The following is a 144,179-nucleotide window of genomic DNA, read 5'->3' as shown; positions in this document are numbered from 1 at the left end:
TCAAGATTAAAAAATAAGGTTGATGTGGTAAATCATGTAGTCAATGATAGCTTTAAATCAAAAATTAACCATGGAAACTGGATGCAATGGCTACTAACTGCTTCAAAGACATGCTAAGAATTGTAGCAGTTAAGGAAGGGCTAAAAGATGAGACAAGAGGTATAAAATATTATTTATCAAAATCATAGGAGAAATTTTTCCCAGTGTAGGGAAAGTATTCATCTTCCATATAGATAAAGAGTAGAATCCCAAGTAGCCATGATCAAAAGCAAACTTCTCTATGTGACATCATATTTAAAAATATCTCAGAAATCCAGCACAAAATATACACCAGTAGCCACTAGAGAAAAACATCAAGTAACTCGAAAAGGCAAATCTATGATTATAAGAGCAGATTTCATACTAGAAGATGACAATGATCTCACCAGTTGAATTTGATAGCAACATCAATTGCAATTCGTCTTTCAAGTAGTGGCCCATTTACTGAAGATAGTTGGGAAAATTGTCAGTAGTAAATATCAAGCTATTGATTTAGTGACTGTACTTTTATTGCTTGAAAAGTAATACTTGAAGCATCTGTGATTTTTCTATGACTCAAGATAAGAATTAAAAGCCACACATTTATAATTTTCTTTCTTTCAGATCCTCTGTCTAATTAGAAACAGCCTGCCCATGTTAGGGCACATGCACTACTTGTATTTCTCACCTGTATAATATTGCTTTCTATGTGGTACAACTTATTTGAGGTTAGATTTCATGTAAGTTTCTTTCCAAATGATAATAGTTGAAGTAATGAACTGTTAATATTCTATCTTTTCATGGTCATAGACTTAAGACACCTCAAGGTGAAACAACTAAGTCCATATTACCCACTGCAAAGGTCTGTTTCATGCAACCACTGTGGTACCAACTATATCAGCCATGACTGTTAGGCTGCAATTTTCCACAGTATTTCTATACATCTTTTATCATCTCTTGTTTTGTATAAATTTGACAAAGTTCATTTTATCCAATTCAGGTTGGAAGATAATGATAATATTTCTTTTCAGAGAAAAAGACAATTGTTTTTTCCCGAACAAGTTTATAAAGGTAATAACTCCCAGAATGTCAAAACCTGGCAGGTTTCCTGACAGCCTCTTTAAATATTGGGAATGTCCTAAGCTTGAGGTTCCCCAGGTGTAATACATGTTGGCCAAGTAGCAGCATCCACCTGGGCTCCCTCCTCAAACCCATACTAGATGTTGGGAAGCAAATGAAAATAATGCAAACACAAAGTTCTGTCAACTGCTATGCCTTGAGTAGTAACTTCTATTTTCTGAGACTCAGAAGTCTTAAATTTCTACCAGAAGCTGTGAAACTGGCTGGCTAAACTGTGCCTTTCAGTTCTTGACAGTTTTGTCAGAGGATGAAATGATGACAGAGAGATGGCTTTCTGAAACAAGTCCCACAAGGGTCTTCCATGGGTAAGGTTAGTGATTTGGTGGACTCACCTAACTCCTGTCATGACTCCCTTGTCCAAGGTTTGAGTAAGGGGGATAAGAGACTGTTCTTCTTATCTTACCTGTTAATAAGGCTGAAACCAGCAAGTAAGACTGAAACTAGACAAAAGAACAGTATTGAGTTGTTATTAACTCCTTTAGGTGGTAGGAAGAATGATGACGGACCTCTCAAGTCTAGCATAGGGCTTTGGGTGTAAGAAAATCATAGAAATTTTGTTAGATTAGCCGACAAGGAGCTATCTGGCTTGCAATGGAAAATAAATGTGCCAGAGTCTTTCAGTTGCAACTCCAACCAGCAAAAGTTGAAACTTCTTACTTCCAACTTTATAATGAGAAAAATTCAGAAAACTGAAACTAATGATTTGTTTTTTCTCTATAAGGAAACAGACATTGTAGGACAAAAATACCTACCTGAAATATGTAGGGATGACATCCACAGAGTCACAGTTAAGATCTGCTTACCTGGAACAGAAGCTGTTGCAGCAATAAAGTAATAGGAGCATTTAAATTCTGATTTTGATAAATTCCTGGCATAGAGGGGGAGAAACTCTCCCAAGCAAAGGTGTTGCCAACATTGTTATGAAATGTACCTCAAAGAATTACCAGGTTTTCATATGAATATTTGAGAAATACCCCTCATGACTTCGACAAGTACTATAATGGGAAGTGTAATCATTATGTAGAATGCATTTCTTATGAAGGAAAATTCTTGAAGACTTTTGTCTCATTTTGAAGATACATATCCATCAACTCTATCACCTGGCACATACTTATCTTACCTAAGAGGCTAAGGTTAAAAAACACATATTAAAAATATATATAACAAGGAAATAGACTGGGACATTGCATCCTGAAAAATAGCATGGGTTAAGGAAGAAAGAAATATCATTGAAGAAAGAACATTAAAGGCCACAACCTGTTGGGAGCAATTCTACATAATTTTGGGGAAAATCATTTCACAATGAAAATTATGATTAGGTCTAGTTTTCCTGTCTACAGGACAGCTACAGCATATCTAGACACAACTCAATTTTTGCCTTGGGTTCACAGCTGAAACTCCAATGGCTCAGTGATGCTATGATGCTCCAGGTCAGGATTATGCCAGCTGAAAACATTTTGGAGAGGATCAAAAACATCATCTGCATAGTTCCTCATTGTTCTTGGATTATGACCACCACTGCCCTCTGAGTCACCATGAGTCACCTGTTACATTTGTTACTCCCATTGTACCAAAGAAAGGTGTGACAACTCAGAGCTTTTGTCTTTCCTGCCCAGAGGAGCATTGATCAGGCCCAAAGCTCAGCTCCTTCTTTAAATCTCATTTTCTGTCTTAATTCATTAGTTGGCTTTGTGCTGTCCTGGCTTACAGGAGGCTAAGACTCATTGCAGGAGTTCTAGTAACATCCCCTTTCCCTGTTCCCTACAATAGCCTAGGGACACAGGCCTAGTAAAAGGCCAAGACTTAATTGGAAGACTAGAAAACACTCTGCTTCCTCACATCATACCCCACACCATCAGGAATCCAGTATAATAGCAACAGAATTGAAGTTGAAAAAAGCCATTCATAATAGACTCTTTTCAAGGGTTCACATCTTACAAAACACAAACTCAAAAACTATGAAAGGAGACTACAGGATATGGAAACTTCTGTCTCTTTATAGTTATAGTAATCATTATACACATCTAAACCTTTAGGAAACCTAACAAAAACCATACAACAAAGAGTTCTTTATCTCATTTCTTTTATGTTAGGTGGCTTTCCAAAAACTTTAAGTGTGACAAAAATACAATGAAAAGCAGTCCAAAAGCAGATAGCAAATATCAAAATCAGACACAGGATATAGATGTTGAAATTATTAGGTAAGCAATTTTAAATTACAGGTATGGTAAGAGGTATAATTGTAAAAGTTGACAATATTGGAGATATTGTAATGTAATCACAGAAATAAAAATTCTAAAAGTAAAAATTATACCTAAAATTAAAATCACTCTATTAGTAATAAGCAATGCTAATGATAAACCCATCATCAATCAACTGGACATGAATCATGAAAGAATCTGTGCACTTAAAAATAGGTTAATATAAACTTTATAGACTGAAATGCAAAGATGAAAAATAATTGTATCCAATAAAGAAATATTTGAACTTCTACTGGCTGAGAATCTTCCAAAATTAATGACAGACATCAAATCACAAATCCAGGATACGGAGAACATATCATAGAATAAAGAGTAAATCAATTTACAAAAAAAAGAAAAAAAAAAAGAAATCCAAAAAAATAAAATCACACAATTAAGCATATAATGTTTGAATTGTATGAAGTCAAAGAGAAAAAGAAAATATTGATGAAAGTCAGAAAGAGAAACCATTTAACATACAGAGCAACTTTCTGACATCTCACAGGAAATCATGAAAACAAGAAGAAATTATAATAAGATATTTAAAAAGTTGAAAGAGAAAAACACCAACCAAGAATTTTATATTCAGTGAAATTATCTTCTAGAAATAAAGGCAAAATACATATTGTATTGATCAGCTTTCTATTGTTGGGACAAAATACCTGACCCCTATAAATCAAAGCAGGAAAATCTTATTTTAGCTCATGGTTTCAAGGTTTCAGTCCATGTTTAATTGACTCCAAGGCAGAAATGCTGTGGTGGAAGGATGTGGCCAAGGAAAGCTTTTCAACTCATGGCAGTCAGGAAACAGACAGGGGCAGAGCTCAAGAAGGAGCCAGGGACCAGGTCCAGGCTCTAAATTCATACCTCATGACCTATTTCTTCTATCTAGGCCCTTCCTTCTAATAACCCATTCTTTTTTTTTTTTTTTTGTATTAAATTCCTTTATTGGTACATTGTAGGTATACAACACAATTACATTTCTCATTAGGAATTGTACTTTTATATAATGCATCTTGGTTCTTATTTTTTCCCCATTTCTAGCCCTCCCTTCATGCCCTCCACCATTCCCTATTTACAAAGACTTTATTTCCATTTTTTCCATTTCTCAGCATCTTTCCTTTCCCTTCTTTCCTTTCCCCTGTGGCTCCCACTACCCCTACCCCTTTGGACCTTTTCTTCCTATTTTACATTTTCGATTATTCATTCTAATCATTGGTACATTTGAGGTATACAATATAATGACATTCATCATTGGAAATTTGCACCTTTACATAGTCTCTCTTGGTTCTTGGTTTTCACCCTTGCCCAACCCTCTCTTCCATCCCTCCAGCCCTCCCTATTTACAAAAATTTTGTTCCTATTTTTCCACTTTCTCATATTAATCCCATTCCCTTCTGTCCTTTCCCCTAGCCCTCCCACTTCCTTTCCCTTTGCCCCTTTTCTTCCTATTTCACATGACCTATTACACATTTAGTCCTTATTTACACTTTCAGTTTCTCACACCAGAGAAACTATTCAGTATTTACACATGTGTGTCCTATTTATTTCACTTAAGAGTATTGCCTCAACGTGCATCCACTTAGCTATAAATGTCTCTAGTTTCCATTTTTTATGGCTGAGTAGTACTCCGTTTTATAAAAAAAACATATTTTCTTTATCCAGTCTCCAGTTGATGGGCATTTGGGCTGTTTCCAAGTTTTAGCTATTACAAACTGCGCTGCTATGAACATGGGTGCACATATACCACTGTGGGATGATTCTTTTAATTCTTTGGGGAAGATCCCCAGCAGTGGAATAGCAGGGTCAAATGGGATTTCCAGTCCTAGTTCTTTGAGGTATCTCCATACTGATTTCCACAGTGGTTGCAGCAGTCTACACTCCCACCAGCAGTGGAGCAGGGTTCCTCTTTCCCCACAGCCCCGCCAGCATTAGTTATTGGTTGATTTCATGATAGCAGCCATTCTTTCTGGAGTGAAGTGGAATCTCAGTGTTGTTTTCATTTGCATCTCTCGAATGACCAGTGACATTGAATATTTTTTCATGTATTTATTTGCTATTTCTACTTCTTTGTCTGAGAAATGTCTGTTCATTTCAGATGCCCATTTTTTGGATTGGGTCTTTAAATTTGGGAGGTCTGATCTTTTTAAGTTCTTTATAGATTCGAGATAATAGACCTTTGTCTGAGGAAGAGTAGGTGAAGATTTTTTCCCACATTGTGGATTGTCTCTTCACACTGCTGGTGGCTTCTCTTGCTGTGCAGAAACTTTTTAATAAGAAGAGATCCCATTTGTTGATTGTTTGTGCTAGTTCCCGGGCAACTGAGGTTTTGTTCATAAAATCTTTTCCTACACCGATGTCTTCAAGAGTTCTACCTAACCTCTGTTCCAACTGGTTCAGAGTTTCTATTTTAATATTTAGATCTTTAATCCATTTTGATTTTAGTTTAGTGCATGGTGAGAGATACAGCTCTAGTTTTAATCTTTGGCAAGTTGAAGCCCAATTTTTCCAGCACCATTTATTAAAGAGGCTATCTTTCCTCCAGTGAGGGTGTTTGGCTCCTTTGTCGAAGATGAGATGGCAGAGTGTGTCTGGCATTGTTTCTGCATCTTCTAATCTGTTCCACTGGTCCTCAAGCCTGTTTCTTTGCCAGTACCATGCTGTTTTGATCACAGTAGCTTTGTAGTAGAGTTGCAGGTTGGGGATTGTGATACCCCCTGCCATGTCTCTGTTACCTAAAATTGCTTTTGCTATTCTGGGTCTCTTCTTGCTCCAAATGAATTTTTGGATTGTTTTCTTGAGGTCTATGAAGTATGCTCCTGGTATCTCAATTGGAATTCAATTAAATCTATATAGCAGTTTTGGAAGTATGGCCATTTTCACTATATTAATCCTTCCTACCCAGGAGCAGGGGATGTCTGTCCATTTTCTGATATCATCTTCAATCTCTCTTTTCAGAGTGCCATAATTTTCAGAGAAGAGGTCTTTGATTTCTTTCATTAGGATGATTCCTAGGTATTTCAGTTTTTTGGATGCTATTGTGAAAGGAATTATTTGCCCTATTTCTCTCTCAGTGAGTCTGTTATTGTTGTAGAGGAAAGCTGTTGATTTTTGGGTGTTGCCCTTGTAACCAGCTACTTGACTGAATTTGGTTATTAAGTCTAGAAGACTTTTGGTAGAGTTCTTGGGGCCTTCTATATAGAGTATCATGTCATCTGCAAATAATGACAATTTGACTTCTTCATTTCCTATCTTTATTCCTTTTATTTCTTTTTCTTGTCTAATTGCCGTGGCTAATGTTTTCAGAACTATATTGAACAAGAGTGGTGATAGTGGACATCCTTGTCTTGTTCCTGATGATAGTGTGAAGGATTTCAGTTTTTGACCATTTAGTATGATATTGGCTGTTGGTTTTTCATAGATGGCTTCTATGAGTTTGAGGTAGAGACCATCTATTCCAATATTTTGTATGGTTTTTATCATAAATGCATGTTGGATTTTGTCAAATGCTTTTTCTGCATCTATGGAGATAATCATATGGTTTTTGTCCTTGGCTCTATTGATATAGTGTATTACATTAATCAATTTTCATATATTGAGCCATCCCTGCATCCCCGGGATGAATCCCACTTGATCAGGATGTATGATCTTCTTGATGATCTTCTGCATTCTGTTTGCCAGTATCTTATTAAGGATTTTTGCATCTATGTTCATTAGTGAGATTGGCCTATAGTTCTCTTTTTTAGTTGGGTCTTTCTCTGCTTTGGGGATCAAGGTGATGCTTGCTTCCAGGAAGGAATTTGGGAGTATTGCTTCCCTTTCAATTTCATTGAAGAGTTTAAACAGTAGTGGCAGCAGTTCCTCTCTAAATGTCTTGTAGAATTCAGCAGTGAAGCCATCAGGGCCCGGGATTTTCTTAGTTGACAAGTTTTTTTATTATGTTTTCAATTTCTTTGGTTGATATTGGGTTGTTCAGAATTTTTAGGTCTTCTTTGTTCAACTTTGGTAATTCATGTGTATCTAGGAATCTGTCCATTTCTTCTGTGTTTTCAATCTTATTGGAGTATAGGTTCTGGAAGTAGGCATTGATGATCCTCTGGATTTCTGCTTGTCTGTTGTAATTTCACCCTTTTCATTCCTAATTGCATGGATTTGGGCCTTTTCTTTCCTTTTTCTCACAAGGTTGGCTAAAGGTTTATCAATTTTGTTGATTCTTTCAAAGAACCAATTCTTGGCTTCATTGATTTTTTGTATTGTTCTCTTAGTCTCCATTGCATTGATTTCTCCTCTGATCTTTATAATTTCCTCCCTTGTATGAGCTTTGGGGTTGTCCTGTTCTTCTTTTTCTAGAAGCTTGACGTTCAGCATCAGGTTGCTTAATTAGGCTTGTTCTGTTTTCCTAATATGTGTATTCACTGCTACGAATTTCCCTCGTAAGACTGCTTTCATTGTGTCCCATAGAATCTGATATGTTGTATTGTCATTGTCATTTAGTTGAAGGAACTGTCTGATTTCTTCTTTAATTTCCTCTGGGACCCATTGGTTATTCACAAGTGTGTTGTTCAATTTCCACGTGTGTATGAAATTTTTTGAGTTTCTTTTGCTATGGATCTCCAATTTCATCCCACTATGGTCTGATAATATACGGGGGATAACTTCAATTCCTTTGTACTTACTTAAACATGTTCTATGTGTGAGTATGTGGTCTATTTTGGAGAATGACTCATGTGCAGCTGAGAAGAATGTGTATTCTGATTTTGTGGGGTGGAAGACTCTGTAAACATCTGTTAAGTTCATTTGTTCAAGAGTTCCATTGAGTTCTAGTATTTCATTACTTATTTTTTGTCTAGTTGATCTATCTATTTGTGACAGTGGGGTGTGGAGGTCCCCCACTACAATTGTATTAGTGCAGATATGGCTTTTCATGTCCTTTAGTATTTGTTTTATATAGTTGGGTGCACTAGAGTTTGGTGCATAGATATTTATGATTGTCATCTCTTCCTCTTGGATTCTTCCCTTTACAAGGATGTAGTGTCCTTCTTCATCTCTCTTGATCAGCGTTGGTTTGAAATCTACTGGATCTGCAAAGAGGATAGCTACTCCTGCTTTTTTTCGAGTTTCTGTCTCATGCAGTATTGTTTTCCACCCTTTAACTTTCAGTCTATGAGTTTCCTTTTGAATTAAGTATGTTTCTTGTATGCAGCATATTGTTGGATTTTGCTTCTTGACCCATTCTGCCAGTCTATTTCTTTTGATTGGTGAATTGAGACTATTAACATTGATGGTTATAACTGAAACGTGTTGACTTGTCATTGCCATGACTTTTTCTTTTTGTTGGGTTCTCCCCCTTTACATTTAATTTCTTGTCATGCCAGATGGGTTCATTCTGTTTTGCTTCCTGGGGTTGTGATCCTCAATGTCTGTTCCTAGGATATTGTGTAAAATTCTTTGGAGTGCTGGTTTGGTATTCACAAAGTTCCTAAGGTGCTCTTGGTCATGAAAGTATGTTATTTCTCCATCCATTTTGAAAGATAGTTTTGCAGGGTACATCAATCTGGGTTGGAGACTGTTTTCTTTTAGGGCTTGGAATATGTCACTCCAAGCTCTTCTTGCCTTGATGGTTTGTGCTGAGAAGTCTGCTGTGATTCTGATGGGCTTTCCTTTGTATGTGATTTGTTTCTTTTCTCTAACTGCTTGTAGAACTTTGTTCTTCTGTTGTGTTTCTGGAAACTTAACAATTATATGTCTACGTGTAGATTTTTTTTTGATCATTGGCTATTTGGAGTCCTATATGCCTCACTTATCTGTATGTGAAGCTCTTTTCCCCTGCTTGGGAAGTTTTCTGCCATTATTGCTGTGAAGAGATTATTTATATCATCTCCACTCTCTCCTGTTTCTTCACTGACTTTGATCAGTCTTATGTTATTCTTCTTTGCATCATCTAGCAGCTGCTGGATTGATTTCTCATGTTCCCTTATAATTTTGAAGCCATTTTTATTTTCCTGGTCACTAATTGCAATCTTATCTTCTATATCTGAAATTTTGTCCTCACACTGGCTCATTCTGCTGTGTAGACTTTCAATGGAGTTTTTCATGTCCTTGAAATCTATTTGCATCTGTTTTATGGATTCCATTTGTTTTTTATGTTGGGATTTCATCATGTTCCTCAGCTCCTCTCTAGATTTATTAATCATGCCTTGCACTAGGGGCACAATTTCTCCTGTTATCTGAGAAATTATTTCTGATTTCATTTTTTCCAGATCCCCTTTTGTTGCCAGTTCAGTGGGTCCAGGTGGTTGAGTATCAGAGTGTTTCATCTCATTTCCCTTTGGGGTTGCTGTAGGTGATCTGGAAGTCTGGTTTTGAGACTTATGTGTTTTCTCATTTTGACTGGGGGAGGGGGCTGTTAGCGCCTGCATGGATTACCTCCTCTGAGCTGGGTGAGGTGGGACAGGGGCCTTGAACAGCAGTAGGGATGGTGACCCAAAAGCCCTTTCCTGTGGGCTGGGAGCAGCCAGAGGGATGGTGGCCAGGAAACCCCTTCCTCTGGACCAGGAGCAGTGGGATGGTGGCTAAGAAGCCCCTTCCCCTGGGCCAGGAGCAGTGGGACGGAAGGTGACCCAAAAGCCCTTTCTTCTGGGCTAGGAGTAGTGGGAGGGATGGTGACTGTGAAGCCCCTTCCTCTGGACCAGGAGCAGTGGGATGATGGCTCAGAACCCCCTACCTCTGGGCCAGGAACAGTGGGACTCAGTGCTTTGGTCTGGTGGTCTGGTGTCCTCTGCACCTTGGTAATGTGGAATCAGGTGGCTGACTGTCTGCAGTGGGGTCATTCGGTGTCTTCTGCATGACTCAGGACCTCGGTAGGGCATGCACAGACTTGCCTGTCTGCAGTGGGCTGATTCGGCATCTTCAGTGGGACTGGGGACCTCGGTAGTGTGGGGGCAGACCTTCCTCTAACAACCCATTCTGATATAAACTCATCAATGGGTTGACTCATGGATGAGATTAGCCCCTCACAATCCAATCATTTCTCTATGGGTCTCTTGATCCAGGGAAGAATATCAAGACTATCCAAGCAAGACTAATTTTCACAAGAAGTTACACAAAGAAATAAAATGAAGGGTTATATCCCTTATATCAATAAAAGTAAAACAATGAAGAAGACACAAGTAGAGATAAAAATACTATTTGCTATTTTATTTTAAAGTATCCAGAAGAGTACCATGTATTTAAAGAAATCATACCAACAGTGATGGGCAATATTGTATACAGACATGTGAAACAAATGACACAATTGTGGTTTGATTATCTGTTCCAAAACTTATGTTCAAATTTAATTGCCATTTCACAGATGTTTAGATGTGAAACTGTAAGAAGTTATTAGACACAGAAGATACCTCTTTCTGAATAAACTGATGCCATCATTAGAGTAATAGGTTAGGAGGGGCTTCGCTGTCAAGTGAGCTGTCTTTTGCACATGGAGCTCTCATGGATGACCGTCCTCACTTTCCCTCTTGCAACATCTCTCAACTTAGGATGCTAATTGCCATATGAAGATGCAACCAGAATATCCTCACCAGATATTATCATCAGGACTTGTAAACCTCTACAGTTGTAAGAACTAAATCACTACTGCATAAATTGAGCACTCTGTGGTACTGTGTTATCGCAGCAGAAATTCGATCAAGTGACAATGTTACAAATGATAGGAGACAAGAATTGGGAATATTGTGTTATGAATTTCCATGCACCGCAGATGATGTGGCACGGTGTTATTTGAATATGGACTTTGATTAGCTTAAACTGTTTATTGTGATGTCAAAGACAAACACTACCACATTTTGATAAGGAAAAATAATTAGAAAAGAGGGAAAGTGGGACCAAATAAAATGATGAATTTGAAAATGTAGGTAGAAAAGGAGGAGTCCAAAAAAACATGTTGGCAGGACAATCCTCTAGGTAACCTTGAGCTCATCTATTACCTTCTCCATCTTTTCCTTGCTTGCAGATCTCAATGAAAACTTTCAACTTTCTGGAAACACAATATCCTGAGAGGACAAGGATCTTCCTTTGTCAACCCTGGACTTATACTTGCCCTTCCTAGAGAAAGCAATGTCTTGTGATAGGGAGGAAATTCCTAGGACATACAGGGTCATGTTCCTCTCTCCCCTGAAGCAGCATATCTTTCAAAGCTTTGCCCGGTTTGTTGTGTGAGGACTGAAGTACATGACCCAGTACAGACTGAATTTTGGAATCTCTCCGATATTGTACAAAATGGGCAACATGCAGACAAGAGTATCCATCCTGAGTACCTTTTTAAGTCTTGCCAGATTGGCTGACAATGGACTCAAGGCCTCTCCTGTCCCGTTTGTCTATCATCTATAAGTAATAAGCCCATTGCACATAACTTGTTCTATGTGAGTATGTTCTTTCTTACCACACTCATATATGTAGGTAACTGGCACACGGTGGACCTCAGGATCTAGCATCACAGGAGGCAGTGGGCATAAATATATGGATTCCTGTTACTTGTGTTTGGCATGGTGATGATTTTTCTACTCTCCTGAAAGTAGGAGTCTTATCTTTGGAAAGGTAGCTAGTGATTCTACCTTACAAAATCTAATGAGTAGAATACATTTACAAACATGGTAGATATTAATCCAAGGGCATAATACTGTAAGTCTTGGCAGATGTGAAAGGTATGAATACATTAATTAAAAGACAGAGGTTGTCACAAAGGGATTTTTTTTAAAACAATCTAGAAACTACTATAAATTATTGCCACTAAATCCATTTTATTTTTATTTTTAGAAGTATTTAAAAAGTGTATATTTTAACTGAGATAATTATATATATTTTTAGCATAGTGTGATGTTTCAATACATGTATACAGTGTTTAATCATCAGACCAGTGTGATTAGCATATCCATTACTCAAACAGGTGTCACTTATTTGTGTCAGAGTAACTCTTCTTTACATATGTAGACATATAGGTCAAAAGTACAAATGGTGAAATTAATAAAATCAAAACTATAATTATTTTACACTATAATTGAGAAAAAGGACAATTATCAGGGATTAAAAATGGGAATTTATTATGATATAGGACCCATTCTCCAAGAAGTCCTTATAATCCTAAATGTTCACTGAACAACTGAGCTCAAAATATATTGGCCCAAACTGCATGAAATGAAAATAAATTTTAAAATTTACTATTTGAAATTATCATTCTTACCTGGTAAAATTTCAATATGATAGAGTCCCTCTACGGTAATTTGGCAATCTTGTACAGAGCTAAATCAAGTTTCTCTATATAATCCCCAAATCACACTTCTATTTATTTACCAATTGCTTGAAAACTCTTGTTTGCACAAGTAAGCCCTTATATGCAAATGACAAGTGGCTTTATTCACAATTGCAAAATAGGAACACAATGCAGATGTTCTTCAGTAAGTGAAGAGATCAATATATGTTGTATACTAATTAACAATAAATGAAACTATTAATTGCGTAGAGAAATAAATGATGATTGTCACATGTATATGGCAAAATAAAAATAGAGGTACAAGATCATATACTACATGATTCCATTTAGATTAAACTTTGGAAGAGACAAATTTATAGAGAAAAGAAACATAACTGTGGTTTCCAAGTCTTTGGTAGAGGGAATTATGCAATTATGGTCCTTGTAACTAGTTACAGTCTTGTGTTCAGCTCTGCAAAGCACCTGCATTTGAAAGCTTTTGTTCTGCAAGCTGTTCAGCAGAGGACTAACAACCTCCAGTTTACTCCTTTCTTCCTGTCCATGTCTCCAGGGGAAGCTGTGTGATTAAAGAACACAGCTCTCTACAGAAAGGAATTTCCCCAATCTTCTTCCTGGGTAATGATCAACACCACTACCACCAACAACACATAGATAGGGCATTATATTTGAACCTATATTGAAAGTTCAACATTCCCTCTTGTTGAATCCTGGGAATAGATAGGGCATTTTATATGAACCTGTTTTGAAAGTTCAAGATTCCTTCCTGTTGATTCCTGGAAATAATGTATCTTTTTTGCCTCTATCAGCAAATTCAGACCAATCTACTTGAGATGCCTTCTACCCTATAACGTCCTCACTGGGAGCTGCTATTGTTTAAGTGTGTAACCCAAAGCTCCTGTGTTGGAACTTTAACTCCTCAGTGCATTATCTGGGCCTACTGGGAGGTCTGTGGATCACAGGGGCAGGGCTGTCCTGAAAGAAAAAATGTCTTTGTGTAAGATCAATGCATGGTTAATACTTCCTTCCCCTTTGTTGTTTTCCACAAGAGCCTACTTACCCTTCCACTTTCTGTTATGAGTTGAAGTTGCATGAGTCCCTAACTGCTGCAGCCATCTGGTCTTGCAATTCCCTGCCTCCAGAAACATTAGCTAAAATAAACCTTTCTCCTTTATAGGTCAATCACCCAGCTTCAGTTATTCTGTTATCGTAGCCAAAAAATGGACTAAGAGTTCTAAGTGATTCAACTTAATTTTACTTAACATTTCCAAAAATATCACTGTCCCTCACTGAACTGACCTGAGGGTATGATGAGAAACACAAACAAACAAAACATATGAAATTATGGCTACTGGAATGGACACTCTGTACATGGTAATTGTGGGGGTAGAGGAAAACCTATGACCTAAGGCGAGAATACCTTAGGCCTCAGAAGGTATGAGAAGGATTATTTATGACATTTCTATTTAATAACTGTTCCAGAAGTCTTCCTCTTGAAGAAAACTTCCCATGCTGATCTCTCAAACTGCTTCACAAGCCTTACGCCTAACTGACTGTTGGGTATGCAATTCCTTGCCAAGGCATCTGTCGGTCTACCAGAGATGACAGGGAGCTACACCAACATATGCCTGGTCCCCCATTCAGCCATCCATACCCAGGCAAAAACACTTCCAGACACCCTCCTTGTTCTATTCAGAGTCACTGAATGCACAGACAATTGTACACAGTTGATGGCTTGAAGAACTAGACAGATTGCATTAAATACATTCAGCTAACGATCCAAAACATGTTACTGAACTGGGGTCCTAACTAAAATGCTCAGCTGGAAAGTGATGTTGGAGGCAATGCTCACCTATAATCTGAATGATTATGTATATTTGCTTCCCTTTCAAACTGTAAACTTTTTCTTTTCACCAGTGGAAATACAAACATGCAGTAGGGCAATTTATGGTGATTTCTCTGGTGACATAGTTTAAGGTAGTTTCTTTCTAATATACATTTTGTTTTTGAAAATATAGAGTACCTGGAGAGAACATTTATATAAAATAAAAATTGGTGAGCCTTTGGGAAATACTGTTCTTGAATCTCATATTCTCAAGAGAATTCTTCATTAACTTTAGATATTTTCATGAGGGTACAGAAAGCATAAACACTTTAAAAAGTCAGGATTGATTGATTTTATATGTTAGTGTGTGTAATCCATAGAAAAGGATTCAGCACACGAATAAGTAAATGACACTAAATGGAGGACTTGCAGTCTAACTGCAATCAATGAGGTAATGAAACCATTTCCAAGAGTGCCACTTACAGGTGAGATAAAAAGAGCCAAAGACTATGGCAGTAGAATGTGACTCATTGAGAGAGAGATGGATTTTATGTGTGCTCAGACCAATGTGATAGTAAAAGAGAAACACTGAGAGCAAGTGATTTTCTCCAGAGAAACATGTGTCTGTATCTCTTTGGGGAAGATACATGATACATATGTTTGTCCCAGATACATGTTTGCACTTTAAACTTTTTTGGGCACGGTGCTTTAAGATGAAAATAAGTAACATTTGTAAAAGTTAAAGATAGTATTTTCTTCTAGATGTTTTATAACTTACATTTGTTCTATTTTTGCCATTAAAGCATTAATCTTTTCTTTCTTCAGCTTCTAGATTTTCATTTAGGGACAAAAGTTGAAAGAAGACCATGGAATCCTAGGATAATTTGGATTTGAAAAGCTTTTCTTTTGTAAATGTATCTGATATTCCATTAGCTAACAAAACTAAACTAATTGGATTCATAGTCCTAACTTCTAACATAAATCTTATTTTTTTACAGTGTAAGTTGGGGGATAGTTGATCTGCAATTGTTATAGTTGAACAAATGAATGTTTGCACATAATAAATTTCTAGTTTATATCCTTTAGATACAGACACTCCGACAATTGTTGTCATTATGGTAGTTTGTGTAAATGAGGCAAATTTTATAACAGATTGCTTCAAAATTATCTGAATTTGAAAGAAATGTCCAATAAAACTTACAGTGATATTTTCACTCATACGTGTCTCATTATTAACATTATTAGTGCACGTGGCCTTAACAACAGAACTTTACCCTTGTCTTTAAAGCAGTCATACATTTGCCCTTGATTTAATTTCTCTTTGAGCTGCCCTCTCTCCTAGGAATATCTCTTCGGATTTCTTTCTCCAAGAACTATTTTATAATCTAAATTTTCTTTTGTAAATTTCTCCAGATATTATTTGAAATAAATCCCCATTCCTTTCCTTCCTTCCTTCCTTCTTTCCTTTCTTCCTTTCTTTCCTCCTTCCTTCTTTCCTTCCTTCTTCTTCTATTTTTTTTAGTACTAGACATCAAGCCCAGGGCCTTCACTCTGAGCTACATCTGTAGAGCCTTTTATTATTTTTTATTTTGACACAGGGTCTCTCCAAGTAACTAAATTGCCAGGCTGGGCTCCGACCTCAGCCTTCCAGAGTGCTGAGATTACAAATGTGTGCCCCATGTCCATACAGTTTATGTGTATGCTTTCTTAATAATAATATATGTTTTGAAGGTTACAAACAATTATGTCGATATCTCCAAGGTAGAAATCATTGTCCTATAATGCCAAGCCCATCATGAAACCATAATTATTTTGTGTTTGATGACGAAGATAACAAGATAGGAAATTGTCTACAGAGATATCATTAATCTTAATATGACATCTGCGGTGTACTTGCAGTGCAAACTTAAATAATTTTTACTAATTTTGCTGCCTCACTGTGTACGGAATATGAAGAAGAATTACCTATTTGTTAGTATCTTAATATCTTTTTAAACATGTTAGCTGGACATTTGAATGTCCTTAGGGTAGGAAAAAGATGCCCATTTAAATTTGTGTGAATACTATTCTATGATTCATCATGCTTTTCAAATCTGCCAAATACTCATTTTTAGCCAGTGAATTAGAAATAGTTCATGCTTCAATATCTATAGATAACAAACCAAAAGATAACTAAAAGAACTAGAAGCATACTGAAAGAAAATTTAATATTGAACATTTTCCCCCTTATAATATTTACTTACTGATTTATGTATGTTTAAGCTTACTTAAACTTTTTCATTAAGCTCATCCTACCTCTGAAAGTCCTATATATATATATATGTATACCTATATATTTATTATATATATACATATATATTTCTATATATTTATAACATATACATTTAATATGTATGTATTTCTCTTTGTTTCTGCACCCTTTATCACACTATTCCCTTTACTTAGTCCATTCTCACAACTACCACCTTGGAAGAAAACTCCAGTAGCTCACTGCACCCATTGACATTATCAGACTCTTCTTTTACATTTGGTGCTGTGGCACAGCGGGGAAGAAGGGATATGACAACAGAGATTGAACAAGTGGAAATACTGTAAGAAGAATAAATGAAATGATAGCCAATGCTTGATTTTCACTTATCTGAAATTCAATCTCAGCCATGAAAGTAAATGAGTCAGAAATCAGGCATTTGAGTTTAAAGAGTTGACTAAAATGACAAAGGTGTTCTACCTGGTGTATCAAGCAGGGACATGTGTGTGTGCCTGCGCATTTGCTGTTTTCTCAGTGTACAATATGGACTGATGGGAATCCAATAAGAGCTGTACCTGTTTTAATACAAATTTCTTTGGTTTTATTCAATTAAAGAAGTTAGTTAAAGAAAATGATATAGCAAGTCTGTGCTTAAATGCATTCTCTTGTTTTTAATTTACTTTAATTTCTCTCTAGTGTGGTCATTAAAGGGGAACAATTACTGACATCATAGAGATTATTCTCCAGTAGAATTGCAAAGTAATGTTTTAAGCCTTTGTCTCGAGTCTTTGAAAACACAAGCAGAAGTCCTGAAGCATCTCTGTCACTGTTAAGATTAGATTCGACACTAGTTATCACTGTTCTTTTTCTGTAGAGTTTTCCATTATTTATTTATTTATTTTTCTATTCAGACCTGGTAAATTCAGAGTACCCTAATGGGAAACCATACGACAGTGACAGTGTTCATCTTAGCAGGCTTGACTGATGACCCGGAATTAAAAGTGGTGTTATTTGTCTTCTTGCTTCTCACCTATTTGCTAAGCATCACAGGTAATCTGATAATCATCACACTCACACTGGTAGATACTCACCTTAAGACTCCCATGTACTTTTTCCTTCGGAATTTTTCTTTTTTAGAAATTTCTTATACCACTACGTGCATCCCTAAATTGCTAATTATTATGGCAACGGGGGACAAAACTATTTCCTACACCTGTTGTGTTACTCAAGTGTTTTTTGCCTTCCTGCTTGGAGCATCAGAGTTTTACTTGCTGGCAGCCATGTCCTATGACCGCTACGTTGCCATCTGTAAGCCCCTGCATTACACAACCATCATGAGCACCAAGATCTGCCTACAGCTTGTCCTCAGTTGTTGGCTTGCTGGCTTTTTCGTCATCTTTCCACCACTGCTCTTAGGCTTAAATCTTGAATTCTGTGCCTCCAACATTGTGGATCATTTCTACTGTGACACCACTCCCCTCCTGCAGATCTCCTGCACAGACACTCACCTGCTGGAGATGATGGGGTTTGTCTCAGCTTTGGTGACTCTCTTGGTCACACTGGTAATGGTGGTAATATCCTACGCGTGTATTGCCCTAACAATTCTAAAAATCCCTTCAGCGGGTCAGCGGAAAAAGGCTTTTTCCACGTGTTCTTCTCACATGATCGTGATATCCCTCTCCTATGGCAGCTGCATCTTCATATATGTGAAACCATCAGTCAAACAAAGAATATCTTTTTCCAAAGGAATTTCAGTCCTCAATACCTCAGTTGCTCCACTTTTGAACCCTTTCATCTATACCTTGCGAAATCAACAAGTGAAAAAAGCCTTTCTTAATATGATACACAGGATGGTCAGTTTCTCAAGTAAATGAATATTCTATTCCATTATATAAAGGAAATGAACAATGAAGTCTCAGTAATAGTAATAGTAACAGTTTCCATGACATACTTTCCTCCTTTTCCTTTTTTCTTTCACTGCTCTGACAGTTTGATATTCATCTTTGAATCATGTCAAACTATCCTTTTTACAAGAATATTCAGTCTAATGAAGATAATTTTCTTTTTATTTTTCATTACATGTTTCTCCCCCATCATGTTCTTTATCCTGTTGACATCTTAATATCTTTAGGCTAAGTTTTCAGTATGTGTCTTTTGTCATTTAAAAGTTCTAGTTAGCCATGATTATAAAATAATTTTATTTGAAATATATTTTATATATCATTCAAAGTTATACTACCCTATGTTTGTGGTGCATTGCAAATGTAAAGGTAATGTTTAGATATTTTATTTTATTTTATTTGTTTTTCATGGAGGTATCATGGATCAAGCTCAGGACCTTGTGCTTGTGAGGCAGGCACAGCACCACTAAGCTAAATCCCTGGCCCATCTATATTTTAATTATATCGTCTATGTCAGTGGTAGTGAACCTATGGCATGTGTGTGACAATGGGCTCTTTGTATCATTTAAAGCTCTAAAATGTTCACCATCACTGGCTTATTTATTTGTGTATATTACATTTAAAGAAATGAAAATAATGTGTAATAAAATGTAACCATCATTTTTGCTGCTCATATTTGAAAATATGTATTAAACATATATTATTGGTGGTTTTCAAGTGTTATTCATGGGAAATAGTCATTTATTTTATATGTGATAGAAGTACATTGCAAATAATCATGTTTGAAAGAAAATGTGTTGATCTTATTGGTTTATTTTGAAAATTAAAAGTGAAATGAAATAATTAATGTTCTTATATCCCAGAAATTCCCTTTGATAACCTCAGAACACTCCTGAAACTAACTGGAAACAATTTGTGAATGGTTATTAGAAAAAAAATACTAAGTCATTATATTTATTCTTTTCAAAAATCATTTATCTGGTACCCAAATGAGATCTCTGTTTGTATTACATATATTTCTATGTATATATAAGTATGTGTAGGGATATAAATTTATAGATATACCTAATAGTGAAACCAGGAAAATAGAAGAATCATTTAGAAGATTCTCTAGCAGTATGTCAGCATTAATTTTTGTGCAATGATAAGAATATAAAATTTAAATATAATAAAAATATTTTGGCCATTATACATGCTATTTCATGAATGTTTATCAATAAATATATATATTAGACCATGTTACTATTTTTTCCATTTCTTGGATCATGAAATATTGATTGAAAGAACGTATGCTAAAAAATTAGTGCTTAAAGGGATAGAATAAAATATAACCAAAGGAAAAAATACCTGTTGTATATAACTTGAAAATTACATGTTTCAGGACAATTGAGTTTAAAATATTTTAAGTAAAAGGGTTTTTAAAGAATTGATAATATCTTTTCTTGTCATTCAGGTATACATATCTTTTGGCTATTTCTTTTTTTTAGGCAAGGTCTCACTATGTAGTTCAGTGGCTGGCTTTGAACTCACAGCAATCCTCCTGGCTCAGTCTCCTGAGTGCTGGGATTACAGGCCTGGGACAGCACGCCTGGCATCGTTTTGCATTTTGATAGAGTACACCTATGATGCTACTGCATTATCTAAATTTTAGAAATGTTACCAGAACAGAAAGTGAAAAAAAAAAATAAAGATATAGCATTGTGAGCCAATGTAATAAAAGTAAAACGTAAGGTTCTCTATAGGCTGATTAGTTATGATTCTGTGAGGTGTATACAATCTCAATGTGTTTAAAAAATACCACTCATGTTAAATCTCTTAGTTTGACTATCAATGAGTTATTCTGAAATAGTTTTTATGTTAGTAAGCTTGTCTTGGGCTCTTCAAGTACCCAGTTCAAGTACTATGTTTCTTAAGAACATTGCATTTCATTTTAAGGCAGTTAATTCTGTGTGGTACTTCATGCAAACACTGTACACTTTTTTAGTAACACAGTGGCACCTATCCTACAAAAATGATTTTGACTTGCCTGTTGATTTGCCATGAAAAGTTTGAAAATAATATCTAATAGATACACCACTCCCATTCGGATGACATGTACTGACATGGTTTGTTCACTCATTAACTCAATTTTCCAGAACTGAAATAAAATATCTAGGATTGAAAAACCTTTATTTGTTAGTAAAAAGAACATTATCAGATGTACATATTTTGTCTCAAGATACATATTTCAGATTTTTTTCAACAAGCCATTAATACTGTGGAGAGCGAAAGGTTGAAATAACCTTGAGAGACCTCTGAGTCTCTTGAGAACATAATGAATCCTGGATATGCAGCTGGCACAAAAACAAGGATGGTTACTTGTAACGAGAGTGGTTAAATAGAAAGAGTTCGAATGTCTGCAGTGCAAGAGAACCTTATTCCCGGAGTTGTAAGGATACATTTGACCTTTTCCCTGGAAAATAATTAGTCACCGAATTATGTACAGAGGAGGGGTTGGGGGTTGTGGAAAAGATATATAAAGGGCAATAAAGTGGGAAGAGGGGTCTCTCCTCCGCCTCTTTCTCCTTTTTCTTTTCCTCAGAGGTTGTGTTTTTCTTTCATCCTCTCCCCTCCTCTCAGGTACTGTTCGACTAGTGATGGCTGGCACCGTCATAATACAAAATTATTTCTCCTGTAAATAAAAATGTATATTTTAAATTAAATGGACATATAGCTCCAATATTTGTATTAAGTCAAGAATAAAGTTGAATCATGTTAGCACTAGCCTATCATTAGACTATTTATTTATTTATTTTTGTTAATTTTTTTTTTGTATGAAATTCTTTTATTGGGACATTGTAGGTATACAACACAATCACATTTCTAATTGGGAATTGTACCTTTATATAATGTATCTTGGTTCTTACTTTTTCCCCATTCCTAGCCCTACCTTCATGCCCTCCACCCTTCCCTATTTACAAAGACTTTATTTCCATTTTTTCCATTTCTCAGCATTTTTTCCTTTCCCTTCTTTCCTTTCCCCTGTGCCTCCCACTACTCCTACCCCTTTGGATCTTTTATTACTATTTTAAATTATTGACTATTCATTCTAATAATTGGTACATTTGAGGTATACAATATAATGACATTCATCAGTGGAAATTTGCACCTTTACATAGTCTCTCTTGGTTCTTGTTTTTCACCCTTGCCCAGCCCTCCCTTCAACCCCTCCAGTCCTCCCTATTTACAAAGATTTTGTTCCTATTTTTCCATTTTCTAATATTAATCCCATTCCCTTCTATCCTTTCCCCTAGCCCTCCCACTTCCTTCCCCTTTGCCCCTTTTCTTCCTATTTAACATGACCTATTATACATTTAGTCCTTATTTACACATTCAGTTTCTCACACCAGAGAAACTATTCAGTATTTACATGTGTGCCCTATTTATTTCACTTAAGAGTATTGCCTCAACGTGCATCCACTTAGCTATAAATATCTCTAATTTCTCATTTTTTATGGCTGAGTAGTACTTCATTTTATAAAAAAACCACATTTTCTTTATCCAGTCTCCAGTTGATGGGCATTTGGGCTGTTTCCAAGTTTTAGCTATCACAAACTGTGCTGCTATGAACATGGGTGCACATATATCACTGTAGTATGATTCTTTTAATTCTTTGGGGAAGATCCCCAGCAGTGGAATAGTGGGGTCAAATGGGATTTCCAGTCCTAGTTCTTTGAGGTATCTCCATACTGATTTCCACAGTGGTTGCACCAGTCTACACTCCCACCAGCAGTGGAGCAGGGTTCCTCTTTCCCCACAGCCCTGCAAGCATTTGTTATTGGTTGATTTCATGATAGCAGCCATTCTTTCTGGAGTGAAGTGGAATCTCAGCATTGTTTTCATTTGCATCTCTCGAATGACCAGTGATGTCGAACATTTTTTCATGTATTTATTTGCTATTTCTACTTCTTTGTCTGAGAAATGCCTGTTAATTTCAGATGCTCATTTTTGGATTGGGTCTTTAAATTTGGGAGGTCTGATCTTTTTAAGTTCTTTATAGATTCAAGATAGTAGACCTTTGTCTGAGGAAAAGCAGGTGAAGATTTTTTCCCACATTGTAGATTGTCTCTTCACACTGCTGTTGGTTTCTCTTGTTTTGCAGAAGCCTTTTAATAAGAAGAGATCCCACTTGTTGATTGTTTGAGCTAGTTCACAGGCAACTGAGGTTTTGTTCATAAAATCTTTTCCTACACCAGTGTCTTCAAGAGTTCTACCTAACCTCTGTTCCAACTGGTTCAGAGTTTGTATTTTAATATTTAGATCTTTAATCCATTTTGATTTTAGTTTAGTGCATGGTGAGAGATACAGGTCTAGTTTTAATCTTTGGCAAGTTGAAACCCAATTTTTCCAGCACCATTTATTAAAGAGGCTATCTTTCCTCCAGTGAGGGTGTTTGGCTCCTTTGTCGAAGATGAGATGGCTGAGTGTGTCTGGAGATGTTTCTGCATCTGCTAATCTGTTCCACTGGTCCTCAGGTCTGTTTCTCTGCCAGTACCATGTTATTTTTATCACAGTAGCTTTGTGGTATAGTTGCAGGTTGGGGATTGTGATAACACCTGCCATGTCTCTGTTACCTAGAATTGCTTTTGCTATTCTGGGTCTCTTTTTGTTCCAAATGAATTTTTGGATTGTTTTCTCAAGGTCCATGAAGCATGCTGCTGGGATCTCAATTGGAATTGCATTAAATCTATATAGCAGTTTTGGAAGTATGGCCATATTCACTCTATTAATCCTTCCTACCCAGGAGCAGGGGATGTCTGTCCATTTTCTGATATCATCTTCAATCTCTCTTTTCAGAGTGCTATAGTTTTCAGAGAAGAGGTCTTTGCTTTCTTTCGTTAGGTTGATTCCTAGGTATTTCAGTTTTTTGGATACTATTGTGAAAGGAATTATTTGCCTTATTTCTCTCTCAGTGAGTCTGTCATTCGTGTAGAGAAAAGCTATTGATTTTTGTGTGTTGACCTTGTAACTAGCTACTTGACTGAATTTGGTTATTAAGTCTAGAAGACTTTTGGTGGAGTTCTTGGGGTCTTTTATATAGAGTATCATGTCATCTGAAAATAATGACAATTTGACTTCTTCATTTCCTATCTTTATTCCTTTTATTTCTCTTCTCTTGTTTAATTGCCGTGGCTAATGTTTCCAGAAATATATTGAACAGGAGTGGTGATAGTGGACACTTTGTCTTGTTCCTGGTTTTAATGTGAAGGATTTCCATTTTTGACCATTTAGTATGATATTGGCTGTTGGTTTTTCATAGATGGCTTCTATGAGTTTGAGGTAGAGACCATCTATTCCAATTTTTTGTAGAGTTTTTATCATAAATGCATGTTGGATTTTGTCAAATGCTTTTTCTGCATCTATGGAGATAATCATATGGTTTTTGTCCTTGGCTCTATTGATATAGTGTATTACATTGATTGATTTGCGTATATTGAACCATTCCTGCATCCCTGGGATGAATCCCACTTGATCAGCATGTATGATCTTCCTGATGATCTTCTGCATTCTGTTTGCCAGTATCTTATTAAGGATTTTTGCATCTATGTTCATTAGTGAGATTGGCCTATAGTTCTCTTTTTCAGTTGGGTCTTTCTCTGCTTTGGGGATCAAGGTGATGCTTGCTTCCAGGAATGAATTTGGGAGCATAGCTTCACTTTCAATTTCATTGAAGAGTTGAAACAGTAGTGGCAGCAGTTCCTCTCTAAAGGTCTTGTAGAATTCAGCAGTGAAGCCATCAGGGCCCGGGCTTTTCTTAGGTGATAAGTTTTTTATTATGTTTTCAATTTCATTGGTTGATATTGGGTTGTTCAGAATTTTTAGGTCTTCTTCATTCAACTTTGGTAATTCATATGTATCTAGGAATCTGTTCATTTCTTCTGTGTTTTCCATCTTATTGGAGTATAGGTTCTGGAAGTAGGTATTGATGATCCTCTGGATTTCTGCTGGGTCTGTTGTAATTTCACCCTTTTCATTCCTAATTGCATGGATTTGGGCCTTTTCTTTCCTTTTTCTGATAAAGTTGGCTAAGGGTTTGTCAATTTTGTTGATTCTTTCGAAGAACCAACTCTTGGATTCATTGATTTTTTTGTATCATTCCCTTAGTCTCCATTGCATTGATTTCTCCTCTGATCTCTATAATTTCCTCCCTTGTGTGAGCTTTGGGGTTGTCCTGCTCTTCTTTTTCTAGAAGCTTGAGGTTCAGCATCAGGTTAATTGGGCTCGTTCTGTTTTCCTAATATGCATATTCACTGCTATTAATTTCCCTCATAAGACTGCTTTCATTATGTCCCATAGATTCCAGTATGTTGTATTGTCATTGTCATTTAATTGAAGGAACTGTCTGATTTCTTCTTCAATTTCCTCTGTGACCCATTGGTTATTTAGAATTGTGTTGTTCAATTTCCATGTGTTTATGAAATTTTTTGAGTTTCTTTTGCTATGGATCTCCAATTTCATTGCACTATGGTCTGATAATATACAGGGGATGACTTCTATTCCTTTGCACTTACTTAAACATGTTCTATGTGTGAGTGTGTGGTCTGTTTTGGAGAATGACCCATGTGCAGCTGAGAAGAATGTGTATTCTGATTTTGTGGGGTGGAAGACTCTGTAAACATCTGTTAAATTCATTTGTTCAAGAGTTCGATTGAGTTCTAGCATTTCATTACTTATTTTTCGTCTAGTTGATCCATCTGTTTGTGACAGTGGGGTGTTGAGGTCCCCCAATACAATTGTATTAGTGCATATATGACTTTTCATGTCTGTTAGTATTTGTCTTATATAGTTGGGTGCACTAGTGTTTGGTGCATAGATATTTATGATTGTCATCTCTTCCTCTTGGATTGTTCTCTTTACAAAGATGTAGTTGGTGTCCTTCTTCACCTCTCTTAATCAGCGTTGGTTTGAAATGTACTTGATCTGCAAAGAGAATAGCTACTCCTGATTTTTTTCAGGTTCCCGTCTCATGGAGTATTGTTTTCCACCCTTTAACTTTCAGTCTATGAGTTTCCTTTTGAATTAAGTGTGTTTCTTGTATGCAGCATATTGTTGGATTTTGCTTCTTGACCCATTCTGCTAGTCTATTTCTTTTGATTGGTGAATTGAGACTATTAACATTGATGGTTATAACTGAAACGTATTGACTTGTCATTGCCATGACTTTTTCTTTTTGTTGGGTTCTCCCCCTTTACATTTAATTTCTTGTCATACTAGATGGATTCATTCTGCTTTGCTTCCTGGGGTTGTGATCCTCAATGTCTGTTCCTAGGATATTGTGTAAAATTTTTTGGAGTGCTGGTTTGGTATTCACAAAGTTCCTAAGGTGCTCTTTGTCATGAAAGTATCTTCTTTCTCCATCCATTTTGAAAGATAGTTTTGTAGGGTACATCAATCTGGGTTGGAGTCTGTTTTCTTTTAGGGCTTGGAATATGTCACTCCAAGCTCTTGTTGCCTTGATGGTTTGTGCTGAGAAGTCTGCTGTGATTCTGATGGGCTTTCCTTTGTATGTGATTTGTTTCTTTTCTCTGACTTCTTGGAGAACTTTGTTCTTCTGTTGTTTTTCTGGAATCTTAACAATTATATGCCTATGTGTAGATTTTTTTTGATCAAGGCTATTTGGAGTCCTATATGCCTCACTTCTCTGTATGTCAAGCTCTTTTCCCCTTGCTTGGGAAGTTTCCTACCAATACTTCTGTGAAGAGTTTTTTATGTCATCTGCTCTCTCTCCTGTTTCTTCATTGACTCCAGTCAGTCTTATGTTATTCTTCTTTGCATCATCTAGCAGCTGCTGGATTGATTTCTCATGTTCCCTTATAATTTTGAAGCAATTTTTCTTTTCCTGGTCATTAATTTCAGTCTTATCTTCTATATCTGAAATTCTGTCCTCATATTGGCTCATTCTGCTTTGTAGACTTTCAATGGAGTTTTTCATGTTCTGGAAATCTATTTGCATCTGTTTTATGGATTCCATTTGTTTCTTATGTTGGGATTCCATCATGTTCCTGAGCTCCTCTTTAGATTTATTAATCATGTCTTGCACTAGGAGCACAATTTCTCCTGTTATCTGAGAAATTATTTCTGATTTCATTTTTTCCAGATCCCCTTTTATTGCTTGTTCAGTGGGTCCAGGTGGTTTAGTATTAGAGTGTTTCATCTCATTTCCCTTTGGGGTTGCTGTAGGTGATCTGGAAGTCTGGTTTTGAGACTTATTTACATGTTTTCTCATTTCGACTGGGGAGGCAGGGGTGGTGCTGTTGGCATCTGCCAACCTCCTCTGAGCTGGGAGAGGTGCAACAGTGCCCGCGAGTGGTGGTAGGGATGGTTGTCTGGAAGCCCCTTCCTCCTGGCTGGGAGTGGCAGCAGTGGGAAGGATGGTGTCCAGGAAGCCCCTTCCTCTGGACCGGGAGCAGTGAGATAGTGACTCAGAAGCCCCTTCCTCTGGGACAGGAATGGCAGGATGGACGGTGGCCCCAAAGCCCTTTCCTCTGGGCGGGGAGCCGCAGGAGGGATGGTGGCCCAGAAGCCCCTTCCTCTGGGCCGGCCTTTTTAGACTCTTTAAAAATTATGGTTATGCTTAAATAAAACAATTTCTTGACAGAAGCATATTTTTGAACAATTGATAATATGCTTTCCTAAATTTTATAATATATTTCCTGAGCTTACCAGTCTCTTTCTCAAATATAGAAAATTTCCTACATTCAGATATTGGAATAAATCTATATTTGTTTTCTAAAGTTGGTCATAATTTGAAAACCTTAATTATGGATGCCCTCTTTTCTTTATTTACTTAGATTATTTTAAAATAACTACTGTAATCACAATATTATTTACTCAGTGCTGAATTGGGTGTTCTACTCTGATTAAACTATTTGAAATATTCTGGCTTTTGTATCTGAGTGATGTTGACCACATAAAATTAATTTGGAACTTTATTTTATACTTTCATTGCTTTTAAGGAGTGTAAGAATAATTGGTATGAATTTTGCATTGAATATTTATAGATTTCAGCTACAAAGCCATCTTATCTTGTTTCTTTTTCACTGTAGGCTTTTAATTACTTCAATAATTTTATTTATAATTGGTCTGTTCAGGCTTTCTGTTTCTTCTTGGTTTAGTCTGGGTGCATTATGTTTCTAGGAATTTATCCTTTGCCTCTTTTTCAAATTTTTGAAATGTAATGATATTTCTGAGGATTTATAGTGATTCATATTGATATCTGATAATATTTCAGGCTTCTTATGTGTTAATTGGATTAGATGTGATTTTGTTAATTATATGTTTCCAAAAAAATCGACCCTTGTTTTTGTCAATATTTTATAGTCTTTAAAATCAGAAAGAAAAAACCATTTTTTCTGTTCACATGGAATTCCTTAAAAAATATCAAAATCTCACTTATTAAAAGTCCATATATAATTACAAACCACATACTTTTCCTAAGCAAAGTTAGTTGATATTATATTATCTGTAGAAAAATAATTGCATAAAATTGCATTTAGAAAACTCTAAGAACAGCTACACTGTGAAGCTACAAAATTAAGCATTAAAACACAGTAAAATCTCTATAAAGAAAATATCAGTGTATAAGTACATTAATGGCCTGATCAAGTTAGACAGTAAAACTTCCAGATATTATGCATATGATAATGATGGCAAATCATAGGGATGAAAATAGACATTTAAAATAATATTACTTAGAAATCAATAAACAATTCAGAAAAAAGTTCAGTGTAAGACCATTTCTCACACTATACATAAAATAAACTTTAAATGGATTAGTAATCTAAATGTAAAATGAAACTCAACAATATTAAAAGACAATGTGGGCAAACATCTTTTATAATTGGATACAAGGAAAGAGTTTCTAAATATTGCCAAAAATACTAATAGAGTTAAAAAAAAAAGATTGACACTTTTGTGCACACAGAAATAAGGGAGCACAAACAAAAGCCCATTAACAAAATCATAAATACTACCAAACTAGGAGAAAATATTTCCAACATATATACCAGATGAAGAGTTGATATTACTGGCATATGATGAACCTTTCAAATGTATGAATAAATAGGGAAAAACCTAAAAAAGTGAGTGTAGAAAATTGATAAATCTGTAACGATATGTCATGGGCTTTTCAGTTCATAAAATGACATTCAACACCACACTTATAAAAATGAAAATGAAAATGATTCTCAGTTATCATTGCTTACACATGAGACCACCAGTATCTTTTTAACTATAAAACCCACTCTGGCTTTAGAAGCTGAGAAACAGCAACACTACTACACTGTTGGTAGGAATTGATAGAAGACACATAGAGAACAATTTGGCAATATCTAACAAAATGTTTATAGGATTTACTTTTGATTCAGCAATTTCAATTTGAAGGTACCATATAAGATTAATTGCTAAAGTTGAAATTATATTATAAAACATGTTTTACCAAAATACATATGCACAATTTTATTCATTGGTACACTTTTTAAATTGTCAGAAATCGAAATAATCTATAAACTGACAGATAACACACAGATTAAAACTTTCTGCCTGAATTACAATCTTCTGGTAGTTTATGAAAACTATGATTATAGATGGAAAAAGGAGCGGAAAGCGGTGCATGTTCTCTAGGCCTTTTAGAACACATGGGATTTTTCTTTTCTTGGAATCTACAAGGGTGATATTGTAGAAGGGGATGGGTACTGTTCAAAAAGGAATACAACACAAATGGTACCTTGGCAAAATTGGAAGGGTCTACAATGTTACCCAGTATGTTGTTGGCAGAGTTGCAAAAATACAAGTTAAAGGCAAAATACTTGCCAAGAGCATTAGTGTGCACACTGAACATATGAAGCACTCTAAGGGTCGAGACAAATTCCTGAAACATGCCCAGGAAAAGAATCTGAAAAAGGAAACCAACAAGAAAGGTATCTAAGTTCAACTGAAGCGCCACCCTGCCCAGCCTGGAGAAGCACACTTTCTGAGAATCAATGGGAAGGAGCCTGAGCTGCTGGAACCTGTTGCCTGGGAATTCATAGCATAAACTGGGGGTGTCGCTCTGCCACTTAGCACCTGATTAGCTGCTATTCTTCTAGGCCCTTCTTAAAAAATTTTAGAAAGGAATTCCTAACTATAAAAATGTTTTTCGTAATTGAACATGTGTATGGGGCCGTTACCTCAGAGAAACAAATGTTTGGCGCACATTCTCATTGCACCTAGTTAGTTATATCGGGTCTTTACTCTTCAGCGTTTTTCTTGCTGAAAGGTGTTAGGTATTGTTCATGAGAAAGATGTATCAAATTAAATGGAAGCTGGTGTGTGGGATTTTAGTTAAATACATAAATCACCTAAAACAAACAGAGAAAGAGCAATTAAATAAACTATGGCACATCCTCACAAAGCAGGACTAAGCAGCTGTAAACAAATTTAAATGTCTATGAATTGATGTAGTGACTTTAAAAGGATATATTGTTAAGTGAATAAACCAAAAGAAAACAAGGTACTTTCTCTTTATTGAGTCTCCAGTTGATGGGCAATTGGGCTGTTTCCAAGTTTTCGCTATTACAAACTGTGCTGCTATGAACATATATCGGTGTGTTATGTGATTTTTTTTATAAAAAGAAGTACTACTCAGCCATAAAGAATGAGAAACTAGAGACATTTATAGCTAAATGGATGCACATTGAAGTGATACTCTTAAGCGAAATAAATAGGACACATATGTGTAAATACTGAATAGTTTCTCTGGTGTGAGAAACTGAAAGTGTAAATAAAGATCAAAAGGCACAGTAGATATTGTGAAATGGGAAGAAAATGTCCAAAGGGAAAGGGGAAGTGGGAGGGATTGGGGAAAGGAAAGAAGGGAATGGAATTAATATGAGAAAATGAAAAAGTGGAAACAAAGTCTCTGCAAATAGGGAGGGGTGGAGGATTTGAAGGGAGGGCAGAGGACTGGGAAAAATTAATAAACAAGATAGATTATGTAAAGGTACAAATTTCCATGAAGAATGTCATTATATTTTATATCTAAACTGTACCTATAAAATTAAATTTTTAAAGAAAGAAACAAAAATGTACTTGAGGTATAGTATATTTAGCTTGAGGTCAATTGGCCTATAACAGGGCTTTTCCACTTTATACTTTCCCTTTTGATAGCCACTTAAAGTATTCTTTGTTCTCTGTCCTTTTAACTCCTAAAGTATGTATATGTGTTTTTAAAAGGCAGATGTGTGCTAGACAATCCAATATTATAGCATTCTATATGAATTATTTGGAATCATACTTAAAACAAGCAAACGTGTGCGGTTTTGTGTGTGTGTGTGTGTCCAAAGAAAACACTTCTGCAACATAAAATTTAAAATCCCTTAGGAAATGATGTTCCTGGATGTCAGTTACCCTGAGAGTTCTTTGTTTTTGTTAGATGTTTTCCCATAGGACAAAGAAGGGATACATCCTCCACCCTCTAAGATTTGGTTGTCTCATGGCACTGTATGTCCCACTTAACAAGATTTGCAGTTCCTTACATAAATGAAGGGCAGTATATTGTAGCAGAGAGTGAACTGACAAACTTTCCTGATAGCATGCAGTAAATCAGCCAATATAATTTTATAAGGAACAATTGTCTTGGGTGTACTTTATTATAGAAGGAAATGGTGAGAAAGAAGAATGGACATAACAACTTTCTGCTCACCAGGATGATGAGTTAGGTATTGAAGTACAAAAGTTTGCCCATGTTTGTGTATAAAAGTTGTTTACAAAATCTGTTAAACTATTGAATGTCACTCTTTTTACTACTTTGTACATTTTATTTGTAAATAATATTGAATGGTTACCAAAAGAACATAATAACAATTTAAAGCTGAAAAATATAACTTCTATGTGATATAATATCCAACAACATTAAATATAATTGCTTTTATTGCCCTATATTCCCACGATCTCATACTGTGATTTTTTCTTACAGAGCATCTTGTGGGAATAGATGGTATGAGTGATTGTTACAGCAGAACAAATAGTTTAACATGAGGACTTTCTAGTTTAAGTATAATTTAGTTAAGCATTTGTATCAAATTTTACATGATTTCAGTAAAGGAGAATATTTTATTGTTTCACAGTCATCTGAGTATGCTAAAGATCTTCAGACATTTGGGCACTATTCTTTCCATTAGTATATAGTTTTAGCTGAGATGGCCAAGTAGGAGATCTCTAAACATTGTTTCCAATCAAACTATGCTTAAACCAGTACTCTTCTGTGTCTTATACTGCTTCATTTGCCTTGTATATCTTCTCTAATGTTTTTGACTCCTTTTAAGACCCATCTAAAAACTACTCAGACATCTCATTCTAAAAATGACTGTGGGTAACACCGGAAAGAGCATTCATTTTCTAATTACATAGTACCTCGGTTCACAAACTTCTTTCCAGAATCTCAAAATGAATTCTGTGACCGGATTCATGGAAAGAATTAAGTTTGTGAATCCACGTGCTCCTGTACTTTGCAATTTTCATGTAGTTATTTTGAATGTGTCTTTCTAAATAATAATTTTAGAGGTTGGAAATGATTCTGTTAAATCCTCATTGTATAACACAGGCTCTTACATAGTGCCAATTTAAAGTGGCTCTAATTTGTTTTGATGATCAAAGAAAATCTAAGAATTTTTCCAAACATGCTTTACTGTTTATTTTCAGAAGAAATTTTCTATAACTTGCCTTTAAGTTAGAATTTTCTTGAGAGCTTCTACAGGAAGTTTTATAATACCACGTAACTTTAAAATCATGACTTCTTGAAATGGCCTCTTTAATCTGGCACCCTTTTCTGAATGCAAGCCCTAATATATATTTTTAGGTTTAATTGTACTTGTCCCATATAATATAAGCAAAGTATTGAATCGAATAAATATATGTATTTCTCAATCAATATGAAATAGTTGTAAGTTACTTGTTTGGGTTTTTTTGTATTAAATTCTTTTATTGGTACATTGTAGGTATACAACACAATTACATCTCTCATTGGGAATTGTACCTTTACACAATGCTTCTTGGTTCTTATTTTTTCCCCATTCCTAGCCCTACCTTCACCACCTCCACCTTTCCCTATTTACAAAGACTTTATTTCCATTTTATCCATTTCTCAGCATTTTTCCTTTCCCTTCTTTCCTTGCCCCTACCCCTCCCACTACCCCTACCCCTTTGGACCTATTCTTCCTATTTTACATTATCAATTATTCATTCTAATAATTGGTACATTTTAGGTATACAATATAATGACATTCATCAGTGGAAATTTGCACCTTTACATAGTCTCTCTCGATTCTTATTTTCACCATTGCCCAGCCCTCCCTTCAACCCCTCCATTCCTCCCTATTTACAAAGATTTTGTTCCTATTTTTCCATTTTCTCATATTAATCCCATTCCCTTCTATCCTTTCCCCTAGCCCTCCCACTTCCTTGCCCTTTGCCCCTTGTCTTCCTATTTCACATGACCTATTATACATTTAGTCCTTATTTACACTTTCAGTGTCTCACACCAGAGAAGGTATTTGATATTTACACATGTGTGTCCTATTTATTTCACTTAAGAGTATTGCCTCAATGTGCCTCCACTTAGCTATAAATGTCTCTAATTTCTCATTTTTTATGGTGAGTAGTACTCCATTTTATAAAAAACCCCACATTTTCTTTATCCAGTCTCCAGTTGATGGGCATTTGGGCTGTTTCCAAGTTTTAGCTATTACACACTGTGCTGCTGTGAACATGGGTGCACATATATCACTGTAGTATGATTCTTTTAATTCTTTGGGGAAGATCTCCAGCAGTGGAATAGCGGGGTCAAATGGGACTTCCAGTCTTAGTTCTTTGAGGTATCTCCATACTGATTTCCACAGTGCTTGCACCAGTCTACACTCCCACCAGCAGTGGAGCAGGGTTCCTCTTTCCCCACAGCCCCACCAGCATTTGTTATTGGTTGATTTCATGATAGCAGCCATTCTTTCTGGAGTGAAGTGGAATCTCAGCATTGTTTTCATTTGCATCTCTCGAATGACAGGTGATGTTGAACATTTTTTCATGTATTTATTTGCTATTTCTACTTCTTTGTCTGAGAAATGTCTGTTCATTTCAGATGCCCATTTTTGGATTGGGTCTTTAAATTTGGGAGGTCTGATCTTTTTAAGTTCTTTATAGATTCGAGATAATAGACCTTTGTCTGAGGAAGAGCAGGTGAAAATTTTTTCCCACATTGTGGGTTGTTTCTTCACACTGCTGGTGGTTTCTCTTGCTGTGCAGAAGCCTTTTAATAAGAAGAGATCCCACTTGTTGATTGTTTGTGCTAGTTCCCGGGCAACTGAGGTTTTGTTCATAAAATCTTTTCCTACACCAATGTCTTCAAGGGTTCTACCTAACCTCTGTTCCAACTGGTTCAGAGTTTCTATTTTAATATTTAGATCTTTAATCCATTTTGATTTTAGTTTAGTGCATGGTGAGAGATAAAGGTCTAGTTTTAATCTTTGGCAAGTTGAAACCCAATTTTTCCAGCACCATTTATTAAAGAGGCTATCTTTCCTCCAGTGAGGGTGTTTGGCTCCTTTGTCGAAGATGAGATGGCTGAGTGTGTCTGGCATTGTTTCTGCATCTTCTAATCTGTTCCACTGGTCCTCAGGTCTGTTTCTCTGCCAGTACCATGCTGTTTTGATCACAGTAGCTTTTTAGTAGAGTTGCAGGTTGGGGATTGTGATACCCCCTGCCATGTCTCTGTTACCTAGAATTGCTTTTGCTCTTCTGGGTCTCTTCTTGTTCCAAATGAATTTTTGGATTGTTTTCTCGAGGTCTATGAAATATGCTGCTGGGATCTCAATTGGAATTGCATTAAATCTATATAGTCGTTTCGGAAGTATGGCAATTTTCACTATATTAATCCTTCCTACCCAGGAGCAGGGGATGTCTGTCCATTTTCTGATATCATCTTCAATCTCTCTTTTCAGAGTGCCATAGTTTTCCGACAAGAGGTCTTTGATTTCTTTCGTTAGGATGATTCGCAGGTATTTCAGTTTTTTGGATGCTATTGTGAAAGGAATTATTTGCCCTATTTCTCTCTCAGTGAGTCTGTTATTGTTGTAGAGGAAAGCTATTGCTTTTTGTGTGTTGACCTTGTAACCAGCTACTTGACTGAATTTGGTTATTAAGTCTAGAAGACTTTTGGTAGAGTTCTTGGGGTCTTCTATATAGAGTATCATGTCATCTGTAAATAATGACAATGTGACTTCTTCATTTCCTATCTTTATTCCTTTTATTTCTTTCTCTTGTCTAATTGCCATGGCTAATGTTTCCAGAATTATATTGAACAAGAGTGGTGATAGGGGACATCCTTGTCTTCCTTCTGATTTTAGTGTGTAGCATTTCAGTTTTTGACCATTTAGTATGATATTGGCTGTTGGTTTTTCATAGATGGCTTCTATCAGTTTGAGGTAGAGACCATCTATTCCAGTTTTTTGTAGGGTTTTTATCATAAATGCATGTTGGATTTTGTCAAATGCTTTTTCTGCATCTATGGAGATAATCATATGGTTTTTGTCCTTGGCTCTATTGATATAGTGTATTACATTGATTTGCGTATATTGAACCATCCCTGCATCCCTGGGATGAATCCCACTTGATCAGGTTGTATGATCTTCTTGATGATCTTCTGCATTCTGTTTGCCAGTATCTTATTAAGGATTTTTACATCTGTGTTCATAAGTTAGATTGGCCTATAGTTCTCCTTTTTGGTTGGGTCTTTCTCTGCTTTGGGGATCAAGGTGATGCTTGCTTCCAGGAATGAATTTGGGAATATTGCTTCCCTTTCAATTTCATTGAAGAGTTTAAACAGTAGTGGCAGCAGTTCCTCTCTAAATATCTTGTAGAATTCAGCAACGAAGCCATCAGGGCCCGGGCTTTTCTTAGTAGATAAGTGTTTAATTACATTTTCAATTTCATTTGTTGATATTGGGTTGTTCAGAATTTTTAGGTCTTCTTCGTTCAACTTTGGCAATTCATATGTATCTAGGAATCTGTCCATTTCTTCTGTGTTGTCCATCTTATTGGTGTATAGGTTCTGGAAGTAGGTATTGATGATCCTCTGGATTTCTGCTGGGTCTGTTGTCATTTCACCCTTTTCATTCCTAATTGCATGGATTTGGGCCTTTTCTTTCTTTTTCTGACAAGGTTGGCTAAAGGTTTGTCAATTTTGTTGATTCTTTCGAAGAACCAAGTCTTGGCTTCATTGACTTTTTGTATCATTCTCTTAGTCTCCATTGCATTGATTTCTCCTCTAGTCTTTATAATTTCTTCCCTTGTATGAGCTTTGGGTTTGTCCTGCTCTTCTTTTTCTAGAAGCTTGAGGTTCAGCATCAGGTTGTTTAATTGGGCTCGTTCTGTTTTCCTAATATGCGTATTCACTCCTGTGAATTTCCCTTGTAAGACTGCTTTAATTGTGTCCCATAGATTCTGATATGTTGTATTGTCATTGTCATTTAATTGAAGGAACTGTCTGATTTCTTCTTTAATTACCTCTGTGATCCATTGGTTATTCAGAAGTGTGTTGTTCAATTTCCATGTGTTTATGAAATTTTTTAAGGTTTTTTTGCTATGGATCTCCAATTTCATTGCACTATGTTCTGATAATATACGGGGGATAACTTCAATTCCTTTGCACTTACTTAAACATGTTCTACATGTGAGTATGTGGTCTATTTTGGAGAATGACCCATGTGCAGCTGAGAAGAATGTGTATTCTGATTTTGTGGGGTGGAAGACTCTGTAAACATCTTTTAAGTTCATTTGTTCAAGAGTTCAATTGAGTTCTAGTATTTCATTACCTATTTTTTGTCTAGTTGATCTGTCTATTTGTGACAGTGGGCTGTTGACTTCCCCCACTATAACTGTATTAGTGCATATATGCCTTTTCATGTCTGTTAGTATTTGTTTTACATAGTTGGGATGCACTAGTGTTTGGTGCATAGATATTTATGATTTATGATTGTCATCTCTTCCTCTTGGATTCTTCCCTTTACAAGGATGTAATGTCCTTCTTCATCTCTCTTCATCAGTGTTGGTTTGAAATCTACTTGATCTGCAAAGAGGATATCTACTCCTGCTTTTTTGAGGGTTTGTGTTCCATGGAGTATTGTTTTCCATCCTTTAACTTTCAGTCTATGAGTTTCCTTTTGAATTAAGTGTGTTTCTTGTATGCAGCATATTGTTGGATTTTGCTTCTTGACCCATTCTGCCAGTCTATTTCTTTTGATTGGTGAATTGAGACCATTAACATTGATGGTTATAAGTGAAACGTATTGACTTGTCATTGCCATGACTTTTTCTTTTTGTTGGGTTCTCCCCTTTTACATTTAATTTCTTTTCATACTAGATGGATTCATTCTGCTTTGCTTCCTGGGGTTGTGATCCTCAATGTCTGTTCCTAGGATATTGTGTAAAATTTTTTGGAGTGCTGGTTTGGTATTCACAAAGTTCCTAAGGTGCCCTTTGTCATGAAAGTATCTTATTTCTCCATCCATTTTGAAAGATAGTTTTGTAGGGTACATCAATCTTGGTTGGAGACTGTTTTCTTTTAGGGCTTGAAATATGTCACTCCAAGCTCTTGTTGCCTTGATGGTTTGTGTTGAGAAGTCTGCTGTGATTCTGATGGGCTTTCCTTTGTATGTGATTTGTTTCTTTTCTCTGATTGGAGAACTTTGTTCTTCTGTTGTGTTTCTGGAATCTTAACAATTACATGCCTATGTGTAGATTTTTTTTGATCATTGGCTATTTGGAGTCCTATATGCCTCACTTATCTGTATGTTAAGCTCTTTTCCTCTGCTTGGGAAATTTTCTGCCATTATTTCTGTGAAGAGATTTTTTTATGTCATCTCCACTGTCTCCTGTTTCTTCACTGACTTCAATCAGTCTTATGTTATTCTTCTTTGCATCATCTAGCAGCTGCTGGATTGATTTTTCATGTTCCCTTATAATTTTGAAGCCATTTTTCTTTTCCTGGTCACTAATTACAATCTTATCTACTGTATCTGAAATTCTGTCCTCACATTGGCTCATTCTGCGGTGTAGACTTTCAATAGAGTTTTTCATGTCCTTGAAATCTATTTGCATGTGTTTTATGGATTCCATTTGGTTCTTATGTTGGGATTGCATCATGTTCCTCAGCTCCTCTCTAGATTTATTAATCATGTCTTGCACTAGGGGCACAATTTCTCCTGTTATCTGAGAAATTATTTCTGATTTCATTTTTTCCAGAGCCCCTTTTGTTGCCAGTTCAGTGGGTCCAGGTGTTTGAGTATCAGAGTGTTCCATCTCATTTCCCTTTGGAGTTCCTGTAGGTGATCTGGAAGTCTGGTTTTGAGACATATTTATGTGTTTTCTCATTTTAACTGGGGCAGGGCCTGTTATTGCCTGTAAGGAATACCTTCTCTGAGCTGGGTGAGGCGGGACCAGGGCCAGGAGCAGCGGTAGGGATGGTGACCCAAAAGCCCTTTCCTGTGGGCTGGGAGCAGCAGGAGGGATGGTGGCCAGGAAACCCCTTCCTCTGGACCAGGAGCAGTGGGATGGTGGCTCAGAAGCCCCTCCCTCTGGGCCAGGAATCATGGGAGGGATGGTGGCCTGGAAGCCCCTTCCTCTGGGCCAGGAGCAGCACTAGGGATGGTGACCCAAAAGCCCTTTCCTCTGGGCTGGCAGCAGCGGGAAGGATGGTGACCAGGAAGCCCCTTCCTCTGGACCAGGAGCAGTGGGACGACGGCTCAGAAGCCTCTACCTCTGCTCCGGGAACAGCGGGACTCGGTAACTTGGTCTGGTGGTCTGGTGTCCTCTGTGCCTTTGTAATGTGGAACCGGGTGGCTGCTTGTCTGCAGCGGCATCTGTAAGTTCCTTGTTTGCATGACACTTAAATATTATTCTTCGGACAAGGCTACCGTGTCTCAACTACAGTGCTAACACTGCTGAGAGTGCGAAATTTATTAAATATTCTCACTTTCTTTCTGCAGATCTTGCTGATATAAAATATGTTTTAATATGTACTTTAGGAAATTTACAAAATGTATATATAAGTAAGAGAAGCATATACTATTTTAACAGCTTTCCCTTATAGCTTCTTTACTTACGTATTGATATAGTTTCTATAAATTTAAACTTTCAACTTTTCCTCCAATTCAGTTAACTAATTTATTTAAACTTCCATAACTCTTTTACCTTTCCTTTCACTTTATATTTTCTTTCTCAAAAATGATCTTCAATCCATTTTTTAATTCTTTGCTTTTAAAACCCTTTATTGTGCATTTCTTTTAATGAACTGTAGTTTTTTTTCAAAAGCATAACTAAAAGAAAAAATATTTAGAAGAAACTGACAATGTGAGTAACTGTAATCAAAGGTGAGAGGTTGGGAATACTTATGAGAGGAGACTATACAGCCTTCCCTGATTTACTTGGAAATATCTGAAAACCAGTGTCTTTACCCATATAAAAACCCTTCAGTGTCAGGTATGTTAATATGTGATTCATTGCATTAAAAAGCAAGATAAATAAAGTCTGGCTATTGATCTGAGCAAGTTTTCTTTGCCCTACCATGTATGCTAAATACCACTTGAACTAGTGTACCACTACTAAATACCACTTGAACTAGTTGAACTAGTGTAACATCTAGTCTATTTGATACTATTATTAATCTGGAAATGATATGCTATCTCAAATCTTATATATTGTTCAGAAATTAAGTCATTTTCCAAGCTGTATGGGTCTCTTAATTTTTCACATACATAATGACTATCTATTTCATTTATAAGAATGTAATCTTATGAGAATATAAGCACTAAAGCTTAAATATTCTGTTAAGAATCTCTAGAAATATAGGCTATTTATATTCCTACCTAATCACCTGTAAAATATAAACACATTGCTTAACTCTACCTGAATCATCACTTTTCTGTCATAAAAAAGTACTGTAGTTGTCACTGTTATTTTTTTATAGATTGTTTTAAGCATTCGACTATGGTAAGAGTCATAGAAACTATGCAAGTGTGGCAGTGTTTATCATTCCAGATTGAACTGATGACGCATATTTGAGGGAATGGGAATGGGGAAAAAAAGAACCAAGATTTATCATGTACAGGTACAAATTCCCAATCATAAGGTATACCTTACATGTACCAAGAAACTTAATGACACATTTTTAAAAAGAAACTTTTGTTATTTATCTTTAGTTTCCCAGTCATTCACTTAGCACCAATTCAATCTGATCATAATCACAGTCACACTAGTAGATGCTCACTTTATGACCCTCATGTGCTTTTTTAATTTCGAATTTGCTTTATAAAGAAATTTTTATAGTATTACACATATACCTAAATTACTAGTTACTACAGCTAGCTACCTCAGCTACTGGAAACAAAATCATTTCCTATAACTATCATGTAATCCACGTGAAAAATTATGTGAGATATTAGGTAATTTCAGAAACTGGAAAATGTCAAATATTAGAACAGCTCATTGAGATACAATATTTGATCTATGAAATGAGTCATAGATCAACACTAATCAAATTGAAGAGCTGCATTTGAAATGAATAATAAACTTCCTGTAAATTGGCCTAACTCAACTTCAGACAAGGGAAGACCTTCCTAGCATTCTTACAAACATTACTGATGAAGCTGAAGATATGTTCGTTTTGATAAAATCTAAGAGAATTGAGAAAATATTTGCACATTGGTAAGGCTCTAAATATTAAATGTTCTGAAGATGAAAGGGAAGAAACTTTTTTTCTTGTGATTTTTGTTTTGTTTTGTTTTCTATAGATTTGACCAGACACTAAAGAAATGAAGAATCAGTCAGGAGAAATAGAGTTCATTTTGCTTGGACTGACAGATGACCCTATGCTACAAATTGTGATTTTCGTGTTTCTATTTTTCAATTACATCTTGAGCCTGATGGGAAACCTTGTCATCATTGCCCTCACCCTGCTGGATCCCCACCTCAAGACACCGATGTATTTCTTCCTCCGAAATTTCTCCTTCTTAGAAATCTCCTTCACAACAGTCTGCATTCCACGGTTCTTGACAAGTATTCTCACTGGAGACAAAACAATTTCCTACAATAGTTGTGCAACTCAATTGTTCTTTTTCTTTCTAGTAGGAATTACAGAGTTTTACCTGCTGGCTGCCATGTCCTATGACCGTTATGTTGCCATCTGCAAACCACTGCATTACCCAAACATTATGAACAGCAAAGTATGCCACCAACTTGTGCTCAGCTCCTGGGCAACTGGATTTTTGATCATCTTTCCCCCTTTGCTCTTGGGACTCAAGCTGGATTTCTGTGCTTCCAAGGTGATTGATCATTTCCTATGTGACACTTCTCCAATCTTACAGATCTCATGCACAGATACAAGTTTCATAGAATTGTTGGCTTTTATTTTAGCTGTGATAACGCTTGTTGTCACCTTGTTATTAGTGGTCCTCTCCTATACATTCATCCTCAAAACTATTCTAAAATTCCCTTCTGTTCAACAGCGAAGAAAGGCCTTTTCCACATGTTCCTCACACATGGTTGTCATCTCTATTACTTATGGGAGTTGTATCTTTATGTATATAAAACCATCAGCAAAGGAGAGGGTGACAGTAACCAAGAGAGTAGCTGTGCTCAATACTTCTGTTGCCCCTTTACTCAATCCTTTCATTTACACCTTAAGGAACCAACAGGTAAAAGAATCTCTCAAGCATGTGCTTCAAAGGCTTTATTCTTTTCAAAACAGTGAAAAAAAATGTATACACAAATAATATGGTGTTGGATTATGAATGATAGAATTGAATATAATCCCCCAAAGGATTAAAAGAATCATACCATAGTGAATATGTGCACCTATGTTCATAGCAGCACAATTCGTGATAGCTAAAACTTGAAAGCAACCCAATTGCCCATGAACTTGAGACTGGATAAAGAAAATGTGTGTGTGTGTTTTTAATAAAATGGAGTATTACTCAGCCATAAAGAATGAGAAACTAGAGATATTTATAGTTAAATGGATGCACACTGAGGCAATACTCTTAAGTGAAATAAATAGGACACGTGTAAATACTGAATAGTGTCTCTGGTGTGATAAACTGAAAGTGTAAATAAGGACTAAAAGTTATAACAGATAATTTGATGTCGGAGGAATAGATGCAGAGGGGAAGAGAAGTGGGAAGGATAGGGGAAAAGAAAGAATGGAATGGAATTAATATTAGAAAAAAATGGAAACAAAGTCTTTGTAAATAGTGAGGGGTGGAGGGGTTGAAGGGAGAGCACAAGAATGGGGAAAAAATAAGAACCAAGATGGATTATGTAAAGGTGCAAATTTCCAATGATGAATATCATTATATTGTATACCTAAAATGTACCGATAAAATAAATTTAAAAAATAATTGAATATAATCTTCAATTACTTTAGTTCTTTTTTATACAATTTCTGCTTGAGCCTTTATATCACATTAGATTCATTAAGCCTCTTTGTCATATCTATGTTTATCTTTCTCAGATCTTCCCAGTACCTCGGAGAAATTTATTTTTTTCAATATACAATGCCAAATTCTATCTTTACCTAGAAGTGTCACTTCTCATAAAACATAATACTGCATGCTTTAATCAAATGAACATTGCTAGATATACTTACTTTATCAATATATGTGTTAATGGCTTAGCATGGCATTTGCTCTTAAATATTTTACACTGTTAAAATTATGAGAGGTACAGAACATCATATTTATTTTGTAATGAAGTTGATGTTGTAAGAGAACATAAGTAGAATGGAATTTGAAAAACTAAAGTAGCCTTCCAAGAGCAGTCATCATTTATCATGAACTTTTAAAGAAAATACAAGATTCAAGGGTGCTTTGATGTGAGGAATAACATATGCAATAAAACTATGTTCTACAGAAAATTTCCGCATGTTATAATAATTAATAATAAATTATTTATAAATGTAAGCTGCTATCATTTTTGGCACAAATACTTCAACCTCTGTGTTTGGTTCTAATTATGACATAGCTTATTTACTCTGACTCTTAGAAGTTATACTAATTTATTAAAATTTAAATGTATATTTTATATCTCTATTTGAGGAAATTTTATATATTTAACCTGTAAATTAAATTTTCAAAATTCTAGTAGTGTCAATTTTCACCAAGTTTATTATGTATGGCTTCCATCAAATAACAATCAGTCACTTTAACCAATGCATTAGACATGTATGTACATTTATATATCTATACAGGTAGTGAATATCTTACCAAATTTTTGTCTTCGCTTCTATACTGCCATTCCTCTGCTGCCAATCTACCTTCATCTACCATTGAGTCCAAGTATCCACTGAAGCTCTTTTGAACACTATACAATAATCTTGCCTTTTCAGAAATTTCATATAAAAGAATCCTCAAAATTTGAACTCTGTATCCAGCTTCTTTTGTTCAACAAAATGTTTCCATGTATCTATGTAATTGGATGCATCCAGTTTGTTTCTAATGCTACTACATTTAGTAGTGTTTACCTCTCCTATTCCAATAATTTAGTGTTTGTATTCCCTGAACAATTTTTCCACAGAATGAATCATTCACATTCGTCTGTGTGAAAAGTGAGTTCATTAGAATCCCAACCCTGAAACCATGTAATATTCCATTATGTCCTATTGAAATCAACTATCTTCAAGAGGGGAATTGATTGGGAGTGGTTGTCCCCTTATGTCTTGTGGATTCTAGTCCTCAATTCCCATTCTCCAGGCAAAGGTACTTCAGAAATTGTCCCTGGAGGAAAATAAGAATCATTCCCTATCTCCTTGCTCCCTTTAAGGGGCCACCTCACCTGAATCTCAATTCACTCACTGTATTTGCTTTGTAATGCAGCAGGCTCCAAGATTCAGTCTGTTTTCAAAGACCTGACAGAGCCAAAGTTTGAATGTTGCTGACATAATTGAGGAAATTCAGAAACAATTCAGGTTGCAGCCCTGAAGAGGTGTTTATACGACATGTTAGTGGGCAATGGCAGGTAAATTCAGTAACTTCTAAGATAATGCTTACCAGTATTCTTAATAGTAAGTAGGTAATTCTTAAACATTTAGAGAAAAGCTTACTATGGATGTCACATTAGCTCACCAGCCTGACTACAAAGAAGTTTGGAAAGCAGTACCCTTCACTCCTCTTCCAACTACAAATTTTGTAAAGTCCTCTTATTGACTAACAGTATTCAGAATCATACTGAGTAGATGACATTGGGAAGTCACTGCCCAGTACATCCTCTGCTCTTAAAGAATGTCTAGGGATGTCACATGTAATGTTTACTTTGCAATATAAAATTCCATGTAGGCTCTTTGAAAATAACCAGAGTCAAGGTCTCAGAAGTTGGAAATCACTGCTTCTATTACTGTTTCTGTTCAGAGTGAGGTCAGTGCTGGTTATAGGTTTGAAAGGAAGAGATGCATTTTGAATCATTTCATTCAATTTTCTGTCATTATATGAGACTATTTTGATATCCTGGCCATTATGAATGCTTAGATTTATGAAGTGCACTTATGTTACTTCAGGTTTTCTGATAACTTATTTGGAAATCATGGTTTTATAGGACACACTAGATAGTTTCTGGTGTAGGAAAATGTTAGAAAAAAGATTACCACACATGAGATAATATTAAAAAAATAATTTTGCTGAGCTAAATATGTTTACATTTTAAATTTTATATCTCTATATGTTCCAAGGTGAACAAGATGCTCCTGTAAGTTCTAGAAAAAAATCTTTTCATTCAGCAAATCTCGGAGTTTAAAATGAAATCTGTTTATATAGTTCCTTTATTATCTCAAAAAATGGAGATCAAACAACTTGTGATGTGATTTTGTTCTGTTGACCTATTTGTGCAAGTAGGACTTTGAAGTCTCCCACTATGAAGGTATTTTTGTATATCTGTCCTTTTTTGTCTAGAAATTTTTATTTTGTGGAGTTTGTTGCACTACAATCTGGTGCATTTGTTTATTTAATATTTTTATCTATTACAGTTGAATTTTTCCTTTGCAAGTAGTGGCTAGGTTAGTCTCTTCTGATGCATTTTGGCTTGAAATCTATTGGGTATGACAATAAAATAGTTGCTTCTGGTTCAGTCTATGTGCTTCTTTTTGGATGAGGAATGCATTGCATGCAACATACAGTTGAATATTGGTCTGCCAGTCTGAGTCTTTGATTGTGGAATTAAGAACATTGACATTGAGGTTAGTTATTATGAGGTATTTACTGAATCCTGTCATTGCATTAATTCTCCAGTGCCAATCGCTTTTTTTCCTTTTGTTTCACTACTTCCTCCATTAGATATATGCTTTTCTTTGTGCTCTTTGATACTGGTAGACTCCCTTTCTCTGTCTAGGATTTCCAGTAGTACTTCCAGGAAGCTCATATGAATATGTAGCTTGTACTGCATGTCATATTCAGAGTGAGTTCATGTTACACAGTCAATTATAAATTGGTTCATGGTTTAAGTTCTCAAGTATTTTGGAAATGCATCATAAGAGCCTTTTGAGGGTTTTCTGCTTGACTTGGGTCTAGATGGGTGAAGTAAGGGTGAGTTTTGTCTGACATTTAATTTTATATGGCTACCTAGGTGGGCTACAGAATAACCAAATGACAGTGGTGTCTGTGAGGGTGTTTTCAGAAGACATTAGCATTTCATTTAGTCCATTCACTGAAGATGATCTTCCCTATTGTGGGTGGAGATTACCTTGTCCATTGAGGGTTCACAAAGAACAAAAAGGTAGAGAATGTATGAATTTTCTCTCTTACTTGACCTGAACTGAGAACCCCATCACTCTTGCTCTTCAACAGTATTCAGGCCTTTGGAGTCAGACTAGGACTCAAACACTTGATCCTTCAACCCTGGAACTCTGGGCTTGGATTGAAGGTACACCACTGACTTTATTAAACCTCCAATTTTTAGATAGTCACTCATAGGACATTGGCTACCATAACTGCAGGAATCAAACTCTCATAATAAATCTCTCTTGGTACATCTTTATCTCTGGGCTATTAAACTCTATTACCCATAATGTTAAAGAAAATAATTCACATAGGGGATAAACTAAAATGATGAAGTGGCTGTTCTACAAATTCTTCTTACTCTTAAGTCTAACATTAGAAAATATTTACTTTTTAAAGTGAATTCTGGGCACTGTACCTTATTTACCTCTTTTAGAGATTGTGCTTGGCTTTGTTTAGAAATGATTTTCTTTTTCAAAACTTCTTCAAATTTGTGTACATTAATTTGTACACTTCAGATAGCATATGGTAGTCACAGCATCTGGTACATAGAACATTGTCAAACCTTTACAAAAATATTAGTTAAAGTATATTTTTATAAGGCTACTGTAAATTTTCTTGAAGATATGATGGTGGAAAATGTAATCCTCTAGTTGCAGATTCTCTAGCTGGCAATCAGGTTGCATTTCAGTGATCACTGACTTCATAAGTGCAAAGCTCAATCTATTCTTGGATTATAGAGGTTTCCATCTGTACAACAGTTTTCTACTCAAGATAATATCCTTCTTCAACTGCTCTAATAATTGCCAGGTAAATTCACAACATCCACATATGTGGGTCTTTTCAATTTCCTATCACAAACTGTCTTTAGAGATTGAAAAGACATTTTTATGTAGAGTTTTGAGTGGGAAAATGGCACAAACATGTCTGAAAGTAATTATCCTTTCAGCACTTCATCAGAAAACTGTCCCAGTAGACATCTGCTGGGCACTACCCAGAATATACTATTAAGTAAATATGTTAGTATTTGCAACTTCTTACTATATAATGCTTAGGTGGAAGACTTCATTTAACTTTTATTTTTGGTTTACAAGCATGTAAGATAAAAAGAATATTCATATACACAAATAGATATTAAGAAGTAAGATGCATACAAGATTGGATCCAGGTTTAATAGAGATTTTTAATGGACAAATAAATGATGTATCTGGCTTATATCTGACTTCACTATCAGTATTGTATAAAGGAATAGTGTTCAAAATATATAAGAAATTTATTCAACTAAGCAGAATAAAGACAAATTACCCAAGGATCCCAGAATGTATTGAATACTTGTTTCTTCAAAGAAGGTGTAAAACAGCTAGCAGGTATATGAAAAGATATTCAACACCACGAATCATCAGGAAAAATGAAGTCAAAGTTACAATAAAATATCTTATTCCTGTCAGGATGGCTATTATCCAAAAAATGGAATACACCCAGTATGATAAGGATATGGAGAAATTGGAATCATTGTATACTGTTGGTGAGAATGTAAAGTGGCAGAGCCACTATGGAATTTTTTTAAAAATTAAAAATACAACTATCTTATAATTGAGAAATCCCACACTTGGGTATCTACCCAAAAGACTTGAAATCAGGCTTATATAGAAAGATTGGCATGTTTATATTCATTGTAACATTAAACATAATACAGAGTATTTCACCCACCAATTACAGTGCACATTCTTTTCAGCTGTACATGAGTCATGCTCCAAAGTAGACAACATACTTGCTCATAGAACTTGTTTAAGTAAATGTAAATGAATTTAAGTTACCACTCTATATTATCAGATCATAGTACAATGACATTGGAGATGAATAGCAAAAGAAACCACAAGAATTTCATAAACACATGGAAATTGAACAACACACTCCTGAACCAGCAATGGGTCACAGAGGAAATTAAAGAAGAAATAAGACAGTTTCTACAATTAAATGACAATCTCAACACAACATATCAACATTTATGGGATTCAATGAAAGCAGTCTTATGAAGGAAATTCATAGTAGTGAATATTCATGCTAGAAAAACAGAGTGAGCTCTAATAAAGAACCTAAGGCTGAACCTCAGGCTTCTAGAAAAAGAAGAGCAGGACAAACCCAAACTTCATACAAGGGAGGAAATTATAAAGATCAGAGCAGAAATCAATTCAATGGAGACTAAGAATGATAAAAAAAAAATTCAATGAAGCCAAGAGTTGGTTCTTCGAAAGAATAAACAAAATTGACAAACCCTTAGCCAACCTTATCAAAAAAAAATGAAAGGAAAGACACAAATCCATGCAATTATTAATGAAAAGCATAAAATTACAACAGATGCAGCAGAAATCCAGAAGATCATTAACACCTACTTCGAGAAACTTATACACCAATAAGATGGAAAACACAGAAGAAATGGACTAGATTTCTACCAAAGTTGAACAAAGAAACCTAAAAATTCTAAATAACCCAATATAAATCAATGAAATTGAAAATGTAATAAAAAACTTTCCAACTAAGAAAAGCCTGGGTCCCAATGGCTTCACTGCTAAATTCTACAAGACTTTTAGAGAAGAACTATTGCCACTACTGTTTAAACTCTTCAGTGGAATTGAAAGGGAAGCAATACTCTCAAAATCATTCCTGGAAGCAAGCATCATCCTATCCCAACAGCAGAGAAAGACTCAACCATAAAAGAGAACTATAGGCCAAACTCTCTTATGAACATAGATGCAAAAATCCTCAATAAGATATAGGCAAATCGAATGCAGATCATGAAGAAGTTCATATACCTGACCAAGTGGGATTCATCCCAGAGATGCAACATATGCAAATCAATAAATGTAATACACTATATTAAGAGATCAAAGGACAAAAATCATATAATCATCTCAATAGACTCAGGAAAAGCATTTGACAAGTCAAACCTCCATTCATAATAAAAACCCTACAGAAAATTGGAATAGATGGTCTCTATCTCAACTTGATAAAAGCCATCTATGAAAAACCAACAGGCAACATCATACTAAATAGTCAAAAATTGAAATCCTTTACACCAAAATCAGGAAAAAGACAAGTATGTCCAATATCACCACTCCTGTTCAATATAGTTTTGGAAACATTAGCCACAGCAATTAGACAAGAGATACAAATAGAAAGAATAAAGATATAAAATGAAGAACTTAAATTGTCGCTATTCACAGATGACATGATACTCTATATAGAAGTCCTCAAGAACTCCATCAAAAGTCTTCTAGACTTAATAACCAAATTCAGTAGAGCAGCTGGATATACAAAAATCAATAGCTTTCCTGTACACAAGCAACAGACTCACTGAAAAAGGAACTGCAAAAAAAAAAACTCCCTTCACAATAGCATTCAAAAAAATGAAATACCTACTAATCCTAACAAAATAAATCAAAGACCTCTACTCTGAAAAATATAGCACTCTGAAAAAAAGGATTGAAGAGTATATCAGAAAATAGAAAGACATCCCTTGCTTCTGGGTAGGAAGAATCAATATAGTGAAAATGGGCATACTTCTAAAACTGCTATATAGATTCAATTCAATCCCAATTGAAATTCCAACAGCACACTTCACAGAACTTGAGAAAGCAATCTAAAAACCTATTTGGAACCTGAAGAGACCTAGAATAGCAAAAGCAATTCTAGGCAACAAAGACAAAGTTGGGGGCATGAATCCCCACCTCCAAACTACACTACAAAGCTACTGTGATAATAACACCATGGTACTAGCAAGAAACAGACCTGAGGACCAGTGGAACAGATTAGAAGATGAAGAAACAATCCCAGACACAGTCAGCCAACTCATCTTCGACAAAGGAGCCAAACACCCTCACTGGAGGAAAGATAGCCTCTTTAATAAATGGTGCTGGAAAAATTGGGTTTCAACTTTCCAAAGGATGAAAGTAGACCTATATCTCTCCCCATGCACTAAACTAAAATCAAAATAGATCAAAGATCCAAATATTAAAACAGAAACACTAAACCAGTTAGAAGAGATGTTAGGTAGAACTCTTGAAAACATCTGTGTAGGAAAAGATTTCAGGAACAAAACCTCAGTGACACGTGAACTAGCACAAAGAGTCAACCACTGGAGTCTCTTCCTATTAAAAAGCTTCTGCACAGCAAGAGAAACCACCAACAGTGTGAAGAGACAACCCATAAAGTGAGAAAAAGTTCTCACCTGCTGTTCTTCAGACAAAGGTCTACTATGTAGAATATTTAAAGGACCTTAAATAAATTAGACCTCCTAAATTTAAAGACCCAATTAAAAATGAGCATCTGAAATGAACAGACATTTCTCGGGCAAAGAAGTAGAAATAGCAAATAGCAAATAAACATATGAAAAAATGTTCAACATCACAGGTCATTTGAGAGATGCAAATGAAAACAATGCTGAAATTCCACTCCACTCCAGAAAGAATGGCTGCTATCAATAAATCAACCAATAACAAATGCTGGCCAGGTTGTGAGGAAAAAAGAACAGTTCTGCACTATTGGTGGGAGGGTGTATTGGTGCAACCACTGTGGAAATCAGTATAGAGATACCCCATAAAACTAGGATTAGAGGTTCCATTTGACCCAGCTATTCCACTGCTGGGCATCTTCCCTAAAGAGTCAGAAGAATCATACCAAAGCTATATATGCACTCACATGTTCTTAGCAGCACAGTTTGTAATAGCTAAAACTTGAAAATAGCCCAATTGTCCATCAAACAGAGACTGGATAAAGAAGATGTGGGCTTTATTTTTTTTAATAAAATGGAGTACTAATCAGCCATAAAGAATGAGAAACTAGAGACATTTATAGCTAAGTGGATGCACATTGAGGCCATCCTTTTACATGAAATCAGTAGGACACACATGTGTAAGTATCAAATCGTTTCTCTGGTCTGAGAAACTGAAAGTGTGTAAAATTTTATCTATTTCTTCTAGGGTTTGCAATTTATTGGAAAATATGTCTTCAAAATAGTCCCTAACTCCTCTGGTTTGCAGTGGTATCTAATACTGCCTCATTTGTCACTGATTTTAATAATTTGAGTCTTCTCTCTATTTTGTTTACTTTATCTGAGGAGGGTTTATCAATCTCATTTACTTTTCAAAGAATCACCTCTCTTTCATTGATCCTTTGCTGTGCTTTTAGTTTCTATTTCATGGAATTATAATCTTTATTGTTTCTTTGGTTTTATTGGTTTTAAATTTATTTTGTTCTTGATTTTGTAAGACCTGGAGATGCATTATTAGGTTATTTATTTGAGATCACTATTTTTAATATTAAACACTCATGGCTATAAATGTCTTTCTAGGAACTGCTTTTACTATATTCCCTAGATTCTGTTATGTTGTGTTTTCATCATTTGTTCCTAGGAATTTTCATATTTCTCCCCTGATGTCTTCAGTCACTCACTGATCATTCCAAAGTATACAGTCCAATTTTCATATATTTCTGTATTTTCTGTTGTTTCTCTAGCTGGTGATTTCTTTTTATTTCACAACTATCTGACAAGATGTAAGAAATTATTTCAATTTTATATGTAGAAAGACTTAATGGACTGAAATAGGGTATATATTAAGGAAAGTTTTAAAATCTGTTGAAAAAGTATCCCCCAAATTTTAGGTGGAATACTCTATAGTTTTCTGGTAAGTCCATTTGAGTTAGTTTAACTCATATTTATTTGTTATTTTTGTCTGGATGATCTATTTGTGAGTGACCTATTCAATGTAACCATCTGTATTGTTGAGTAGTGTTAAAGTTGAATAGTGTTTATTTTATTAATTGGGGGTTGTCAAGGTTTGGTGCTATATATTTACAATCGTTATTTTTTTTGGTGCAATTTCCCTCAACAACATTTATTAACTTTATTTCTTCTGATTAATTTTGTCTTGAAATCTGCTACGTTGGATATGAATATAGCTACTTTTGCTTGACTTGGTATTCCATTTGTATGCAATATCATCTCCATCCTTTCACTCTCAGTCTCTGCATGTGTTTCTGGGTGATGCATCTTTCTTACAGTAGCAAATGGTTGGGTTTATTTAGTCTGTGTTATTTCTTAGGTGAATTAAAACCATTTATATACAGGATTTTTATCCAAAGAATGGTAACAATTTCTATCATTTTTTTCTGATATTTGTTTCTTTCTTACTACTTACTCATTTGTGTATCATTTTATTTAAGTACCTTTTAGAAGCCTCTGATAGGGATCTTGAATTATATTTCTTTCTGCTTATCTGAATTAAGACAATGCAGAATTTGAAAGATTACTTCAGTAAAGAGATAGAGAAAGAATCAAGTAAGAATCATGAAAATAGATTTAAGAAGTCAAAAAAATTAAATTAATTATTCAATTAAATGTCTTGGTATTAAGTAACATGAATCAAAATAAAGAATACTCACAGTTGAAGACAACCCATACATACTGGAACAGTCAGTCAGTACTAATTCTAAAGAAGAACAGAAAACAATGAAAATATTATCCAATAGATAGTACAAAGAAACAAAACCCCTGGAAAATCACTGGCCTAGAAAAGCAGTTCAAATTACAGGGTAATGGTATAAAATCTATTCAATAAGATTATTTCCAAAAAAATTCCAAATCTGGTGAATGAGATAGATTCCCAAGTAAAGAAGGCATTTAGGACTTCAGGATTTAGTACAGAAATAAGGGGAAAAATCTCTATATAACACAGCATGTTTAAAAATGCCAGAAATTCAAAACAAAGAAACAAGATTTCAGCTGTTTAAGTACTAAGTTACTTATAATGAGAAATCCCTCAAATAGCAGCATATTTCTCAAAACAAGCCTTGAAGGACAGAAAGTCTTAGAATAAAATTTTTTCAAGCCCTGAAAAAATTGTCAACCTAAATTACTACATCCTACTAAGCAATGTTTGAAGAATTAGAAAAATAAATAAGAATAAACTAAAGAAATTAGCCCATCCACCAAGCCAGCATTGGGGAAAATACTTAAGGGAATACTAAACTGAGATGAAGAGGAAAACAACAACCTTAGAGCCAAGAAAAGAATACATCTCACAGGGAGAGCAGTTATATGAATGAGAAACAGAAAAAAATCATGCACTGAAAAAAAACCCAGGAAGAATTAGTGCACATCTGGCCAAGAAACAGACCTGAGGATCAGTGGAAGAGATCAGAAGATGTAGACACGACCCCAGACATACTCAGTCAGGTAATCTTTGACAAAGGACCCAAACATCCTCACTGGAGGAAATAAATGGTACTGGCAAAACTGGATTTCTACCTGCCACGGAGTAAAATCAGACCCTTACCTCTCACCATTCACTAAACTAAATCAAAGTGGATGAAAGACCTAAATATTAAAACAGAAACACTAAACTTGCTGGAAGATAAGTTAGGTAGAACTCTTGAAGACATTGGCATAGCAGAAGACTTTTGAACAAAATCTCAGTAGGACAGGAACTAGCACAGAGAATCAACAACTGGGATCTCATCCTATTAGTAATCTTCTGCACTGCAGGAGAAATCACCAACAGAGTTAAGAGACAACCTACAATGTGGGAAAAATTTTTACTAGCTGTTCCTCAGACAAAGGACTACTATCTAGAATATATAAAGAACTTAAAAAAAAATCAGACCCCCAAATTTAAAGACCCAATACAAAAATGGACATCTGAAATGAACAGATATTTTTCAGATAAAGAAGTAAAAGCAGCAAATAAACCTATGAAAAATGTTCAACATCACTGATCTTTCGAGAGATGTAAATGAAAACAACAGTGAGATTCCATCTCACTCCAGAAAGAATGGCTGCTATCAAGAAATCAACCAATAACAAATGCTGGTGGAGACGTAGGGAGAGACAAACCTTTCTCCATTGTTGGTGGGAGTGCAGATGACTGGTACAACCACTGTGGAAATCAATATGGGGATAACTCAAAAAACTAGGATTAGAGGTCCCATTTGACCCAGCTATTCCCCTGATGGGTATCTTCCCAAAACAATTAAAAGAATCATACCACAGAAACATATATGCAGCCATGTTTATAGGGCATAATTTGTAATAGCTAAAACTTGGAAACAGCCCAGTTGCCCATTGACTGGAGATAGGATAAAAAAGATGTGTTTTTTTTTGTTTTTGTTTTTGTTTTTTTAATAAAATGTAGTACCACTCAGCCATAAAGAATGAGAAACTAGCGTCATTTATAGCTGAATGGATACACATTGAGGCCATGCTCTTAAGTGAAATAAATAAGACAGATGTGTAAATACCAAATAGTTTCTCTGGTGTGAGAAACTAAAAGGGTAAATAAGAATCAAAATGTATAATAGATAATGTGAAATAGGAAGAAAAGGTGTAAATGGGGCAAGGAAGTGGGAGGAGTAGGGGAAGGGAAAGAAGAGAAAGGAAAAAATATGAGAAAAGGAAAAAATGGAAACAAAGTCTTTGAAAATAGGGAGAATTGGAAGGGTTGAAGGGAGAGCAGGGAAATGGGGGGGGGGAGTACTGATATATCATATAAGGACACAAACTCCCAATGATGAATGTCATCATATTGTACATCTAACATGTACCCATAAACTTAATAAAAAAGGTAAAATTTTAAAGAAAAAAAAAGAATTAGTTATAAGAATAACTCTGAATGTAAATCGTTTTAACTTTTCACTTAAAGGACAAATACCAGCATATTGGAACAACAACAACAAAAGACCCACCATCCTTTGCAATAAGAGACACTTGATCTTCAGACACAGGATGAAATTAAAATAATGGGAAATTATACTGTGAGGAGTTAAAGCCTGAAAGCTAGCAGCAGTATCTGTATTTTGTATTTATATTAGACATATTTAACTTCAAACCAAAGTGGTCAGAAGAGAAAAAGAAAGCCACTACCTATTGGTAAAGAAAACAATTCAAAAAGAAGAGACACAAATTGTAAACATAGTACACAGATGTCAATGCACTCAACTTCATCAAATAAACACTCTCTGACATAAAAGAACAGATGGACAAAAGTACAGTCATATGGGAAATTTCAGTATATCATTCTTATAAATAGGACAACAGAAATTTAAATAAAGCAACATTAAAGTTAAACTACATTGTAGATCAAATAGATTTAACAGATTTTATTCAACAAGTATTTCAGAATGCACATTCTTTTCAGCAACCTATGGAACTGTCTACAAAACAGACTGATTTTTCAGGCCATCAAGCAAGTATCAATAGATACACAGGTACTGAAATAATCTTATGTGTCCTATCAGATTACAATGTAATAAAACTAGAAATCAACTGGAAGTCACATTAACTACACAAACACAATTTGGACTGAAATATTCATACTTGCATAATCAATATGTTAATAAAGATATTGAGTAAAATGTTTAAATTTCCAAAATAATTGATAATGGAATGTATTGGAATCTATTAGATGTAATTCAACCAGTCCTAAGATAAAGGTTTATACCTACAAGCACTTACAGTAGAAAATCAGAGAAATCACAAATACATACTATAGTGATGCATCTCTAGGTCCCAAAGAAAAATAGGTACAGAAGAAACCAAGTTATCCTTACTTGCAAATCATCCTTTAGTTTAAAGATCTAAAATCTCCATAAGAAGACTTTTGGATCAAAAAAATGAATTCAACATAGTGTCAGGATACAAAAATAAATATATTTCTATACATTTACAATGAACCCAGTAGGAAAGAAATCAGGAAAACTGTTATATTCACAATAGCCTTAAGCCTAACCAAGGAAGAGAAAGATTCTACACATGAAACTTTTAGAACTCTGAAAAAAGAAAATGAAGAAGACACTATATATGGACATACATTCTATGTTCACAAGTTGGCAAAATTAATATTGTAAAAGTAATTATAAGCAACCTAGAATTTCAATGCAATTCCCAACAAAATAGCAGTGACCATTCTTCCAAACACCGTAAAAATCAATTCTAAAATTTAAGTGAAAGTAGAAATGGCCCAGAATACTGAAAACAGTCCTGAGCAAAATGAACAACACGAGAAGCAACACAAACTTTATTTCAAAAGTGGTACCAGAGACAGCATGGTGTTGGCAAAACAACACACAGGTGGACCAATGGAGTACAGTAGACTGCACAGAAGCAAACCTTCAAAGCTAAAAGACTTCTGATTATAACAAAGGGGCCAAAAAACATATGTTGGAGAAAATATAGGCTCTTCAAACAATGGCAAAGGTAAAACTAGATAACAGTATGTAGAAGGCTGAAATTAGATGTTTATCTAACATATATTATACCAATACCTTTAATATGCAAATGCATACGTAAGAACATATTGTATAATTGTAATTAAGGATACTAACGTAATTCCCTAAGCTTAATCAGTAATGAAATTCTTAAACTATGTACGTCCTTTGTATCTTATGCAATTGTTACAAAAAGATAAGCTCTGCATAGATGATTTTACCTAGAGAAATACCACTATACATTACTAGCTAAAAGAACTCCCCAAAACAAAACAAAACAAAAAAAACAGGAAAGATACAGAATATTTTGTCATAAAATTGCATTCATTCAAAAGAAAAAAAATTCTCACAGACTGTGCAAATGTGATTGTGTTTGTGAATAGATAACAGAAAAAACAATTTATTAGAACATAACAGAAATATTTTATACTGAGTAATGTGAAAATTTGAATGAAGATAGTATCTAAGACATAAATATCATGACCATTCTATAAAGCACTCTGACCCTTGAGTCTCACTAAATTAACCATATAGTGATATTAAAAGATAAACAATAAAAAACTAAGGTTTAAAGTAATCTTTTCATTTTAAAGATACTAATATTTAATCATTCATTCTGATCTGAATTTGAAGAGATATATAAATAAAGAAAACATGAATGTGAACTTCAAAGAATGATCTACAATCGACAAGTAGCTCAATCCTCGATTTAACCGACCCCTAAAGAATTCAGAACAAAATATCTCCCGAGTATAGACAGAGTCTAACTATAAATTTGGAAAATTAAGTACAGCCAAAGGGAAATCAGGTTAGTTATATTAGCTGTATAGTATACTTTTGCTTTTATCTCGCTGTATGACTCAGCATTCCAGAAAGATATGCCATGATCTCATTACATCTCTTGAATTTATCTCTGCTTTCTTCTAGACTTTCTTCAATCAAAATATAAAATAACACAGATTTACCCCTCTTATCATTGTCTAAGGCTATGTTATTTTTGTGTAGTATTGTCTTTATCTCATCTAAAGAGCTTTGAAATGTTTTCCATTCTAGTATTTTAATACAGTGTTGCTTGGAAATCTACTGAAAGAACTCAAATCTTTCTCAGAAGGGAGGGGAATGAAAAGAAGGAGGGAAGGGAAGAAAGGTGAGGGAAAATAGATGAAAAACAAATTAATATATGTTATGTATGTCATATAGGTTACATTTTGCAGCTTTGTGGTTTCTATAAAGTAAAGCCTCTAGAAAATTATATTTATTTTTATTTGTGTTCAGGAAAGGAGGTGATATATTTTGACATCAAAATATCCTTTTTTAAATTCCTTCTTCTCTTCAAGAAATTTAAGGTAATACAACAAACTTAATAAAGTAAAAATAAAAGCCCATTATTAGCTTAAGGGACATACCAAGTGATATAAATACATGGATATGTTGTAGAACTATATTACTGAGCTTTGGCTCTGTGACTTTGAATTAATTTGTTGAGCCTATGTTTTCTTTTCATTATAATCTTAATCTTATTTACAACCAAGGCAACTTTTGTTCCATAGTTTTGTGACTGAAGCTGCCTCTAATTCTACAATTGTATTTTAAAAGTATGTAATAAGTATAAAAATTATCATAACTATTATTAAGCTTACTAATTGTAAGTATCAACTTTCAACAGTAAGTATTTTAAGTTTGTAAAAGATATCAGAACTAAAGCTGAAAGTTGCATATTTCAGTCTTAAAAATATACAATTTTGGAAATTGAAAAAGAAAGTCTCAGTATTGAATCTGTAAGTATAATTAATAAATACTATTGTAGAAATTTCTAACTCAAACTTATAGTGCACATATAAAGAATTTGACTGTGTAGAGGTTTCATGTATGATCACTTAAGACAGGACTTGAAACACAGACTTATGAATACAAGATTCTATTTTAACAGAGGGTGGATTGTACATGCATTCTACTTTAATAGGAATGAGACAACACTGCCAAAATACTTAGAAAAAAAAGGTCTATGGCGTTATTTAACTGGAGACAGTTCACATCGTGTTTGAAATTTCAGTCCTTTCATATTCAACTTAATCTTTCTTTTTGATTCATTTTTCAGCAATACATTTTTTGAAAGAAAAAAATCAACATGAGAAACCATACAATGATTACAGAGTTTGTGCTCTTGGATATATCAGACAACCCAAAACTTCAGGCTGTAATTTTTATCTTTTTATTTATAACTTACTTATTAAGTGTTGCTGAAAACCTAATCATCATCATTCTCACCTTGTTAGATTCACTGTTAAAGATTCCTATGTATTTCTTCCTCCGGAACTTCTCCTTCTTGGAAATTACATTCACCAGTGTTTCCATCCCAAGGTTTTGTTTTCAATAATTACTAAAGTCAAGACCATTTCCTATAACAACTGTTTAGCTAAGTTATCTTTCTTCATCTCCTTGAATGTGTCTGGATTTTTTCTTCTCACTGCTATATCCTATGATCTCTATGTGACCATCTGCAAGCCTCTGCATTACACCATCATCATGAATAAGAAAATCTGTACTCTTCTGGTCTTCATTTCTTACCTGGCAGGATTTCTGACCATTTTCCCACCACTCATGCTTATTCTGTGCTTGCAACATCATTGACCACTTTTCTTGTGACTACTTCCCCATCTTACAACTTTCATGCTCAGATACATGGCTTTTGGAGATGATTGGTTTTTACCTTGCCTTTGTTACTCTGCTCTTCACATTGACATTGGTGATTCTTTCCAATATATGCATCATTAGAACCATTCTGAGAATCCCTTCTGCCAGTCAGAAGAAAAAGGCTCTCTACCTGTTTCTCTCACATGATTGACATTTCCATCTCTTATGGGTGTCACATATTTATTTATGTCAAGCCTTCAGCAAATGAAAGATCATCATTGACCAAAGGAGTAGCTGTTTTCAACACTGTTCAACCCTTGTATTTACACTTTGAGGAACAAGCAAGTAAAACAAGCTTTCAAAAACTTTCTTCATAAATCAGTCTTATACAAACAAATTAAAATTATTATTAACAAGAATGAATGTAATCCTGAGGATCAATAATGGAATAAAACAATTAAATTTCCTACTTTCCTCTAATATTCATGTGACAATTATCTGCACTGCTGAGCTCATGACCTTCATCTTACTCTGTGATCTGAAAATGACTACGTTGTGTTATTTTTTAGAAGTATGTGTGGTTTCCATGCAATCACTCATTTTCAGTTATGAATAGAAAATCAGTAGAAAATAAATCACTCTTCTGATTATTATTAATACTAAAAATATTTTACTATAACAGCTTATAGAAGTAAATACTATTTTAATAAGTTGACTTACATTTCATGGTGTTCATTATAATATAACCATTTCCTTTAAATATTATATGAGATATATTAAATATCTACAATACACATTTATTGCATGATGTTTACATGGAAGACTTCCTGTCTAATTCTTCCTACTCATTTGATGAACTTAGGTCTTTCTATTTAGAAGTACTTTGAATTTCATATGTATATTATTAAGGCATGCTGGTGCTGGGAATTTAGTTCAGTGGTTCCCCCACCTGCCTTGCAAGCGCAAGGATCAGAATTCAATCCCATGTACCAAAAAACAAAAGAACAAAACAAAAAGACATAAAGTTATGCTGGAAGCTTATAACAAGTTTTATATTCTCTTTGTTTATCTCTATTTATTTTCAAAAATATGCAAAGAGATAAATATTATGGCAGCCATCAATACTGTCATATAACCTGGAAATCTGATAGCTTTTCTAGTGACAGCATTTATTCTGTGCCATTTTTAGGTTAGGTGTATTCTGTGCTATATCTTATTTAATTTTCACACTTATATTCCAAAATAAATATAGTTATCTCTTTTGAATAAATGGGTAAGTTAATGTCCATAAAAATAAAAAAACTTCACTAAGTTAATTGAATAAGAGTAATATATATGGCATACTGATTTTATTAAAAAAATCACAAAAACAGTATTTTAAGTATTTTCTATTTTTGTTAACTTTTACTAACAACCTCTAAAATTTTATCAGTTGCTTTCTGTCACATTACTTTTGTCGGGACAAGTAGTGACTCCTAATACTGTATTTGGCATGTAAATTTTAAACTCTGCAATTACTATTGCTGTTGAGCAATAGTAAAATAGTTCAGTTAAAAATTGTAAATTGTGAACAGTAGTAAAAATTCTTACAGGAAGGTAGGTTAAGAGCATGTAGATAATGAATGTACCTTGTACAACTTAATAGATTTTCAGTTTGAAAAATGTCATGGAATATTGGGTGTAGATCTACCTTAGGAGCTATAGTTCGGTATTTGCCTGGCATCTCTGTGCCAAAAATTAAGCTGAAGTAAAAAAACGAAAGTGTTTATTATTTTCTTCTGTCTCATTGGACACTGTCCTCCATGCTTTTCTTTCCAATTCCATAGCAACATGTATTATTTTTTTTATTCCTTTGTGGCAATTTTGTTTTGTATTCTTCTTTGAGCAATTTTAATTCACTGAATTAATCCCCTGAGCTTCTGGCAGAAAGAATGAATAAAATATGAAGATGTTCACACTACATAAAATCTATGTAGAAATGATGTCAAACAATTTTAAAATACTTTGAGGTGTTATTTCTGTTTTATACTTTTCTCTTTCCTCATTTTCTACCATGAAAGAAATATATCCATTCTGGATAAAATGGAAAAATTAAGACAAAAACTTTGTAAATAAAAGTAAACTAGATCAGTTGAAGAGAAAGAATGGTCAATGATGGCATTTACTTGTACTTTTACAATTCTAGCCATTCTGATTATTTGTGCAACTATATAAATAGCAGAGGTAAGTCAGACATATACAGAGCAGTGGAAAAAAATTCAACATTGATTCAACACTTAACAATTTACTTTCTGATTCTACTAAACAGGATATATTGAAGTAATATTTTGATATTTGATATATGAAAATACATGAAATGACTACTAGCTTTTCTTTCATTACATCAACTTATTTATTTTCTGTTGAATAAAGGAGGAATGTGCTATCTCTCTTTCTCTGTGTTTTTGCAGATTGTGAAGTTCTGTGTTTAAGGGAAAACTAATTCTAGGTGGACTGACATTTGCTAGCCATATGAATGAAAAGAAATTACATGATCTCTGAGAGCCTCAGTTCTTCATTTGGGATTAAGGATAAAAATTTCCTACATGTCTTTTAAGACCTAAAACAGATATAATGTAACAGGTTCTACACAATAGAATATAGAATGCCATTCATCATGAAAGTATGCATGTTTTTTTAAAAGTTGGGAAATAATTCCTACTAAAAGAAAAAATAAATTAATATAGGTATTCTTAGAGCCTATGTGTCATACAATTTAGCAAGAATATTGATTTTCTAATTGTATTTCATTCTCATGAAGACTCTTGAAATTTAAACTGCATTTAAAACAGAGAAAATGAAGCTAAGTAAATTAATTCATCCAAAGATAAAAATCCATTATAAGACCTGTTTGCATTTTAAAGCTGTGTCTCTCTAATGACAAAGCCCATATGCTTTCTGTGATACTAAATTGAATTCGTGATGTCACAAATAATAAATTCATAATAAATTTTGACTTGATAATTTTCTCATTAATTTATTTCTTTTTTCTTGATTAAATTATAGATGGCTAGTTAACAAATAGAAAGTATGAGGAAATTACTAGACATTTACAAAAAAACTCTTACACACGTGTGTTACCATTTATAAAATTATTATTGAATATTATTTGATTACTTTGCTTTTCCATTACTTGTTTTTGTACACACTGTATGAATGCTAAGGATTAAACTTGTTCATAATTATGAAAATTAATAAATATAAACCATTCTTCTCTAAGGAAATTTATCTCAAATAATTGTAAAATATATAAAGAGAAATTCTAATAAAATGAGTCTGGTAACCACTCAGGTGATCCTCTTGAGTCTTTTTTGCACTCGGGTTGAGATATTATCAAAGCAACCCATGTGTCATGACCCAGGGACTGAAGTGCTTGCATAGTGCTGGAATTGTAGTGAGTGTAATTAGGAAGCTGAGCCAGATATTGTTCATACATTGCATTACATAATTATCCTTTTCTCAAACGCATTAGTCTAAATTCCAAAAAGGTCTTTAAATTCAAAAGGTAGAAAGAAAACTGTGTCATGATCAAAAAAGTACATTTTAGCAGATATGCTTTGCAAAAGTTTTCTAATGATTTATAAGGAGATTTAACTCAAAAAGTGAGAATTGAGTAATATTAAAAAAACTATGCTTTCAAAGTTATTGCCTTACTTAAAACATTATTAAAAACAAAAATAACATGGATGTGTACATCCATGCACCAGAAATAAATAGAAGCCAATTTTTTAACACACTCTTCCAAAGTGTAGTAAGATCCAATAAATCTAATGTTTTATGATGCTTTCTTTAAATTTGTATATCAATAAAATATAGTTTATTTTACATTTCATTTGTTTTAAATTTACCCAATAAAAGGGAATTTTAAGGGAAGTATGTAAATAACTTTTGTAAAGTAACTGATATGGGGAAATACATCTTATAAAACAAATATAAAATCAAGTAATATCTAAGCTGTGTTCTATATATCATAAATTAGAGAACTGTGGCTGATTACAGATGTGATTTAACAACAAACTCAACCTGAATTAACTAGACAATGTTTCTTGTAAATCTAATGTAACTATGCTAGGAACTGAAATATGTTGAAATAGCTTGAAGATCAAGTCCTAACTTTTGTGAATGCACAGTGTAATAGAGAAGTTCACAGAGATTTAAGTACAGCCTAAATGTGGTGAGTTGGGAAGAGTGTTGAGGTTCTTATGCATGTTTACAGTGGGTAGCATACCCAGTGTCATGGGGATAAGGGAAGAGTTGGTTAGAGCTGCTATTCCAGTGCACTGCTCACAAAACTAGTAATAGTCACACATTGTATACTATTACTAATATATATGTTATTACTAAGGTTAAGATTATTACTAATGTAATAGCAGGGTAGCAGTGCTGATGCTCTGTGGGTATCTAACATGACGCAAATGTGGTGATCGAATCCTGGTTAATGATGGAGGAAGTAGAGAGTGTGTGTGTATGTGTTTGTGTGTGTGTGTGTGTGTGTGTGTGTGTGTGCGCATGCATACATGGTGATTAGATGGAGGAGGCAGATACAGAACAGTGGGACAGGTCACTGCCATATACACGAGGTAAAAGAAAAATCTAAAATTAATTGTATAAATGTGATAGATATTCAACAATCAGGCAATTCCTATCCCATTTACTTTTTTTGGTAATTTATTGCTGTTTATTTAAGACTTTACTTTTAACTTAAGACACTATCCTGATCCTAGAGATTTAGTTCAGTAGATAGGAATATTTTCTGTATAAAACAAGTCTATATAGCTTTCATTAAATGATAATCATTTTTTCCAAATACTTCATGTAAATTAATTTGTTTTATGAATCATATGCCATTGACCTATCTGTGGCAGAAACTACACACATGGAGTAAGTGAGGACAGAGGATTAAGTGATTTCAGACCCAGTAGGTGGAATACATTCAAAATTAGATATTTTCATTCTTTCTTAGGGACATAAACTATGCCAATGTCATTAAAACTTTGTTTTATTTTAAAAAAAGAAAATCATTAAAACTTATTCCAATAATTTAAATAGAACTACTAAAAATAGTATTCTTGAATTCTTATTTATCTCTTTAACCATAAAAATTTCTCAAATATTCATAACAATAATTTTATTAGAACAAATACAGGAAAGCAAAAAAAGGTTGAATAGGAATTAGAGACATAAAATTGAGAGATTAATATGAAATTTTGTAAGATATTCACATGCAATACATTTAGGTTTAGGCTTTGCAGCTCACATTGTTTTGTACATATTTTTTCCTTTTCTTTCTGACATTTGAGGTGCTCCTGGCCAGGGCTTCAGTATATCTGACTTCTAATGTGGGAGCAGTGGGAGTTAGAAAAGCTGTGATGTGTCAGCAAGAATTGACTGATGACTAAGGACAAAATGGTCACTTTTTTAAAATGACATATCTTTCCCATTTTTGATAATTTTCAGTGTAATAAAGCTTTTACACAAAGGGAAACATGTAGAGATTAAAGCAATGACACAAAGGTGATTCTATTTGAAAAGAAATCTTAAAGGTTTAAGAGGAAATATTTGTACAGAGAAATATCTCCCTACAAACTTCCTCCCTATCACTTCAAAGTGTAGAATACCAAAGTGTTTTTTAAAATATTGTATAATCCACAGTTATTGTGCAAGATAACAGAGTTCAGTGTGATATTTTCATAGATGTATTGATCACACTCAACCACTCTTCTTTCACCTTCTGGCTCCCACTCCTGAATCCTTCTTAATGCCTATTAATAACTATTCTACTTTCAGGTATTTTTTAGTATCCATATACCAGAGAAAACAAGTGAAACTTCTCTTTCTGTGTCTGGATTTTATTATTTAATGCAATGTCTGTCAGTTCCATCTATTTGTTGCAAATTACAGAATTATTTTTGTGAATAATACTCCATTGTGTGTATATAACACATTTTCTTTGTCCATTCATCTGTTGATTGACACATAAGCTGATTTAATATTTTGGATATGCTTGGCAGTGCTATAATAAATGTAGGCATACAGATATTTCTCTTGTGTGCTGACTTCCTTTGGACATACAGAAAGGAATAGGATAACTGTATCATATAGTAGTTCTATTTTTAGTTTTCTTGTGAACCTCCATACCATTCTTCATAATGGCTATACAAATTTGCATTTTAATCAATAATATATAAGAAGTCATTTTTCTTCGTATTCCGGCCATTATTTGTTATTTTTCTTTTTGACAATATATTTTCTAATTGAAGTGAAATGGTATGGGATTGGAATTTGGATACTAAACTATTCTTTAACATGCCTTAATTAAAAAATATTTCTCTACAAGAAAGGAAATTAAAGGATCATTGTCATTATCAGGTGACTTTAAATTTTCCTAGAATGCAGGCATGGTACACTATTTCAGCACAATCAAGGCCCTACTCTTGGATACTTATTACTCTTCAAGCTTGCTCTTTCACCTGTAGGTTTTCCAAGAGAAAAAAATCAGCAGCTAAAGAAGAGAAACCATTCAGAAATAAAAGAGTTTATCCTCTTAAGATTGTCTGATGACCTGAAGCTCCAGGTTGTCATCTTTATATTTCTCTTTATCAGCTATATGCTTAGCATCACTGGGAATCTGACCATCCTCACCCTTACCCTGCTGGATTCCCACCTCCAACCCCCCATTTATTTCTTCCTGAAGAACTTCTCCTTATTAGAATTTTCATTCACATCTATCAGTGTTCCTAAGTTTCTGGGAACCAATATTTCAGGAGATAAAACCATTTCCTTTAATAACTGTGTAACTCAATTGTTTTGTTTTTCATTCTCTTGGGAGTCACAAAATTTTGCTTTCTGGCTCCCATATCCTATGATCATTATACTGCCATCTGGAAACCTCTGCTTTACATGACCATCATGAATCAAAAGTTCTGCATGATGCTTGTCATTGCTTCCTGGTTTGTTTCATTTGTGGGTTTTTGTTTTGTTTTGTTTTGTTTTTGCTGAAGTTCTTTTATTGGTACATTTTAGGTATACAATACGTTTACATTTATCATTGGGTACTGGTACCTGTACATGATGTATCTTGGTTCTTAATTTTTCCCTTTCCCTGTCCTCCCTCCACACTTCCCTATTTACAAAGACTTTTATGTACAATGAAAATTTTTCCTTTTCTCATAATCTATCCTTTCCCTTCTTTCCTTTTCCCTTCCCCCACCCCTTTAGACCTTTTCTTCCTATTTCAAATCATCAATTATTCATTTTAATAATTTTAATCCTTCTTTACATTTTCAGTTTCTCACACCAGAGAAACTATTCAGTATTTACACATGTGTGTCCTATTTATTTCACTTAAAAGTATGGCCTCAATATGCATCCATTTAGCTGTAAATGCCTCTAGTTTCTCATTCTTTATGGCTGAATAGTACTCCATTTTATAAAAAAACACATCTTCTTTATCCAGTTTCCAGTTGATGGGCACTTGGGCTGTTTCCAAGCTTTAGGTATTACAGACTGTGCCACTATAAACATGGGTGAATATGTATCACTGTGGTGTGATTCTTTTAATTCTTTTAGGAAGATACCCAGCAGGAGAATAGCTGGGTCAAATGAGACCTCAGAAAAAGAACCACTATCTAGAATATATAAAGAACTTAAAAAAATCAGACCCTTCAAATTTAAAGAACCAGTTCAAAAATGGGCATTTGAAATGAACAGATATTTTTCAGACAAAGAAGTAAAAGCAGCAAATAAACATATGAAAAAAATGTTCAACATCACTGGTCATTTGAGAGATGCAGATGAAAAAACAACACAGATTCTATCTCACTCCAGAAAGAATGGCTGCTATCAAGAAATTAAACCATGACAAATGCTGATGGATTTGTGGGGAGAAAGGAACGCTGCCCCACTGCTGGTGGGAGTGTAGACTGGTGCAACCACTGTAGACATCAGTATGGAGATACCTCAAAGAACTGGCTGGTTTCATTCTTGATCATCTTTCCTGCACTAATGTTGCTCTTACAGCTTGATTACTGTAGGTCCAATGTTATTAACCATTTTACTTGTGATTATTTTCCCCTGCTGCAACTTTCTTGTTCAGACTCAAACTTCCTAGAGATAATGGGATTTTCCTGTGCTGTGTTTACTCTAATATTCACTTTGGCATTAATATTCCTATCCCATGTGTATATTATCAGTACAATTTTGAAGTTTCCTTCTACTAGTCAGAGGACAAAAGCCTTCTCTACATGCTCATCCCACATGACTGTCATCTCCATCTCTTATGACAGCTGAATTTTTATGTATAATAAACCTTCTGCAGGAGAAAGAATATCTTTAAGCAAGGGAGTTGCTGTGCTAAACACCTCCACAGCCCCCAAGGTGAACCCCTTTATTTATAGCTTAGGGAATCAACAAGTCAAGCAAGCCTTCATGAAGATGACAAGGAAGACCATATTTTTCTCAAGTGCATGAAATGATGTGATGTCATGCATTAGGGTCATGTTGAAAGACAATTGAAAAAAAACATGAAATTTCAGGAGCCCATTCAAATAACTTGGTCCTATCATCCTTCCTCATTCAACCCTTTTGCTACCAGTTTACAAGCATATTTTTTGATATATTTTCATGCAGTTTACTTTTGATGTGCTTCTGACACTCTGTTTTCTGATGTTTGTATATTGCAACCTTTTAAACAATATAATTTTATAAATAAAATTGTATCGAGTTTAGTTCAAGAAAAATCCTTATAGAAACAGCAGAAATAGTATCTATAAATAGGAAATAAATTCTATAAACATTGGTGTATTTTAGTTACCAAACATAGGAAGTATAATTTTATGATTTGTATTAACTTTTTAGAAATCTCTTTTATTATCTTACAATATCTCTAGGAACTCATTTTTTTTTGTTGTTAAATTCTTTTATTGGTACATTTTAGGTATACAACACAATTACATTTCTCATTGGGAATTGTACCTTTACATAATGCATCTTGATTCTTATTGTTTCCCCATTCCTAGCCCTCCCTTCACTCCCTCCACCCTTCCCTATTTACAAAGACTTTATTTCCATTTTTCCATTTCTCATCATTTTTCCTTTCCCTTCTTTCCTTTCCCCTGCCCCTCCCACTACCCCTACTCCTTTGGACCTTTTCTTCCTATTTTACATTTTCGATTATTCATTCTAATCGTTGGTACATTTTACGTATACAATATAATGACATTCATCATTGGAAATTTGCACCTTTACATAGTCTCTCTTGGTTCTTATTTTTCACCCTTGCCCAGCCCTCCCTTCAACCCCTCCATTCCTCCCTATTTACAAAGATTTTGTTCCTATTTTTCCATTTTCTCATATTAATCCCAGTCCCTTTAATCCTTTCCCCTAGCCCTCCCACTTCCTTCCCGTTTGCCCTTTTTCTTCCTATTTCACATTACCTAGTATATATTTTAGTCCTTATTTACACTTTCAGTTTCTCATACTAGAGAAACTATTTGGTATTTATACATGTGTGTCCTATTTATTTCACTTAAGAGTATCACCTCAATGTGCATCCACTTAGCTATAAATGTCTCTAATTTCTCATCTTTTATGGCTGAGTAGTACTCCATTTTATTAAAAAAAAAACCCACATTTTCTTTATCCAGTCTCCAGTTGATGGGCATTTGGGCTGTTTCCAAGTTTTAGCTATCATAAACTGTGCTGCTATGAACATGGGTGCACATATATCACTGTGGTATGATTCTTTTAATTCTTTGGGGAAGATCCCCAGCAGTGGAATAGCTGAGTCAAATGGTACTTCCAGTCCTAGTTTTTTGAGGTATCTCTACACTGATTTCCACAGTGGTTGTACCAGTCTACACTCCCACCAGCAATGGAGAAGTGTTCCTCTTTCCCCACAGCCCAGCCAGCATTTGTTTTTGCTTGATTTCATGATAGCAGCCATTTTTTCTAGAGTGAGGTCGAATCTCAGCGTTGTTTTCATTTGCATCTCTCAAATGACCAGTGATGTTGAACATTTTTTCATGTATTTATTTGCTATTTCTATTTCTTTGTCTGAGAAATGTCTGTTCATTTCAGATGCCCATTTTCAGATTGGGTCTTTAAATTTGGGAGGTCTGATCATTTTTAGTTCTTTATAGATTTGAGATAGTAGACCTTTGTCTGAGGAAGAGCAGGTGAAGATTTTTTTCCACATAGTGGGTTGTCTCTTCACACTGCTGGTGGTTTCTCTTGGTGTGCAGAAGCCTTTTAATAAGAAGAGATCCCACTTGTTGATTGTGCTAGTTCACGGGCAACTGAGGTTTTGTTCATAAAATCATTTCCTACACTGATGTCTTCAAGGGTTCTACCTAACCTCTGTTCCAACTGGTTCAGTGTTTCTCATTTAATATTTAGATCTTTAATCCATTTTGATTTTAGTTTAGTGCATGGTGAGAGATATAGGCCTAGTTTTAATCTTTGGCAAGTTGAAGCCCAGTTTTTCCAGCACTATATATTAAAGAGGCTATCTTTCCTCCAGTGAGGGTGTTTGGCTCCTTTGTCGAAGATGAGATGGCAGAGTGTGTCTGGCATTGTTTCTGCATCTTCTAATCTGTTCCACTGGTCCTCAGGTCTGTTTCTCTGCCAGTACCATGCTGTTTTTATCGCAGTAGCTTTGTAGTAGAGTTGCAGGTTGGGGATTGTGATAACACCTGCCATGTCTCTGTTACCTAGAGTTGCTTTTGCTATTCTGGGTCTCTTCTTGTTCCAAATGAATTTTTGGATTGTTTTCTCAAGGTCCATGAAGTATGCTGCTGAGATCTCAATTGGAATTGCATTGAATCTATATAGCGGTTTTGGAAGTATGGCAATTTTCACTATATTAATCCTTCCTACCCAGGAGCAGGGGATGTCTGTCCATTTTCTGATATCATCTTCAATCTCTCTTTTCAGAGTGCCATAGTTTTCAGAGAAGAGGTCTTTGCTTTCTTTCATTAGGTTGATTCCTAGGTATTTCAGTTTTTTGGGTGCTATTGTGAAAGAAATTATTTGCTCTATTTCTCTCTCAGTGAGTCTGTCATTCCTGTAGAGGAAAGCTATTAATTTTTGCATGTTGACCTTATAACCAGCTACTTGACTGAATTTGGTTACTAAATCTAGAAGACTTTTGGTGGAGTTCTTGGGGTCTTCTATATAGAGTATCATGTCATCTACAAATAATGACAATTTGACTTCTTCATTTCCTATCTTTATTCCTTTTATTTCTTTCTCTTGTCTAATTGTCTTGGCTAACGTTTCCAGAACTATATTGAACAAGAGTGGTGATAGTGGACATCCTTGTCTTGTTCCTGATTTTAGTGTGAAGGATTTTAGTTTGTGACCATTTAGTATGATATTGGCTGTTGGTTTTTCATAGATGGCTTCTATGAGTTTGAGGTAGAGACCATCTATTCCAATTTTTTTGTAGGGTTTTTATCATAAATGCCGGTTGGATTTTGTCAAATGTGTTTTCTGCATCTATGGAGATAATCATATGGTTTTTGTCCTTGGCTCTATGGATATAGTGTATTACATTGATTGATTTGCATATATTCAACCATCCCTGCATCCCTGGGATGAATCCCACTTGATCAGGGTGTATGATCTTCTTTATGATCTTCTGCATTCTGTTTGCCAGTATCTTATTAAGGATTTTTGCATCTATGTTCATTAGTGTGATTGGCCTATAGTTCTCTTTTTTAGTTGGGTCTTTCTCTGCTTTGGGGATCAAGGTGATGCTTGCTTCCAGGAAGGAATTTGGGAATATTGCTTCCCTTTCAATTTCATTGAAGAGTTTAAACAGTAGTGGCAGTAGTTCTTCTCTAAATATCTTGTAGAATTCAGCAGTGAAGCCATCAGGGCCCAGGCTTTTCTTAGTTGACAAGTTTTTAATTACATTTTCAATTTCATTGGTTGATATTGGTTTGTTCAGAATTTTTAGGTCTTCTTCATTCAACTTTGGTAATTCATATGTATCGAGGAATCTGTCCATTTCTTCTGTGTTTTCCATCTTATTGGCGTATAGGTTCTGGTAGCAGGTATTGGTGATCCTCTGGATTTCTGCTGGGTCTGTTGCAGTTTCACCCTTTTCATTTCTAGTTGTATGGATTTGGACCTTTTCTTTCTTTTTCTGACAAGGTGGGCTAAGGGTTTGTCAATTTTGTTGATTCTTTTGAAGAACCAACTCTTGGCTTCATTGATTTTTTGTATCGTTCTCTTAGTCTCCATTGCATTGATTTCTCCTCTGATCTTTATAATTTCCTCCCTTCTATGAGCTCTGGGGTTGTCCTGCTCTTCTTTTTCTAGAAGCTTGAGGTGCAGCATCAGGTTGTTTAATTGGGCTCATTCTGTTTTCCTAATATGTGTATTCTGTGCTATGAATTTCCCTCGTAAGACTGCTTTCATTGTGTCCCATAGATTCTGATATGTTGTATTGTCATTGTCATTCAATTAAAGGAACTGTCTGATTTCTTCTTTAATTTCCTCTGTGACCCATTTGTTATTCAGAAGTGTGTTGTTCATTTTCCACATGTGTATGAAATTTTTCGAGTTTCTTTTGCTATGGATCTCCAATTTCATCACACTATGGTCTGATAATATACAGGGAATAACTTCAATTCCTTTGCACTTACTTAAACATGTCCTATGTGTGAGTATGTGGTCTACTTTTGAGAATGACCCATGTGCAGCTGAGAAGAATGTGTATTGTGATTTTGTGGGATGGAAGACTCTGTAAACATCTCTTAAGTTCATTTGTTCAAGAGTTTGATTGAGTTCTAGTATTTCATTACTTATTTTTTGTCTACTTGATCTATCTGTGACAGTGGGGTGTTGAGGTCCCCCACTACAATTATATTAGTGCATATATGACTTTTCATGTCTGTTAGTATTTGTTTTATATAGTTGGGTGCACTAGTGTTTGGTGCATAGATATTTATGATTGTCATCTCTTCCTCTTGGATTCTTCCCTTTACAAGGATGTAGTGTCTTTCTTCATCTCTCTTAATCAGTGTTGGTTTGAAATGTACTTGATCTGCAAAGAGGATAACTACACCTTCTTTTTTTGGGTTCCCGTTTCATGGAGTACTGTTTTCCACCCTTTAACTTTCAGTCTATGAATTTCATTTTGAATTAAGTGTGTTTCTTGTATGCAGCATATTGTTGTATTTTGCTTCTTGACCCATTCTGCTAGTCTATTTCTTTTGATTGGTGAATTGAGACTATTAACATTGATGGTTATAACTGAAACGTATTGATTTGTCATTGCCATGACTTTTTCTTTTTGTTGGGTTCTCCCCCTTTACATTTAATTTCTTGTCATGCAGATGGGTTTGTTCTGCTTTGCTTCCTGGGGTTGTAGTCCTAAATGTCTGTTCCTAGGATATTGTGTAAAATTCTTTGGAGTGCTGGTTTGGTATTCACAAAGTTCCTAAGGTGCTCTTTGTCATGAAAGTATCTTCTTTCTCCATCCATTTTGAAAGATATTTTTGCAGGGTACATCAATCTGGGTTGGAGTCTGTTTTCTTTTAGGGCTTGGAATATGTCACTCCAAGCTCTTCTTGCCTTGATGGTTTGTGCTGAGAAGTCTGCTGTGATTCTGATGGGCTTTCCTTTGTATGTCATTTGTTTCTTTTCTCTAACTGCTTGTAGAACTTTGTTCTTCTGTTGTTTTTCTGGAATCTTAACAATTATATGCCTATGTGTAGATTTTTTTTGATCAAGGCTATTGGGAGTCCTATATTCCTCACTTATCTGTATGTCAAGCTTTTTTCCCCTGCTTCGGAAGTTTTCTGCCATTATTTCTGTGAAGAGATTTTTTATGCCTTCTGCACTCTCCTGTTTCTTCATTGACTCTGAACAGTCTTATGTTGTTCTTCTTTGCCTCATCTAGCAACTATTGGATTGACTTCTCATGTTCCCTTATAATTTTGAAGCAATTTTTCTTTTCCTGGTCATTAATTGCAATCTTACCTCCTATATCTGAAATTCTGTCCTCACATTGGCTCATTCTGCTGTGTAGACTTTCAATGGAGTTTTTCATGCTCTGGAAATCTTTTTGCATCTGTTTTGTGGATTTCATTTGTTTCCTATGTTAGGATTTCATCATGTTCCTCAGCTCCTCTCTAGATTTATTAATCATGTCTTGCACTAGGAGCACAATTTCTCCTGTTATCTGAGAAATTATTTCTGATTTCATTTTTTCCAGATCCCTTTTTGGTGCCAGTTCAGTGGGTCCAGGTGGTTGAGTATCAGAGTATTCCATCTCATTTCCCTTTTGGTTTGCTGTAGGTGATCTGGAAGTCTTGTTTTGAGACTTATTTAAGTGTTTTCTCATTTCGACTGGGGGGAGCTTTTGGTGCCTCCTTTTGATTACCTCCTCTGAGCTGGGAGAGGTGGGACAAGGCCTGGGAGTAGCAATAGGGATGGTGGTCCAAAAGCCCTTTCCTCTGGGCTGGGATCAGTGGGACAGCAGCTCAGAAGCCCCCACCCCTGGGCCAGGAGTGGTGGCAGGGATAGTGGCCTGGAAGCCCCTTCCTCTGGGCCAGGAGCAGCAGGACAGAAGGTGGTTCAAAAGCCCTTTCCTCTGGGCTTGGAGCAGCGGGAGTGATGGTGGCCGAGAAGCCCCTTCCTCTGGACCAGGAGCAGTGGGACGGTGGCTCAGAAGCCCCTACCTCTGGGCCGGAAGCAGCAGGACTCAGTACTGTGGTCTGGTGGTCCGGTGTACTCTGCATCTTTGTAGTGTGGAACCAGATGGCTATACCTAGAAACTCATTTTTAAATGAAATATAAATGAATAAAACTTGTTGGTCACTTTAATATAATATTTTCAAATAATTTGTCTAGTGATAAAGAATCATAGTCATTTATATACTTTAGGTGGAGGTGTTAAATATACCATATTAAAATCTCAATAATCACTCAATACATATATAAGTATATACATATGCATAATACACACAATGTAGAAAATAGAAAAAGAAAAGACATTAAATATGAGGGATTTTTTCTGAAATTCCATCTTATTCTATTTCAAACTAGTCCAAAACTTGAGAAGGGTAATATATTAAATATATATATGTATATATATATATATATATGCATATGTGTATGTGTTTTGAATGTATTATCCATATATATTTTGAATATATTATCCTTCACAAGTTTTGAACTAATTTGAAACACTGTATGCATTAATTATATGCTGAAACCAAATCATTTATGTTTCCAACAAAATAAGTTTCATAACAAAACAAAATTTTCCATTATGGACAAACCTAGGGTTTCATTTGTTAAAATTTCTATTCCACATACTTTACTGAAAACATGAAAAATGTTTTCATGTATTTAGATAAGCAATAGTGTGTGTGTGTGTGTGTGTGTGAGAGAGAGAGAGAGAGAGAGAGAGAGAGAAACAGAGACAGAGACAGAAACAGAGAGACAGACAGACAGAAAAAGAGAGAAAGAGAGGTGCAAGCAAGAATTATGGATATTAGCTGGGGATTTAGCTCAGTGGTTCTGCTGCCTGCCTCACAAGTGCAAGGTGAGTTTGATCCCTGGTATGGTACCAAAAAAAAAAAGAATTATGGATATTAAAATATATCTAAATTTCATCAACCACTCTTACATAATAGAAAAATTGTTATAATTGTTATAAGTGGAGCAACATTCTTAACAATTGTCATCCATTAAAAAACTAAGTATAAAATTTGCTGGAAAATAAAGTGAAGGGTACTGAAGATTCAGCATCATAGAGAAAGTTATGAATGTTCTCTTATTTCACTCCTTCTTAAATTAAATTAATTAAAATCGATTTTACTTGTTTAAGAAATATTTAATTGGCAAACCTGAGACTCTATAACTTCAAAGTATGTATTTCCCCATCCATGAATTAACTATAAATAACATATGAGAAAGAAAACAAATATGTAGATCATATAGCACAATTATTAACTTTACTAATATCCTAGAAATTATTATTCAAAAATCTGATATTATTGTACATGTTTAGATTAAGATTTTTATTTTGGTAAGAATAGTTAACATGAGATATACTCACTTCAACAAATTTTTAAGAATATGATATTATGTGACTGACTAAGGGCATGTTGTTGTACAACAGACCTCTAGAGTTTATTCATCTTGCATAACTGAAGATTTATGTCTTTGAATACTAACTTCTTTTCCCCTTCTGTTAACCCTGTGAAAATGCGAGTTTCCCCTCTGCTGCTATGAATTTGACTATTTAAATAATTTCTATAGGAAAATTACTCAGTATATCTCCTTCTGTAAATGGCTTATTTAACTTAATGTAATATCTTCCAGGTTTATTTACAGTATACAATACATTATGGTAAAATCATTTTCTCTTAAGGCTAAATGGTATTCCTATATGTCATTTTCCTTATCCATTCATGCTTCAATGGATATTTGGGTTGTTTTCATATTTTGGCAATTGTGTATAATGTTACAATGAAATAAGTATGGCAGTATTTCTATATAAGTTTGATTTCAAATCTTTTGGGTAGATACCCAAATGGATTTCTCAGTCATAAGGTAGTTGTATTTTTAATTTTTTAAAAAACTTCCATAGTGGTTGTGCCACTTTTCAAACTCACGAGCAGTATACAGTGATTCCAATTTCTCCGTATCCTTATCATGCATTTTATATTTAATTTCTCAAATAATAGATAACAGGAATGAGATATTTCATTGTAGCTTTGATTTCACTTTCCTGATGATTAGTGATGTTGAGTATCTTTCCATGTACCTGTTGGCTGTTTTACACCTCCTTTGGAAAAACATGTATTTAATACCTCATGGGTACTTGGGTAACTTGTCTTTATTCTGTTTAGTTGAATAAATTTCATGTAAAATATTTTGGACACTAATTCTTTATGCAATGCTGATAGTAAAGTCAGACATAAGTCAGATACATCATTTATTTGTCCACTAAAAATCTCTTTTAAACCTGGATTGTCTTCTCTGCACCTTACTACTTATAACTATTTGAGTATATGAATATTCTTTTTTTTTAAGGAACAACATATCTTACGTGGTTGTAAACCAAAAATAAATTTGAATGGAGTCTTCCATCTAACCCTTATGTTGTTAGAAGTTGCAAATAATTAAATATTGACTTAATGCTGTATTATGGGTAGTGCCTAGCAGATGTCTACTGGGACAGTTTTCTGATGAAGTGCTAAAAGGATAATTACTTTCAGGCAAGTTTGTGCCATTTTCCCATTCAAAACTACATATAAATGTCTTTGCAATCTCTAAAGACAGTTTGTGATAGGAAATTGAAAAGACTCACACATATGGATGTTGTGAATTTAGCTGCCAATTATTAGAGCAGTAGAAGGAGGATATCACCTTGAGAAGCAAACTGCTGTACAGATGGAAACCTTCTCTGTAATCCAAGAATAGATTGAGCTTTGCACTTACAAGGTCAGTGATCACTGAAATGCAACACGATTGCCAGCTAGAGAATCTGCAACTGGAGGATTACATTTTCCACCATTGTGTCTTCAAGGATATTGACAGTACCCTTATAAAAATATACTTTAATATTTTTATAAAGATTTGACCATGTTCTATGTCCCAGATACTATGACTACCATATGCAATCTGAAGCATACAAATTAATAAAGAAGTTTTAAAAAGGAAAATCATTTATAAACAAAGCCAAGCAAAATCTCTAAAAGAGATAAATAAGATACAGGGCCCAGAATTCACTTTAAAAAGTAAACATTTTATAATATTAGACTTAAGAGTAAGAAGAATTTGTAGAATAGCCACTTCTTCATTTTAGTTCATCGCCCATGTGAATTATTTTCTTTAACTTTATGAGTAATACAGTTTATTAGTTCAGAGATAAAGATGTACCAAGAGAGATTTATTATAAGGGATTGACTCCTGCAATTATGGTTGCCAACGCCCTTTGAGCGACTATCTAAAAACTGGAGGCCTAGGAAAGTTAGTGGTGTACCTTCAATCCATGCCCAGATTTCCAGAAATGAAGGATCAAGTGCTTAAGTCCTGGTCTGACTACAAAGGCCTGAGTACTGTTGAAGAGCAGGAGTGATGGGGTTCTCAGTTCAGATCAAGTGAGAGAGAAAATTCATATTTTTCTACCTTTTTTCTTCTTTTTGAACCCTGAGTGGACAGGATGATGTCCACCCACATTAGGGAGTATCATCTTCAGTGAGTGGACTAAATGAAACGTTAATGTCTTCTGGAAACTCCCTCACAGACACTCCTGTCATTTGACTATTCTGTTGCCCACCAGGTTGGCATATAAAATTAAATATCACACAAAACTCACCCTTCTAGTCCCAAGTCAAACAGAAAACTCCAAGAAGGCTCTAATGATAAATTTCCAAAATAGGTGAGGGGAACTCATAAAGTAAACCACAAAGTATTTATAATTGGTTGTGTAACATGAACTTACTCTGAATATGATATGCAATACAAGCTACAGATTCATATAAACTTACTTGAAGAACTGATAGTAGCACAGACAATAAATTCTATTTTGGTCAACTTAAAAATATTCTTGACTTTTCCTGACACACTAGTTTCTAGTACCTAAATGTATTTAATGCCTATGTTCAAACATCGCTATTTTAGTGAACAATACTAAATATATGAATTCATCCTCAACCTATCTCTGCTGCAATCTTCCAGACAGTAGTCACCCTAGTCTATCTGGGGTTTGGTAAGTTTTATAAGGTATTTATAATCTAACAAAATTAAATTTTTACTCATTATATTTACAATTCATTATTTGTCTCCACCCCCCTTTCACGTGGTTTAGGGTCTTTGCCACATTTCTTGCCTACATTCTCGAGCATCTAATAGAGTGCTTGATATAAGTTTGTAGCAAAGAAAGAAGCAAAAACAATTTTTGAATGTATGTGCAGAGGTGCCAAGAGAAACTAAAGACAGTAATAATCTGTAAATAGTAGCATAACCAAATTATCTGTACTCATACACATGGTCAATAAACAATTTAAAACAGTTACATTTTGGAGAAATGCTTGCTACAAGTTTGGAGTTTCTCTTCATCTTACTGTGCATATAGATAAAGCTATCTGGAAATAAAACAAATTATTGCTATAAACCTTTACATAACTTTCAGTAGATACAAATGAATAGATCAGTGTATAGGAGGATGCAAAAGGAAACTAAGATATTTAATAAATGTGAGAACCTTCATTGCTAACAATAATGTTTCCAGTGTTCACTAGAGAGTGTATTATAGCAAAGGGAAAGCAGCTAAATCTGGGAAGGGTTTTGTACTTTTCTGTTAAAGTCTGAAGGCACTGTGGAGTTTTGTGCTTTGCTAACTGAAATTAAAAAGAACACCTTTCATCTTCAAAAAGTCTTATACTAAGGATAACTTACATTAATAGTGGTAAGAAAAATTAGGCAAGAGAAATGAAAGTTTATGTAAAAATGTAACGGTCTTGTTAAGAATAGTAAATTCATGTACAAGTGAACATATAAAAAGTTGTACATATTCCTGGCATATATATATATTCTGTCTATATACATACATATATTCTATGAATACACATATATGTTTTATTAATACATATATATTTTAAGAATATATATATTTATAAAAATATATATAAATTCATATAAAATCTATATTATGGATAGGAAGTAAATACATAATAAGATTCCTATCACAAATCAATGTGGAAAAATGGAGGTTTTTATTAATAGAAAAAGATTTTTTAATGTAGCTTGGAATAGCCATATGAAGAAATATAAAACATAATGAATTTTTCATACTATATCATGGTATTTTCCAAACTTATCAGGGATTTAAAAAGAAAAACTGTGATCAAATGAATAACAGAAGAGCATATTGCTTTATTTCAAGAATATCATACTTGACAAACTATGTTTCAAAAAGGAAGAAGAATCATTGAAATGTGAAGGAATCTGAAAAACAAACCCCAGCTCCTGAGCGGGTGGACCTATTATCTTTGCAAAAACTAGAGAAGTCCACAGAGAGAATTAGTCCCAGTGGTAAATAATGGACTAGCAATACTAGCTCCAAAAAGCCCATGGTTATTGTATGATAACAAATATAGTGTCTACACTGTTTACCCTGAATGTGACTCCCTCTACAAGGCAGGCTAGCATTAGAGAAAAAATCTACTGCAGTGTCTGCAATATTTGAGAGTACTCATCAGGAGTAGTTTTGAGAAAGGATTTATTGTTTACTCTGAGAATCAGAGTTCACAAAATAAAGAAATTTCAAGGTTTCTGGGGTCACCATAAAACAATGACAAGGAGGAAGATGGCCATAAGAGGCTGTTGCAGAAAAGGGGTGTGCTAGTAACAGATTCCCTGAGAAGTTTAACCAGTGGTGAGCTCGGACTCTGGAGGACACAGTAGTCCTTTCTCTATTGTGCTGGTCACATGTAGTTTTCTGAGGGAATTTGGTCTGAAAGTGATAGGATTAAGACCCATGAACTGCTTTGCCTCTCTTCTTGCCTAATTCCAAGACAAAACTTAGTGGTCTGTACACTTTCACCATTGTCAGCATGGCAACCTCAGCTTGGACTTTTGACACTTACTGGGGTGTAGGAGTAGAGCTTGAGCCTCTGGAGCAAGTGGGACACATCACAAACTCAGAGGCCAAAAAGGTAGCAGGGGCTTAGGGTGCACCAAAGGCTACAGGCAGTAATAGCTACCAAAGTGAATACAACCCTAAGGAAGACAACACACAATTGACAGACACTGCACAGCAGCAAAAGTAGTATAGGACTAAGCGTTCACAGAACAAACAGTGGGCTTGGAGATAAGATTGGCACCAGTTGTGATTCACTATCACTCCCTCGATTGAGTAGATTCTACTATGCAAAAGTTGGATAGAAACTACTCACCCAAACACCTCAACACAGAGTAATTTTTGAACTCTATCTTCTGTGTTTGTATTTTTTTTTTTTTTGGTTTGTTTGTTGGATTGTTTCCTTGTTTTTTGGTTTCTTTTGATCTTTGCTTTCTTTTTAATATTTTGCTTTTATTCCTTGCTTTCTTCTGTTCCTTTTGCATAATTCCATTTGCTTTCTTTTATTCTTCATTTGGATTGTTTATTCTTGACTTTCTTTGCTCTCTTTCATCTCTTCATTACTTTTCAAATTTTAATATTTTTCATTTTCCCATTATCCCTTCCCTTCATTTCTTTTATTGTTGCTATATGACATTTATTATTTTTTAGATATTTAGGTTATGCGACTATTGATAAATCTTTTCTATTTTTGAAGGTTACTGGTATAGGGTTGTATTTAGTATAGTGTTGTATTTAGTACATATTTTTGGTATGCCAACAATTTATCTCTATTTTTATATTGTAATCTTTTATTTTGTTAAGGGTGATGTAGTTGTACATTTTATCTACTTTTTTTGACACTATTCTTGTTGTTGTTTCTTTTTCTATTTTGAATGGTAGTATTTGTTGCTCTTTTCTCTTTTTCTGAATGCCAATATCTGGTTTGTATTTGTGTCATCGACATTACCATGGTTTATTTTCTCTGAGTGATGCTTCAGTAGAAGCCCCCAGAAGGAGATTGGACACCAAGAAAATACTTAAATAGTATACTGACCATATTGAAGAGGGGTGTGAACATGATAGACATACTCAAATACAAGTATTTATCATAAGAAGACAGAATGTATCTAAGACTGGGATTTTTTTTTATACTAATGGAACTGCAACATGTGCACAAAACCAATAGAAACATAAGAAAGCATGGCAATAAGACACCCAAGAAAACATTTTACTACTTCCAAAAGGCTAATCTCATGGACACTGAAGTAGAGCAAGTTGCAGGCAACAAAATCAAAAGTCAAAGAATCAAAATGTTTGAAGAGGTCAAAGAAAGATGTATAGCAAATTCATAAGATGTTTAGTGAGATTAAAGAAGACTTAAATAAACAGACAAATGATTTAATTTATAAAATGTTCAGAAAGCTTAAAGAAGAAACAAACAATAAGCTGAATGTGTTAAACAGAAAAATATATGACAAGAATGAACATTTTGGTAAAGAATTGTAAATTATGAAAAGAAAGCAAGCAGAAATTCAAGATATGAAAAATTAAAAGAACAACGTGGGGCTCAGATTTAACCAATATGAGAACAGAGGGACAGAATTTGAAGACAGTTCATTTGGTGTCACCCTCAACATAACAAGGTATCCTGAAAGCTGGAACCACGCCTGCTAGATGACAAAACCCCCTCAGAATTATAAGAATAAAGGAAAAATTGAGCATAACTGAAAAGGTTAATAAGTCCTCACTAAAATCTTAGCAGAAAATTTTTCAAATCTAAGGAAATAATTCAATACTCAATTACAAGAGCTATATAGAACCCCAAGTAGTTACAACCAGAAAATCATCTCCCCACAACACAACAAAAAGAATACCAAAAGCTAGTAGAGGAACTGTGAACAAATAATATGTGAAAGCAAGTCTACCAGAATAACAGTGGATTTCTCAACACCAAACTCAAAGGCCAGGCAAGCTGGAAGGAAAGTTTGTCAAGCCCCCAAAGAAAAACCTTCAACTCAAACTTGTATGTCCTTCAAAATTATCCTTTAGCTGGGTCTGTCAACTGGAAATTGGATAAAGAAGATGTGTTTTTTTAATAAAATGAAGTACTATTCAGCCATAAAGAATGAGAAACTAGAGACATTTATGGCTAAATGGATGCACATTGAGGCCTTAATCTTAAGTGAACTAAATAGGACATACATCTGTAAATACCAAAAAGTTTTTCTATTGTGAGAAACTGAAAGTGTAAATAAGGATTAAAATGATGGAAATGAATAATTGATAATTTGAAATAGGAAAAAGTCCAAAGGTGTGGGGGTGGTGGGAGAGGAAGGGGAAAGGGAAGAAGGGAAAGGAAAAATTATGAGAAAAGAAGAAAAATGGAAATGAAATCTATGTAAATAGGGAAGGGTGGATGGGGTGAAGGGAGCACAGGTAATGGAGGAAAAAATAAAAACTAAGATACATCACATACAGGTACAAGCACCCAATGATAAATATAAATGTATTGTATACCTAAAATGTACCAATAAAAGAATAAAAAAATTATACTTTAAAATGTGTGGAAAAGTACACATTCCATGAGAAATAAATCCTGAAGAAATATGTGACCATTAAATCAGCACTGGAGAAAATACTTAAGGATATCCTAGACAGAGAAAGGGAGGCTACCAGTATCAAAGAGCACAAAGAAAAGCATATATCTAATAGAGGAAGTAGTGAAACAAAAGGAAAAAAAGCAACTGGCAGCGGAGAATTAATGCAATGACAGGATTCAGTAAATACCTCATAATAACTAACCTCAATGTCAATGTTCTTAATTCCACAATCAAAGACTCAGACTGGCAGACCAATATCCGTATGTTGCATCCAATGCATTCCTCATCCAAAAAGAAGCACATAGACTGAACCAGAAGCAACTATTTTATTGTCAGACCCAGTAGATTTCAAGCCAAAATTCATCAGAAGAGACTAACCTAGCCATAACTTGCAAAGTGAAAAATTCAACTGTAATAGATAAAAATATTAAATAAAAAATGCATCAGATTGTAGTGCAACAAACTCCACAAAATAAAAATTTCCAGACAAAAAAAGGACAGACATACGAAAATACCTTCATAGTGGGAGACTTCAAAATCCCACTTATACAAATAGGTCAGCAGAACAAAATCCCATCACAAGTTGTTTGACCTCCATTTTTTGAGATAATAAAGGAACTATGTAAACAATTGCATTTTAAACTCTGAGATTTGCTGAATGAAAAGAATTTTTTCTTGAACTTACAGGAGTAGTCTTGTTCACCTTGGAACATATAGAGATATAAAATTTAAAATGTAAACATATTTAGCTCAGCAAAATTTTTTTTTATATTTTCTCATGTGTAGTAATCTTTTTTCTAACATTTTCCTACACCAGAAACTATCTAATGTGTCCTATAAAACTATGGTTTCCAAAAAAAAAAAGGAACTGTGGTTTCCAAATAAGTTATCAGAAAACCTGAAATAACATGAATGCACTTCATAGATTTAAGCATTCATAATGGCCAGGATATCAAAATAGTCTCATATAATGACAGAAAATTGAATGAAATGATTCAAAGTGCATCTCTTCCTTTCAAACCTATAACCAGCACTGACCTCACTCTGAATAAAAACAGTAATAGAAGCAGTGATTTCCAACTTCTGAGACCTTGACTCTGGTTATTTTCAAAGAGCCTACATGGAATTTTATATTGTGAAGTAAACATTACATGTGACATCCCTAGACATTCTTTAAGAGCAGAGGACGTACTGGGCAGTGACTTCCCAATGTCATCTACTCAGTATGATTCTGAATACTGTTAGTCAATAAGAGGACTTTACAAAATTTGTAGTTGGAAGAGGAGTGAAGGGTACTGCTTTCCAAACTTCTTTGTAGTCAGGCTGGTGAGCTAATGTGACATCCATAGTAAGCTTTTCTCTAAATGTTTAAGAATTACCTACTTACTATTAAGAATACTGGTAAGCATTATCTTAGAAGTTACTGAATTTACCTGCCATTGCCCACTAACATGTCGTATAAACACCTCTTCAGGGCTGCAACCTGAATTGTTTCTGAATTTCCTCAATTATGTCAGCAACATTCAAACTTTGGCTCTGTCAGGTCTTTGAAAACAGACTGAATCTTGGAGCCTGCTGCATTACAAAGCAAATACAGTGAGTGAATTGAGATTCAGGTGAGGTGGCCCCTTAAAGGGAGCAAGGAGATAGGGAATGATTCTTATTTTCCTCCAGGGACAATTTCTGAAGTACCTTTGCCTGGAGAATGGGAATTGAGGACTAGAATCCACAAGACATAAGGGGACAACCACTCCCAATCAATTCCCCTCTTGAAGATAGTTGATTTCAATAGGACATAATGGAATATTACATGGTTTCAGGGTTGGGATTCTAATGAACTCACTTTTCACACAGACGAATGTGAATGATTCATTCTGTGGAAAAATTGTTCAGGGAATACAAACACTAAATTATTGGAATACAACCCTTAAATTATTGGAATACACAGTAAACTTTAAAAACATAATAGCATTAGAAACAAACTATGGATGCATGCAATAGGATAGATACATGGAAACATTTTGTTGAACAAAAGAAGCAGGATATAAAGTTCAAGTATTGAGGGGCCGGGGATTTAGCTCAGTGGTTCCACCGCCTGCCTTGCAAGCAAAAGGACCCGAGTTCGATCCCCGGTACCAAAAAAAAAAAAAAAGTTCAAATATTGAGGTTTCATTTACATGAAATTTCAGGCAAGACTATTGTATAGTGTCTAAAAGAACTACAGTGGATATTTGGATTTAATGATAGATGGAGGTAGGGTTGCAGCAGAGGAATTACTGTATGGAAACAAAGTAAAGAATTTGGTATGATGTTTCAAATTATATGTACAAATGTACATAGTGATGCAAGTGTACATATTTGTCTAATGCATTGGTTAAAATGACTGATTATGATGGAAGCCAAACATAATAAACTTGGTGAAAATTGACACAAGTAGAATTATGAAAATTTAATTTACAGATTATGTATATAAAATATCCTCACATACAGGTATGAAATATATATTGAATTTTTTAATAAATTAGTATAACTTCTAATATTTGGAGTAAATAAAGCAACATCATAATTAGAACCAAACACAGAGGTTGAACTCTTTGTACTGATATGATAGTAGCTTATGTTTACAAAAAATTTCTTTTTAATTATTATAACACTAATGTGGAAATTTTCTGTAGAACATACTTTTATTGCATATGTTATGCCTCCCCTCACAGCACCCTTAAACCCAGTATTTTCTTTAAAAGTTCATGATAAATGATGATTGCTCTTGGAAAGCTATTTTGATCTTTCAAATTACATATTCTATTTATTTTTTATTACAATATCAATTTCATTATAAAATGAATATGATGATCTGTATCTCTAATAATTTTAGCAGTGCAAAATATTTAAGAGCAAATGCCATGCTAAGCCATTAACACATATACTATAGTAGAAAAGTAAGTATATCTAGCAAGGTTCATTTGATTAAAGCATGCAGTATTATGTTTTATGAGAAGTGACACTTATAGGTAAAGATAGAATTTGGTATTGTATATTGAAAAAAATAAATTTCTCCTAGATACTGGGAAGATCTGAGAAAGATAAACATAGAGATGTGCAAAGAGGCTTAATGAACCTAATGTGATATCAAGGGTCAAGTCAGAAATGGTATAAATGAGAACTAATGTAATTGAAGACTGTATTCAAGTCTATCATTCATAATCCAACACCATATTATTTGTGTATACATTTTTTCTCACTATTTTGAAAAGAATAAAGCCTTTGAAGCACATGCTTGAGAGCTTCTTTTACCTGTTGGTTCCTTAGGGTGTAAATGAAAGGATTGAGTAAAGGGGCAACAGAAGTATTGAGCACAGCTACTCCTTTAGTTACTGTCACCCTATCCTTTGCTGATGGTTTTATATACATAAAGATACAACTCCCATAAGTAATAGAGATGACAACCATGTGTGAGGAACATGTGGAAAAGGCCTTTCTTCGCTGTTGAACAGAAGGGAATTTTAGAATAGTTTTGAGGATGAATGTATAGGAGAGGACCACTAATAACAAGGTGACAACAAGCGTCATCACAGCTAAAATAAAAGCCAACAATTCTATGAAACTTGTATCTGTGCACGAGATCTGTAAGATTGGAGAAGTGTCACATAGGAAATGATCAATCACCTTGGAAGCACAGAAATCCAGCTTGAGTCCCAAGAGCAAAGGGGGAAAGATGATCAAAAATCCAGTTGCCCAGGAGCTGAGCACAAGTTGATGGCATACTTTGCTGTTCATAATGTTTGGGTAATGCAGTGGTTTGCAGATGGCAACATAACGGTCATAGGACATGGCAGCCAGCAGGTAAAACTCTGTAATTCCTATTAGAAAGAAAAAGAACAATTGAGTTGCACAACTATTGTAGGAAATTGTTTTGTCTCCAGTGAGAATACTTGTCAAGAACCGTGGAATGCAGACTGTTGTGAAGGAGATTTCTAAGAAGGAGAAATTTCGGAGGAAGAAATACATCGGTGTCTTGAGGCGGGGATCCAGCAGGGTGAGGACAATGATGACAAGGTTTCCCATCAGGCTCAAGATGTAATTGAAAAATAGAAACACGAAAATCACAATTTGTAGCATAGGGTCATCTGTCAGTCCAAGCAAAATGAACTCTATCTCTCCTGACTGATTCTTCATTTCTTTTGTGTCTTGTCAATTCTATAGAAAAAAAAAATCACAAGAAAAAATTTACTTCCCTTTCATCTGCAGAACATTTGATATTTAGAGCCTTACCAATGTGCAAATATTTTCTCAATTCTCTTAGAGTTTATCAAAATGAACATATCTTCAGCTTCATCAGTAATGTTTGTAAGAATGCTAGGAAGTTCTTCCCTTGTCTGAAATTGAGTTAGGCCAATTTACAGGAAGTTTATTATTCATTTCAAATGCAGCTCTTCAATTTGATTAGTGTTGATCTATGACTCATTTCATAGATCAAATATTGTATCTCAATAAGCTGCTCTAATATTTGACACTTTCCAGTTTCTGAAGTTACCTAATTTCTCACATAATTTGTCAACTGGGTTACATGATAGTTATAGGAAAAGGTTTTGTTCCCAGTAGCTGTAGTAGCTAGCTGTAGTAACTGGTAATTTAGGTATATGTGTGATACTATAAAAATTTCTTTAAAAAGCAAATTTGAAAGGGAAAAAGGACATGAGGGTCATAAAGTGAGCATCTACTAGTGTGACTGTGATTATGATCAGATTGAACTGATGCTAAGTGCATAACTGGGAAACTGAAAAATAAATAACAAAAGTTTCTTTTTAAAAATGTGTCATTAAGTTTCTTGGTACATGTAAGGTATACCTTATGATTGAGAATTTTACCTGTACATGATAAATCTTGGTTCTTCTTTTTTCCCCATTCCCATTCCCTCAAATGTGGGTCATCAGTTCAACCTGCAATGATAAACACTGCCACACTTGCATAGTTTCTATGACTCTTACCATAGCCGAGTGCTTAAAACAATCTATAAAAAAATAACAGTGACGTGAGAAGGTGAGCTGGTCCCAGCACCTGGAAGGAAGCTCCCCCACCACTGTCCCAGGCTCCTAGGGCAGAGAAGCTGAGCTAGTCCCAGCACCCGGAAGAAATCTCCCCTACCACCATCCCAAGCTCTCAGGGCAGAGAAGGTGAGCCACACGGTGCCAGAAGCAACCCCCCCCCCGGCCCTGTGGAAATGAGAAGACACATAAACAAGCCTCAAAAACAGACTTCTGGATCACCTACAGCAATCCCAAAGGGAGGTGAGACAGAACAATCTGATAACCACCTGGACTCTCTGAACTGGCAACAAAAGAGGATCTGGGAAAAATGAAATCAGAAATAATTCCTCAGATAACAGTAAAGATTTTGCTCAGGGTGCAAGACATAATTAATAAAACTAGAGAGGACACAGATAAAAAAAATTAGAGGATCTGAGGAACATGATGGAATCCCAACATAAGAAACAAATGGAATCCATAAAACAGATGCAAACAAATTTCCAGGAGATTAAAAACTCCATTGAAAGTCTTCACAGCAGAATGAACCAATGTGAGGATAGAATTTCAGATATAGAAGAAAAGATTGCAATTAGTGACCAGGAAAAGAAAAATTGCTTTAAAATTGAAAAGGAACATGAGAAATCAATCCAGCAGCTGCTAGACGATGCAAAGAAGAATAACATAAGACTGATTGGAGTCAATGAAGAAACAGGAGAGAGTGCAGATGACATAAAAAAACTGTTCACAGAAGTGATGGTAGAAAACTTCCCAAGGAGGGGGAAAGAACTTGACATACAGATAAGTGAGGCATATAGGACTCCAGCTAGCCTTAATCAAAAAAAAAATCTACACATAGGCATATAATAGTTAGGATTCCAGAAATCCAACAGAAGAACAAAATTCTACAAGCAGTGAGAGAAAAGAGACAAATCACATACAAAGGAAAGCCCATCAGAATCACAGCAGACTTCTCAACACAAACCATCAAGACAAGAAGAGCTTGGAGTGACATATTCCAAGCCCTAAAAGAAAACAGCCTCCAACCCAGATTGATGTACCCTGAAAAACTATCTTTCAAAATTGATGGAGAAATAAGATACTTTCATGACAAAGAGCAGCTCAGGAACTTCATGAATACCAAACTGGCACTCCAAAAAATTTTAGACAATACCCTAGGAAAAGACAATGATCACAACCCCAAGAACCTCAGCAGAATGAATCTGTTGGGCGTGACAAATTAAACGCAAAGGGGGAGAATCCAACAAAAAGAAAAAGTCATGACAAGGCTTTTAAAACTTTTAACTTCATCTCCCTAATGAGTGTATAATTCAATCTTGTTATTGTACTGATTAGTATTTTTCTGATTCTAGAGTTGCATACCTTTCCTTGTGCTGTACTGGCTATTTATTATCTCCTTATGTCTACTTTTTAATTGGGTTGTCTATTAATGATCTCTAAGAATTCTTTATATATTCTGGTCATAGTTATTTGCATTGTAAATATGGTCTGTTTAAGGACTACTTTTCATTTTAATGATGTCACTTAAAGTGCTAAATTTTGATGGAATCTCATTTATCAATGTTTTTCCTTTATACCTCATGTTTTTTGTATCCTAGGTAGTTCTTGCCTACCCTAAATTCATAAACATTTTCCCTTATAATTTCTTCTTAAAGTTTTATACTTTTAGGCTTTCATATTTAGGTTCATAGATCCCTTCAAGTTATTTTTATGTATGGAAATAAAGGGTTGAGGTGAATTTTTTATATATGGATACCAGGTGTCCTAGTGCCGTTTGCTGAAAACACTATCTCTCCCTCAGATCTTGAATTCAGTTTATATTCTATAAAATGCTAATGTTAAATAATCTTTCAAAACTCAGTGGACCATATATGTGTGGTTCTATTTCTAGATTCTCTGTTTTATTCCAATGATCTATATGTCTTTCCTTACACCAACACTGCCTTGATTACTGTAGCTTTAGAAGAAGCCCTAAAATTAGGTACTAAACGTCTTACAACACTGTTTATGTTTTTGTTTTTGTTTTTAACTTTTCTAGGTCCTTTGTACTCCTACATAACTTTTAAATTTCAATATCCAATTCTTCATTTATATCAAGTATACACAGACCTGAATTTTTATATATACCTTGCGTTTTCTAATCCTGCTAAATTCAAATACAAGTTCTAGGGGCTCCTAGAGATTTCTTTGTATTTTCCCTGCAGATCATCATTTCATTTACATATAAAGATTTTGCTTCTACCTTGCCAATCCTATCCTAGTTGTGTCATTTTATTGCCAGACTATTCTGGTGGGGACTAGATTTCAAAGTTTAATGGACAGATAAAGAATAAGCATATCTGCCCTTTTTCCCCACGTCAAGGAGAAAGCATTGTATCTTCTCCATTCATATAAGGCATTCTCACTGGAAGTATGGAGTACATATCTTTAATCTGTTGAGAAGGTTCTGTTCTACTTCTAGTGTCCTGATAGCTTTTACCACGTACAACTATAGAATTTAGTCCAATTTTTCTCCAACTAGTGACAGGATCATGTGGCTTTTTCCTTTCCTCTGTTGAAAGTATGACTTTTGGGGGTGGATCTTCCAATGCTGAATCAACACTGCCATCCCTATAACAAAACCACTTTCTACATCCTGCCAGATCTGACTTCCAACAATTTCTTTTGTTAAACAAAGTTCTATCTATGTTCATACTTTTTTTCTTCTATTATCTGGATACAGTCTTAGGATTAGCACAATGTTGAGTTCCTAAAATGAAGGGAGAATTGTTCCTTCTTTTTTCTGCTTTAAACGTTTGATATAATTTTTCAGTTGAAATGTATATGACCCTGCTGTTGTTATATAGGTACTTTTTCAAGCTAGGAATATACTTTCTTTAATAGGTGCTATTCAAATTTTATATTTCCTCCAGAGTTAGTTTCATTAATTTGTCTTCCAAGGTACTTCTTTGAAGTTGTCAAATTTATTTCAAAACAGATTTTTGAAATATGCTTTCTATATCCTTTTAAATCCTGTAAAATCTGTGGTAATGTCTCCTAGATCTTGATATTGTAATTTAAAAAATGTATACTTGTAACCGGAAGAAAAGGTCTAAAGGAGCAGGAGAAGTGGGAGTGGTAGGGGAAAGGAAAAAGGTAAAAGAAAAAAATATGAGAAAAGGAAAAAAATGGAAACAAAGACTTTGTAAACAGGTAAGGGTGGAGGGGGTGAGGGGAGGGCAAGGAAAGGGGAAAAAAAAGAACCAAGATACTCATGTAATGTTCAAGATCCCAATGATGAATGTAACTGTATTTTATACCAAAAATGTACCAATGAATTTTTTGGGGAAAAAGAATCACAGTGACACCTACAGTACTTTTTTATGACAGTTAGAAAAGTGATGTTTCAGATAGATTTAAGCAATGTGTGTCTATGTTTTATAGATAATTAGGTAGGAATATAAATAGCCTATATTTCTAGAGATTCTTAACAGAATATTTAAGCTTTAGTGCTTATATTCTCATAAGATTACATTCTTATAAATGAAATGGATATTCATTATGTATGTGAATAATTAAAAGACCCATACAGCTTGGAAAATGTCTTAATTTCTGAACAGTATACAAGATTTGAGATGGCATACCGTTTCCAGATTAACGATAGACAGTGTCAAATAGACTAGATGTTACACGTGTACAGTAATCTATAGTTCAAGTGGTATTTAGCATACATGGTAGGGCAAAGAAGCCTTGCTCAGATCAATAGCCAGACTTTGTTTATCTTGCTTTTTAATGCAATGAATCACATATTAACATACCTGACACTTAAGGGTTTTTATATGGGTAAAGACACTGGTTTTCAGATATTTCCAAGTAAATCAGGGAAGGCTGTATAGTCTCCTCTCATAAGGATTCCCAACCTCTCACCTTTGATTACAGTTACTCACATTGTCAGTTCCTTTTAAATATTTTTTCTTTTAGTTATGCTTTTGAAAAAAAAAAACTACGGTTCATTAAAAGAAATGCACAATAAAGGGTTTTAAAAGCAAAGAATTAAAAAATGGATTGAAGATCATTTTTGAGAAAGAAAATATAAAGTGAAAGGAAAGGTAAAAGAGTTATGGAAGTTTAAATAAATTAGTTAGTTAACTGAATTGGAGGAAAAGTTGAAAGGTTAAATTTATGGAAACTATATCCATACATAAGTGAAGAAGCTGTAAGGGAAAGTTGTTAAAATAGAATATGCTTCCCTTACTTATATATACATTTTGTAAATTTCCTAAAGTACATATTAAAACATATTTTATATCAGCTAGATCTGCAGAAAGTGAGAGTATTTGATAATTTTCACACTCAGCAGCTTTAGCACTGTAGTTAAGACAAGGTAGCCTTGTCCGAAGAATAATATTTAAATGTCATGCAAACAAGTAACTTACAACTATTTTCATATTCATTGAGAAATATATATATATTTATTATATTCAATACTTTGCATATATTATATGGGACAAGTACAATTAAACCTAAGAGTATATATTAGGGCTTGCATTCAGAAAAGGGTGCCAGATTAAAGAGGCTATTTCCAGAAGTCATGATTTTAAAGTTACGTAGTATTATAAAACTTCCTGTAGAAGCTCTCAAGAAAATTCTAACTTAAAGGCAAGTTATAGAAAATTTCTTCTGAAAATAAACAGTAAAGCATGTTTGGAAAAATTCTTAGATTTTCTTTGATCATCAAAACAAATTAGAGCCACTTTAAATTGGCACTATGTAAGAGCCTGTGTTATATAATGAGGATTTAACAGAATCATTTCCAACCTCTAAAATTATTATTTAGAAAGACACATTCAAAATAACTACATAAAAATTGCAAAGTACAGGAGCACGTGGGTTCACAAACTTAATTCTTTCCATGAATCTGGTCACAGAATTCATTTTGTGATTCTGGAATTAAGTTTGTGCACGAGGTACCAAATAATTAGAAAATGAATGTTCTTTCCAGTGTTACCCACAGTCATTATTGGAATGAGATGTCTAAGTATGTAGTTTTTAGATGGGTCTTAAAAGCAGTCAAAAACATAAGAGAAGATACACAAAGCAAATGAAGCAGTATAAGACACAGAAGAATACTGGTTTAAGCATAGTTTGATTGGAAACAATGTTTAGAGATCTCCTACTTGGCCATCTCAGCTAAAACTATATACTAATGGAAAGAATAGTGCCCAATTGTCTGAAGATCTTTAGCATACTCAGATGACTGTGAAACAATAAAATATTCTCCTTTACTGAAATCATGTAAAATTTGATACAAATGCTTAATTAAATTATATTTAAACTAGAAAACCCTCATTTTAAACTGTCGATTTGTTCTGCTGTAACAATCACTCGTGCCATCTATTCCCATAAGATGCTCTGTAAGAAAAAAAATCACAGTATGAGATCGTGGGAATATAGGGCAATAAAAGCAATTATATTTAATGTTGTTGGATATTATATCACATAGAAGTTATGTTTTTCACTTTAAATTGTTATCATGTTCTTTTGGTAACCATTCAACATTATTTACAAATAAAATGTACAAAGTAGTAAAAAGAGTGACATTCAATAGTTTAACAGATTTTGTAAACAACTTTTATACACAAACATGGGCAAACTTTTGTACTTCAATACCTAACTCATCATCCTGGTGAGCAGAGAGTTGTCGTGTCTATTCTTCTTTCTAACCATTGCCTTCTACAATAAAGAACACACCAGACAATTGTTCCTTATAAAATTATATTGGCTGATTTACTGCATGCTATGAGGAAAGTTTGTCAGTTCACTCTCTGCTACAATATACTGCACTTCATTTATGTAAGGAACTGCAAACCTCGCTAAGTGGGACATACAGTGCCATGAGACAACCAAATCTTAGAGGGTGGAGGATGTATCCCTTCTTTGTCCTACGGGAAAACATCTAACAAAAACAAAGAACTCTCAGGGTAACTGACATCCAGGAACATCATTTCCTAAGGGATTTTAAATTTTATGTTGCAGAAGTGTTTTCTATAGACACACACACACACACACACACACACACACACACACAACCCCACACATTTGCTTGTTTTAAGTATGATTCCAGAGAATTTGTATAGAATGCTATAATATTGGATTGTCTAGCAAACATCTGCCTTTTAAAAACACATATACATACTTTAGGAGTTAAAAGGACAGAGAACGAAGAATACTATCAAAAGGGAGAGTATAAAGTGGAAAAGCCCTGTTAAAGGCCAATTGACCTTAAGCTAAATATACTATACCTCAAGTACATTTTTGTTTCTTTCTTTAAATAATTTTATGGGTACAGATTAGGTATAAAATATAATGACATTCTTCATTGGAAATTTGTACCTTTACATAATCTATCTTGTTTATTATTATTTTTCCCCAGTCCCCTGCCCTCCTTTCAAACCCTCCACCCTTCCCTATTTGCAGAGACTTTGTTTCCACTTTTTCATTTTCTCATATTAATTCCATTCCCTTCTTTCCTTTCCCCAATCCCTCCCACTTCCCCTTTCCCTTTGGACGTTTTCTTCCCATTTCACAATATCTACTGTGCCTTTTGATCCTTATTTACACGTTCAGTTTCTCACACTAGAGAAACTTTTCAGTATTTACACATATGTGTCCTATTTATTTCACTTAAGAATATCGCCTCAGTGTGCATCCATTTAGCTATAAATGTCTCTAGTTTCTCATTCTTTATGGCTGAGTAGTACTCCATTTTATAAAAAAAAAAAGTCACATAACACACCGGTATATGTTCATAGCAGCACAGTTTGTAATAGCGAAAACTTGGAAACAGCCCAATTGCCCATCAACTGGAGACTCAACAAAGAAAAAGTACCTTGTTTTCTTTTGGTTTATTCACTTAACAATATATCCTTTTAAAGTCACTACATCAATTCATAGACATTTAAATTTGTTTACAGCTGCTTAGTCCTGCTTTGTGAGGATGTGCCATAGTTTATTTAATTGCTCTTTCTCTGTTTGTTTCAGGTGATTTATATATTTAACTAAAATCCCACACAGCAGCTTCCATTTAATTTGATACATCTTTCTCATGAACAATACCTAACACCTTTCAGCAAGAAAAACGCTGAAGAGTAAAGACCCGATATAACTAACTAGGTGCAATGAGAATGTGCGCCAAACATTTGTTTCTCTGAGGTAACGGCCCCATACACATGTTCAATTACGAAAAACATTTTTATAGTTAGGAATTCCTTTCTAAAATTTTTTAAGAAGGGCCTAGAAGAATAGCAGCTAATCAGGTGCTAAGTGGCAGAGCGACACCCCCAGTTTATGCTATGAATTCCCAGGCAACAGGTTCCAGCAGCTCAGGCTCCTTCCCATTGGTTCTCAGAAAGTGTGCTTCTCCAGGCTGGGCAGGGTGGCGCTTCAGTTGAACTTAGATACCTTTCTTGTTGGTTTCCTTTTTCAGATTCTTTTCCTGGGCATGTTTCAGGAATTTGTCTCGACTCTTAGAGTGCTTCATGTGTTCAGTGTGCACACTAATTCTCTTGGCAAGTATTTTGCCTTTAACTTGTGTTTTTGCAACTCTGCTAACAACATACTGGGTAACATTGTAGACCCTTCCAATTTTGCCAAGGTACCATTTGTGTTGTATTCCTTTTTGAACAGTACCCATCCCTTTCTACAATATCACTCTTGTAGATTCCAAGAAAAGAAAAATCCCATGTGTTTTAAATGCCTAGAAAACATACACTGCATTCCCCTCCTTTTTCCCTCTATAATCAAAGTTTTCATAAACTAATAGAAGATTGTAATTTGGGCAGAAAGTTTTAATCTTTGAGTTACCTGTCATTTTATAGATTATTTCCAATTCTGACAATTAAAAAAGTGTACCAATGAATAAAATTGTGCATGTGTATTTTGGTAAAACATAAGTTTTACAATATAATTTCAATTTTAGGAATTAATCTTATATGGTACCTTCAAATTGAAATTGCTGAATCGAAAGTCAAACCTATAAACATTTTTTAACCTATTGTCCAATTGTTCTCTATGTGTCTTCTATCAATTCCCACCAACAGTGTAGTAGTGTTCCTGTTTCTTAGCCTCTAAAGCCAGAGTGGGTTTTATGGTTAAAAAGATATTGACTCTCTCATGTGTAAGCAATGATAACTGAGAATCATTTTCATTTTCATTTTTATAAGTGTGGTGTTGAATATCATTTCATGAACTGAAATGCCCATGATCTATCTTTACAGATTTACCAATTTTCTACAGTCACTTTTTTAGGTTTTTCCCCATTTATTCATACATTTGAAAGGTTCATCATATGCCAGTAATATCAACTCTTTATCTTGTATATATGTTGCAAATATTTTCTCCTAGTTTGGGAGTATTTATCATGTTGTTAATGGGCTTTTGTTTGTGCTCCCTTATTTCTGTGTCCACAAGAGTCAATCTTTTTTTTACTCCATTAGTATTTTTGGCAATATTTAGAAACTCTTTCCTTGTATCCAATTATAAAAGATGTTTGCCCACATTGTCTTTTAATATTGTTCAGTTTCATTTTACATTTAGATTACTAATCCATTTAAAGTTTATTTTATGTATAGTGTAAGAAATGGTCTTACACTGAACTTTTTTCTGAATTGTTTATTGATTTCTAAGTAATATTATTTTAAATGTCTATTTTCATTCCTATGATTTGTCATCATTATCATATGCATAATATCTGGAAGTTTTACTGTTTAACTTGATCAGGCCTTTAATGTACTTATACACTGATATTTTCTTTATAGAGATTTTACTGTGTTTTAATGCTTAATTTTGTAGTTTCCCAGTGTAACTATTCTTAGAGTTTTCTAAAGGCAATTTTATGCAATTATTTTTCTACAGATAATATAATATCAACTAACTTTACTTAGGAAAAGAACATGGTTTGTAATTATATCTTTACTTTTATTAAGTGGGAACTTTGATATTTTTAAAAGCAATTCTATGTGAAAAGAAAAAACGGTTTTTTCTTTCTGATTTTAAAGACTATAAAATATTGACAAAAACAAGGGTCGATTTTTTGGAAATATATAATTACCAAAATCACATCTAATCCAACTAACACATAAGAAGCCTGAAATATTATCAGAAATCAATATGAATCACTATAAATCCTCAGAAATATCATTACATTTCAAAAATTTGAAAAAGAGGCAATGGATAGATTCCTAGAAACATAATGCACCCAGACTAAATCAAGAAGAAACAGAAAGCCTGAACATATCAATTATAAATAAAATGATTGAATAATTAAAAGATTACAGTGAGAAAGACACAAGATAAAATGACTTTGTAGCTGAAATCTATAAATATTCAATGCAAAATTCATACCAATTATTCTTAAACTACTTAAAAGCAATGAAAGTACAAAACAAAGTTCCAAATTAAGTTTATGTGGTCAACATCACTCAGATACAAAAGCCAGAATATTTCAAATAGTTTAATCAGAGTAGAACACCCAATTTAGCATTAATTAATATTGTGATTGCAGTAGTTATTTTATTTTTATTTTTTTCCAAGTTGATAACTTTTATTTCACAAAGATTCTCAATACAATTATTATAATAATCCATACATTATGGTTTCTAAACATTTACCCACTAATGGTTTTTGTGAGAGGCTGTTGTCCTTCATGGTTCAGGGATAGTTTAGATGGCTGATGTTTGTAAGAGACCAACTTTTCTTCCTTTCTACTCAGCAAGTTAGTCTTTTCAGAAGTCTTGCCGGATGTTTTCTTTGTTTGCTTCTCCCTGTTGCTGCTTAATTTGATAGATTTCATTTTCTAGTTGCACAATAGTCCGTTCAATCTCCTAATTCTTACTGACCAGGGACACCCAATTTGACTCCATTTCTCTCAATTTAGATCCAGCTGTAGTTGCATGTTTTTCTGCTGCCAGTTTAAATCTTGAATATGTTTCCTTAACTTCTGAAGCTCTTTCTGTGCATGTTCAATCATATGAACTAGATTTTCGTTATATACTTTCCAGGCATTACATCCATGCTGTGACATTAGCTCCAGATTCTCAATTCGTACTGCTTGGTGCTCTAATTGGGCCAAAGAATTGTTTACACATTCTTGCCATGCAGTAATGTCATTTTTCTGACCTGAGGAAGGGGCTGGAAGCTCATATCGTTTCATATTGAGCAATTCAATTGGTTGTCGAGCAGCCAGTCTTTCAAATGCATTTCTCATTATGTCAGTTTCGAAGCAGAAAAATCTGGGGCTGTTAAAGTAGCTCAGGTAGTTCTTGGTAGGTCGGTGTCTGCGAGTTTCCTCTTCTACCAGAGCCGCAGACGCTTCCCGCACGCCTGGCGCCTCATAGCCTTGATCAAAATAGGGCAGCGCATCCACCACTACCTCTCCGGCCACCAACCCCGTGCCCGCCCAGGCACAGAACGCACTACCGCCTGCGTTTTGAGTCTGGAAAGGATCGGTCCTGTTTAAGTCTGCAGTAGTTATTTTTAAATAATCTAAGTAAATAAAGAAAAGAGGGCATCCATAACTAAGGTTTTAAAATTATGACCAACTTTAGAAAACAAATATAGATTTGTTCCAATATCTGAATGTAGGAAATTTGCTATATTTGAGAAAGAGACCGGTAAGCTCAGGAAATATATTATAAAATTTAGGAAAGCATATTTCCAATTGTTCAAAAATATGCTTCTGCCAAGAACTTGTTTTATTTAAGCATAATCCATACCTTTTAAAGAGTCTAAGGATAGGCTAGTGCTAACATGATTCAAATTTATTCTTGACTTAATACAAATATTGGAGCTATATGTCCATTTAATTTAAGATATACATTTTTATTTAGAGGAGAAATAATTTTGTATTACTGGCTTGTGGACAAAAATCTGAAATATGTATCTTGAGACAAAATATGTACATCTGATAATGTTCTTTTTACTAACAAATAAAGGTTTTTCAATCCTAGATATTTTATTTCAGTTCTGGAAAATTGAGTTAATGAGTGAAAAAACCATGTCAGTACATGTCATCCGAATGGGAGTGGTGTATCTATTAGATATTATTTTCAAACTTTTCATGGCAAATCAACAGGCAAGTCAAAATCATTTTTGTAGGATAGGTGCCACTGTGTTACTAAAAAAGTGTACAGTGTTTGCATGAAGTACCACACAGAATTAACTGCCTTAAAATGAAATGCAATGTTCTTAAGAAACATAGTACTTGAACTGGGTACTTGAAGAGCCCAAGACAAGCTTACTAACATAAAAACTATTTCAGAATAACTCATTGATAGTCAAACTAAGAGATTTAACATGAGTGGTATTTTTTAAACACATTGAGATTGTATACACCTCACAGAATCATAACTAATCAGCCTATAGAGAACCTTAGGTTTTACTTTTATTACATTGGCTCACAATGCTATATCTTTATTTTTTTTTTTTTCACTTTCTGTTCTGGTAACATTTCTAAAATTTAGATAATGCAGTAGCATCATAGGTGTACTCTATCAAAATGCAAAACGATGCCAGGCGTGCTGTCCCAGGCCTGTAATCCCAGCACTCAGGAGACTGAGCCAGGAGGATTGCTGTGAGTTCAAAGCCAGCCACTGAACTACATAGTGAGACCTTGCCTAAAAAAAAGAAATAGCCAAAAGATATGTATACCTGAATGACAAGAAAAGATATTATCAATTCTTTAAAAACCCTTTTACTTAAAATATTTTAAACTCAATTGTCCTGAAACATGTAATTTTCAAGTTATATACAACAGGTATTTTTTCCTTTGGTTATATTTTATTCTATCCCTTTAAGCACTAATTTTTTAGCATACATTCTTTCAATCAATATTTCATGATCCAAGAAATGGAAAAAATAGTAACATGGTCTAATATATATATTTATTGATAAACATTCATGAAATAGCATGTATAATGGCCAAAATATTTTTATTATATTTAAATTTTATATTCTTATCATTGCACAAAAATTAATGCTGACATACTGCTAGAGAATCTTCTAAATGATTCTTCTATTTTCCTGGTTTCACTATTAGGTATATCTATAAATTTATATCCCTACACATACTTATATATACATAGAAATATATGTAATACAAACAGAGATCTCATTTGGGTACCAGATAAATGATTTTTGAAAAGAATAAATATAATGACTTAGTATTTTTTTTCTAATAACCATTCACAAATTGTTTCCAGTTAGTTTCAGGAGTGTTCTGAGGTTATCAAAGGGAATTTCTGGGATATAAGAACATTAATTATTTCATTTCATTTTTAATTTTCAAAATAAACCAATAAGATCAACACATTTTCTTTCAAACATGATTATTTGCAATGTACTTCTATCACATATAAAATAAATGACTATTTCCCATGAATAACACTTGAAAACCACCAATAATATATGTTTAATACATATTTTCAAATATGAGCAGCAAAAATGATGGTTACATTTTATTACACATTATTTTCATTTCTTTAAATGTAATATACACAAATAAATAAGCCAGTGATGGTGAACATTTCAGAGCTTTAAATGATACAAAGAGCCCATTGTCACACACATGCCATAGGTTCACTACCACTGACATAGACGATATAATTAAAATATAGATGGGCCAGGGATTTAGCTTAGTGGTGCTGTGCCTGCCTCACAAGCACAAGGTCCTGAGCTTGATCCATGATACCTCCATGAAAAACAAATAAAATAAAATAAAATATCTAAACATTACCTTTACATTTGCAATGCACCACAAACATAGGGTAGTATAACTTTGAATGATATATAAAATATATTTCAAATAAAATTATTTTATAATCATGGCTAACTAGAACTTTTAAATGACAAAAGACACATACTGAAAACTTAGCCTAAAGATATTAAGATGTCAACAGGATAAAGAACATGATGGGGGAGAAACATGTAATGAAAAATAAAAAGAAAATTATCTTCATTAGACTGAATATTCTTGTAAAAAGGATAGTTTGACATGATTCAAAGATGAATATCAAACTGTCAGAGCAGTGAAAGAAAAAAGGAAAAGGAGGAAAGTATGTCATGGAAACTGTTACTATTACTATTACTGAGACTTCATTGTTCATTTCCTTTATATAATGGAATAGAATATTCATTTACTTGAGAAACTGACCATCCTGTGTATCATATTAAGAAAGGCTTTTTTCACTTGTTGATTTCGCAAGGTATAGATGAAAGGGTTCAAAAGTGGAGCAACTGAGGTATTGAGGACTGAAATTCCTTTGGAAAAAGATATTCTTTGTTTGACTGATGGTTTCACATATATGAAGATGCAGCTGCCATAGGAGAGGGATATCACGATCATGTGAGAAGAACACGTGGAAAAAGCCTTTTTCCGCTGACCCGCTGAAGGGATTTTTAGAATTGTTAGGGCAATACACGCGTAGGATATTACCACCATTACCAGTGTGACCAAGAGAGTCACCAAAGCTGAGACAAACCCCATCATCTCCAGCAGGTGAGTGTCTGTGCAGGAGATCTGCAGGAGGGGAGTGGTGTCACAGTAGAAATGATCCACAATGTTGGAGGCACAGAATTCAAGATTTAAGCCTAAGAGCAGTGGTGGAAAGATGACGAAAAAGCCAGCAAGCCAACAACTGAGGACAAGCTGTAGGCAGATCTTGGTGCTCATGATGGTTGTGTAATGCAGGGGCTTACAGATGGCAACGTAGCGGTCATAGGACATGGCTGCCAGCAAGTAAAACTCTGATGCTCCAAGCAGGAAGGCAAAAAACACTTGAGTAACACAACAGGTGTAGGAAATAGTTTTGTCCCCCGTTGCCATAATAATTAGCAATTTAGGGATGCACGTAGTGGTATAAGAAATTTCTAAAAAAGAAAAATTCCGAAGGAAAAAGTACATGGGAGTCTTAAGGTGAGTATCTACCAGTGTGAGTGTGATGATTATCAGATTACCTGTGATGCTTAGCAAATAGGTGAGAAGCAAGAAGACAAATAACACCACTTTTAATTCCGGGTCATCAGTCAAGCCTGCTAAGATGAACACTGTCACTGTCGTATGGTTTCCCATTAGGGTACTCTGAATTTACCAGGTCTGAATAGAAAAATAAATAAATAAATAATGGAAAACTCTACAGAAAAAGAACAGTGATAACTAGTGTCGAATCTAATCTTAACAGTGACAGAGATGCTTCAGGACTTCTGCTTGTGTTTTCAAAGACTCGAGACAAAGGCTTAAAACATTACTTTGCAATTCTACTGGAGAATAATCTCTATGATGTCAGTAATTGTTCCCCTTTAATGACCACACTAGAGAGAAATTAAAGTAAATTAAAAACAAGAGAATGCATTTAAGCACAGACTTGCTATATCATTTTCTTTAACTAACTTCTTTAATTGAATAAAACCAAAGAAATTTGTATTAAAACAGGTACAGCTCTTATTGGATTCCCATCAGTCCATATTGTACACTGAGAAAACAGCAAATGCGCAGGCACACACACATGTCCCTGCTTGATACACCAGGTAGAACACCTTTGTCATTTTAGTCAACTCTTTAAACTCAAATGCCTGATTTCTGACTCATTTACTTTCATGGCTGAGATTGAATTTCAGATAAGTGAAAATCAAGCATTGGCTATCATTTCATTTATTCTTCTTACAGTATTTCCACTTGTTCAATCTCTGTTGTCATATCCCTTCTTCCCTGCTGTGCCACAGCACCAAATGTAAAAGAAGAGTCTGATAATGTCAATGGGTGCAGTGAGCTACTGGAGTTTTCTTCCAAGGTGGTAGTTGTGAGAATGGACTAAGTAAAGGGAATAGTGTGATAAAGGGTGCAGAAACAAAGAGAAATACATACATATTAAATGTATATGTTATAAATATATAGAAATATATATGTATATATATAATAAATATATAGGTATACATATATATATATATAGGACTTTCAGAGGTAGGATGAGCTTAATGAAAAAGTTTAAGTAAGCTTAAACATACATAAATCAGTAAGTAAATATTATAAGGGGGAAAATGTTCAATATTAAATTTTCTTTCAGTATGCTTCTAGTTCTTTTAGTTATCTTTTGGTTTGTTATCTATAGATATTGAAGCATGAACTATTTCTAATTCACTGGCTAAAAATGAGTATTTGGCAGATTTGAAAAGCATGATGAATCATAGAATAGTATTCACACAAATTTAAATGGGCATCTTTTTCCTACCCTAAGGACATTCAAATGTCCAGCTAACATGTTTAAAAAGATATTAAGATACTAACAAATAGGTAATTCTTCTTCATATTCTGTACACAGTGAGGCAGCAAAATTAGTAAAAATTATTTAAGTTTGCACTGCAAGTACACCGCAGATGTCATATTAAGATTAATGATATCTCTGTAGACAATTTCCTATCTTGTTATCTTCGTCATCAAACACAAAATAATTATGGTTTCATGATGGGCTTGGCATTATAGGACAATGATTTCTACCTTGGAGATATCGACATAATTGTTTGTAACCTTCAAAACATATATTATTATTAAGAAAGCATACACATAAACTGTATGGACATGGGGCACACATTTGTAATCTCAGCACTCTGGAAGGCTGAGGTCAGAGCCCAGCCTGGCAATTTAGTTACTTGGAGAGACCCTGTGTCAAAATAAAAAATAATAAAAGGCTCTACAGATGTAGCTCAGAGTGAAGGCCCTGGGCTTGATGTCTAGTACTAAAAAAAATAGAAGAAGAAGGAAGGAAAGAAGGAAGGAGGAAAGAAAGGAAGAAAGGAAAGAAGGAAGGAAGGAAGGAAAGGAATGGGGATTTATTTCAAATAATATCTGGAGAAATTTACAAAAGAAAATTTAGATTATAAAATAGTTCTTGGAGAAAGAAATCCGAAGAGATATTCCTAGGAGAGAGGGCAGCTCAAAGAGAAATTAAATCAAGGGCAAATGTATGACTGCTTTAAAGACAAGGGTAAAGTTCTGTTGTTAAGGCCACGTGCACTAATAATGTTAATAATGAGACACGTATGAGTGAAAATATCACTGTAAGTTTTATTGGACATTTCTTTCAAATTCAGATAATTTTGAAGCAATCTGTTATAAAATTTGCCTCATTTACACAAACTACCATAATGACAACAATTGTCGGAGTGTCTGTATCTAAAGGATATAAACTAGAAATTTATTATGTGCAAACATTCATTTGTTCAACTATAACAATTGCAGATCAACTATCCCCCAACTTACACTGTAAAAAAATAAGATTTATGTTAGAAGTTAGGACTATGAATCCAATTAGTTTAGTTTTGTTAGCTAATGGAATATCAGATACATTTACAAAAGAAAAGCTTTTCAAATCCAAATTATCCTAGGATTCCATGGTCTTCTTTCAACTTTTGTCCCTAAATGAAAATCTAGAAGCTGAAGAAAGAAAAGATTAATGCTTTAATGGCAAAAATAGAACAAATGTAAGTTATAAAACATCTAGAAGAAAATACTATCTTTAACTTTTACAAATGTTACTTATTTTCATCTTAAAGCACCGTGCCCAAAAAAGTTTAAAGTGCAAACATGTATCTGGGACAAACATATGTATCATGTATCTTCCCCAAAGAGATACAGACATATGTTTCTCTGGAGAAAATCACTTGCTCTCAGTGTTTCTCTTTTACTATCACATTGGTCTGAGCACACATAAAATCCATCTCTCTCTCAATGAGTCACATTCTACTGCCATAGTCTTTGGCTCTTTTTATCTCACCTGTAAGTGGCACTCTTGGAAATGGTTTCATTACCTCATTGATTGCAGTTAGACTGCAAGTCCTCCATTTAGTGTCATTTACTTATTCGTGTGCTGAATCCTTTTCTATGGATTACACACACTAACATATAAAATCAATCAATCCTGACTTTTTAAAGTGTTTATGCTTTCTGTACCCTCATGAAAATATCTAAAGTTAATGAAGAATTCTCTTGAGAATATGAGGTTCAAGAACAGTATTTCCCAAAGGCTCACCAATTTTTATTTTATATAAATGTTCTCTCCAGGTACTCTATATTTTCAAAAACAAAATGTATATTAGAAAGAAACTACCTTAAACTATGTCACCAGAGAAATCACCATAAATTGCCCTACTGCATGTTTGTATTTCCACTGGTGAAAAGAAAAAGTTTACAGTTTGAAAGGGAAGCAAATATACATAATCATTCAGATTATAGGTGAGCATTGCCTCCAACATCACTTTCCAGCTGAGCATTTTAGTTAGGACCCCAGTTCAGTAACATGTTTTGGATCGTTAGCTGAATGTATTTAATGCAATCTGTCTAGTTCTTCAAGCCATCAACTGTGTACAATTGTCTGTGCATTCAGTGACTCTGAATAGAACAAGGAGGGTGTCTGGAGGTGTTTTTGCCTGGGTATGGATGGCTGAATGGGGGACCAGGCATATGTTGGTGTAGCTCCCTGTCATCTCTGGTAGACCGACAGATGCCTTGGCAAGGAATTGCATACCCAACAGTCAGTTAGGCGTAAGGCTTGTGAAGCAGTTTGAGAGATCAGCATGGGAAGTTTTCTTCAAGAGGAAGACTTCTGGAACAGTTATTAAATAGAAATGTCATAAATAATCCTTCTCATACCTTCTGAGGCCTAAGGTATTCTCGCCTTAGGTCATAGGTTTTCCTCTACCCCCACAATTACCATGTACAGAGTGTCCATTCCAGTAGCCATAATTTCATATGTTTTGTTTGTTTGTGTTTCTCATCATACCCTCAGGTCAGTTCAGTGAGGGACAGTGATATTTTTGGAAATGTTAAGTAAAATTAAGTTGAATCACTTAGAACTCTTAGTCCATTTTTTGGCTACGATAACAGAATAACTGAAGCTGGGTGATTGACCTATAAAGGAGAAAGGTTTATTTTAGCTAATGTTTCTGGAGGCAGGGAATTGCAAGACCAGATGGCTGCAGCAGTTAGGGACTCATGCAACTTCAACTCATAACAGAAAGTGGAAGGGTAAGTAGGCTCTTGTGGAAAACAACAAAGGGGAAGGAAGTATTAACCATGCATTGATCTTACACAAAGACATTTTTTCTTTCAGGACAGCCCTGCCCCTGTGATCCACAGACCTCCCAGTAGGCCCAGATAATGCACTGAGGAGTTAAAGTTCCAACACAGGAGCTTTGGGTTACACACTTAAACAATAGCAGCTCCCAGTGAGGACGTTATAGGGTAGAAGGCATCTCAAGTAGATTGGTCTGAATTTGCTGATAGAGGCAAAAAAGATACATTATTTCCAGGAATCAACAGGAAGGAATCTTGAACTTTCAAAACAGGTTCATATAAAATGCCCTATCTATTCCCAGGATTCAACAAGAGGGAATGTTGAACTTTCAATATAGGTTCAAATATAATGCCCTATCTATGTGTTGTTGGTGGTAGTGGTGTTGATCATTACCCAGGAAGAAGATTGGGGAAATTCCTTTCTGTAGAGAGCTGTGTTCTTTAATCACACAGCTTCCCCTGGAGACATGGACAGGAAGAAAGGAGTAAACTGGAGGTTGTTAGTCCTCTGCTGAACAGCTTGCAGAACAAAAGCTTTCAAATGCAGGTGCTTTGCAGAGCTGAACACAAGACTGTAACTAGTTACAAGGACCATAATTGCATAATTCCCTCTACCAAAGACTTGGAAACCACAGTTATGTTTCTTTTCTCTATAAATTTGTCTCTTCCAAAGTTTAATCTAAATGGAATCATGTAGTATATGATCTTGTACCTCTATTTTTATTTTGCCATATACATGTGACAATCATCATTTATTTCTCTACGCAATTAATAGTTTCATTTATTGTTAATTAGTATACAACATATATTGATCTCTTCACTTACTGAAGAACATCTGCATTGTGTTCCTATTTTGCAATTGTGAATAAAGCCACTTGTCATTTGCATATAAGGGCTTACTTGTGCAAACAAGAGTTTTCAAGCAATTGGTAAATAAATAGAAGTGTGATTTGGGGATTATATAGAGAAACTTGATTTAGCTCTGTACAAGATTGCCAAATTACCGTAGAGGGACTCTATCATATTGAAATTTTACCAGGTAAGAATGATAATTTCAAATAGTAAATTTTAAAATTTATTTTCATTTCATGCAGTTTGGGCCAATATATTTTGAGCTCAGTTGTTCAGTGAACATTTAGGATTATAAGGACTTCTTGGAGAATGGGTCCTATATCATAATAAATTCCCATTTTTAATCCCTGATAATTGTCCTTTTTCTCAATTATAGTGTAAAATAATTATAGTTTTGATTTTATTAATTTCACCATTTGTACTTTTGACCTATATGTCTACATATGTAAAGAAGAGTTACTCTGACACAAATAAGTGACACCTGTTTGAGTAATGGATATGCTAATCACACTGGTCTGATGATTAAACATTGTATACATGTATTGAAACATCACACTATGCTAAAAATATATATAATTATCTCAGTTAAAATATACACTTTTCAAATACTTCTAAAAATAAAAATAAAATGGATTTAGTGGCAATAATTTATAGTAGTTTCTAGATTGTTTTAAAAAAAATCCCTTTGTGACAACCTCTGTCTTTTAATTAATGTATTCATACCTTTCACATCTGCCAAGACTTACAGTATTATGCCCTTGGATTAATATCTACCATGTTTGTAAATGTATTCTACTCATTAGATTTTGTAAGGTAGAATCACTAGCTACCTTTCCAAAGATAAGACTCCTACTTTCAGGAGAGTAGAAAAATCATCACCATGCCAAACACAAGTAACAGGAATCCATATATTTATGCCCACTGCCTCCTGTGATGCTAGATCCTGAGGTCCACCGTGTGCCAGTTACCTACATATATGAGTGTGGTAAGAAAGAACATACTCACATAGAACAAGTTATGTGCAATGGGCTTATTACTTATAGATGATAGACAAACGGGACAGGAGAGGCCTTGAGTCCATTGTCAGCCAATCTGGCAAGACTTAAAAAGGTACTCAGGATGGATACTCTTGTCTGCATGTTGCCCATTTTGTACAATATCGGAGAGATTCCAAAATTCAGTCTGTACTGGGTCATGTACTTCAGTCCTCACACAACAAACCGGGCAAAGCTTTGAAAGATATGCTGCTTCAGGGGAGAGAGGAACATGACCCTGTATGTCCTAGGAATTTCCTCCCTATCACAAGACATTGCTTTCTCTAGGAAGGGCAAGTATAAGTCCAGGGTTGACAAAGGAAGATCCTTGTCCTCTCAGGATATTGTGTTTCCAGAAAGTTGAAAGTTTTCATTGAGATCTGCAAGCAAGGAAAAGATGGAGAAGGTAATAGATGAGCTCAAGGTTACCTAGAGGATTGTCCTGCCAACATGTTTTTTTGGACTCCTCCTTTTCTACCTACATTTTCAAATTCATCATTTTATTTGGTCCCACTTTCCCTCTTTTCTAATTATTTTTCCTTATCAAAATGTGGTAGTGTTTGTCTTCGACATCACAATAAACAGTTTAAGCTAATCAAAGTCCATATTCAAATAACACCGTGCCACATCATCTGCGGTGCATGGAAATTCATAACACAATATTCCCAATTCTTGTCTCCTATCATTTGTAACATTGTCACTTGATCGAATTTCTGCTGCGATAACACAGTACCACAGAGTGCTCAATTTATGCAGTAGTGATTTAGTTCTTACAACTGTAGAGGTTTACAAGTCCTGATGATAATATCTGGTGAGGATATTCTGGTTGCATCTTCATATGGCAATTAGCATCCTAAGTTGAGAGATGTTGCAAGAGGGAAAGTGAGGACGGTCACCCATGAGAGCTCCATGTGCAAAAGACAGCTCACTTGACAGCGAAGCCCCTCCTAACCTATTACTCTAATGATGGCATCAGTTTATTCAGAAAGAGGTATCTTCTGTGTCTAATAACTTCTTACAGTTTCACATCTAAACATCTGTGAAATGGCAATTAAATTTGAACATAAGTTTTGGAACAGATAATCAAACCACAATTGTGTCATTTGTTTCACATGTCTGTATACAATATTGCCCATCACTGTTGGTATGATTTCTTTAAATACATGGTACTCTTCTGGATACTTTAAAATAAAATAGCAAATAGTATTTTTATCTCTACTTGTGTCTTCTTCATTGTTTTACTTTTATTGATATAAGGGATATAACCCTTCATTTTATTTCTTTGTGTAACTTCTTGTGAAAATTAGTCTTGCTTGGATAGTCTTGATATTCTTCCCTGGATCAAGAGACCCATAGAGAAATGATTGGATTGTGAGGGGCTAATCTCATCCATGAGTCAACCCATTGATGAGTTTATATCAGAATGGGTTGTTAGAGGAAGGTCTGCCCCCACACTACCGAGGTCCCCAGTCCCACTGAAGATGCCGAATCAGCCCACTGCAGACAGGCAAGTCTGTGCATGCCCTACCGAGGTCCTGAGTCATGCAGAAGACACCGAATGACCCCACTGCAGACAGTCAGCCACCTGATTCCACATTACCAAGGTGCAGAGGACACCAGACCACCAGACCAAAGCACTGAGTCCCACTGTTCCTGGCCCAGAGGTAGGGGGTTCTGAGCCATCATCCCACTGCTCCTGGTCCAGAGGAAGGGGCTTCACAGTCACCATCCCTCCCACTACTCCTAGCCCAGAAGAAAGGGCTTTTGGGTCACCTTCCGTCCCACTGCTCCTGGCCCAGGGGAAGGGGCTTCTTAGCCACCATCCCACTGCTCCTGGTCCAGAGGAAGGGGTTTCCTGGCCACCATCCCTCTGGCTGCTCCCAGCCCACAGGAAAGGGCTTTTGGGTCACCATCCCTACTGCTGTTCAAGGCCCCTGTCCCACCTCACCCAGCTCAGAGGAGGTAATCCATGCAGGCGCTAACAGCCCCCTCCCCCAGTCAAAATGAGAAAACACATAAGTCTCAAAACCAGACTTCCAGATCACCTACAGCAACCCCAAAGGGAAATGAGATGAAACACTCTGATACTCAACCACCTGGACCCACTGAACTGGCAACAAAAGGGGATCTGGAAAAAATGAAATCAGAAATAATTTCTCAGATAACAGGAGAAATTGTGCCCCTAGTGCAAGGCATGATTAATAAATCTAGAGAGGAGCTGAGGAACATGATGAAATCCCAACATAAAAAACAAATGGAATCCATAAAACAGATGCAAATAGATTTCAAGGACATGAAAAACTCCATTGAAAGTCTACACAGCAGAATGAGCCAGTGTGAGGACAAAATTTCAGATATAGAAGATAAGATTGCAATTAGTGACCAGGAAAATAAAAATGGCTTCAAAATTATAAGGGAACATGAGAAATCAATCCAGCAGCTGCTAGATGATGCAAAGAAGAATAACATAAGACTGATCAAAGTCAGTGAAGAAACAGGAGAGAGTGGAGATGATATAAATAATCTCTTCACAGCAATAATGGCAGAAAACTTCCCAAGCAGGGGAAAAGAGCTTCACATACAGATAAGTGAGGCATATAGGACTCCAAATAGCCAATGATCAAAAAAAAATCTACACGTAGACATATAATTGTTAAGTTTCCAGAAACACAACAGAAGAACAAAGTTCTACAAGCAGTTAGAGAAAAGAAACAAATCACATACAAAGGAAAGCCCATCAGAATCACAGCAGACTTCTCAGCACAAACCATCAAGGCAAGAAGAGCTTGGAGTGACATATTCCAAGCCCTAAAAGAAAACAGTCTCCAACCCAGATTGATGTACCCTGCAAAACTATCTTTCAAAATGGATGGAGAAATAACATACTTTCATGACCAAGAGCACCTTAGGAACTTTGTGAATACCAAACCAGCACTCCAAAGAATTTTACACAATATCCTAGGAACAGACATTGAGGATCACAACCCCAGGAAGCAAAACAGAATGAACCCATCTGGCATGACAAGAAATTAAATGTAAAGGGGGAGAACCCAACAAAAAGAAAAAGTCATGGCAATGACAAGTCAACACGTTTCAGTTATAACCATCAATGTTAATAGTCTCAATTCACCAATCAAAAGAAATAGACTGGCAGAATGGGTCAAGAAGCAAAATCCAACAATATGCTGCATACAAGAAACATACTTAATTCAAAAGGAAACTCATAGACTGAAAGTTAAAGGGTGGAAAACAATACTGCATGAGACAGAAACTCGAAAAAAAGCAGGAGTAGCTATCCTCTTTGCAGATCCAGTAGATTTCAAACCAACGCTGATCAAGAGAGATGAAGAAGGACACTACATCCTTGTAAAGGGAAGAATCCAAGAGGAAGAGATGACAATCATAAATATCTATGCACCAAACTCTAGTGCACCCAACTATATAAAACAAATACTAAAGGACATGAAAAGCCATATCTGCACTAATACAATTGTAGTGGGGGACCTCCACACCCCACTGTCACAAATAGATAGATCAACTAGACAAAAAATAAGTAATGAAATACTAGAACTCAATGGAACTCTTGAACAAATGAACTTAACAGATGTTTACAGAGTCTTCCACCCCACAAAATCAGAATACACATTCTTCTCAGCTGCACATGAGTCATTCTCCAAAATAGACCACATACTCACACATAGAACATGTTTAAGTAAGTACAAAGGAATTGAAGTTATCCCCCGTATATTATCAGACCATAGTGGGATGAAATTGGAGATCCATAGCAAAAGAAACTCAAAAAATTTCATACACACGTGGAAATTGAACAACACACTTGTGAATAACCAATGGGTCCCAGAGGAAATTAAAGAAGAAATCAGACAGTTCCTTCAACTAAATGACAATGACAATACAACATATCAGATTCTATGGGACACAATGAAAGCAGTCTTACGAGGGAAATTCGTAGCAGTGAATACACATATTAGGAAAACAGACCAAGCCTAATTAAGCAACCTGATGCTGAACGTCAAGCTTCTAGAAAAAGAAGAACAGGACAACCCCAAAGCTCATACAAGGGAGGAAATTATAAAGATCAGAGGAGAAATCAATGCAATGGAGACTAAGAGAACAATACAAAAAATCAATGAAGCCAAGAATTGGTTCTTTGAAAGAATCAACAAAATTGATAAACCTTTAGCCAACCTTGTGAGAAAAAGGAAAGAAAAGGCCCAAATCCATGCAATTAGGAATGAAAAGGGTGAAATTACAACAGACAAGCAGAAATCCAGAGGATCATCAATGCCTACTTCCAGAACCTATACTCCAATAAGATTGAAAACACAGAAGAAATGGACAGATTCCTAGATACACATGAATTACCAAAGTTGAACAAAGAAGACCTAAAAATTCTGAACAACCCAATATCAACCAAAGAAATTGAAAACATAATAAAAAACTTATCAACTAAGAAAAGCCCGGGCCCTGATGGCTTCACTGCTGAATTCTACAAGACATTTAGAGAGGAACTGCTGCCACTACTGTTTAAACTCTTCAATGAAATTGAAAGGGAAGCAATACTCCCAAATTCCTTCCTGGAAGCAAGCATCACCTTGATCCCTAAAGCAGAGAAAGACCCAACTAAAAAAGAGAACTATAGGCCAATCTCACTAATGAACATAGATGCAAAAATCCTTAGTAAGATACTGGCAAACAGAATGCAGATCATCAAGAAGATCATACATCCTGATCAAGTGGGATTCATCCCGGAGATGCAGGGATGGCTCAATATATGAAAATTGATTAATGTAATACACTATATCAATAGAGCCAAGGACAAAAACCATATGATTATCTCCATAGATGCAGAAAAAGCATTTGACAAAATCCAACATGTATTTATGATAAAACCATACAAAATATTGGAATAGATGGTCTCTACCTCAAACTCATAGAAGCCATCTATGAAAAACCAACAGCCAATATCATACTAAATGGTCAAAAACTGAAATCCTTCACACTAACATCAGGAACAAGACAAGGATGTCCACTATCACCACTCTTGTTCAATATGGTTCTGAAAACATTAGCCACGGCAATTAGACAAGAAAAAGAAATAAAAGGAATAAAGATAGGAAATGAAGAAGTCAAATTGTCATTATTTGCAGATGACATGATACTCTATATAGAAGGCCCCAAGAACTCTACCAAAAGTCTTCTAGACTTAATAACCAAATTCAGTCAAGTAGCTGGTTACAAGGGCAACACCCAAAAATCAACAGCTTTCCTCTACAACAATAACAGACTCACTGAGAGAGAAATAGGGCAAATAATTCCTTTCACAATAGCATCCAAAAAACTGAAATACCTAGGAATCATCCTAATGAAAGAAATCAAAGATCTCTTCTCTGGAAACTATGGCACTCTGAAAAGAGAGATTGAAGATGATATCAGAAAATGGACAGACATCCCCTGCTCCTGGGTAGGAAGGATTAATATAGTGAAAATGGCCATACTTCCAAAACTGCTATATAGATTTAATTGAATTCCAATTGAGATACCAGGAGCATACTTCATAGACCTCAAGAAAACAATCCAAAAATTCATTTGGAGCAAGAAGAGACCCAGAATAGCAAAAGCAATTTTAGGTAACAGAGACATGGCAGGGGCTATCACAGTCCCCAACCTGCAACTCTACTACAAAGCTACTGTGATAAAAACAGCATGGTATTGGCAAAGAAACAGGCTTGAGGACCAGTGGAACAGATTAGAAGATGCAGAAACAATGCCAGACACACTCAGCCATCTCATCTTCGACAAAGGAGCCAAACACCCTCACTGGAGGAAAGATAGCCTCTTTAATAAATGGTGCTGGAAAAATTGGGCTTCAACTTGCCAAAGATTAAAACTAGAGCTGTATCTCTCACCATGCACTAAACTAAAATCAAAATGGATTAAAGATCTAAATATTAAAATACAAACTCTGAACCAGTTGGAACAGAGGTTAGGTAGAACTCTTGAAGACATCAGTGTAGGAAAAGATTTTATGAACAAAACCTCAGTTGCCCGGGAACTAGCACAAACAATCAACAAATGGGATCTCTTCTTATTAAAAAGTTTCTGCACAGCAAGAGAAACCACCAGCAGTGTGAAGAGACAATCCACAATGTGGGAAAAAATCTTCACCTACTCTTCCTCAGACAAAGGTCTATTATCTCGAATCTATAAAGAACTTAAAAAGATCAGACCTCCCAAATTTAAAGACCCAATCCAAAAAATGGGCATCTGAAATGAACAGACATTTCTCAGACAAAGAAGTAGAAATAGCAAATAAATACATGAAAAAATATTCAATGTCACTGGTCATTCGAGAGATGCAAATGAAAACAACACTGAGATTCCACTTCACTCCAGAAAGAATGGCTGCTATCATGAAATCAACCAATAACTAATGCTGGCGGGGCTGTGGGGAAAGAGGAACCCTGCTCCACTGCTGGTGGGAGTGTAGACTGCTGCAACCACTGTGGAAATCAGTATGGAGATACCTCAAAGAACTAGGACTGGAAATCCCATTTGACCCTGCTATTCCACTGCTGGGGATCTTCCCCAAAGAATTAAAAGAATCATCCCACAGTGGTATATGTGCACCCATGTTCATAGCAGCACAGTTTATGATAGCTAAAACTTGGAAACAGCCCAAATGCCCATCAACTGGAGACTGGATAAAGAAAATATGTTTTTTTTATAAAACGGAGTACTACTCAGCCATAAAAAATGGAAACTAGAGACATTTATAGCTAAGTGGATGCACGTTGAGGCAATACTCTTAAGTGAAATAAATAGGACACACATGTGTAAATACTGAATAGTTTCTCTGGTGTGAGAAACTGAAAGTGTAAATAAGGACTAAATGTATAATAGGTCATGTGAAATAGGAAGAAAAGGGGCAAAGGGAAAGGAAGTGGGAGGGCTAGCGGAAAGGACAGAAGGGAATGGGATTAATATGAGAAAGTGGAAAAATAGGAACAAAATTTTTGTAAATAGGCAGGGCTGGAGGGATGGAAGAGAGGGTTGGGCAAGGGTGAAAACCAAGAACCAAGAGAGACTATGTAAAGGTGCAAATTTCCAATGATGAATGTCATTATATTGTATACCTCAAATGTACCAATGATTAGAATGAATAATCGAAAATGTAAAATAGGAAGAAAAGGTCCAAAGGGGTAGGGGTAGTGGGAGCCACAGGGGAAAGGAAAGAAGGGAAAGGAAAGATGCTGAGAAATGGAAAAAATGGAAATAAAGTCTTTGTAAATAGGGAAGGGTGGAGGGCATGAAGGGAGGGCTAGAAATGGGGAAAAAATAAGAACCAAGATGCATTATATAAAAGTACAATTCCTAATGAGAAATGTAATTGTGTTGTATACCTACAATGTACCAATAAAGGAATTTAATACAAAAAAAAAAAAGAATGGGTTATTAGAAGGAAGGGCCTAGATAGAAGAAATAGGTCATGAGGTATGAATTTAGAGCCTGGACCTGGTCCCTGGCTCCTTCTTGAGCTCTGCCCCTGTCTGTTTCCTGACTGCCATGAGTTGAAAAGCTTTCCTAGGCCACATCCTTCCACCACAGCATTTCTGCCTTGGAGTCAATTAAACATGGACTGAAACCTTGAAACCATGAGCTAAAATAAGATTTTCCTGCTTTGATTTATAGGGGTCAGGTATTTTGTCCCAACAATAGAAAGCTGATCAATACAATATGTATTTTGCCTTTATTTCTAGAAGATAATTTCACTGAATATAAAATTCTTGGTTGGTGTTTTTCTCTTTCAACTTTTTAAATATCTTATTATAATTTCTTCTTGTTTTCATGATTTCCTGTGAGATGTCAGAAAGTTGCTCTGTATGTTAAATGGTTTCTCTTTCTGACTTTCATCAATATTTTCTTTTTCTCTTTGACTTCATACAATTCAAACATTATATGCTTAATTGTGTGATTTTATTTTTTTGGATTTCTTTTTTTTTTCTTTTTTTTGTAAATTGATTTACTCTTTATTCTATGATATGTTCTCCGTATCCTGGATTTGTGATTTGATGTCTGTCATTAATTTTGGAAGATTCTCAGCCAGTAGAAGTTCAAATATTTCTTTATTAGATATAATTATTTTTCATCTTTGCATTTCAGTCTATAAAGTTTATATTAACCTATTTTTAAGTGCACAGATTCTTTCATGATTCATGTCCAGTTGATTGATGATGGGTTTATCATTAGCATTGCTTATTACTAATAGAGTGATTTTAATTTTAGGTATAATTTTTACTTTTAGAATTTTTATTTCTGTGATTACATTACAATATCTCCAATATTGTCAACTTTTACAATTATACCTCTTACCATACCTGTTATTTAAAATTGCTTACCTAATAATTTCAACATCTATGTCCTGTGTCTGATTTTGATATTTGCTATCTGCTTTTGGACTGCTTTTCATTGTATTTTTGTCACACTTAAAGTTTTTGGAAAGCCACCTAACATAAAAGAAATGAGATAAAGAACTCTTTGTTGTATGGTTTTTGTTAGGTTTCCTAAAGGTTTAGATGTGTATAATGATTACTATAACTATAAAGAGACAGAAGTTTCCATATCCTCTAGTCTCCTTTCATAGTTTTTGAGTTTGTGTTTTGTAAGATGTGAACCCTTGAAAAGAGTCTATTATGAATGGCTTTTTTCAACTTCAATTCTGTTGCTATTATACTGGATTCCTGATGGTGTGGGGTATGATGTGAGGAAGCAGAGTGTTTTCTAGTCTTCCAATTAAGTCTTGGCCTTTTACTAGGCCTGTGTCCCTAGGCTATTGTAGGGAACAGGGAAAGGGGATGTTACTAGAACTCCTGCAATGAGTCTTAGCCTCCTGTAAGCCAGGACAGCACAAGGCCAACTAATGAATTAAGACAGAAAATGAGATTTAAAGAAGGAGCTGAGCTTTGGGCCTGATCAGTGCTGCTCTGGGCAGGAAAGACAAAAGCTCTGAGTTGTCACACCTTTCTTTGGTACAATGGGAGTAACAAATGTAACAGGTGACTCATGGTGACTCAGAGGGCAGTGGTGGTCATAATCCAAGAACAATGAGGAACTATGCAGATGATGTTTTTGATCCTCTCCAAAATGTTTTCAGCTGGCATAATCCTGACCTGGAGCATCATAGCATCACTGAGCCATTGGAGTTTCAGCTGTGAACCCAAGGCAAAAATTGAGTTGTGTCTAGATATGCTGTAGCTGTCCTGTAGACAGGAAAACTAGACCTAATCATAATTTTCATTGTGAAATGATTTTCCCCAAAATTATGTAGAATTGCTCCCAACAGGTTGTGGCCTTTAATGTTCTTTCTTCAATGATATTTCTTTCTTCCTTAACCCATGCTATTTTTCAGGATGCAATGTCCCAGTCTATTTCCTTGTTATATATTTTTTAATATGTGTTTTTTAACCTTAGCCTCTTAGGTAAGATAAGTATGTGCCAGGTGATAGAGTTGATGGATATGTATCTTCAAAATGAGACAAAAGTCTTCAAGAATTTTCCTTCATAAGAAATGCATTCTACATAATGATTACACTTCCCATTATAGTACTTGTCGAAGTCATGAGGGGTATTTCTCAAATATTCATATGAAAACCTGGTAATTCTTTGAGGTACATTTCATAACAATGTTGGCAACACCTTTGCTTGGGAGAGTTTCTCCCCCTCTATGCCAGGAATTTATCAAAATCAGAATTTAAATGCTCCTATTACTTTATTGCTGCAACAGCTTCTGTTCCAGGTAAGCAGATCTTAACTGTGACTCTGTGGATGTCATCCCTACATATTTCAGGTAGGCATTTTTGTCCTACAATGTCTGTTTCCTTATAGAGAAAAAACAAATCATTAGTTTCAGTTTTCTGAATTTTTCTCATTATAAAGTTGGAAGTAAGAAGTTTCAACTTTTGCTGGTTGGAGTTGCAACTGAAAGACTCTGGCACATTTATTTTCCATTGCAAGCCAAATAGCTCCTTGTTGGCTAATCTAACAAAATTTCTATGATTTTCTTACACCCAAAGCCCTATGCTAGACTTGAGAGGTCCGTCATCATTCTTCCTACCACCTAAAGGAGTTAATAACAACTCAATACTGTTCTTTTGTCGAGTTTCAGTCTTACTTGCTGGTTTCAGCCTTATTAACAGGTAAGATAAGAAGAACAGTCTCTTATCCCCCTTACTCAAACCTTGGACAAGGGAGTCATGACAGGAGTTAGGTGAGTCCACCAAATCACTAACCTTACCCATGGAAGACCCTTGTGGGACTTGTTTCAGAAAGCCATCTCTCTGTCATCATTTCATCCTCTGACAAAACTGTCAAGAACTGAAAGGCACAGTTTAGCCAGCCAGTTTCACAGCTTCTGGTAGAAATTTAAGACTTCTGAGTCTCAGAAAATAGAAGTTACTACTCAAGGCATAGCAGTTGACAGAACTTTGTGTTTGCATTATTTTCATTTGCTTCCCAACATCTAGTATGGGTTTGAGGAGGGAGCCCAGGTGGATGCTGCTACTTGGCCAACATGTATTACACCTGGGGAACCTCAAGCTTAGGACATTCCCAATATTTAAAGAGGCTGTCAGGAAACCTGCCAGGTTTTGACATTCTGGGAGTTATTACCTTTATAAACTTGTTCGGGAAAAAACAATTGTCTTTTTCTCTGAAAAGAAATATTATCATTATCTTCCAACCTGAATTGGATAAAATGAACTTTGTCAAATTTATACAAAACAAGAGATGATAAAAGATGTATAGAAATACTGTGGAAAATTGCAGCCTAACAGTCATGGCTGATATAGTTGGTACCACAGTGGTTGCATGAAACAGACCTTTGCAGTGGGTAATATGGACTTAGTTGTTTCACCTTGAGGTGTCTTAAGTCTATGACCATGAAAAGATAGAATATTAACAGTTCATTACTTCAACTATTATCATTTGGAAAGAAACTTACATGAAATCTAACCTCAAATAAGTTGTACCACATAGAAAGCAATATTATACAGGTGAGAAATACAAGTAGTGCATGTGCCCTAACATGGGCAGGCTGTTTCTAATTAGACAGAGGATCTGAAAGAAAGAAAATTATAAATGTGTGGCTTTTAATTCTTATCTTGAGTCATAGAAAAATCACAGATGCTTCAAGTATTACTTTTCAAGCAATAAAAGTACAGTCACTAAATCAATAGCTTGATATTTACTACTGACAATTTTCCCAACTATCTTCAGTAAATGGGCCACTACTTGAAAGACGAATTGCAATTGATGTTGCTATCAAATTCAACTGGTGAGATCATTGTCATCTTCTAGTATGAAATCTGCTCTTATAATCATAGATTTGCCTTTTCGAGTTACTTGATGTTTTTCTCTAGTGGCTACTGGTGTATATTTTGTGCTGGATTTCTGAGATATTTTTAAATATGATGTCACATAGAGAAGTTTGCTTTTGATCATGGCTACTTGGGATTCTACTCTTTATCTATATGGAAGATGAATACTTTCCCTACACTGGGAAAAATTTCTCCTATGATTTTGATAAATAATATTTTATACCTCTTGTCTCATCTTTTAGCCCTTCCTTAACTGCTACAATTCTTAGCATGTCTTTGAAGCAGTTAGTAGCCATTGCATCCAGTTTCCATGGTTAATTTTTGATTTAAAGCTATCATTGACTACATGATTTACCACATCAACCTTATTTTTTAATCTTGATACACTCTCCTTACCATTCTGCTCTCCATAATTTTAACAGAGTTGCTTAAATTTTGGATTGTTCTTTGATTTCTTTTCATGATTTCTAAGTTTTGACTAAAATGGTCATCCCATACCATCTTGGTTAATTCACTCACTTTTTTCTTTGGGTTTTGTTTTACAGCTTAAATTTCTTACATATTTATTTAAATTTTCTTTGAGTCCACTGAGTACCATATGGATCTGTTTATTTCTTCTCTGAGCTTTTCAAACATTTTAACCATTTGCTTTTTCATTTTCTCTACTTCAGTGCCTATTAAATCAGCTTTTGGGGCATTAGCATTTTTGGAGTCATCTTTTTGCATTGTTTTTTCATATTTCTATTGTTTTGGGGCTGAGGGTTGAAGATCAATTAGAGTAGAAAAAATGTAGTTAGAGTGGAGATCTCTTCAGTTAGTGTCTATTTCCCTGTGATATGATCTTGGCTATGGCTGTATTTTGTTACTGATTTAAATTTTCAATCTACTCTGCATAACATGACCCAGCATAATGGTCTATTCACTGCATTGCAGAGAGAACCTCTGCTGATCTTGTCATTCTCTACAGAGCCAACCATATGTCTATCTTGTGAATTAAAACTTGTTTCAACAGTTTCACCCATTTCTCAGTAATCCAGAATAACTGTGATACATAATTGTTGATAGGTATAATGTTATGTAGAGAATAAGGGAAGGAAGGAAAAGGGAAAAGGAAAAGAAAGTGAATTGTTTAGAAAGAATGAATAGAGAAAACAGATAATATCAAATGAAAGAGGTAAGACATTACTGATATTATTTGTGTATCTATAATGGAGGGCTATTAGAGAGAGGTTTTGAAAGAATATTTGTGGGAATTATGAAAGGGACAAGATGGAGAGAAGAGTAGATGTGATAGAGAAAAATTTTAGGTAACTTAGTAGGTTGAATATTAAGGTAGTTGTAGAAGCAATGTAGGCAGTGTATCCCTTTAAAACTTGCCTTAGCCCATGGCTCTGGTTGTTTAAAGTGATATATGACTCTTGACCTCTAGCCATCCTTCAGATAACATCTTTAAAAAAAAGTTGCAATGCTTGTGCAAATTTGTGATATATATGCTTTAACTGTCATGTGTTTCTTCCTGTAATCAGTGAAAGAAACCACTTGTGTCTAACCACTAAACAGAAGCTGGAATTTTGTTTGCTCAGCAAAGACCACTAAGGATGAGATAATGGCTAAAAAGGATATAAAAAGGAAATGCTGAACAAAGGGCATGTGGACACTGACCAGACCAGTATCTGGTAGTCCTGCCTGCTTGCAAGTAAAGCCTTTGTTATTTTACCCAAATTCTGTGTCTATGTGATTTTCTGAAACATTTGGCGCATTTGCTGGGAAATCAGGAATGAAATAGCCCTTTTGGTCATTGGCCTGAGCCCCACTGGAGGGAGTGGCTCTCTGACTCCTCAAGCGGAAAGGTGTTCCCCTGGGACTAATTTCCTAGGTTCCCCAGTAGGATGCAGAGACCCACTCACTAGTTGCAGATCACCCTAACTTGAGATGGAGGACAACAGCAGGGCTGCTGCTGTTGGTGTTTCATCTGTCTCTTTCCTCTGTTGGGTGAGAAACACCCGGGAAACCCCTAGTCATCCACTTTGGTTTCACTTTGGTTGTACTTTGTGATTCTGTAACTTTGGATATACATAGCACAGGGGCCTGATCACCCCTTGTGCTTTGCCATTTGGGAAGGTAGATCCTTCCATTTGTTTTGATCACTATTAGGGGTTCACTGGGAGGGAATGTAATAACCTCAGAATGAATGAGTGAGTTAAAGAGTTCTGGTTAGGAGAGTGAGTGTAACGAGCTGTGAAACCTTATAGGCAGTCTCGTCTGTGGCACCAAGACAGAGGGATGGGGCATTTATGCTTAAAGAGCTCTTCTAGAGTTGTGAAGCTTGTGTGATGTCTGTCTTGTGATTCCATGGTCACGTTTAACAAAGACACAATGCCTGAGTTTGATCCCTGGTACAAAAAAACCCAAACAAACAAAGGCACAATGGTGGGCTTATACAACAGCCCACCTTAGCTTGAATGGACCTTAAAGTGGTCAAGTGGCCCACAGCCAGGCAGGTGAGCAAGTGATCCCTCACCTTTGTGTGTTGTGCATCACTGTACAAGGGTTGAAATAGCTGTCTGCGGTCATGGGAAACACAAATACTAAACCAATTGTATTGATTGCATGATTCAGAATTTTGATAAAGGATTTTTGGGAGATTGTGAGGTGAAATTATGACCAAAAACTCTAAAGAAATTTTGTGAGTTGTCATGGACACAATTGGTATCTGAATGGCCCTCAGGGGGAAGTATAGACATAAAGAAAATAAGGCAGATGTGGAATAAAGTGGCCAATCAAAGCCAAGTGGATGAATTTCTGTATATAGACACTTGGCTGGATCTATGCTGAAGGCCACCTCCCTGGCTCCAGGTCTAAGTTTTAGGGAATATTTCACCTTGTTTTGTGTTAAAAACAGAGAGGAACCAGATCAGGAAGATATGTGAGACTCTCCACCTCCCTATAGAGGGAGGTCATCTGAAGCTAGCACCCCATTACCACCACAAGCAGGAATACCTCTCCCCAGCTCACTGGGACAGTATTGTCCACCCTAAAAGCTCACAGAACTAGATCAGCTGACCTAGCAGCAACCTTTCAAATGCCATTGAGAGAATACTTAGCTGAGGGAGGCATTATTATCCTCCATCAACAATTCAGCTCATCTGATTTGATTAATTGGAAAAGAAGTACTCCTTCTTTAACTGAAGACCCATCCAAAATGCTACAATTGTTTGATTCCATCTTTGCTACCCATTGTCCTAATTGGGAGAATTGTAAAGAACTTTGTAGAACCTTGTGAACCACTGAAGAAATGCAGAGAGTCCTGGGGGAGATTAAAAAGATTAATGCCCCTAGAATTCCCAGAGACATGTGAAATTGAGATGCTTGACATGAACAGCAATTTTCAGTAAATGTGCAGCCCGATTGGAATCCCAATATCCCAGCAGGCCAGGAAGGCTTAAGCAATTATCGGATGGCCCTTCTGGCAGGGATATGTAAAAGACCTACAAATATGATTAAAGTATTAGAGACATAGCAGGAGCCTGATGAGAACCCTGAGAAATTTTATGAGTGGCTCTGCAAGGTCTACAGAATGTACACACCATTTGACCCTGATGTTCCTGATAACCATCAGTTAATCAATATGCCCTTTGTAACTCAGTCAGCTCCAGATATTAGAAGGAAGGTTCAGAAGCAAGAAACTTGAAAGGGCATAATATAACACAACAGTTGCAATTAGCTAGGAAAGTGTATGTGAACAGAGATTCAGTGAGAGAGAATAAGCAAAGAAGGAAGATGAATAAGATAAGAGTAGGGCCAAATACATAGCAGTGGCTATAGGAGCCAAGGAAAAAAGAAAAAGAAAGGCCGGGAATGAAAAAAGATGGAAAGCAGAAGAAAAGCTTTAGATGTGAAGACTTAAGAGCTTGACCGGTGTGCATACTGTAAAGAGAAAGGACACTATAAAAACAAGTGCCCAAAGCTCAAAGAAAATAAAAAGCAGGACTCAAAGGAAAGAAAGGATACTGGAACACTATTGCCTGTGATGTAAGACAGTGACTGACACAAACCGGGCTCAATGCAGTTAGGCCCCCATGAGCCCATGGTCAATATAAGAATTGGGATCCAAAATATGTCCTTTATGGTGGACAGTAGTGTAGGGCATTCACTAGTACCAACTCCAGTCACCCCTCTGAGTGAAAAGTCCATCCAAGTGATCAGTGCCACTGGAATTTCAGAGACACGTTATGAAAGGACTTGTGAAATTGGAGGACATAAAGTAAAACATGAATTCTTGTATATGCCAGAATGCCCTATCCCCATATTAGGAATAGATTTATTTTCTAAATTGGGAGCCACAATAACTTTCACTCAACAGGGAAATGGTTGTCTGCATTTAGACCCAGGAAAAGTTCTCATTGTGATGGTAACTACTAAAAGAGAAGATGAATGGCAATGTTACAATGTGGATGATGTTTATCAGGCTCCACAAGAATTAAAAGCTATGTTTCCTGGAGTGTGGGCAGAAGATTCACTCCAAAGCCTGGCTAAGAATCATCCACCCATAGTTACAGGATTAAAAGATAATTCTACCCCCATTGCTGTAAAGCAATATCCAATGCCCAGGCAAGCCCGATTTGGAATCAAGCCCTATATCATGAGATTAAAAGAATTTGGACTTAGAATGTAAATCACCTTGGAAACCCCCTTTGCTGCCAGTTCAAAAACCTGATGGAAACTATAGGCCAGTGCAAGATCTACAGGCTGTAAATGACAGAAGAGTAAATTGCATCCAGTAGTCCCTAACCCTTACACTTTGTTGGGTATAATACCCCCAGAGGCAACATGGTTTACTTGTTTGGACTTAAAGGATGCCTTCTTTTGCCTCACATCACTCCCCTTAGTCAACCAATTTTGCATTTTAATGGGAGGACCGGAAGAATGGGAAAAAGACTCAGTTTACATGGACCAGATTGCCACAAGGATTTAAAAATTCATCCACACTTTCTGGAGAAGCTCTAGCCAAGGATTTGCTTGCTTTCCCTGTGGAACAATATAGCTGTGTCCTATTACAGTATGTAGATGACTTACTGTTATGTAGCCCAACCCAAGAACAGTGCTGGGAAGGCACTGAAGGGTTGTTGCTGCACTTACAGGAAACTGGATATAAGGTATCATGGAAGAAAGCCCAGATTTGTGTACAGCATGTTAAATATTTAGGATTCCAAGTAATGCAGGGCATGCATTACCTAGGAAATGAAAGAAAACAGGTTATTAGTGCCATTCCTGAACCCCAAATGAAGAAACAGCTGAGAGTTTCTTGGGGTGGCAGGGTTCTGCAGGATTTGGATTCTGGGTTTTGCAGAAATCTCTAAACACCTTTATGAATCTCTAAAGGGAAAAGAGGAGAATCATCTACTTTGGACTATAGAACAGGAGGAAGCTTTAAGAAACTAAAATTGACTTTGGCAGCTGCCCCAGCCCTAGGGATACCAGATGTGAAGTGGCCTTTTACTCTATATGAGACTGAGAAAAACCATTTGGCCCTTACAGTGTTAACCCAAGAAGTAGGCCCATGGGACCAATCAGTTGCATACTTGTCTAAGGATTTAGATCCAGTAGCAAATGGGTGGCCTCCTTGCCTTCAGGCCTTTACAGGCTGAGTTTTATTAATCCAAGAAGCATACCAGCTAACTCTAGGTCAGGAACTAACTGTGCAGGTTCTGCACGTGGTCCTAGAACAGTTAAACACAAGAAGGCATCGATGGCTCTCCAATAATTGGGTTACTCAGTACCAAGCTCTTCTCTGTGAGATCCCCCATTTACAGTTTATTCCTATTAAAGATTCAAATCCTGCTACCTTCTTGGCCACGGAGACAGGCCCTCCCTATCAGGACTGTTTGAGTGTCACTGACATGCTGCAGACCAGCTGCAGTCGATGCAGGGTAGGAAGGGGAGATGTCCTGGGCCAGCGATGAGAAAAGAACCTTCACAAGCAATGTTCAGGCTCCCTCTGAGAAGTCTCAGGGTCTGATTTATTTTTATATCTTTAAGCAATAGCTAGGAGGCATTGGGTGGAACATGTTTACATTTTAGGTTGCCTTAGCAATATCTATTGAAGTAAAGGTTATTTTTTGCTAAACAGAGTATATTTTTTCTAAGCTGATTCATTTCATTGAACATCATGAATACATTTCTTAAAAATTACAATTGTCCCCTTATTTTCCCATACCTAAGCAGAATAGAATGTAACTTAATCAAAATCTCCAGAGGGTAACTTAATCAAAATCCCTATATCAGCGGGGGTACAAGCAAGATTTAATTAATTAATTAAATGTCAAACTTGTGGTCACCAGCTAGCCCTTGAGAAACTGTACAATGGTTAATGTAGTTTGCTATTAGCTCTCTATTTTTCTATACCTCTATTTATCTTACCTAAGTGTCATTTGGGTTCATAGTCCATGAGCAGGAGATATTTGCAGCACTTTGAGAAATATTGAGTAACTTGCCTCCTTAATGTGTTTTCCTGTCTCAACTTTTTTTCTATTTCCCATTTCCCACTATGTCTTACATCTAAAGTCTATCCTTCCAATCTCTTCATAAGACCCCTTTAGTAAAAAGAATGTTAGCAATAAGAGAGGGAGTTATAGTAGTGGGAAAACAGAGGGGGGTTTTAGGAGAGGTTTCTTTAGAAGTAGATGAGGTAATAGAACTAAGAGAAACTGGAATTTGGGACTTTTGAGCCAGATCAGATTTCAATACATCATTGCCAATTTGCCTCATGGAGAGTTTGTTGTTAGTCACAAACACAATGACTTCTGTGATCAGAGTAACAATTATAAACATTATGACAAGAAAAAAATAAAATATGAGGGTACGATGTGTTCCACCCTTTCTTTCCCCCAGCTGCAACTTTGTCAAACAGCATTGGAGGTCAGTTGGGCTTCGCCACTGACAAGCTCTTTTCCGGCTGGCCTGACTTTCAAATGACACCCTTGTCCGATGCTGACCTCAATTCGTTCACAGATGTGAGCAGCTTCATGGAGGTTGGGGTTTGTCATGCTGGATTTGTAGTAACCATGAAGGATGAGGTAATCCTAGCCAGAACCCTTCCTATTGTCTGGTTGGCACAGCACACTGAGCTCTGGGCACTCATACAGGCACTCAGATGGGCAAAGAGTAAAAAGGTAAATATATACAGATTCTCACTATGCATTTGCTATATTGAACCTCCATGGCATGATTTATCAAGAATGAGGTCTTCTCACAGAGGAAGGGAAGCAAATAAAAATAAACAGGAAATTGTACAGTTGCTAGAGGTGGTGTGGGAACCTAGCAAGGTCACAGTAATTCATTGTCCAGGACATCAGAAAGGCAAAGACTTCATTACACAAGGTAAAAATAAAGCAGACATAGAAGCCAAGAAGGCTGCCAACCAAAAACTTCAAATGGCTGTGCTAACACAAACACAAACTGCATGGCAAAGTGCTCAAATCTGCAGATTTCTATAATGTATTCAGACAAGCAGAACATCTGGGCTAAAGAACAGCTTGCAGAAAAGGAGACATTTGGGTACTTCCAGAAGGGAGAATAGTTTTTCCTGAAGCTTCATCCTATTACTGGGTAAAGCAGTATCATGAGTTAACACATGGAAGCAAGACTGAATTAGAAAAGCTACTAGAGAAATATTTTTATATCCCTCATGTGGCTGCTGTATGTGAACAGGTATCTCAGAGATGTCAGACCTGCTGAAAGATAAATCCTACAACAGGACTGAAACCACTCGCAGGAATCCAAAGAACCAGTACTAGCTTCTTTGAGGATATCCAAGTGGATTTTACAGAATTTCCACCCTTTAGAGGTTGTAAGTATCTGTTAGTTTGCATTTGAACATACTCTGGATGGCCTCAGACCTTGCCCACTTGAACAGAAAAAGCCTCAGAAGTGTGTAAAGTGTTATTAAGGGAGATTATTCCTCACTTTGGCCTCCCATTCACTGTGGGAAGTGACAATGGACCATCCTTTATAGCAGATACTTTGCAAACTTTGGTTAAAATGTTACACATTAAATGGTATTTACATACTCCATATAGGCCACAAAGTTCTGGGAAAGAAGAGATAATGAATAGAACTATTAAAAGTACCTTACAAAGTATTGTCTAACTACACAAGGACCATGGATAGACTTGTTCCCTATGGCCTTATTAAAAATAAGAAATACTCCAGGCCATATGGGATTCACCCCTTATGAAGTATTATTTGGAAGACCCCCTTGCATACTTAGGGACTTTACTGGCAACCTCACTCAATTAGGAACCTCCACTATGGAATTGCAAATGCTAGAATTAGGAAGAGCATTTAACAATATACAAGGTCAGTTAAGAACAAGGGAAAACTTACCTACTATGACTCCTACACATCTGATTAAGCCCGGAGATTTAATTTATGTTAAGAACTGGAAAAAGATGCCCTTACAACCCATATGGGAAGGACCATATAGTACCCTTATGGTTACCCCCACAGCTGTAAAGGTTGCTGAGCCCCAACCGTGGGTTCACCATTCCAGAGTGAAGAAATCACACACCAAGGCCAATGTTGAAAGGCAGAAAAGACAGCACACTAAAAGCAATGCTCTCACCACTCTGGAGGCTGGTGAGTCAATGCACAGTTAAACAAAATGGGAGTTATGAGAAAGGCAACATGGAATATTACATTATGCCAGATCACCACTTCCCTGAGTTTCTTTGTTTTTGAGTTATGGATGTTTAAACCTAGTGATGAAAAGTTTGATGAACAATATGTGACTTTTAGAATGGTAAAATGAGAAATGGAAGGTTATCCATTTACAATATTCTTTGATGTCTGCCCAAAAGAACATTATGGGGGACCTGGGATAGCTTCTGATTGTGGGGGCTATTCAAGTGAAAAGTTATACTACAAAGCAAAAACAAGGGTCTAGCTCAATGACTTGGCAGTAGGCGAGCCACTGGCAATTGTGATAATTGTAAAAATGGTCAATGTAATCCTATATCTATGTATATGTCAGCCCATGGAATCCTATTTGGTTGCAAGGAGTAGTGTATCAAATTTATATAGGAGGTCGTGCAGAACATGCTGAATCAGCCAGCTACAGACAGGCAGGTCTGCAGACACCATAACAATGTCGCTAGTTGCGTGGAACATGCCAAATCAGCCCGTGACCTGGCAGCAATCCACTGGACACACACACACACACACACACACACACACACACACACACACACACACACCGCTCCTCTGTACAGCCACCTGGTTCCACACTACAAAGATTCAGAGGACACCAGACCACCAGACCACTGTGCTGGGTAAGTTGGAGTCATCTTCACCTCCCATCAGGACCGGGACTATCTTCAGGTGAAGGGCAGCTGGAACCTGCAATACAACAATGCAGAGTTCAACCCTACGGGAGGACAGGGAGCTTAACTTGGGACTTGCAGCCAGAAATCTGCCTGAATCTCATGGGTCTGTGACTAGTTTGCTGAGACTCATTGACTTATATCTGCACACTGCAACTCATGTTGCCTATTGTGACAGCAGGGACATACCCTGAAAGAGGTCCTTTATCTTCATGGTTATTTTTTATTCCCAAAATTAGTTTTATTATTTTGGGTTTTTTCTCTTTTCTTTTCTTTTGCTTCACTTATCTTTAATGTTTTTCCCTACTCTTTGCAAATACTTGTTTTTCTCTCCTTTTTTCTCATTTTTTTTCTTCTTTCTTTTCTCTTTCCTTTCTCTCTCTCTTACACTCACTCTCTTGCTCTCCCACATTGTTCATCTTCCCTTTTTGTCCCTGTTTTGGTCCTCAGTCAGAGTTCTTCTTTATTTTCCTATTATTCTCTTCTTCCTTCTCCCCTGTGTCCTCTGATCATACTGCTGACCTTCCCCTATCCTTCTTCCCATCTATCCCTCCCTCCCCAACTGCTTCTAACTCCCCATCCCAAAGGGTAAAGTTGTTATATTGAAGAGTTAATTCATTAAATGTTGGGTTGGTCCTTGATCTTGATTTAAGTCACACAGCTAAAGGTGATTACTACCATAAATTGTCATTCTTTAAGAGGTATTTGATGTTATGGTGTTGCTGATTGTATGACTTGGGCTAAGGTGTCATGATTGATCTAAGTGGTTTTCCTTCCTGGTATAATGAAAATGAGATAACCTCAGAGACATCAGAAACTCAAAACCTAAAGAACAGCTATATCTGGTAGACACCTCTGAGAAGCAATCATTCCATAAGGGTTTTAAATAGATCAACAAAGATATTTGCAATAAACAACTTCATAATATCAAACCAGGAACTAAACCAGACACAGTACCAAAAACAAAAATGAGAAGGCATTTAAGCAAGTCACAAACTCAGACTTCCACCCCACAAAAGGCAAATTCTGGGGGAAAAGAGGTGGAAAAGTCTGATAATCAACCACCCGGACACCCTGAACTGATAGCACAAGAAGTAACAAAACAGATGAATGAGGCTCTAGAAAAATTCAAAGCAGAAATAATCTCCCAGATATCCACAGAGATGGTGAGCAGAGTGAAAGACATGATTAGAGGATCTAAAACAGAAACAGATAAAAAAAATAGATGAGCTCAGAAACATGCTGGAAGCCATGAATACCCAGCATAAGAAAGAAATGGAATCCATGAAACAGATTCAAACAGACACTCAGGAGAACAAAAACTCCATTGAAAGTATCCACAACAGATTAAGGGAATCTGAAGATAGAATATCAGATATAGAAGACAGGATTGTGGAGAGCTGCGTGTGCCGTGCCTTAAAGATGGTGCTGGTTTCCGCCTTCCGCCATCCCGATGGCGAGAGCTCTTTATGATAAACAACTCCTTATTTGGCTGTGATGTGTCTGATGCTCTGCCCCCTCTTACGTGTACCTATCCGCATTCGCCACATGACTATCCGTGATTGGTTGGTTCAGGGGTACTTATTCTAGGGACGGGTGCTCCCCAGGGGTAGAAGAAAAAGAATGTTGAGTTTTCCTGAATAAACTGCTAGAAGAAGAGCGTTGGTGTTGCGTTGTCATTGCTGGTCAAAGGCGAACGCGACAAGTGGTGGCCCGTACGGGGAACCCTCAGCTCAGAACTTCTAGCAGTCAGGGCAGCGCGCTGGTAAGTTCCCGAGGTAAGTTGGGACAATAAGGTCCGCAGTCATTGCGGCTAGTTGCTCTTGTCTGTAGGCAGAAGGGAGCGAAGACAAGTTCGCGGATTCGCGAACCGAAAGTAAAGTTCGTGGGACAACGAACCGAAAACAAGACATGGGCGCTTCTCATTCGCACCCAATTTTTTTGGCTCTACAGGAGCTGCTCTTATCAAAGAATTTAAGATTGAAAAAATCCATTCTACAGAGGTTTCTAAATGAGTGTGATACTGCCGCCCCTTGGTTTGCAGTATCGGGTAATCTTACAGTCCCCTGCTGGGACAAACTAGGGCGAGACCTAGACATGGCAAAGGAACGGGGAACATTAAAACCAGGAGTTATACCCGTGTGGAAACTTGTTAGGAGCTGCTTGGGGGATCATAGGTGCTCTCATGCGGTAGAGGAAGGGCAAGCAGTGTTAGAACAACTGAAAGAGGAGAGATCGGCAAAGTCAGACAATTCATCTGAGACTGAAGGCTCTAGCTCTAATAGTGAATCTGAGGCGGAAAATTTGGAAAAGGAGATTCACGCTCTTTTAGAGAAATTAGATAAGACATCGATTAAGGAAAAGAAAAAGAGGAAGCCTCCGGAGAAGGAGAAGGGAGACCTGGTTCCATCTGCTCCTCCTCCCTATCATCAGGAGGAAATGGGTATGGGCCAAGGGAGCCGTAACCGGTCACTTTGCCCGGATGTATGGCATCAAGTCCGCACAGAGCTGACTCTGGCCTGTCCCGTGTTCCAAGATAACGCTGGGAATAGGTTGCACGAGCCTTTAGACTTTAAAATAATTAAAACATTGGCTGAATCAGTTCGGACTTATGGAATTACTGCGGCCTTCACTGTATCCCAAGTGGAAGCTTTAGAAAGGTACTGCATGACGCCTAGTGATTGGGCTGGTCTGGCTAGAGCCTGTTTGAGTCCAGGACAGTACCTTGATTGGAGGGCCTTTTTGGTTGAGTTTGCGGTGGAACAAGCTGCAGCTAATCAAACGGCTGGTCAACCAGCCTGGGACAGAGATATGTTGCTAGGACAGGGTCGATTTGCCAATCAACAAACTGGCTACCCTCCTGAAGTTTATACTCAAGTAAATCAGATGTCTGTCAAAGCATGGAAATGTCTTCCCAATAAAGGAGAAGTAGCAGGGAACCTTACTAAGATTATTCAGGGACCTACAGAACCGTTTTCTGACTTTGTAGTGAGAATGGTGGAAACAGCAGGAAGGATTTGGGGGGATCCTGATAGAGCTTTACTGCTGGTAAAACAGTTGGTATATGAACAGTGTACAAAAGAATGCAGAGCCGCCATAACTCCTTATAAAGGCAAAGGCCTTGAAGTTTGGATGAAAGTCTGCCGAGAGTTAGGAGGCCCTTTGACTAATGCGGGTCTTGCAGCGGCAGTTATGCAAATATCACGAGGTAGAGGAGGAACTACTCAAGGTACATGCTTTAGTTGTGGGAAGAAAGGACATCTAAAAAGGGCGTGTCCTGAAAAGGGGAAGGGAAAAGAAGGAAATGGTCTGAGCTCACATCAGCCTGGCCTCTGCCCTCGATGTAAGAAAGGAAATCATTGGGCCAATGAGTGTCGATCAGTTAAGGACATAAATGGACAACCTCTGGCCCAGGGCTTTGGCGGTGCCCATTCAAAAAACGGGCAGCGGGGCCCCCGACCCCAGGGCCCCCAAATATATGGGGCCATGAGTGCTCAGACGCAGAAAGAACAAGCACAGGAGAACTGGCCCTCCCTCCGTCATCCACGGGAGCGCGGAGAGCCACTGCAGGCTCCGCAGGATTGGACATCCGCTCCGCCACCAGACTCGTACTAACTCCACAGATGGGAGTTCAACTGATAGATTCAGATCTTAAAGGACCTCTAGAGCCTAACACTGTTGGTCTCTTGCTAGGGAGATCGTCAACAATTTTGAGAGGACTTATTGTTCATCCGGGAGTCATTGATCCTGATTATACAGGAAATATAAAGATCATGGTGTCATCTCCTCGTGGAGTGACTGCCATTTCTCCAGGAGACAGGATAGCTCAGCTTCTTTTGTTGCCTAGTCTCCATGCCCATTTCCCAGCGCAAAAGACCACTAGAGGCAATAAGGGTTTTGGGTCCACGGGTACCGATTTAACATTCCTGTCTCTAGACATGGGACAAAGGCCTACCTTAGGATTAGTTGTGGATGGTAAATCTATTTTAGGGCTTTTAGATACTGGTGCAGACAAAAGCATAATTGCAAAGAAAGATTGGCCCTCTGGGTGGCCTATTCAGATGGCCTCTCAGACCCTACAAGGTCTTGGTTATGCGAAATCACCGGAAATAAGTGCGAGGCAGTTAGAATGGAAAGATCAGGAAGGCCATTCAGGGACTATCCAACCCTATGTTTTGGACTTGCCCATATCCTTGTGGGGAAGGGATTTACTACAAGGGATGGGTTTCAAATTGAGTAATGAATATTCAGATTCGTCTCAACACATGATGAGAGAGATGGGCTATGTTCCCGGCTTTGGAATCGGGAAGCATTTACAAGGGCGTAAGAGCCCTATACCGGTTCAACCGAGGAAATTTAGACAGGGATTGGGTTTTTCCTAGGGGCCGCTGAGAAAGAAATACCCATTACCTGGAAAACAGAGGAGCCAGTATGGGTTCCTCAGTGGCCACTCTCCTCTGAAAAATTACAAGCGGCAAAAGAGTTAGTTACAAAACAACTACATCTAAATCACATCCAACCCTCTGTCTCTCCCTGGAATACGCCCATCTTTGTTATTAAAAAAAAATCAGGAAAATGGAGATTATTGCATGACCTCAGGGCTATTAATCAACAAATGCAAATTATGGGTCCAGTGCAAAGAGGTTTGCCTCTACTGTCTGCTTTGCCATCCTCTTGGCCCATTATAGTTATTGATATTAAAGATTGTTTTTTCTCTATTCCATTAAGTAGAAAGGACAGTAAAAGATTTGCTTTTACCGTTCCCTCATGTAATCATGAGGAACCAGACCAAAGATTTGAATGGGTCGTTTTGCCTCAAGGTATGGCCAATAGTCCAACCATGTGTCAGTTGTTTGTGGGAGCAACATTAAAACCTTTGCGCCAGGAATTCCCTGGTGTTCGCTGTGTCCATTACATGGATGACATCCTTATTGCAGCTAAAGACGAGAGATTATTAGACAAGACATATACTAGACTTATACAATTGCTAAAAGAAAGGAGACTGTTTGTAGCCCCTGAAAAGGTTCAGAAGGGTACGGTTATTAACTATTTAGGTGCAAGGATTGAGTCCAAACAAATTCTGCCACAAAAATTAGAGTTAAGAAAAGATAACTTAAAGACATTGAATGATTTTCAAAAATTGTTAGGAGATATCAATTGGATTAGGGGATATATTGGATTGCCAAATTATGAGTTAAAGCCCTTATATAATATTCTGATAGGGGACTCTGCTTTAGATTCTCCCAGGCTTCTTACTAAAGAAGCTAGGGAGGCCCTGCAGAAGGTTGAAAATAGTTTGCAGAAGGCCTTCTTGCAGAGGTGGAGAGAAAGTTTACCAATTATTTTATGTATTCTCCCCACCTTTTGTCAACCATCAGGAGTATTATGGCAGGAGGGACCATTATTATGGATCCATCCAAAAATTTCCCCTGCAAAGTCCATCGAACACTACCCTTGCGCGGTAGCTGCTTTGGCTCTTTTAGGGATATCTCAATGCCTGCAATTCTTTGGATCAGTTCCAACCACTATAGTGGTCCCTTATACTAGTTCTCAACTGGCTACCTTGTATAGTACCATTGATGATTGGGCCATTTTGAGGTGCTCCTTTCCAGGTTTGATAGATAACCATTATCCTAAGCATCCATTGTTAACATTTCTCAAAGAGCACCCTATTATATTCCCAAAGGTGACCTCCACTCAGCCTGTATTTGGAGCCCCAAATATTTTTACTGATGGCTCAAAGATGGGCTGTGGGGTGTATCTGATTGAAGGTAAAGATCCTGTTTCCATACAATTCGCTCCTGGATCTCCACAAATAATTGAACTTAAAATTGTCATTGAAGTATTTAATCAATGTCCTTTTCCATTCAATTTATTGTCAGATTCATTTTATGTAGTCAATGCTGTGAAAATTCTAGAGGTGGCGGGTCCGATCAGACTGGCTCGTTCTGTATGTTCATTGTTAAAGGAATTACAAAAGCTGATCCTTACCAGGAGTCAATGCTTTTATATTCAACATATTAGAGCACATATGGGATTGCCTGGACCTCTGGCTACAGGCAACAGTATTGTGGACTCCTGGACTAGAGCTGATTATATTTTTCTTGGAACTGCTACTGAGTTAGCTGCTCGCTTTCATGAAAGCTTTCATGTTAATGCTAAAACCTTACAACAAAAGTTTAAATTGTCTAGAAATGATGCTAGGCAAATTGTACTCGACTGTCCATATTGTGTGGTCCATCATCATCCTCCTAGCTTAGGAGTTAATCCTCGTGGATTATTACCCTTAAAGTTATGGCAAATGGATGTTACTCATTTTTCTGAATTTGGGAATTTAAAATATGTCCATGTCTCAGTGGATACCTGTTCTGGTGTTATTCATGCAACACCTTTAAGTGGAAAAAAGGCACGAAATGTTATCACTCATTGCTTGGAAGCATGGGCTGCCTGGGGTCGCCCTCAGCAGTTGAAAACAGACAATGGGCCGGCCTACACGGCTCAAAATTTTGTAAGTTTCTGCAAACAAATGGAAGTAACAATTAATCATGGCTTGCCATATAATCCACAAGGGCAGGGTGTAGTTGAACGTGCTCATCGCACCCTCAAGGAATGTCTGTTAAAACAAAAAGGGGGAATAGGCCAAGGCCGCACCCCTAGAGAAAGAATATCCCTTGCCTTATTTACTTTAAATTTTTTAAATTTGGATGTGGAAGGAACATCCGCAGCTGACCGCCATATACAACATTCTCCCACTAATAGAGGTTTTGTAAAGTGGAAAGATATTATTACGGGAGAATGGCAATGACCTGACCTGGTCTTAGCGTGGATGAGGGGGTCTGTTTGTGTGTTTCCACAGAATCGTCAGGATCCCGTGTGGGTGCCCGAGAGGCTGACAAGAAAGATTCGTCATGAAGGCTCCAGCGCGGTTGCTGCTCCTGACCCTAGTGTGGAACCAAATCAAGCAAGTCAAGACAGTCCAACAATGGGGAATCCTTTTTGTCTGAGTATCTTTTAGGGAACTGGACCGGAGAGTTTGACACCATGATGGAACGGCTAAGAGTGGCCATCGTCCACGTAAATTCAACCAGAATTGATCTCTCCCTGGCTACAGGATGGACATCTTGGATTTCTTCCGCCCTGAATCATCTTAAGGAATGGGAGGGTATTGGGGCGGTAGTTTGCCTTCTGATATTGACCTCTCTGGTGGGCCTGTGGTGCTTGTGCCGGATGAGGATTACACAAAACCGAGACAGGGCTATGATTATTCAAGCGCTCACAGCCATTGAGGCTGGGCAGTCCCCCCAAACATGGCTTGCAGCCATAAAATTATGAGGCATCGCGTTCAGGCTGCACGGCACAGCACTGCACATGAGAATCGCTGTTTGCTGTTAGTGGTCTCATGGGGAGCATGTCTGATTGCATGCGGGTTAGTACCGTCCTCTCCCAATAAATCCTTTAACAACTCCCGCCTCTGGAAAAAGGGTACTGGACGGGTTGGACTCAAGTCGGGTTGAGAAACCTGATGTAGAGTCTATACAATGTCCTTTATGGTTGCCAGAGATCAGACCTCTACTCTCAGCCTGTTTCGCTTCTAAACAATAAGGGGGAACTGTGGAGAGCTGCGTGTGCCGTGCCTTAAAGATGGCGCTGGTTTCCGCCTTCCGCCATCCCGACGGCGAGAGCTCTTTATGATAAACAACTCCTTATTTGGCTGTGATGTGTCTGATGCTCTGCCCCCTCTTACGTGTACCTATCCGCATTCGCCACATGACTATCCGTGATTGGTTGGTTCAGGGGTACTTATTCTAGGGACGGGTGCTCCCCAGGGGTAGAAGAAAAAGAATGTTAAGTTTTCCTGAATAAACTGCTAGAAGAGCGTTGGTGTTGCATCGTCATTGCTGGTCAAAGGCGAATGTGACACAGGATCATGGTTAGAGACCATGAAAATAGAAATTTCTTAAAAATAGTAAGGGACCACAAGAAATCAATCCAATAACTGCTAGATGATGCAAAGAGGAATAACATAAGGCTGGTATGAGTCAACGAAAAAACAAGAGAAAGCACAATTGACATAAAAAACTGTTCACAGAAGTAATAGTGGAAAACTTCTCAGACAGAGGTAGAGAATTAGACATACAGATAAGCGAGGCATATAGAACTCCAACTAGCCATGATAAAAAAAAAATCTACATCTAGACATATAATAGGCAAGATCCCAGAAACCCAACAGAAAAACAAAATCCTACAGTTAGACAAAAGAAACAAATCACCTACAAAGAAAAGCCAATCAGAATCACAGCAGACTTCTCAACCCAACCCTCAAATCAAGGAGAGCCGGGAGTGAAGTATTTCAAGCCCTAAAAGAAAACAACTTCCAACCTAGACTGTTGTATCCTGCAAAATTATCTTTCAAAATCAATGGGGAAATTAGATACTTTTATGACAAAGAACACCTGAGAAATTTCATGAACACCAAACCAGCACTCCAAGCAATTCTAAACAATATCCTAGAAAAAAGCAATGATTGTCACAACTCCATGAGGCCCAACAGAGGGAAGCTACCAGGCAAGGTAAGACACTAAAGGGAAAGGGGGAAAAAATAAGAAATAAAAGAGCCAATAAAAGTAAAACATCATGACAAGGATGAGTCACTATCTATCAATTATAACCATCAATGTTAATGGCCTCAATTCACCAATCAAAAGAAATAGACTGGCAGAATGGATTAAAAAGGAAAATGCAACAGTATGCTGTATACAAGAAACATACCTAACTCAAAAAGAAACTCCTAGACTGAAAGTAAAAGGATGGAAAAAAATTCTCCATGCCACAGGAAGCCAGAAGAAAGCAGGGGTAGCAATCTTATTTGCAGACAAAGTAGATTTCAAACCAAAACTAATTAAGAGAGACAAAGATGGTCACTACATCCTTGTGAAGGGAGCAATCCAAGAGGAAGAGATGACAATCCTAAATATATATGCACCAAATACGAATGCCCCCAGCTATACAAAACAAATATTAATAGATATGAAAAGCCAAATAAACACTAACACAATTGTAGTGGGGGACCTCAATACCCCACTATCACAAATAGACAGATCATCTAGACAAAATTAACAAGGCAATTCTAGAACTGAACCAAGCTATTGAACAAATGGACTTAATAGATGTTTACAGAGTGTTCCACCCCACAATATCGAAATACACATTCTTTTCAGCTGCACAAGGGTCATTCTCCAGAATACACCACATGCTAGCTCATAGGACATATGCAAGTAAATGTAAAAGAATTGAAGTTACCCCCTGTATATTATCAGACCACAGTGCAATAAAATTGGAGATCAATAACATGAGAAACTGCAAAACTCACACAAACACCTGGAAATTGAATAACACCCTCCTGAACAACAAATGAATCACAGAGGAAATTAAAGAAGAAATTAATTTCTACAAGTAAATGATGATGCCAGTACAACATTTAGGAATCTGTGGGACACAATGAAAGCAGTTCTATGTGGGAAATTCATAGCAGTGAATGCCCATATTAGGAAAACAGAGAGAACTCAGATAAATAATCTAATGCAGAACCACAAACTCCTAGAAAAAGAAGAGAATTACAAACCCAAAGCCCGCACAAGAGAGGAAATTATAAAGATCAGAGCAGAAATCAATGCAATGGAGACTATGAGAATGATACAAAAATTAATGAATCAGAGTTGGTTTTTTGAAAGAATAAATAAAATCGATAAACGTTTAGCCAACCTCATCAAAAAAAGGAAAGAAAAGACTCAAATCCATGCAATTAAGAATGAAAAAGTGGAATCACAACAGAATCCGCAGAAATCCAGAGGATCATCAATACCTACTTTGAGAACCTGTACTCTAATGAAATGGAAAACAAAGAAGAAATGGACAGATTCCTAGATACATATGAATTGCCAAAGTTAAATGAAGAAGATATAGAAATTCTAAACACCCCAATTACAATGAGTGAAATTGAAAATGTAATAAAAATAATTTACCAACAAAGAAAAGCCCAGGTCCTGATGGCTTCAGTGCTGAATTTTATAAGACATTTAAAGAAGAACTAATGCCATTACTCTTTAAACTCATCAAGGAAATTGAAAGGGAAGCAATGCTTCCAAATTCATTCCTGGAAGCAAGTGTTACTTTGATTCCAAAACCAGGGAAAGACCCAACTCAAAAAGAGAACTACAGGCCAATCTCCCTAATGAACATAGATGCAAAAATCCTCAACAAGATACTGGCAAACAGAATACAGAGGGTCATCAAGAAGATTATACACCCTGACCAAGTCAAATCTATCCCAGGGATGCAAGGATGGTTCAACATTCATAAATCAATAAATGTAATACACTATATTAATAGAGTCAAGGACAAAAACCATATGGTCATCTCAATAAATGCAGAAAAAGCATTCGACAAAATCCAGCACCCATTAATGATAAAAACCCTGCAAAAAATTGGAATAGAAGGTCTTTATCTTATCCTGATTAAGGCTATCTATGAAAAACCAACAGCCAACATCATACTAAATGGTCAAAACCTGAAAACTTTCATGCTAAAATCAGGAACAAGACAAAGATGACCACTATCACCACTCCTTTTCAGTATAGTTCTGGAAACATTAGCCACAGCAATTAGAAAACAGAATGACATAAAAGGAATAAAGATAGGAAAAGAAGAAGTTAATCTGTCATTATTTGCTGATGATATGATACTTTACATAGAAGACTCAAAAAACTCTGCCAAAAGATTTCTAGATTTAATTGACAGATTCAGTAGAGTCATTGGATACAAGGTCAACACTCAAAAAACAATAGCCTTCTTTGTATACAAATAACAGACTCACTGAGAGAGAAATTAGGGAAACAATTCCTTTTACAATAGCATCCAAAAAAATGAAATATCTAGGAATCAATCTCACAAAGGAAGCAAAAGACCTCTACACTGAAAACTACAGCACTCTGAAAAAAGAGATCGAAGAGGATGCAAGAAAATGGAAAGAAATCCCTTGCTCCTGGGTAGGAAGAACCAATATAGTGAAAATGGCCATACTTCCAAAATTACCATATAGATTCAATGCAATGCCAATTGAAATTCCAATAATATACTTCACGGAACTAGAGAAAACAATCAAAAAATTCATTTGGAACCATAAGAGACCTAGAATAGCTAAAGCAATTCTAAGCAATAGAGACATGGTTGGGGGTATCACAATCCCCAACTTGAAACTATACTACAAAGCTACTTGTTAAAATCAGCATGGTACTGGCAAAGGAACAGACCTGAGGATCAGTGGAATAGATTAGAAGATGCAGAAACAACTCCAGACATGCTCAGCCATCTCACCTTTGACAAATGAGCCAACTACCATCATTGGAGGAAAGGTAGTCTATTTAATAAATGGTGTTGGAAAAACTGGATTTCAACCGGCCAAAGATTGAAACTAGAACCATACTTATCACCATGCACTAAACTAAGATCAAAGTGGATTAAAGATCTAAATATTAAGACAGAAACACTAAACTTGCTGGAAGATAAGATAGATAGAACTCTTGAAGACATTGACATAGGAAAAGACTTCATGAACAAAACCTCAGCAGCATGGGAACTAGCAGAAAGAATCAACAACTGGGATCTCATCTTATTAAAAAGCTTCTGCACTGCAAAAGAAACCACCAACAGAGCTAACAGACAACCTACCATATGGGAAAAAATTTTTAGCAGCTGTACCTCACACAAAGGACTACTATCTAGAATATATAAAGAATTGAAAAAAAATCAGAACCCCAAATTCAAAGACCCAGTACAAAAATGGGCATCTGAAATGAACAAACATTTCTCAGACAAGGAAGTAAAAGCAGCAAACAAATATATGAAAAAATGTTCAACATCACTCGTCATTTGAGAGATGCAGATGAAAACAACATTGAGATTCCACTTCACCCCACAAAGAATTGCTGCTATCAAGAAATCAACCAATAACAAATGCTGGCGGGGGTGTGGGGAGAAAGGAACCCTTCTGTGTTGCTGGTGGGAGTGCAGACTGGTGCAACCACTGTGGAAATCAGTATGGAGATACCTCAAAGAACTAGGACTAGAGGTCCCATTTGACCCTACTATTCCCCTGCTGAGTATCTTCCCAAAAGAATTAAAAGAATCATACCACGGTGATATACGTGCACCCATGTTCATAGCGGGACAGTTTGTAATAGCTAAAGCTTGGAAACAGCCCAAATGCCCATCAACTGGAAATTGGATAAAGAAAATGTGGAGTTTTTTTATAAAATGGAGTACTACTCAACCATAAAGAATGAAAAACTAGAGTCATTTATACCTAAATGGATGCATATCAAGGCCATACTCTTAAGTGAAATAAATAGGACACACATGTGTAAATACCGAATAGTTTCACTAGTGTGAGAAACTGATAGTGTAAACAATGGTTAAAATGATTAAAATGAATAATTGATATTTTGTAATAGGGAAAATGGTCCAAAGATGAAGGAGTGAAGGGAGGGGAAGGGGGAAGGAAAAGAGGTAAAGGAAAAACTATGAGAAAAGAAAAAAAAAGGCAATGAAATCTATGTAAATAGGGAAGTGCGGAGGGGTGAAGGGTGCACAGGCAATGGGGAAAAAAAATAAGAACCAAGATATATCATGTACAGGTACAAACAGCCAATGATAAATGTAAATGAATTGTATACCTAAAATGTACCAATAAAAGAACTAAAAAAAAAATTTATATGGGATATCAGTCCACTGCTAAACATGGGCCCCAAAAGATGAAATGGTGGACATTGCAAATTACAAAGATATGGAAAACTGCTCCCCCTAAAATAGGGAAGGCCCCTGCCCTCCAAGAAATCAAAGCCATGCTAAAAGGGCATTCCTGAAATTATACGGGCATAGATATGATAAATTTAATTAATAGCACCCATACATTGCTCGTGCAGTCAGATGAGAAGTTGGCATCAGAATTTTGGTTATGTGCCCCTTTAAATCTGATGACTTATGAAGCTATAGGAATCTATAACAACCTAACTTTCAATACCACTAGGACAGCTATGCATTCCCTTCTGAAGTAATCTTCTAGGGTTATTGGAAATGGAACACGTTTTCTTGGGGGACACAGAAATAATGGGATAAATAATACTTGTACAAATTTATCTTGTTGAAAGAAGAAAACAGTTATGTGGCACCTAATGGAAACTTTTTCATTTGTAAGGATGGAGTATACAAGGTGATCGCAGGAAAAATCACCACAATATGTGCTCTGCGAATTCTAATCCCAAATTTATCTGTTTACACTCCAACAGCTATGAGGAGAGGGACTTTACAAATCACCTCCCAATTCAATTAACTTGAACAAAAAGAGACCCAGTAGTGCTGCCCACCCTAGCTGGCCTTGCAATTGCAAGAAGTCTCACTCTAGGAGCCACAGCCATTGGCCTAAGACATAAACAGTATATTTCATTGGGACAAGAAATTAGAAAAGATCTTGAGGAAATTTGAGATGCACTCCAGGCCTTAGAAACCCAGCTAGATTCTCTAGTGAATGTCATATAACAGAACAGGTAAGCTCTTGATTTGCTCATAGCCAAGAAATTAGGGACCTGCTTATTTCTTGGTGAAGGGTGTCGCTATTATGCTAATCAATCTGGTATAGTGCAAGAAACACTAGACAAACTAAAAGATCAGGTCAAAGCTCTTGATACTGAATTTGGTACAGGAGAGCCATCCTATGGAATTAACTTTACTTTGGCAGGATGGAAAGCTTGGATAGGACATCTCCTGAGTCCCCTTTCTGTTATAATATTAATATTAATGTTTGGTCCTTGTGTCATCCAATGGATTTCAAAATTTATACAGCAGTGCATTGCTGCAGCTCAACACTACCAAATCCTAGTGTTAGGAAATGTAGATAAACTAGAAAGAGCTTATAATGGAAAGAAGAATTATCCCAAAATAAACCGAGGAAGGAATGATAGAGAAAAGTTTTATGTAACTTAGTAATTTGAATATTAAGGTAGTTGTAGAAGCAAAATAGGCAGTGTTAGCCCATTGCTCTGGTTGTTCAAAGTGATATATGACTCATTTGACCTATAGCCCTCCTTCAGATAATTTCTTAAAAACAAAGTTGCAATGCTTGGGCAAATTTGTGATATATGTGCTTTAACTGTCATGTGTTTGTTCCTGTAATCAGTGATAGAAACCACTTGTGTCTAATCACCAAACAGAAACTGGAATTTTGTTTGCTCAGCAAAGACCACTAAGGATGAGATAATGGCTAAAAAGGATATAAAAAGGAAATGCTGAACAAAGAGTGGGTGGACACTGACCAGACCAGTTTCTGGTGGTCCTGCCTGCTTGCAAGTAAAGCCTTTGCTATTTTATTCAAAATCTGTGTCTCCGTGTATTTCTTTCTATGATTTTCTGGAACAATTGGAAATCGAAACTGGGAAAAGGTCAGAACCAGTTAATATGCCTAGAGTTTATTTTGCGTTTGAATCATCTATGCGCATTTTTGGTGAGGGTTAACCTGACATGCCCATGAAAGATACTAAAGCACTAATAATTCTTATTCTCCTTTTGAAATATACAAATAGCTTCTCTATATGTAGTAGGAAAAAGGAGACAGATGAAAGAATAGAAAGGGGAACAAAATGACACAAAAACACAAAAGTCTTTTCATTCCTGTTTATAATGCAATAAGAATTTATCATTTGTGTTCTTCCTCCTGTATTGACAAATGGAGAAACTTGCCTTACCAGGCTGAACAGGAGTCCAGATGGACTACTGAGCCTGCCTACTTCCCTCTACAGGCTGTGCTCAGCTTAGTTTCAGGTGTGCGCTGGTTGGTGTGTTTAGCCAGAGATTTTTTGCCCCCTTCATATGATTGATTTCAACTGTGCTTGAGTGAGTAGGGTGTAGCACTGCTGATGAAGTACTAGCCTTCCTCTGAGTACCAAGGGGGCCTTCTCAATCTCTACCTTTTCTTCCTGAAATAATACAGGCAGCTTTTTGTTCCTGCTTTTTCTATAGAATCTGGGTGAGTGTGCTATGTAACTCCCTCTTACCATGCTGCTCCTCTCCAACTCTGCCTCTATCTTCACACTCCACAAAGCATCATCATTCCAACTTTGAACTCTGAGGTCCAGGACACCCAGCACTCAGCAGCTTTGGCTGGGTGCCAGAGGGATCTGTTGTGGGCACCTAAAGGATGACAAGAGGAACAATATGTTGCCTGCACAGAACCAGTCAGTGTCTCCTCAGCATGATGAAGGAATGCCTGATTTGGCACTTCTTGCATGTCTTTCTCCGCTCCCTTATCGAACTGCTGCCTGCCTTTGCAATTCACTAGACTGGCTTCCCTCCTATGATTTGTTCTTTTTCCTGCCACAAAGTGCAAAGATTTGTGGTCCAGATGGACTGCTGATCCTGCCTCTGTCTCCCTGACTGTGCTACAGTACTTTGCTGGGTTTTAGTTTTACTCCTGTGGCTATGGCTAGCCAGCAGATTTTTGCCTTTGTTTTTTGATCACTTTTAGTTGAGTCAAAGTAGGGGTTGATTGCAATGTGTCTTCTCAATTGCCCATTCTTTTACTGATTTCTGAAAGGGGACAATCCCTGCAGCTGCTTTTCTCTTCTCTTTAACTGAGTGAGCACACAGCAGTACACCCTCTGGTTATGCTGCTCCCCACTGGCCCTCTGCCTACATCTTCACCCTTTACTGAGTATCACTATCCAACTCATGAATTCTCTGATGCCTGTGGCTGGAAGCACTCAGGAGAGTCTGGAATAGGATGGGAGGGTTCCTGTCTGGCCACTGAAGGGAGGGCAGTAGGCAGGATATCCTACTGACACAGAACTCCCTGGTGTTTGGGGGATGAATGAGAGAATGCCTGTTGGTATTTCTGGAGTGCATCTTCCCAGGATCAGGGTGGCTGCAACATTTGTCTTCCCTCGCAACCCTGTGAGACACAGCTCTCTCAGTGTCCTGTTCGCGGTCCTTAATCAGGACAGGGCATTGTTTTTCCACTTTCCCAAGATTCTTCCACTCCTAAATCAGTCACTTCCCTCTGAATGATTCTTTGGCTTTCAGTTTCCCTAATGCCCTAAACTGTAAACAGCTCACTTGCTTGGCTCCCTCCAACTCTGAGGAGAGCTCCCTCTGCTGGTAAGGAGGTTAACTAGGCTCTGTGCAGAACACAGTGGCCCAGCCACCACTGGGGTCTTGATTGCTTTCCTCCTGGTGTTTGATCTTCTCCTAAGATGGCGTTTTCCCTGGACCTGGGGTGTAAGCAGTGCTGAGAGGAAGAGGCAACCGTGTCCCTTTGTAAACACCCCTGATTCTGAATTTCATCAAATTGGTTTCTCTCTTAGATTTCCTTCCCATATTGGGGGATGTTTCTGACTACCTGTGCTTCCTTTGACATATCTTCTGAGCTTCCTGCTCAAGCCACTCCACTTCCTCAAGTCAGCTATGTGGCCTATAATTATTTTTATTCCTTATTTTTGCTACAGTTTTCATAAGGCTACTGATGTTCTCTTGTTAACTTCCTCTGAGTCTCTTTGCACTTCTTTCCTAATTTCCTATTAAAATTTTAAGACTTCCTTACACAGGGTCCATTAACATGTGCTGTACAAGGACCTCCTGGGATCTTTCATTTCTTTTTTTGACTGAATAATTATTGTCTGGTCTCCTCTGAATATAATATTTAAAATATGCTGGAGTTAATGTAAAATTAGAGAAAAAGCATAAAACTG

General features: G+C 36.0%; 5 protein-coding genes and 2 pseudogenes across 5 annotated transcripts; 4 read left to right on the top strand and 3 right to left on the bottom strand.

The window, feature by feature from the left end:
• The first annotated feature begins 17,662 nt into the window (after nt 1-17,662).
• On the top strand, nt 17,663-18,607 carry LOC101706325 (olfactory receptor 6C74). Its single transcript, XM_004861390.2, has one exon. The coding sequence runs from the start codon at nt 17,669-17,671 to the stop codon at nt 18,605-18,607; it is 939 nt and encodes a 312-aa protein (XP_004861447.1). The 5' UTR covers nt 17,663-17,668.
• Nucleotides 18,608-40,512: 21,905 nt separating this feature from the next.
• Nucleotides 40,513-41,472, top strand: LOC101704054 (olfactory receptor 6C6). The gene has a single exon (XM_004861415.2). The coding sequence runs from the start codon at nt 40,513-40,515 to the stop codon at nt 41,470-41,472; it is 960 nt and encodes a 319-aa protein (XP_004861472.2).
• Nucleotides 41,473-57,847: 16,375 nt separating this feature from the next.
• Nucleotides 57,848-58,797, top strand: LOC101703684 (olfactory receptor 6C3-like; annotated as a pseudogene).
• A 4,123-nt stretch (nt 58,798-62,920) lies between these two features.
• Nucleotides 62,921-66,861, top strand: LOC101703325 (olfactory receptor 6C1-like). Its single transcript, XM_013078254.1, is given in 4 exon segments — nt 62,921-62,972; nt 64,869-65,200; nt 65,203-65,346; nt 66,358-66,861. Coding segments are annotated over 4 exon segments (1,032 nt in total).
• A 17,937-nt stretch (nt 66,862-84,798) lies between these two features.
• Nucleotides 84,799-85,758, bottom strand: LOC147823689 (olfactory receptor 6C6-like). Its single transcript, XM_087192387.1, has one exon. The coding sequence runs from the start codon at nt 85,756-85,758 to the stop codon at nt 84,799-84,801; it is 960 nt and encodes a 319-aa protein (XP_087048513.1).
• A 10,443-nt stretch (nt 85,759-96,201) lies between these two features.
• Nucleotides 96,202-96,879, bottom strand: LOC147823688 (pre-mRNA-splicing factor SPF27 pseudogene; annotated as a pseudogene).
• Nucleotides 96,880-99,792: 2,913 nt separating this feature from the next.
• LOC147823687 (olfactory receptor 6C74-like) lies at nt 99,793-100,737 on the bottom strand. The gene has a single exon (XM_087192386.1). The coding sequence runs from the start codon at nt 100,729-100,731 to the stop codon at nt 99,793-99,795; it is 939 nt and encodes a 312-aa protein (XP_087048512.1). The 5' UTR covers nt 100,732-100,737.
• Nucleotides 100,738-144,179: the final 43,442 nt, after the last annotated feature.

This window comes from Heterocephalus glaber, unplaced genomic scaffold (assembly GCF_053883595.1).
Source record: "Heterocephalus glaber isolate CG9 unplaced genomic scaffold, H.glaber_assembly_v1.0 deba00001569, whole genome shotgun sequence".
NCBI classification, from domain to species: Eukaryota; Metazoa; Chordata; class Mammalia; order Rodentia; family Bathyergidae; genus Heterocephalus; species Heterocephalus glaber.
The sequence above is the reverse complement of the archived record's forward strand: the minus strand, read 5'-3'. Positions and strand labels throughout refer to the sequence as shown.

Coding starts and splice junctions, on each gene's coding strand:
- LOC101706325 (XM_004861390.2), top strand. CDS start 17,669: ATGGGAAACCATACGACAGTGACAGTGTTCATCTTAGCAGGCTTGACT.
- LOC101704054 (XM_004861415.2), top strand. CDS start 40,513: ATGAAGAATCAGTCAGGAGAAATAGAGTTCATTTTGCTTGGACTGACA.
- LOC147823689 (XM_087192387.1), bottom strand. CDS start 85,758: ATGAAGAATCAGTCAGGAGAGATAGAGTTCATTTTGCTTGGACTGACA.
- LOC147823687 (XM_087192386.1), bottom strand. CDS start 100,731: ATGGGAAACCATACGACAGTGACAGTGTTCATCTTAGCAGGCTTGACT.